Here is a 136,590-nt window from a genome sequence, read left to right as displayed (position 1 = left end):
CTCAGCCTCCCAAGTAAGATTTTGTTTTTAGTTGGGCTTTGTTTGAGCAGATTTGCTTCTATGGTACTGTAGAAATAAAACACAATGTGATTGAATATGAAATGTGGCATCTAAACACTTGTCACATGCTCAGGACAGACACTGAAACTATACTTCTTCTGAATATTGAAATGGAACTCTGAATATGTGAAAATGTATTTACATTTATGTATTTTTTTCCAAAGTAAAACAGAGAAGATGGAATGTAACAATGAGCAGAAACTAATTAGCAGCACAAATGTCAGAAGTGGAGACGTTTGAGATTCTGTGCTATAATTTATCTTCTGCATTGTGAATTTTAACTAAAACAAGAGGCTGTGCTGAAAAAATAGATTCCTCTGGCTAATTCAGGGGAATGGCCATTCCGAAAAGCCTGATGTTATCACAAGGTGGGACAAACTTAAGCAAATGGGAACAGCAGCTTATACCCCCTGCTAAAATAAATGCTTACAGATTTCCATTGCAAATGGAACAGAGAATGTTGTTTGCTAGAAGGGTCCCCTTCTAACACTACTTCTTGGCAAGGATTGTGATGACTGGTCAGAGTTGGACTTCCAAACTAAGCCTACAGCCCATCTTTGTCTAAACTCCCCAGGTATCACCATTTGCCGAAAAAACAAAAAATAAGACTGAGCTTCGCCTTCTTCCAAAAAAAAAAAAAAAAAAAAAAAAAGGACCAAATGGACATTCAGAACTAAAAAATACACTATCTGAAATTTAGAATTCCTTGAATGGATTTAAGAGAGGACTCAATGTAGGTAATAAAATTAGCCAACTTGAAGACAGGTCATTAGAAAATATCCAAACAGAATGTAAAGCGAATTAAGAATACATTTATTTGTTTGTTTGTTTATTTTATATGTATTGATTTATTTATTGAGACAGGGTCTCACTCTGGTCCCCTAGCTGGAGTGCAGTGGTGCGATCACAGTTCACTGCAGCTTTGACCTCCTGGCTCAGGTGATCCTCCCACTTCAGCCTCCTGAGCAGCCGAGACTACAGGTGTGAGCTACCATGCCCAGCTAATTTATTTTTTTAACTTTTATTTTAGGTTTGGGGGCACATATGAAGGTTTGTTCTGTAGGTAAACTCATGTCACGGGAGTTTGTTGTACAGATTATTTCATCATTAAGGTATTAAGCCTAGTACCCAATACTGGCTAATTGTTTGTATAGACGAGTTTGGCCATGTTGTTCAGGCTGGTCTCCAACCCTGGCCTCAAGTGATCCGCCTGCTTTGGCCTCCCAAAGTGCTGGGATTACAGGCATGAGCCAGCATGCCAAGCCAAGCATTATTATTATTATTATTATTTTAAGTTTAGGTCATAAAAGACATGTGGGATCAATCAAAATTCCATTATGCTTGTAAATGTAGTGCCAGAAGAGAGGAGAGATGGGGCAGAGGGCATATTTAAATAAATGAAAGCCAAGAACTTTTCAAAACTGATGAAAGGCATTGCTATGGTTTAATATGACTTGTCTCCCAAAATGTATGTATTGAAGACCTAGTTCCCAGTGTAACAGTGTTGAGAAGTTGTGGGAACTTTATGAGGTGTTTGGGTCCTGGGGACTCTGCATTAGCAGCTCTTTCAGGACTGGATCCGTTACCGTGAGAGTGGCTTGTTTGTTGTTTTTGTTTTGAGATGGAGTCTCTGTCGCTCAGGCTGGACTGCAGTGGTGCAATCTCAGCTCACTGCAACCTCTGCCTCCCTGGTTCAAGCAATTCTCCTGCCTCTGCCTCCCGAGTAGCAAGGATTACGTGTGGGCCACCACGCCTGGCTAATTTTTGTATTTTTAGTAGAGACTGGGGTTTCACCATGTTGGCCAGGCTGGTCTCGAACTCCTGACCTCAAGTGATCTGCCTGCCTCGGCCTCCCAAAATGCTAGGATTACAGGCGTGAGCCACCGCGCCTGACCGAGAGTGGCTGGTTACAGAGTGCACAGAGTTTGGTCTCTTGTGCATGTGTTCGCTTCCCATTCTGATTTTCTGCTATGTTATGAAAAAGCAGTATGAAAGCCCTTGCCGGAAGCAATATACTTTATAATATAGAGCCTTTCCATGGTTTATTTTCAACCTTTCTGCCTCATTTTATGTAAAGTGAATCTCATAAAAACCAAATAGTTGGTGTTTTTTATCTAATGAGACCAACATTATCTCTTAATTTGATTGTTCAGTTCATTTACATTTAGTGTAATTACTAATATGCTTTGGTTTAAATCTACCATCTTGCTATTTTTTTTCTCTTCGTCTCACCTTTTTGTTGTTCTTTTATATATTTTTCTTGTCTTCTTTTGAATTAATCAGATATTCTTAAATTTTTCTCAATTCTATTAACTCTTTTGTTATACATTCTTTTATAATTCCTTCAATATTTACCCTAGAGATTACAATATTGATTTATTATTGTCTACCTTAGTTTTTATTGTATCACAGATCTATTAATGAAGACTAGTCTCAGCTCTGATTTTTTTTTTTGAGATGGAGTCTCGCCCTGTCACCCAGGCTGGAGTGCAGTGGCGCGATCTTGGCTCACTACGACCTCTGCCTCCCAGGTTCAAGCGATTCTTCTGCCTCAGCCTCCCAAGTAGCTGGGACTACAGGTGCATGCCATCATGCCCAGCTAATTTTTGTATTTTTGGTAGAGACAGGGTTTCACCATATTGGCCAGGCTTGTCTCAAACTCCTGACCTTGTGATCTGCCCGCCTTGGCCTCCCAAAGTGCTGGGATTACAGGCATGAGCCACTGCAGCCAGCCTAGCTCTGAAAATTTTTTTATTTCACCTTAATTATTTATTTATTTAGAGACAGAGTCTCACTTACTCTGTTACCCAGGCTGGAGTGCGGTGGTGTGATCATTGTCCAATCCCACCCAAACTCCTGGGCAGGAGCAATCCTCCTGCCTCAACCTCCTGAACAGCTGGGACTATAGGTATATGTTATCTCCCTGGCTAATTTTTAAATTTTCTATAGAGATGAGGTCTCGTTATGTTTCCCAGATTGATCTTGAACTCCTGGCCTCAAGGAATCCTCCTGCCTCAGCCTCCCAGAGTGTTGGGAGTACAGGCATGAACCATCTCACCTGATCTTTTTACCTTTATTTTTGAATACTTTTTTCTAGGTTTCCAGTTTCTTCCCCCCTCAACACTTTAAAGATGTCATTATGTTGTCTTCTAGCTTGCATACTTTCTTTGGAAAAATATTTATCAATTTTATTGCTCCTTTGACTGAAATGTGTATTTTCTTCTGTATGATTTTAAGATTTCCTACTGTCTTTGGATTTCAGCTGTTTGACTATTATGTGCCTATGAAGGTTTAGTTTCGTTGCTTGGTGCAATAAAGAAAAAGAAATAAATATTAAAAAGATGGGAATGGAAGAAATAAAGCTATCAATATTTGTAGATAATTCTGTACAAATCCAAAGAATTGACTATTAGAAAATAAAAATGAATTTACCAAGGTCACTATATATAAGATCAATGTGCAAAAACAATGGTATATCTACATTGAAGCATACAATTAGGAAACAAAATAAAATAATATCAGTCGCTATAGTGTATGCACTCATACACAGACAAACACACACACAAATCCTATGAACAAAGTCAATGAAAGATGTTCTTGACTTATAAACTGCAAACTACAAAATGTTTAAGATATTCTTAAAGAAGATTTATATAAATGAAGGGATATACTATGCTTATGAATTGGAAGTCTCAATGTTTTTAAAATGCCAGTGCCCCTCAAATTGATCCATAGATTTAATACAATCTCAGTAACAATCCAAACAGGGTTATTTTTGTGGAAATTGACAAGCCAATTCTAAAATTCATATAGAACTATAAAGGACCTAGAATAGCCAAGGCAGTCTTGACAGTAGAACTAATTTGGAATACTTATACTTCCAGATATCAAGACATATGTTTAAATTTCATGCTTGATTCAGTTTGCTAATATTTGTTGTGGACTTTTTGTATTTATATTCTTGAGGTATATTGACCAATAATTTTCTGTTCTTGAGAGATCTTTGTATGACCTTGGTAACACGGTAATGCTGATCTTATACACAAGTTGGGAAGTGTTCTTAACTATTTTCTGAAAACGTTTTGTGTAGAAGGTATTATTTCTTCTTTGATGTTTCTAGGATCTCTCAGTTCGCCCCATTTTTTTTCTTGTTCAGACGGAGAAACACAGAGTGCCTTGTCTGCTCTCTGCCCTGGCCAGCTGCATGTTTTATCACGCAGCCTTGAACCCAAACCTGGGCCTTGAATATTCCCAGACACTGATAAAATTGTTTAGGTTGTTGCCTGAAATACACATTGCTAAACATGTAGAAAAAAGTAGCTCTCACTCTGAGCCAAATTCCTTAAACCCTCATATCAACTCCATAAGCTGATCCCCTCCTTGCAGACATACTTAGGCAGAACCTCTCTTTCACTCACTATTCAATGCAATGATCACTGCATCGGGCTATAAATCGCCCTAATACATGTTTTGGACTGATCACCCTGGTGTTTAGTGCCTCTTTCTTTGGAATTTGAACCATCCCCATATCCAGAAGTTCTGGAGTAGGCCCTTGAAGGAATTCCCCTGCCATCGCTTTTGGGGAAAGTCTAGCTGTGGGTTCAGCTGGATGGAACAATGATAGAATTCACCAGAATTCATCTGGGTTGAGAGGTTTCTTTATGGGAAGGCTTTAATTAGAAAATCAATTTTTTTTTGAAATGGGATCTCACTTTGTTGCCCAAGCCGGAGTGCAGTGTTGTGATCATGGCTCATTGCAGCCTCGACCCCCGAGGCTCAAGCGATGCTCCCACCTCAGCCTTCTGAGTAGCTGGGACCACAGGCATGTGTCACTGCACCTGGCTAGTTTTTTATTTTTATTTTTATTTTTGTAGTGATAAGGTCTCCCTGTGTTGCCCAGGCTGGTCTCAAACTCAAGTGATCCTCCCACCTCAGCCTCCCAAAGTGCTGGGATTACAGGTGTGAGGCACTGTGCCTGGCCCAGTTTCTTCAAGAATATAGAGCTATTGAAATTTTTTGTTTTTTCTCCAGTCAGTATTAGCTGTTTGTCTCTTCCATTGAATTTGTCAATTACATCCAAATTATTGAATTTATTAGATAAAATTGCCATAAGATTATCTTGTTATCACTTTAATATCTGTAGGATCATGATGTTTCCACTTTCATATCTGACATCAATAAATCGTGTCTTTTTTAAATTAAAGGTTTATAAATTTTATTGACCTTTTAAATAACAGCTTTAAGTTTCACTGATTTTTTTCTTTTTCCTTTTTTTTTTTTTGAGACACGGTCTCGCTCTGTCACCCAGGCTGGAATGGCTGGCCTTGGCTCACTGCAACCTCCACCTCCTGGGTTCAAGCAATTCTCCTGCCTCAGCCTCCTAAGTAGCTGGGATTACAGGCACGTGCCACCGCGCCCAGCGATTTTTTCTATTATTTGTTTTCTACTTTTTAAATTTTGCTCTTATCTTCATTATTTGTTTCTTTCTACTAATAAGTAGAAGGAAACTCTCTTTGAGTTTAATATATGCTTCTTTTTTTTCTGAAGGTGGAGTCTTATTGATTTTTGACCTTTATTCTTTTCTAATGTCAGCATTTAGAAGTATACCTTGGCCAGGCACGATGGCTCACACCTGTAATCCCAGCACTTTGGGAAGTCGAGGCAGGTGGATCGCCTGAGGTCGGGAGTTCAATACCAGCCTGGCCAGCATGATGAAACCCTGTCTCTACTAAAAATACAAAAATCAACCAGACGTGGTGGCAGACACCTGTAATCCCAGGCACTGAGGCAGGAGAATCGCTTGAATCCAGGAGGTGGAGGTTGCAGTGAGCTGAGATCACGCCATTGCACTCCAGCCTGGGCAGCAGAGCAAGACTGTCTTAAAAAAAAAAAAAAAAAAAAAGTATACATTCTTTGCTAAGCACTACTTTAGCCATGCCCTTATACATTTTGATATATTGTGCTTTCATTATTATTCCGTTTTAAATATTTTCTAATTTCTCTTGTGATATTTTCTTTGACCATGAATTATTTAGAACTTTGTTAATTCCTAGACACGAGTTATTTGCATATATGGCTGTTTTTTACTTTTAATGTAATTTTGTTATGGCCAGAGAACACATTCTGTATGATTGAAATCCTTTTGAATTTATTGAGATTTATTTTGTGGCTCAGCGTATGATCTATTTTGTTGTACGTTCCCTGTGCACTTGAGAAAAATATTTATTCTTCTGTGTTGGTAGAGTGTTCTATTAATGTCAGTTAGGTCAGGTTGGTTGATAATTTTCAAGTCTTCTACGTATTTACTAATTTTTGTCTCCTTGTTGTATCAATTACTGAGAGAGGAGTATTGAAATTTCTAACTACAATTGCAGATATGTCTATTGTTTTTCTCTTCTCTCAGTTTTTGCTTTATGCTGCTGAAAGCTCCTTTATTAGATGAATGTGAATTTAGAGTTATTATGCCCTCTTGTTTAATCGACTCCTTACTATTATGAAATGTAGCTCTTTATCACTGGTAACAGTCCTTGTTCTGAAGTCTACTTTGGTAGATACTAATATAGTCACTTCACTTTATTTTGTTGTATGCTGTATCTTTTTAATCCTTTTACTTTTAGCCTGTCTCTCTTTTTTTTTTTTTTATTTTTATTTTGAGACGGGATCTTGCTTTCTGGAGTGTAGTGTGCGATCTCAGCTCACTGCAACCTCCACCTCCCAGGTTCAAGCGATTCTTGTGCCTCAGCCTCCCAAGTAGCTGAGACTACAGGTGCCACCACCATATCTGGCTAATTTTTGTATTTTTAGCAGAGACGGGGTTTTGCCATGTTGGCCAGGCTGGTCCCAAACTTCTAGCCTTAAGTGATCTGCCCACCTGGGCTTCCCAAAGTGTTGGAATTAACAGGCATGAGCCACTGTGCCAGGCATGGACAATTGGCTGGGCTTGGTGGCTCACATCTGTAATCCCAGCACTTTGGGAGACCAGGGTAGGAGGATCACTTGAGGCCAGGGGTTCAAGACCAGGCTGAGCAACATGGCAAAACTCATCTCTACAAAAAAATACAAAAATTAGCTAAGTGTGGTGGCATGTGCCTATAGTCCCAGCTACAGGGGAGGCTGAGGTGGAAGGATCACTTGAGCCTCGGGAAGCTGAGGCTGCAGTGAGCCATGATTGTGCCACTGCACTTCAGCTTGGATGATAAAGCTCCAATAAATAAATAAATATGGCTCATGCCTGTAATCCTGGCACTTTGGGAGGCTGAGGTGGGCAGATTGCCTGAGTTCAGGAGTTCAAGACAACCCTGGGCAATGTGGCAAATCCTCATCTCTACTAAAAATGCAATAAATAAATAAAAATAAATAAATAACGGGGAGTGGTGGTGCCTGCCTATAGTCCCAGCTACTCAAGAGGCTGAGACATAAGAATCGCATGAACCCAGGAGATGGAGGTTAATCTGCACTCACTACTGGCTTATTAGCTATATTCTTCGTTTTGTTTATTTAGTGGTTGTTCTAGGATTGTAACTTATTTCTATTAACTTTGAAATAATATTATTCTACTTCACATTTCACCTATTATATGAGAACTTCACAAGAGTGTACTTCTGTGCCCTCCCTCCCATCCTTTGTACTAGTGTTGCCATGCATTTGTTTTCTACATATGTTATAAACTCCAATAACAAATTATTACTATCTTTTCTTTAAACATCAGTTATGTTTTTTTTTTATCATAGCAGAAAAAAACCACATAGCATACAATTCACCCTCCCAACAATTTCCAGGTGTGAACTACAATATTCTCAACTACATGCACTTTGTTGTGCAGCAAATCCCCAGAACCTCCCTATTGTGTGTGACTGAAACTCTACACCGCTGAACAATAACTCCCCATGTCCCCTCCGTCAATTACGGTTTACAGACTTTAAAAAATAATAAAAATATTTTCATAGGCACTGTTTCCAGCACTTTTTATTCCTTCGTGTAGATCCATGTTTTCATCTAGGATCGTTTTTCTTCTACCTTAAGAATTTCCTTTAATATCTCTGCAAGTGCAAGCCTGGTGACTGTGAATTATCTCAGTTTATTTTGGTCTGAAACAAACTTTAGCTTTTCTTGATTTTCAAAACAGCATTATCTAAGTGTAATTTACATACCATAAATTCGCTCATTTTTCTTCATTTTAGAAGAGTATCTTCTCTGCATATAGAGTTCTCGGTTGACGAAGTTTTTTTGCTTTTGTTTTCTGTTCAGTACTTTCAAGATGTTATTCCTTGTCTTCTGGAACTTGCTGTGTTTCTGATAAGAAATTTGCTTCCATCCTTATTTGTGTTTCTCTTATTCGTATTTTGTGTTTTGTCCTAGTTGCTGTTAATATTTTCCCTTTATCACCACTTTTTAGGAATTTTAGTATGATATGCCTTTATGTGCTTTTTTTGGTGTTTATGCTGCTCTGGGTTCTTTGGGCTTTGTGGATCAATGACTTTAGAGGTTTCACCATATTTGGACAAACTTTGGATTGTTTCTTAAAATAGTATTTTGTCTTCCTCCTTCTGTTTTTCTGTGACTCCAATTACAAATATATTCAACCACTTGAAATTGTTCCATTGAGTCTCTGTTTATTTTTCCCACCTTTTTTTCCTCTCTCTGTTCTTCATTTTGAATAGTTGTTATTGTGTCACTGATATTTTTTTCTCCAATTTCTAATTTGCTAATAATTCCATCCAGTGATTTTTTTTTTCATGTTGTATTTTTCATACCTAGAAGTTCCATTTATTTATTTATTTATTTATTTATTTATGAAAAGAGTCTCACTCTGTTGACCAGACTGGAGTACAGTGGCGTAATCCTAGCTCACTGCAAACTCCACTTCCCAGGTTCAAGTATTCTCCTGTCTCATCCTCCCAAGTAGCTGGGATTACAGGTGCCCACCACCACACCTGGCTAATTTTTGTATTTTTAGTAGAGACGGGGTTTCACCATGTTGGCCAGCCTGGTCTTGAACTCCCGACCTCAGGTGATCCACCTGCCTTGGCCTCCCAAAGTGCTGGGATTACACGTGTGAGTCACCATGCCTGGCTTAGTAATTTTTAAATCTTCCATTTCTCTTTTCACTATATTCATATTTTTCTTCAAATTCCTGAATATATTAAATATATCTATGATAGCTATTTTGTTTTCTAATTCCATAATCTTTCACATTTCTGATGTTTGTTTTTATTGACTATTTTTTCTTTTGTTTATGGATCACATTTTGCTGTTTCTTGGTGTATCTGTTATTTTTGGATTGGATATTGGGCATTGTGAAATGTATGTTACAGAATTTTAGTGTCTTTCTCTAAAGAATTTTGGGCTTTGTCCTGTGAGGCAGTGAAGCTACTTTAAGATCATATTGATCCTCTTGATATTGAGGATTGAGACTTGTTTTTAAGTTTTATGAGAGATGGTCCGGAATGGTCTCTACTCTGCAGATTTTTGTTTGTTTGTTTTGAGGCCGAGTCTCCCTCTGTTGCCCAGACAGGCTGGAGCACAGTGGCACCATCTTGGCTTACTGCAACCTCCGACTCCCGGGTTCAAGTGATTCTCATGCCTCAGCCTTCTGAGTAGCTGGGACTACAGGTATGCACCACCACACCCAGCTAAGCTTTGTATTTTTAGTAGAGATGGGCTTTCGTTGTATTGGCCAGGCTGGTCTCAAACTCCTGGCCTCAAGTGATCCACCCATCTTGGCCTCCCCAAATGCTGGTATTACAGGCTTGAGCCACTGTACTCAGCCAGATAAACAGACAATTTGTCTCTACTACTAATATATTACCCTTCTGTTCTTTACTAAATGCCAAGGGTGTTCAATGAAGACTCTTCACTCTGGCTGGTCAGAGCTTGAACGTCTCCTAACCTTGTGTGAGCTGTGATAAATTTCCACTTTACAACTCTCTACATGTTCTTTATCTAGCTTTGTGGTGTTCACCCTTTCATGCATGGCTTAGACTTTGACATAAACTCAAGAGGACCCCTAAACAGATTTCAGAAGCTCCTTTTCTATAGAGTTCTTCTTATTTATAACTCTGCCCTGCTACTTGCAACTACTGTAGGCTCCATGAGAGACAGTTTCTGTTCTCCTCAACTAAACAAGACTTCCGTACTCTGCTGGGATCTGTTATCCTGCACCATGGTCCAGAATGTATCCTCAAGTAGAAAGTTTAGGATTCATAGGGCTTACTATGCTTATTTTCCTTTTCTCAAGTTCACAGTTTTGTACTATTTGTCTGATGTATGAAAAAAATAGTTTCTTCTATTTTGTCATGTTTCCTAGTTATTTGGGTAGAAGGGTAAGCATGGGCCCTATTACTCCATCATTGCCCAAAGCGGAAGTCAAGACACGTATTGCTTTAAGAGTATGTAATTAAGCTGGGCGCGGTGGCTCATGCCTGTAATCCCAGCACTTTGGGAGGCCGAGGCGGGCAGATCACAAGGTCATGAGTTCAAGACCAATCAGGTCAACGTGGTGAAACCCCATCTCTACTAAAACAATACAAAAATTAGCAGGGCTTGGTGGTGTGGGCCTGTAATCCCAGCTGCTCGGAAGGCTGAGGCAGGAGAATCGCTTGAACCCGGGAGGCAGAGGTTGCAGTGAGCTGAGATCGTGCCACTGTACTCCAGCCTGGTTGACAAGAGCAAGACTTCATCTCAAAAAAACAAAAACAAACAAACAAAAAAACCCAAAAACAAGAGTGTGTAATTGATTCAATAACAGACAAATAGCCCATGGAACAGAATAGAGAGGAAGAAACAGACCCCCACATATACTGTCCTCTGATTTATTACTAAGGTCCCACCGCAATTTAGTGGGAGGAGGAAGATCTTTTAAATACATGATAGAGAAAAAAATGAACCATATCCCTACCTTACATCATCCATATAATTGGGTATGGAGCATAGATGTATGTGTAAAAGGACAAAGCTTTCAAAACAAACTGTGGAAGAATATCTTTACAACCTTTAGGTAGGCAAAGATTTCTTTTTTTTTTTCTTTTTTTTTTTTTGAGATGGAGTTTTGCTCTTGTTGCCCAGGCTAGAGGGCAATGGCTCCATCTTGGCTCACTGCAACCTCCGCCTCCCGGATTCAAGCGATTCTCCTACCTCAGCCTCCCTAGTAGCTGGGATTACAGGCATGCACCACCATGCCCGGCTAATTTTGTATTTTTTAGTAGAGACAGGGTTTCTCCATGTTGGTCAGGTTGGTCTCAAACTCCCAACCTCAGGTGATACGCCTGCCTCAGCCTCCCAAAGTGCTGGGATTACAGGCGTAAGCCACCGTGCCTGGCCAGGCAAAGATTTCTTAAACAGGACATAAGAAAAACTAAAAGAAAGACTGGTAATTGACTTCATTAAAATAAAAATCTTCTCAACAAATCACAAACTTAAGACAGTATAAAGGCAAACCGCAACTTGGGAGAGAATGTTTGCAATACATATTTTGGAAAAAGAACTCATAACTGGACTATATCATGAAACCTTTCAGAGCAGTTTTTTAAAAAGACTGACAACATAAGTTTCAAAAAGATCAAAAGACTTGGATAGGCATTTCGCAAAAGAAGATATCCAAATGGCTAATCAACATTTCTAAAAGTGTTCAATGTCATTATCTATCAAGTACAGGCAAATTAAAACTACCATTAGGTACCACCTCATCTCCATCTAATTTTAGAATGGCTAAAGTGAATAGACTGACAAATCTAAGAGTTGGTGAAGATACAGAGAAGCTAGGAGTCTCATATATTGCTTATGTGAGTATAAATTTCCATCAACATTTTAGAAAACTACTTGGCAGCATCTACTAAAGCTAAGCAAACATATAATGCATGACTGGGCAACTCAGCTCCTGGGCTGAGTGTATACCCAAGAGAAATGAATGCATATGTCCACTAAAAGACATGTATATAGTATACTCATAGCAGCATTAATAGTAATAGCCACGAATTTGAAGTGAACCAAATGTTACTCAACAGTAGAATGAATACATTATGATATAGTTGTATCTGGAATACTACACAGCAATGACAAAGAATTAACTGGATGCAGTAACATGGGTGAACCTCACAGACATAAAGTTGAGCAAAAAAAGACATGAAAAATTACACTCTTTGGGTTCTCTTTTTATGTAAAGTTCAGGTAAAATATTGTGTGATAATAGAGTTCAGAACAGTGATAATATTTCTTGAGAGGTGTTAGCTGGTATAGTGCATAAGGGAGACATTATGGGGTACTGAAAATTTCTGTATCTTTATCTGATGGAAATTACATATGTAACAGTGGCTCTGTACACTCAAGATTTGTGCACTTTGTTACACTATAAATTACATCCCAATTTAAAAAAATCTTGTACTTCTTATAGCAAGCATAAAACTAATGATGTGCTAATTATTTTTGACTTCCGTATTTTCTTCTGGTAGTTCACATTATATATATTAAAGTTAGTTGTTCAACATGACTCTGGTTCCTGCACAATCTAGTTGAATGGAGTAATAGTTACATTTTGAAATTTTATGTATGCAGTAGTTCCTTGGTATCCATGGGAGGCTGGTTCCAGAACCTTCTTGGATATCAAAATCTGCAAATACAAAAGTCCCTGATATTAAATGGCATAGTATTTGCATATAACCTAGGCACATCCTCCTGTATACTTTAAATCATCTCCAGATTACTTATAATATCTAATGCAAGGTAAATGTTATATAAATAATTGTTGTTTTTTTTTTTTTTTTTTTTTTTTTTTTTTTTTTTTTGAGACGGAGTCTCGCTCTGTCGCCCACTCACAGTGGATGTCGCCATCTCAGCTCACTGCAAGCTCCGCCTCCCGGGTTTACGGCATTCTCCTGCCTCAGCCTCCCGAGTAGCTGGGACAACAGGCGCCCGCCACCTCGCCCGGCTAGTTTTTTGTATTTTTTTTAGTAGAGACGGGGTTTCACCATGTTAGCCAGGATGATCTCGATCTCCTGACCTCGTGATCCACCGGTCTCGGCCTCCCAAAGTGCTGGGATTACAGGCTTGAGCCACCGCGCCCGGCCAATAATTGTTATATTGTATTGTTTAAGTAATAATGACAAGGAAAAAAGTCTGTGTTTGTTCAGTGCAGACACAACCATTCATTTCTTTCCTGAATATTTTCAATCCCTGGTTGGTTCAATCCTTGGACGCAGAACCATGGATACAGAGGGCTGACTGTTATTTCTTCTTTCAATATGTTGCCCGTTAAATTATTAATTTCATTTTGAACTTGCCATCTCAGACAGTGATTGTTTATCATTACTTTTTTATCCATTTTACATGTTTGTCCATTCTATCATCAAATTTCAAAATATTTTCTACTGAACCTAGAAAATAGATATTTTTCTTTCCTGGAAATAATGTGCTTTTGTTGGCTAAATATCAAAACATAACATTATTCTTTTAAGAATATCATGCCAACGTTTTATATCAAAGTTTATATTTAATACTCTCAATTGTTGCTATTTTTAAGCCTTTTAAAGATATAATTATTAAATACAATTTCAACAGCTCTGGATTTAGAGAGACAGATATCCATGTGTTCTTTAATAAATTGTGGTGTGTGTGTGTATGTGTGTGTGTGATGTAAGGCCCTCTAAAGCACAGGGACCAGAGACAGACTCTTTTTGCTTCAATTCAAAGAGGCTACTGGCTGGGTTCATCTGGTTTTTTCCCTAACACCTGTTTGTAGTAAGCAGTTGTAAATATCCCGATATTGAGAGCACTTCTCATTTCAAATATTTAGTTCTGTTGTCCCCATAGGCAAGAGTGACTAACATTTACTGAGTGTTTCCTATGTGCCAGGCATTGTTCTAAGCATTTTACATTTATTTACTCATTAAATACTCAGTATTTACTCATAAGGATTCTGTAAGTCTGGATGCGGTGGCTCACGCCTGTAATCCCAGCATGTTGGGAGGCCGAGGTGGGTGGATCACCTGAGGTCAGAAGTTTGAGACCAGCCTGACCAACATGGTGAAACCCCATTGCTAATAAAAATACAGAAATTAGCTGGGCATGGTGGCTCACACCTGTTACCCCAGCACTTTGGAAGGCTAAGGCGGGTGGATCACTCGAGGTCCGGAGTTTGAGACCAGCCGGGCCAACATGGTAAAACCCCGTCTCTGCTAAAAATACAAAAATTAGCTGGGTGTGGTGATGCATGCCTGTAATCCCAGCTACCTGGGAGGCTGAGGCAGGAGAATCACTTGAACCCAGGAGGCGGAGGTTGCAGTGAGCTGAGATCGTGCCATTGCACTCCAGCCTGGGCAACAAGAGCGAAACCCTGTCTCAAAAAAAAAAAAGAATTCTGTAAAGTAGGTAGGTACCATGATTATCCCAATTTTACAGATGAGGAGATTGGGGATAGAGAGGTTAAGCAAATTTCCTGAAGCATTGAAACATCCCAAGAATGTCAATACTTTGGTATTAAAAATTTCTCTCTCAAGTGTGGGAGAAGCACAAAAATGTGCTTGTCATCAAACCTACCTATCCAGCCCCAACATTTCTCTGGAGTTTTAATCCCATAATTCCAACTGAGTACTAGAAATATTATTTTGTGTGTTCCATAGGCATCTTCAACTCATGTTTAAAATGAAACTTATAATTTTCTCCTCCATACCTCCTTTCTCTCCTGTGTTTCTTATTTTAGCGAATGGCACCACAATCCACTCAGTCATCCAAACCAAACTCTGGGATGATCTTGGGCTCTTCTTTCTCCTACCACCGAGTCCTTCTTAACTTGAACATATACATGAATACTGATAATGTTCTGTTTCGTGATCAGGGTTGGTGACAGGCATACGTTTACTTTGTGACATATTTATCAAATCGTACACTTCTAATTTATGCACTATATGTAGATATATACACATCTATATACACATACAATGCAATTACAATTTAATAAAGCTATTTAAATTTTAAAACATTTAATTCATTAAAAATGAAAAAATGTACTTTAAAAATGTACCTCTAAAACTGCTTTAAATTATATAAATGTAACAGAATGCCATGATTAGGTATGAATTAGGGCTCAGGTCTTTCGGAGAAAAGTTAGGCAAATCTCTTCCCTTTGTATCCATTTGTATTTACGATTTACACAAGGCCTGAGTAATCTCTGAAGAGAAGTCCTGACCTATTTCAGACATATACAAATAAGACTATGGACTGCGGGTGACCCCAACAGAAGCCAGAGGGCAGGGAAGGAGATCAGAAGTCAGTGAGGGAGACTCACTATAAATAGAAGGAGTTGGGCACATGAACCAACTCTAGCAATAGATCCTAAGTAGTGGAACGGAGTGCTGGTTCTAGATACAAGACAGAGGCTGGTACTGGAGATAGTTTCAATTTGGTCACTCTGGTGGTAGATGTGCACCCTGGGAGACATGGGTTATGAGTTTGAGTTGAAAGAATGAAACCACCAATCTCTAAAAATTTAGTCAACCTTACTATGACCCCCTCCTCTCTTCCACTGAATACTCCTCAAAGGGAGCATCTCTTTCTTACTTCCAAGGAGCAAAAACACAAACCTCTCCCTTGAATGCAATGCAGCCTCCAAGTTCCATGGCCTTCAGGCTACGGCTGAGTTCCCGCTCCACCTGCACGTGGCATGGCTGAGTTCCTGCTTCATTGGTTCCTAGTGGTGGTGGTGGTGATAACATCAGCAGGAATGGAGTTGCAGCAGGAGTTTGACTCTTGTGAAATCATTAGGGCCTGAGGTTATGGAGTCCCTGCCTGGATGTCCATGGCAATGAGAAAAAGAGCCATATAACTAACAGCTCAAGCAATTTTACTGCAGGACTTCTCCAACTGAGCATAACACAGAAAAATCATTCTCTCCATTTCACAAGAGATAACTTTAATCTCAGGCATCAAGCCAAAGCAGCAGCATTTCAATTCCACTAACAATGGCACATGGCAATGATTGGAGTCAACTGCCACTGTGGAGAGGCCCTTCCCTGAATGTTTGGTTCTGAGTATACAGATTTATGGCTTGGCTAGCCATGGCCTAAAGCCTCCACATTTTGCTTGCTTGCAAAAATTCTAGGTTAACTGGGCATGGTGGCTCATGCCTATAATCCCAGAACTTTCAGAGACTGAGGCAGGGGGATCACCTGAGCTCAGGAGTTTGAGACCAGCCTGGGCAACATGGTGAAAACCCGTCTCTACAAAAAATACAAAAATCAGCTGGCCATGGTGGTGTGCGCCTGTTGTCTCAGCTACTTGGGAGGTTGAGGCAGAATTGCTTGAACCTGGGAGGAGGAGGTTGCAGTAAGCCGAGATCATGCCATTGCAGTTCAGCCTGGGTGACAGAGCAAGACTTTGTATCAAAAAAAAAAAAAAAAAAAAAAAAAAAAAAAAAAAAAAAGAAGAAGAAGAAAATAAACATCTCAGAAAGTTTGAGATTTCTGCTTACCTTCATGAAATTTTTAATTTTTATATTTTTAGATAGGGTCTCACTATGTTGTCCAGTCTGGAGTTCAGTGGCTATTGACTGGCACGATCATATCACACTGAAGCCTCAAACTGTCCTCCTGCTTCAAACTTCCGAGTAGCTGGGACTACTCAGAAGTAGCCCCTGCACCCAGACCTTTGTGAGATTTTATAATATCTCAGCATGAAAGTCTAGGATGCAAGAAATAATAAAAAAGAAAATGGTAAATATGTGGATTAATAGGGCCGGGAATTGTGGGTCTCACCTATCATCCCAGCATTTTAGGAGGACAAGGCAGGAGGATTGCTTGAGTCCAGGAGTTCGACACCAACCTGGGCAGCATAGTGAGACCTCATCTCTACAAAAAATAAACGAGAATTAGCTGGGCATGGTGGTGTGTGCCTGTAGTCCCAGCCACCTGGGAGGCTGAGGTGGGGATTGCTTGAGCCTGGGTGGAAGAGGCTGCAATGAGCTGAGATTGCGTCACTGCACTCTAGCCTGGGGGACAGAGCAAGACACTCTGTCTCAAAAAAAAAAAAAAAAAAAAAAAAAAGATAAATGTAAGTAGACCTTGAGTGTATAAAACTGTAATAATAAGGTCTAGTGGGTTTTTCAAAGATAGAATTAAAACATGACAATTTTGTGTGTCTGTGTGAGTAGGTATATGTATATATATAGAGAGAGGAAAGAATGGAGTTACGGTGTGTCTAAGTTTCTTGTATTTTGGAGTTTGATTAACTTCAGACTTTGATTAGTTAAGTATATATGCTAAAATTTCTAGAGCAATCATTAAAAGAACAGAAAGAATGTATAAATTCCAAAATAGTTGTAGGAAATTTGAAATAAGAGACATTCAAGGGAAGTGGAAATCCAAGTACCATTTCAGAATGATTAAACTGTGTGGGGATAGTGGTAAGAGATGAGGTTAATGATATAGGCATCGACCTCACAGGCTGCGATAGCTTAGATTATATATATATAATATATATAATATATTATATATATTATATATAATATAATAATATATTATTTATATATTTTATAATATATTATATAATATATACTATATAATATATAAATAATCTATTATATAAAATCTATTATATTATATATTATGTATATATTATATATATTATATATATATAATCTGAGTTTTGTGTGTGTGTGTGTGTGAGAAACCCACCAGAACTTATTATTGTGTCTGTGTGTGTATGTTTTTCCAGACATGGTCTCACTCTGTCACCCAGGCTGGAGTACAGTGGTGCGATCATGGCTCATTGCAGCTCCACCTTAACCTTCCAGACTCAACCAATCCTCCCACTTCAACCTCCATGTAGCTGGGACTGCAGGTGCATGCCTCCACTCCCGGCTAATTTTTTTGTATTTATGTGAAGACGAGGTCTTTCTTTCTTGCCTGGGCTGGTCTCAAACTCCTGGGCTCAAGTGATCTGCCCACCTTGGCCTCCCAGAGTGCTGAGAAGACAGGCGTGAGCCACTGTGCCTGGTCTCGATTTCCTTTTAATTATTCTACTTGAAATTTGTTGGGCATCCATAGCTTGATATCTTCATCAGTTCTGGAAAATAATCAGCCCTTGTCTCTCCACATATTGCTCCTGCCCCATTCTCTCCCTCTCTTTTGGGCTTCGGATTAGATATAACTTGGGCTGTTTCATGTTCCTTTCTTAACTTGTCTCTCACAGCCTCTCTCTAGGATGCTTTTTGTGTGTATTTTTCAGCTCTCTCTTCCTGTTCATTGATTCAATTAGCACCTGCTTCCAGTTGGCTGCAAAACCAATTTATTGAGTTTTATGTTTCAGTTATATTTTTCACTTCTAGATGCTCCGTTTAGGTCCTTTTGTTATTTGCTTGGTCATTCTTTAAATGTGTTTTCTGCTCATATTTTGTCTTTTATTTTTTAATGACTTAAGATTCATAGAATTGGATAAATCATAATTCTTGATTTATGGTTCACTGTCATCAGTGCACATGGACCTGTTATTTGTGTATGAGTATATATCTGTGGATATTTGTAAAAGAATGTAATAAATGCCTAGAATTCCACAACCCAACTCATGAGCTACAAGAGCACTCTCCCTGATTCTCCCCTATCCTACAACTCTGCCTCCTCTTCTCCAAATTTGTGATTTATACTCTGGTTTCTCTTCAAATTGTATAAATTTTTCGCCTTTTGCCAAATTTGTGATTTACATTCCCTGTGTTTTTATAGTTTTATCAAATGTATCTGTGGCCCAAATATTATTCAGTTTTAGTCACTTTATGGTATATATAATCTTCTGGGACTTTTCAAAAACCCCTCAATGTTATATTCACTTAGATTTATTCATATTTTTGCATGCTGTATGTAATATTTCATTGTGTGACTATTCTATGATTATTTTATCCATTCTTCTGTTAATGGGCATTTGGTTGTTTCTAGTTTTCTTTCCCCTACCACAAACAATCTTGCTATGAATACTTTTGTATATGTCTCTTGATTAAATATGAGCAGAAGTTCCATTGGGTACATATTGATAACTAGGGGTGAAATGCTAAGTTTTTTTTTATTATTATTATTATACTTTAAGTTCTAGGGTACATGTGCATAATGTGCAGGTTTGTTACATATGTATACTTGTGCCATGTTGCTGTGCTGCACCCATCAACTCGTCAGCACCCATCAACTCGTCATTTACATCAGGTATAACTCCCAATGCAATCCCTCCCCCCTCCCCCCTCCCCTCTCCCCATGATAGGCCCCAGTGTGTGATGGTCCCCTGAAATGCTAAGTTTTAAGTGTATGTAAGATTAGTAGTCAGCCAGTACACATCAGCAGAACTATTGGCTAGCATCTGGTTTGGCTGGATCTGTTCTGCTTGGTCAGTCCCATGTAGTACTCGTTAAAACTTTGAATGTTATCCCTGAGGGACTATGAATGGCAAACTTTGCAAGCCAAATTATTTTAAAATGATTATTCTAATCTATACACCACCAAAAATGTGTAGGAAATCCTGTTGATTCACATTCTGTCCAACAGTTGAGATTATCAGATTTCTTAATTTTTGCCAATCTGATGAGAGCAAATTGGTTTCTCATTCTGGTCTTCATTTGCATTTCCTTGTTACTAATAAATTTGAGCATGTCCTCAAGCGTGTATCTGCTATATGTGTTTTCTCTGAGAAGTTCCTGCTTAGTTATCTTGCTCATGTATTTTATTCATGTATCATGTATTTTTCTATTTGATTGCCTTTTTCTTATTGATTTGAAGGAGTTCATATGAAAAAATAAAAAAAAATCCTAGATCCTGATTCTTGGCCAGTTATGCTTGTTATAAATAGCTCCTCCCCATTTATAGTTTGTCTTTTCACTTTCTTTAAGATGATTTATGAATAGAAGTTCCTAACTTTAATATAGTCAAAGGTATCCAGCTTTTCTTTCCTAGATAGTGCGTTTTTTCTTTTTTTCAATTTGTTTAAGAAAATCATCTTAATTCAAGGTCAGAAAGATATTTACCTATACTTCTATGATGGTTAATTTTCTGTGTTAACTTTAGTGGGTCATGGAGTGCCCAGATACTTGGCTAAACATTATTTCTGTGTGTGTTTGTGAGAGTGTTTCTGAATGAGATTAACATTTAAATTGCAGACTGAGAAAGTAGATCACCCTCCCCAATGCGGATGGGCCTCATCCAGTTCATTGAAGCCCTGAGTGGAATTAAAAAACTGAGTAAGAAAGAATTCTTTTTCTCTGCTCGACTGTCTTCAAGCTGGGACATCAGTTCTTCTCCCGTCTTTGGACTTGAACTGGAACTCTACTGTTAGCTCTCCTGCGTCTCCAGCTTGCCTTACTGCAGATATTGAGACTTCTCAGCTTCTGTAATTGTGTGAGCCAATTCCTTATACTTATCTATCTACCTGTCTATCTATGCATCTATGCATCTATCTATCTATCTATCTATCTATCTATCTATCTATCTATCTATCTCTCTATCCATCCATCCATCCATGCATACACACACACACACACACACACACACATACGCACGTACACACATTTGTTGGTTCTGTTTGTCAAAAGAACCCAGACAAGTGAAACTTCTTTTTTTTTTTTTGACAGAGTCTCCCTCTGTCACCCAGGCTTGAGTGCAGTGGCACAATCTTGGCTCACTGCAACATCCACCTCCTGGGTTCAAGCGATTCTCGTGCCTCAGCCTCCCGAGTAGCTGGAACTATAGGTGTGCACCACCACACCCAGGTAATTTTTGTATTTTTAGTAGAGACGGAGTTTCGCCATGTTGGCCAGGCTGGTCTCAAACTCCTGGCCTCAAGTAATCCACCCACCTCAGCCTCCCAAAGTGCTGAGATTACAGGCGTGAGCCACTATGCCTGCCCGCAACTTCTGTTAAGAGTTTTGCATTTGACATTTAAATCATTAACCCAATCCAGCTGGAGATGAATTGTGTATTGTGTGAAGTAGGAATTCAATTAATTACTTTTCAAAACGGTTAATCCTTTTCCCTCCTTTTTCCACTTATCTGCCATGCTGCCTCTGTTACACATCTAAGTTCCACATATAAATATGTTTTTGAGCTCTCTAGTCTATTGTACTGATCATGTTGTCTCTCTGAGCCAGCACCACATGGTCTTGATGCTATATCTTTTTAATAAGTACTGATCCTGATAAGGCAAATAACACCTCTTTATTCTTCTTCTTCAGAAGTGTTTTGGTTAATTAATGAAATCTCCTAGTACCCAGTTTGAAGGTTTTAATACCATTTTGAATTAAAAGCATTCTGAATCCTTGGAAAAAATGACTATTTTGTACAGAAAATGCACAAACTGAATTGAAATGCTTTCTTATATTAAAAAAACAAGGAAATTACCAAATATGGGCTTGTGAAGGACCCAGCAGCCAACTTAAAGAAACTACCTTTGGTCAAATTTGGGAAAAATAGAGCATAATAGAATACCTTCAGTGGATTAAAATATGTCAAACATGTTTAAATGCATGAGTTCATTATCTTACCAAAGGCCGGGCACGGTGGCTCATGCCTGTAATCTCAGCACTTTGGGAGGCTGAGGTGGGTGGATTACTTCAGACCAGGAGTTCAAGACCAGCCTGGGCAACATGGGAAAAACCTGTCTCTACAAAAAATACAACAATTAGCTGGAGGTGTTGGCATGTGCCTGTGGTCCTAGCTATTCTGGAGACTCAGGTGGGAGGAGCATCTGAGCCTGGGAGGTTGAGACCTCAGTGAGTTGTAATTGTGCCACTGTACTCCAGCCTGGGTGACAGAGTGAGACCCTGTTTCAAAAAAAAAGTTATAATTTTACCAAAGAAAATCCCACAAAATCCTTATTAGTCACCTTTGTAATATGCAAGGGAACCAAATTATTACTTTTATTTCATTTTTATTGAGTTAAAAAAGACACATACTAAAGTACATCTTAAAAGTATAGATCTTAATATATACAACCTAATGTACAATCTTAAATGTATTGATTGATGAAAATTTACATGTATGTATATCTATGCAACCATTACTCAAAAGATATGTAAGATATATCTACTAATGGAAATATACAACATTACTAATGAAATCTTGCCTAAAAATTGAACCTGTGTCTGATCAAATCTCTAAAACGAATTACAAATTTACAGGAAATATAGGGGATAGAGAAATATGATAAAACTTCAGAGGCAAAACCCAAACTGGGAAATTCTCAGGATAAGCAATTTGGTTTCTTCAACAAGTACAATTGCTGGAATAAAAAAGGAGGGAACCTACAGATTAAAAAAGACTTAAGTGGGCCGGGAGCCATGGCTCACGCCTGTAATCACAGCACTTTGGGAGGCTGAGGTGGGTGGATCATTCGAGGTCAGGAGTTCGAGACCAGCCTGGCCAACATGGTGAAATCCATCTCTACTAAAAATACAAAACTTAACAGGGTGTGGTGACGCATGCCCGTAACCCCAGCTATGGGGGAGGCTGAGGTGGGAAAATTGCTTGAACCCAGGAGGCGGAGGTTGCAGTGAGTCGAGATTGCACCACTGCCCTTCAGCCTGGGCAACAGAGTGAGAGTCCGTCTCAGAAAAAAAATAAAGACTTAGATGACATCAATTGATTGCAATGTATAAGAAGAATCAGAGAAATTTGATTGGATATTTAACTAGATATTTAATGATATTATGATATTAAGAAATTATTAAAATTTTTAGATGTGGTAATAGTATTGTGATTATGCTTAACAAAAGTCTCTTTTATTATAGAGATAGCTACTAAAATATTTATTGATAAAGTACTATGTTTAGCAATTGCTTCAAAATAGTACAAAGAGGGGAAGAGTAGAAAATACAGATTATGGCTGGGCATGGTGGCTCACGTCCGTAATCCCAGCACTTTAGGAGGCCAAGGCAGGTGAATCACCTGAGGTCATGAGTTTGAGACCAGCCTGGCCAAATGGTGAAACCCTGTCTCTACTAAAAATACAAAAATTAGCTGGGCATGGTGGTGCCCACCTGTGGTCCTAGCTACTCAGGAGGCTGAGGCAGGCAAATCACTTGAACCCTGGAGGCGGAGGTTGCAGTGAGCTGAGATAGCACCAGTGCACTGCAGCCTGGGCAACACAGCAAGACTCCATCTCAAAAAAACAAACAAACAAAAAATATATATATATAATATATGCATAGATTAAACAAAACTGGCTAAGAGTTTATCATCATTGAATCTGGGTAAAAAACACATGGGGAGATATTTTTCTATTCTATTTAAAAACTATGTTTGAAATTTGTCATGATAAAAAGTTAAAAAATTGTAACTTAGTTCCTGGTTCTTAACTTTTTCATACTAATTTCAGAATCAGGTTATCAAATTGCATGTATTTTGATTGAAATTGCATTGAATCTAGGGATTAATATTGGAAGAACTGACATCATTGCAAATTATAATTTTTAAATACACGAATGTGAAGTATCTCTCCACTTACTAAGTATTTAAAAATGACTCAGTAAATATTCATAATTTTATTCATCTTTCATTATATTTATTATTAAATATATAACTTTTTGTAATGATTGTAAGTGGTATGCTTTTAAAAATTATGTTTTATTATTGTGCAAATATAAACATGCAAATGACTTTTGTATGTTGATATTTTATCCAGATTCCTTGGCAAGTACAAGTACTCTAACGATCTGTTTAGATTCTTTTTTATTTTCCAGGTGAATTTTGTGTCATCTGAAAATAATGATAATTTTATTTTTTTCCTTTTTTAAACCTAATATGCATGCACCTAATAAAGTATCATTAAAATATATAAAGAAAATTTAATAGGGCTACCATAGACAAGAGGTAGACAAATCCTCCACCATGGTGGGAGATTTCAACACATTTTAAAAGTTGTTGATAGGTCAAACAGAAATTTGGTAAATACGTTGAAGATATGAACAATGAAACTGAAAAACAGAGGCTTAACATATACATAATTCTGCTTTTTACGGTCAGAGACTACAAAATCTTCTCCAGAATTGTCTTAGTTGTCCAATTGCTGTGGAAACTTGGTAGTGTAAAACAACTACAAGTATTTATTATTTCTCAGATTCTATGGGTCAGGAATTTAGGAGTGGCTTAGTTTGGTGGTTTTGGCTTAAGATTTCTCATGAAATTCAGAGAGATGTTGTCAGGAGCTGCAGTCATCTGATGGCTTGACTGGAGCCAAAGGATCTGCTGTCAAACTGACTCACTCACATAATCACAAGGTTGGTGCTAATGACTAGAAGTGATGCAGGACAGATGAACCCCCAAATTGGGGCTTAGCCCAGGAGGGTCCTTGGCTTCACCAAGGAAGGAATTCAAGGGCTAGCGGTGGTGTTAGACAACAACTTCTATTGAATGGGCCGTGCACAGTAGCAGCAGAGGTGCTGCTCCTTGCAGAGCAGGGCTACCCTATAGGCGGTGTGCCCAGAGTAGCAGCTGAGAGGCAGTTGTGCACTCATATTTATACTGACTTTTAATTATGTGCAAATTAGGGGGCATTTTATGCAGACATTTCTAGGAAAAAGGTGTTAACTTCTGGATTCGTTGCCAGGTCAGGTCATTGCCGTGGAAAGGGACAGTAACATCTGGGTGCAATGGTAAACTGACATGACACACTGTGGGGGGCATGTCTTATAGAAAGCTGCTTCTGCCGCAGCCCTGTTTTAGATAGTTGTCTATTTGGTCCCGTGTCCCCACCTCTGGAGTTGTGTCCCACTTCCTGCCTCAGAAGGAGGGCTCAGTTCTGCCCCATGTAGGTCTGCTTGAGTGTCTTCATGACATGGCAGCTAGCTTCCCAGAGTTAGCTATTGAACTACCTCAGACAGCAAGGTGAAAGCGGCAATGTATTTTATGATCTAGCCTCAGGAGTCATACACTGTCATTTCTGCAAATTCTATTGCTTGTACATATTAGCCCTATTATCCAGTGTGGGAGGAGGCTACCCAAGGCCAGACATACAATGAGATGAGAGTAAATGAAGCCGCCTTGGAGACTGACAGCTGCAAACACACACAGAGCATTTACAAACCTTGATCACATACTAGTCACAGAGCAAGTTTCAACAAACTTCAAGGAATAAGTACCATACAGGCAAGATTCTTTGATCACAATTCAATTAAGTTAGAAGTTAATAACAGGCCGGGCGCGGTGGCTCAAGCCTGTAATCCCAGCACTTTGGGAGGCCGAGACGGGCGGATCACGAGGTCAGGAGATCGAGACCATCCTGGCTAACACCGTGAAACCCCGTCTCTACTAAAAATACAAAAAACTAGCCGGGCGAGGTGGCGGGCGCCTGTAGTCCCAGCTACTCGGGAGGCTGAGGCAGGAGAATGGCGTAAACCCGGGAGGCGGAGCTTGCAGTGAGCCGAGATCACGCCACTGCACTCCAGCCCGGGCTACAGAGCAAGACTCCGTCTCAAAAAAAAAAAAAAAAAAAAAAAGAAGTTAATAACAAAAATATAAACTAAATGCTACTATCTAGAAATGAAAAATACACTTCCAAATAACTCATAGGTCAAAAAAATCATAATATGGATTTAAAAATACTTAGAACTAAATGATAATGAAAACATGAGATGCAGTGAAAACAGTTCTTTAAAGATAGTTTATAGCCTTACATATTTATATTAAAAAAGAAGAAAAGCTGAAAATTAAGGAATTATATTTTCAACTTAAGCAATTTCTTAAAGAATGAGTAAACCCGAAGGGCGTAGAAAGAAGTAGATAATAAAAATGAGAGCAGAATCAACAAATTAGAAAAGATACAACAGAGAAAATCAACAAAGTTAGGAAGCTAAGCATTTGATTTTTTCTTTTTCTTTTTGAATAGAGACAGGGTCTCACTATGTTGCCCATGCTGGTCTTGAACTCCTGAGCTCAAGCAATCCTCACAACCTTAGCCTCCCAAAGTGCTAGGATTACAGGTGTGAGCCACCACACTTGGCCTAATTCTTTTTTTTTTTCTTGAGAAGGAGTCTTGCTCTGTCACCCAGGCTAGAGTGCAGTGGTGCGACCTCAGGTCACTGCAACCTCTGTCCCCCGGATTCAAGCGATTCTCCTGCCTCAGCCTCCTGAGTAGCTGGGACTACAGGCACCCATCACCACACCCGGCTAATTTTTGTATTTTTAGTAGAGACGGGGGTTTCACCATGTTGGCCAGGCTGGTCTCAAACTCCTGACCTCAAATGATCCACCCACCTTGGCCTCTCAAAGTGCTAAGATTACAGGTGTGAGCCAGCACACCTGGCCTAATTCTTTAAAATGATTAAAATATGGATCTCTGGCAATGTGAATCAAGAAAAGAAAGCAAGTACAAATAAATATTTATAAAGGAGGACATAATTATAGGTAAAGCATATATTTAAATGATAGAATAATTTTATAATAACTTTATGGCAATACATTTGAAAACTTAGACAAAATAGACATATCCTTTAAAAACACAACGTATGGCCAGGCGCGGTGGCTCACGCCTGTAATCCCAGCACTTTGGGAGGCTGAGGCGGACGGATCACGAGGTCAGGAGATCGAGACCATCCTGACTAACACGGTGAAACCCCGTCTCTACTAAAAATACAAAAAAAAACCTAGCCGGGCGTGGCAGCAGGCGCCTGTAGTCCCAGATACTTGGAAAGCTGAGGCAGGAGAATGGCATGAACCCAGGAGGCGGAGCTTGCAGTGAGCTGAGATGGCACCATTGCACTCCAGCCTGGGTGACAGAGCGAGACTCCGTCTCAAAAAAAAAAAAAAACAAAAACCCCCCAAAACAAAAAAAACACAACTTATTAGAAGTGGTTGAAAAAATAGAAAGCCTGAACTAGTACTTTAGATAGTCCTGTGATATGGTTTGACTCTGTGTCCCCACCCGAATCTCATGTTGAATTGTAATCTGCAGTGTTGGGGGAGGGGCCTGGTGGGAGGTGATTGGATGATGGGAGTGGATTTCCCCCTTGCCATTCTCACGACAGTGAGTTCTCATGAGATGTGGCTGTTTAAAAGTGTATAGCACTTCCCCCTTTGCTGTCTCTCTCTCCTGCTCCTACACATGAAGACATGCTCATGTCCCCTTTGCCTTCCACCATGATTGTAAGTTTCCTGCGGGCTTCCAGTCATGCTTTCTGTACAGCCTGCAGAACTGTGAGTAAATTAAGCCTCTTTTCTTCATAAATTACCCGGTCTCGATGAGAACTGGGTAATTTACAGCAGCGTGAGAACAGACTAATATATCCTGCTAAGGAAATAGAAGCAATAGGAAAAAAAAATTAATGAATAAACACCAGTTCTACAGATGAAACACATGTCTTACACAAATCTCACAAAAACTTACAAATAACAGATCATTCCAGTCTTACACAAACTTTTTCAGAGAAAAAGAAAAGAGGTGGCTGGGCACGGCTACAGATTAGTTGGGCATGGTGGCACACGCCTGTAATCCCAGCTACTTGGGAGGCTGAGGCAGGAGAATCGCTTGAACCCTGGAGACGGAGGTTGCAGTCAGCCGAGATCGCACCACTGCACTCCAGCCTGAGCAACACAAGTGAAACTCTCTCTCAAAAAAAAAAAAAAAAGAGAAAAAAAAGAAAAAAAAAGAAAAGAGGTAAAACTCCCCCAACTCATTCTACAAAGCTAGACTAACCTAGATGCCAAATCATAGATAACAAAGACAGGAAAATGTCAGACTTATTTTTGTTTATTAATATAGATGCAAAAATCCAAAATAAAATATTTGCAGATTGAGTCTGATGATATTATCTATGTAAAATAAATCATAACATTCTATGAGTGAGTTGAGTTTATCCCAGGAAAGTAAAATTTAATATTAGGAAAATCTCTAAATATAATTGAACACATTATATGATCAAGTGAAAAGATCCAGCCTTTGATGAATTTCAACATACATTTGATAAAAACTCTCAGTAAATTAGAAATCAAGTGGAACTTCATTCACCTGATCAAGAGGGGTCTCCAAAAACCCTATAATAAATGTCATCCTAAAGAAGAACTATCAGAAACATTAAAGTTACGAACATGACAAATATACCCACCATCACCACTTCTATCCAACATTGTACTCTAGGACCCAGCCAGCACAGTAAGACAAGAAAAATAAGCCAAAGGAGCAAGATTATTTTATTTCTCTAAATATACTCAACATAGTTATTTTATATTCTGTGTCTCATAATACTATTAGTTGTTATTTGCAGGTATTTTTCTACTATGTGTTGTTTTTGCTGGTTGTATCAGTTAGGGTTCTCCAGGAAACAGCCAGTGGTCTATATGTAGACATATCAAAGGGGATTTATCAGGGGAATTGGCTCACACAATTATGAAGGCCAAGAAGTCCAACGATATACTGTCTGAAAGCTGGAAAACCAGGAAAGCCATTGGTGTAATTCAGCCTGAGCCCAAAGGCCTGAGAATTGAGGCAGACAATGGTATAACTCTTAGTTTGAGGCTGAAGGCTTGAGAACCAGGAGCTCTAACGTCCAAGGGCCGGAGAAGATGGATATCCCAGCTCAAGAAGAAAGCAGCTTTGCCGTGCTCTGCCTTTTTCACTCTATCTGGGACCTCAATGGATTGGATGATGCCTGCTTACACTGATGAGGTTGGATCTGTACTCAGTTTACTGATTCAAATGCTAATATCTTCTGGTAACATCCTCACAGACATACTGAAAAATAATGTTTCACCAGCTATCTGAGTATCTCTTAACCCAGTCAAGTTAACACATAAAAATGAACAATCACATTGTTTCTTGTTTACAGTGCCATGTTTCCTTGTTCAGTGATAGACATTTAACTGTGAGTCATTCATTTTCTTTGGAATTTTATCTGTGGAAATTATTTGAGGCCCGAGACAAAGATTTACATTTGCTTCTGCTGGGCACCTGAGGCACTACCAGTCTGGTACATTTTATACCAAATTATTGGCTTGAGTTTTTCCAGATCCTCTAGGTAGAGTGGATCTGACTGCATATGGTGTGAAATCTAACTTGTAGTAATGGATACTCAGGAGGTAATGCTTCCTTTCTACACTCATTACTACTGCTGAGGATTAAAGCATGCAATTTTCTTACAATTTCCTAGGTTTGGGGATGGGGTGAGTTTTTTCTAGCTCTCCTGTACATTGAGAGTACAGCCCTTTGGGGTTCTAAGCTTATACAGGGGAGTATGTGACCATGTTGGGCAGACTGGGGTTTTATCTTCTATCTCTGGTGCCCTGAGAGATCATGAAAACTGAAGTTAAATTTCATCTGTCAGCAAATGACTCTGTATTAGTTACTAAGTGCCATAATATTGTGGCATAATACCATACCATACCAAAGCTCAGTAGCTTAAATTAATGAGTATTCATTATTGCTCAAGAGTCTTCAAATTGGCTCGACGGTTCTTCTCATTCAGCTGGTCTCACTAATGTGTCTGCAGTCAGCTGTGGACAGGTAGATATCTTTGCCGCTCTTGCCTGGGCTCTCTCACATGTTTGGAGATCTGCTGGCTACAGGCTGGTCCATGATGATCTTAGCTGGGACGGTTGTGATGGCACAGCTCTCTTCCACCTTGTCACTCATCCTCCAGCTGTCGCAGGCTTGAGGCTTGTTCTTATAGTGAAGGCAGGAGACCAAAAGAAAGAGTAGAAGTATTCATGTCTCTGAAGGCCTAAGCTTGGAACTGGCACACCATGATTTCTTCCAGATTCCACTGGCGAAAGCAAGTTACAAGTCCACTCAGATTTAAGGGGTGGGAAAGCAGGGTCTGCCGCTTTTTTTTTTTTCCTCCTCAGAGATCCTTGTTCCAAAGAGTCCACCTCTTGATGCAGGGAGCTGCAAAGTCACAGGGCAAAGGAGATGGATTCAGGTGGAGGCAGAGAATTGGTGCTCTTTTTGCAACTCATCTATCACAGCCCCCAAGACTAAAGTTGGCTTCAGCGCTCTGCTTACTTCTCTGGTTCTGCCTTTACCTAGATTTTGGCTGGAGTGATTCTTATTTTCTTGCCAGCACATCGATACATTTAAGAATATTAAAAAATATCATATTTATACATATATATTCTCTTCTTTATTGTGTTTTAATAAAAATTACTTTATTTTTGTTTTGTTTTGTTTTGCTATTTATCATGTTTTCAGTGGGAAGATCAAACAAGGCACCTGTCATACTGTCTGACACTGGGTGAGTCTCTGTCTTTGCACATGTGACTGTCTACCTGAAAGTCTCTCTCCCAATCTTTGAGACTCCACTCAAATGCTGCTTTTGTGCTTTTTTTTTTTTTTTTTTTTTTTTTTGAGATGGAATCTTGCTCTGTCGTCCAGGCTGGAGTGCAGTGGCATTATCTCTGCTCACTGCAAGCTCCACCTCCCAGGTTCACGCCATTCTCCCGCCTCAGCCTCCTGAGTAGCTGGGACTACAGGTGCCCACCACCATGCCCGGCTAATTTTGTTTTTGTATTTTTAGTAGGGACAAGGTTTCACCGTGTTAGCCAGGATGGTCTCGATCTCCTGACCTGGTGATCTGCTTGCCTCCGCCTCCCAAAGTGCTCGGATTATAGGAGTGAGCCACCGCACCCAGCTTTTTGTGCTTCTTTGTCTGTCCTCTTCACCTAGGCAGAGCTAGGCCCAGGGTGAGCCCCTTGTTCAAAAATTATTAACAATTTTAAGACAGTGACAGCAGAATATTCTACTAAGAGTGATGCCCTTCTACATGTGGGGTTCTGTACAACTGCACAGGTCACAATCCCATGAAGCTGGCCCGTATAGTAATTATTGGTTTACATCTCCATTTCCCTTACTAATCACTGGATGGCTATGAGAGAACACTGCCTAAGGTAAGCCTGTCTGATTAATCTGTATGCCCCCAAGAGGCTAGCAAGGTGCCAGGTATAATCAGTAAAGGGTTGTTGAATGAACAAATGAAAATAACATCATGTTCTCAATTCTAAAATGCACCAACTCTGATAGCTTTAACAGAAAGGTAGAAGAGTCATATTAAATGTCCTCGTTTATTATAAGATGCTTTCCAGTTTCAGAATAGTTTACAAAATACAGGTCTTAGAACTGCGAAAACACCGTGGTGCTATTTAGCATCCTCTGTGATGGCTGTTCTTTTTTTTTTTTTTTTTGAGACGGAGTTCCAGGCTGGAGTGCAATGGCACGATCTCAGCTCACTGCAACCTCTGCCTCCCGGTTTCAAGTGATTCGCCTGCCTCAGCCTCTGAGTAGCTGGGATTACAGGCGCCCGCCACCACACCGGACTAATTTTTGTATTTTGGGTAGAGACGGGGTTTCACCATGTTGGCCAGGCTGATCTCGAACTCCTGACCTCAGGTGATCCGCCTGCCTCAGCCTCCCAAAGTGCTAGGATTACAGGCGTGAGCCACTGCGCCTGGCTGTCGGCTGTTCTTTTTTTTTTTTTTTTTAATCTTTAAGACTGAGTCTGGCTCTGTTGCCCAGGCGGCAGTGTGGCACAATCTCAGCTCACTGCAATCTCCGCCTCCCGGGTTCAAGCAATTCTCCTGCCTCAGCCTCCTGAGTAGCTGGGATTACAGGCACGTGCCACTGCACCCGGCTAATTTTTTGTATTTTTAGTAGAGACGGGGTTTTACCATGTTGGCCAGGCTGGTCTTGGACTCCTGACCTCAGGTAATCTGCCTCCCTCGGCCTCCCAAAGTGCTAGGATTACAAGCGTGAGCCACCACGCTAGGCCTGAGGGCTCTTCTTATGCTCCACGGAAAGTGAGATGTTTCCTTCAGTTCTAAAGTAGGTTCCTGGGAACAACTTTCTCTCTTATTTTCTCTGACATCTGCTCTTGACTGAACCCTGGGCTGGAAATGGTCTGCAACCTCAGTTCATGATTGAAGAGACAATCAACTGTTCTTGTGAGCAGCAGGGTAGGTGACCAATCTACTAGTCTCTTACCAGACTTCTAGGTCTCCCTTGGGAGGAGGGCTCTCCAAGCCCCTTATGTTATTTAATGTAATGTGGCATCTTAAAACATCATCTCCCTGAGGAAAAGAGGTCTTGGCTCCCAGTTGTAGCTCTTCTGGGTCTTTAGCTTCTCCGTCCCCTGCCTCGGTTTCCCCCTTTATACAGGGAGGAGAGCCGGTGGCTCCACAAGGAAACAGAGAGCAGGAAGTTGTTGGGGTGCAGGGTGGGGGCCGTTGAATCAGAACAACTCCAAGGTATGTTCCTAGAGAGGTGGACAGTCTCCCAAGCCTCCCAAGCCCACACCTCACCACCCCAAGCTTTCAAGATCGGAAAATGTAGAGGAGAGAAGAGGGCCCACTGAACCTCCACCCCCAACTTTCAGCGCCGGAGGCAGTGTTCCCTCACACGCACCCTGGAAAGCCAGAATCCGGAGCCACCCCTTCCCCCACGTCTTCAGCCCCTCCCCCTGCGGCTTCCCCACCGCGGCCCCCTCCCCCCCCATTACAGCATCGCTCTGGGCGCCAAGAAGGATTCAAGCCAGGGGACTGCTGCAGTCAGCTCTCCGCCTCTCGGCTCCCGCAGCCTGTGTCCGGGCTCCGCAGCCTCCAGCTGTGCTTCGAACAGTCCCTTTCCCCCGACCCCGACACCGCCACGGCACAATCCCAGGCTCAGGGCCCACAGGCGGGCGGGCACAGTGGGCACGGGCGGGGGGGGCCCAGCACAGGCTGCAGGTACAGCGGGGCTCTCCCTCCACACTGGGGATGCCTCGGCTGTACGGACTGTGGGTGGGGGATGCCTGCCAGCGGCTCCGAGGCCGGGCACAGCGCCCCATCCTGGCAGGGGCTGGGGCAGAAGAAGGGGGGCCCCCTGACCCCAGGCCAGGAGCTGAGGTCGGGCGGCCGACTGGGAAAGCCCGAAGGAGAGTCTCCTAAGCTGACGGGCCTGGGAGCTGTGTGTGACATTCAGGGCGTGACTGCGCCTCGGCGGGGGGCGAGACCCGGTCAGTGAGGCTAAGCTGGCCCCCGGCCGCCCGCCCGCCGCCGGGCTTGGGTCCCTGTGCCCAGGTCGGCTGTGCGTGGCCGTGACACTTCGGGTGCCTGTTCCTGGGTCCCCGGGGAGGGGGATCTCATTCCTGACCCTACGCTGGGCGCCCCCAGCACCGTCGCTGAGCGAGGTGGGCGCTCCTCGGGGACCCCGGCGGCCGCCCGCGGGCGGCGACCTCGGCTCTCCTGGGTCCGCGCGGGGGCGAGGAGCTCGGTCCCCCTCCCTCTCCCTCTCCCTCTACCGGCTCGGTCGCCCTGCGCGGGGGCGGGGGCGGGGGCGGAGCGCGCGGGCGGGATCCCCCCCGCCTCCCCTTCCCGGTCCCCGGGAAATCCAGCCTCCGTGGCTTGGCCGCCTCCCGCTCCCGCGCCCGCTGCCGCTGGGCGCTCGCTCGGGGCTCCGCAGCCGGCGCGGCCCCTCAGCTGGGGGCTCCGCAGTGCCGGGCCCCGGTCCCTGCCCGCCTGCCCAACGCCGCAACGACCCCGGCCCGGGCCGCTGGCACCATGTAACCCGGCCGTAGCCCGAGCCGGGCCAGGTAAGCCGCGGGGAGGAGTGGGGACGGGGCCGCGCTTGTGGCGCCCTCTGCAGCGCCCCCCAGGCTCGGCCCGGCTGCGGCCCGGGCGCCGCCCACGCCCCGGGCTCCAGCGGCCTCGGCTCCCGGCCCCGGGAGGGGGGAGGGGCTGGGCCTCCTCGGCTGCCCCCGCTCCTGCCCCAGCCTGGCTGCCAGCGGGCCAGACCCGAGGGGCGGGCGGGGACCACGCGGACCGCGGACCCACTCTCCCGGTCAGTGCCGCGGGGGCAGGCCAGCCCCGGCCCAGCCCTCGCCCGGCTGGAGGCTTGGGTCTGGGAGGGAGTAGCCCGCTGGTTGGGGGGGGAAGTCGTAGTGTTGGGGAGATCCGGAGAGAAGTTTCCTCTGCAGGTGTGTGAATGTGAGTGCGTGTCGCTGTGTGTCTGTGCCGAGTGTGTCACTGTGTGGGTCTGTGGGTGATTGTGTGTGCCGGTGAGTGTATGCCGTGTGTGCGTGTGCCACTGTGGGCGAGAGTGTGTGTGCATGTTAGTGGGTGTATGCAGCGTGAGTGTGGAGGGTGGTACTGTGTATGTATCTGTGGACATGTGAGTGAATGAGTGTGTGTTGTCCCCGTGTGTGTCTCTGTGAGTGTGTGAATGGATGTGTGTGCCGGTGTGACTATCTCTGTGAGTGGGTCCCGGTATCTGCCCTGTGTGACTGTGTGTGTGTGTGTGTGTGCGAGTGTGCGCGCGTGCGTTGGCTGTGTGAGAGTGTATCTGAGCACAGTTAACTCTGAATCACCCACACCTGTGCTTTGTCCCCCCACCGTCCTCCCATTCCTGGTGGGATATAGGACAGGGAGATGAGACTTTTCCGAGGTCAGATCATCCCCCCTTCTCTGGGGACCCCTGACCCTTCATTCAGGCAAGAGCTATGTGGCACTCCCCATCTTAGTCTCTACCTTCACCTACCTCAGGGGGTGCCCTCTGGGATGTTGTTGGTCGTGTCCTTCCTGCATGCTGAGGTCCCTGGTGGGTGGGAGGGGGGATCTGGGGTGAGCTGGAGTATGTGCCTGTGTGTGCTGCTTCTCCTTTTGGGGGCCTGGGAACTTGTGTCATCTCAATAATGCTTCATCCAGGGCCTTTTAGAGCTAGGAGATGAGGAGGCCAGGTGGAAGCGTCTGCCCTGTTAGTCATCAGAGCAGGTGGCGCTCTCCCAGACTTCCAAGTCCCAAGCCTTCAAGTTCTGGGTCATTGGTTCAGTCCACTGGCTCCGGGTGGGTCTGTACTAAGCTCTTTGAAGTGATAATAATAAAATAATGCCCTCATATTAGTTCAGGGCTTTTGAAAATGCTGCCCTCTGAACTCTTCTTATTTCCCCAACAGCCTTGGGAAGCAAGCAGGACAGGTATCACGTTAAGCCATATGAAATTGCCAATATTCAACTGTTTTTATTTAACCTACAAAAACAGCAATTTCACATGGTTCAACCAAATATAATGCCGATTTACAGATGAGGATGTTGAGGCTTGAGAAATGAATTGCATTTCCCACAACCACACACTGCTAGGCCACACACTGGGCTGGGCCAAGGTTAGAGAGTGGTACTTCCTGGTGTGCTCTCTCTGACCCTGGGGGCACTGCCCTCTACCTCTGCGCAGCATTCCCTGAATGCTGGGGCTACTTCTGCACCCAGCTGCCAATGCCTAAAAGAGAGAGGGGGGGAAAAGAGAGGAGGGAGGGGAGGGAGAGGCTTCGTGAGCTGGCAGTGAATCAGGGTCTAAAAAGGGAGCTGGGAGGGCTAGGGTGGCAGGTGTTTCTAAAAGGAACATGAACATAGGATGAACGGCCTCACATACAGCCCCCGCATCTCCCACCCGCCACTGCCCCACTGATCTGGCAGGCAGGGCCCACTGAATTTTGTGCCAGGGGGCTCACATCCAAGGAGTGAGCTTGTATGTAGCTGTAGAATGATGGCCAGGAGAGGAACCTTAGAATTGACTTGGTCCAATGTCTTCATTACAAACTGGGGACTCTGAAGCCCTGAGAAGGGAGCGGATTTGCCCAAGGTCACACAACAAATTTGTGGGTTCCTAGGCTAATCTTAGACCAGGAACTTTGCAATCCTCCATGTTGCCTTCTATTCCTGAACTCTCCCCACCCCCATCAGAGCTGAGTACAGGGGATTTTTGGAAAAGAAATGAAGACTCAAAAAGCCTAAGGCTGTACATCTTTCAACTTGGGACTCCTTGCCAAAGAGAGGGCGCTACAGATGTCGCTGGGGATGGGGATTCCTAGCCACACCCACCACCGAGGTAGGCCATGGGCTTGTCTTGTCTTGATTCCTGCTGGTGAGGGGCTGGAGCTGCTACAGGCCAGACTCCCAGACTTTCTCGTGTTAGTACCTGCTTTCAGCGGCTGCCTGACACCTAACATCATCTCTTCCAGCTGATGTTGGGGCTCGAGCTGGCTAAGCTCGTTTTCCTTCATCCTCCCCAATTTCCAATGCATTTTGCCTCTAGCTGGATGGACTATTCCTTACCTTATTGGGTTCCTAATGAATAGAGAAACTTCTGGGGCTTGTCTGATTTAGGAAGGGTCTGTAGTTACCCCTAAACCCTTTCTAATGAAATCTTCCAGGAGTCTAGGACAAATGATAAAGGGATTGCCCCCATATTACAGGTGGGGAGACTGAAATTCAGCAAGGGGCCCCGTATTTGGTTGCTTTTTAGTTTTTTGGGGGTGAGGTGGTGAAGGGAGCAAATGATGATAAAAACTTTTCCCTAGAGGAGCTTCCAAAGACCCCTTCTGGTCTTACCATCCCCATGGTCAGGAAACCTTCCCAGATTCTGATTTCATTCCCACTTGGTAGAGTCAAAGCTTTGTCACTCAGTGGGGGTTGGAAGAACAGCTGTGTACCCTCCACTATGCAAGCATTATGTCTTGATTTCCTCTTTATCCACCCCGCCCCTCCCCAGTCTGAAGGCTGCTGGCTCAGCGGGCCTCCTGCCGTCTGGGGAGTCTGGGTTTGAGCTGGGGTGAGGCAGTGGCACCATCGTTATGGTAACGAGCTGCCAGCTCATCGTTGCTAATAACTTGTCAGGCCCCTGGGCTCTATGCAGCATCTCTTCCTACCAGCCCTTCTTCCCATGTCACAGACAGAAAAAGTGAGGCTTTGAGGGAGGGGTCTGGGAATAAGGGAGTCTGGAGAAGTGGGTGGCCTTGTCCCTGGGACTGTAGCTGGAGAGCTGCGGGGAGGCTTCTTGGAAGCTGGTTTACACATATGGTTACATAGGCTTGCATATGATTGCGTGCGCTGTTAACATGTGAAAACACTCAGAACATGCTTGTATAAACTTATACATGCTAGCTGACATGTTCATGTGTTTTTACACAGCAGCCCACAGGCAAACATGCTTCCAAGCTTCAGAACATGCTTGTGCCTGAATACTGTCTCTACCATCTGCACATAAGGCACCCAAGAAATCTGGGTTTGTGGGGGTGTCCAGGTATGTGGGTGGGGATCTGATCTTTTTCTGATGCAGCTTCAAAGTGTCTTGTTAACAAAGGGACAGAATGGTCCCAGGGTTCCTTCTTCTTCCTTCCAGTCAAGAGCTCAGAGTGGAAGTGGGCTGGGGATGGTGTCGGGGACCCAAGCTCCTAGCTCCCAAAGGTCCCTGCTTCTATGCCCTTTGAGCTCAGGTAGTCTCTGCCCCCCTCACTCTCTGTTCTTTCTCATCCTCTCCTCTTCCTGTGTGTAAATATTAAAGAGCTGAGCCTGCAGGGCTGATGTAGACATGGGGAGAGAATGCAATTAAAAAGGATTCCCTCGCCCCCATCTTGACACCCCCGCCCCGCAGTCCCTCGCTCCTGCTTCTTCCCCTCTCCCCTCTCCCCTCCCCTCACTCAGTGCTTCCACATGTCTCTCCTCCCCCCAGTCCAGATGGGAGCTGGCTCCTTCAGAAAGGGGGCTCAGAACAGGGTTTGGGGAGCTACCTCTCTCTGCCTTCCCCCACCACATCTGTCTGCAGGGCTGGAAGCCCCCACGTGAGTATTTCTTTTATTTTTGGGGTGGTGATTAAGAAGGAAAGTGGTTTTTAGAACCAGCTGTGAGTGGCGTTGAGAGGCTCTGGGCTGAAGGAAGGTGGGTGGGGTCCTCTCTCAAGGCTCGCTCAGGGAAGCCCCATGTCTGGGTTTCTTTTCTCTCTTGGGACATAGAGGGAAGGTGGGGGGGATTGTCAGGTGCCCCCGGTGGATGGGAGCGACAGTGGGAGGGGCAGGGGAGAGGGTCTTCTGTTCTAAAGAGGGTGTGTGGTGGGGTAAGCCTGTTCCTTCCTGGCAGCCTGGGTTTCTGAATACCGGGGCCGGGAATGTCGCTGGGAACTGTCCCGGGTGCTGAATGGGACTCGGCGGGGATTTGCTCCTTCGGAGCTGTCCCGAGTGCTGAATGAGGCTTCGTTTGGTCCCGATGGTGGAAAGGCGGTGGGCAGTGGGAAGGGCTCACTAGAAAAATTCTCCCAGATGACCCACTTTCCAAGGGCACAGTCCCTGGATGGAAATATGTATTTGGGGTTCTTCCTATGTTTTAGGTCTCACAGTTGTTAGTGGTATTTAGGAACCCTTCCGCCAAGGGGCCCCTCTCCCCTTTTGCTGTTTCAGTTCCTCCTCTCCCTTCCAAAACCAACCTACTGTTATTATTGGGGTAGAGTTGGAGAATGATTTTGTGCCTGTGAGAAATCATCTCCTGGGAACGTTTTTTAGCGCAACAAACTCAGAGATATTGATACCAGCCTTTCACCTACTGGGGCCCAGAAATTCAGGCTCAAGGTGCTTCTGGATTAAGAGAACTTGGGTCTTTCTGCTTAGGTGTGGGGTGGTTACAGCTCAGGAGTTCAGGGTCACTTGATTGACCGCTTGATATTCCCTTGCCCACCATACTTTGGGATTTGGGACAGGGGACACTGAAATATTCTGCAAGCCTGTCTTGTGTTCTGTCCATTTCCAAACCTAGCTCAGAGCAGCATTTGGGAGATACTTTTTGTTGGGGAGGAAGATTTTTAAGCAAAAGATTCAAGGAGTGGGTGGGGTTGTTCAGTGCCATGGAGAAGAGAAGGAGGAGGCTACTGGAGACAGGGCAGTGGGAAAAGAGGAAGATCTGGGGGAGTAAAAAATATTCAAATGGAGGGATGAGGTCTGGATCTCAGTCTTTAGTTCTCTTGGATATCTTTCTCCTTATTACTTAGAGTCAGGGTCATTTCAAGTATCTGTATCTTATGCACTGTCTTTGTAACCGTGAAGGGAATAGAGCAAGGAGTTATTTCTCAAGGTCCCTTCCCTTGTCATCCCAGGGGGATGAGAGCCAAATGTCAGGACATGCAGATGAGTCTGTAGGGGAATAACAGGCAGGAAGAGTTGATGGTGGCTTCACCTCCCATCCCCAAGAGTACAATCAAATATTCAAATGGGATCCTCCCTGTGAGGAGAGGAAGGAGACAGTTTCCAGATAATACTGGGCAAAAATTGGGTGTGGCAGAGAGTTCAAGAAAAGGGAGAGGAATCTAGGGACCTCAAACTGAACCAGTTGATCCTTTCCCAGATGTGACTTGTAGTTCATAAGGAGCCCCTCACCCATCATGTTTTTGATGTAACTCATCAAGATGATTCCTGCCTTCTCTAGCTGCTTGGGAGGAGCTGAGTTTTCCTCTGCTGTGGGTGCTGGGAGGTGGTGGGTGTGGGTGTGGGTGCCTGTTTGGGGAGGGGAGGTGTTTGTGCTCCACTCAGCTCCCTTGGTTACATAACAGCTTTGATAAGACTTTACTTTGGAGCTGCTGCTCCTGCCTGAAGCAGTCACCCCTCCACCCCCACATGAAATGCTAGATGTCCACCCCCTTTTCCCTGGCCCCTTGGAGAGTCCTGCTCTTCCTGATCCACTGTTCCAGCAGCTGCTTCCCTGCCAGGAGGTGTCTGCAGCTTGCCTCTCTGCTCCCTTCCCAGCTTCTGTTTTTAAAATACTTGCTTCTTTTGTTATTTGAGCCCAGGTCACCCCCTTTACATTTTTAAGCCCCCTGGTCTAACCTCTCCCTTGGCAGGGCCCACAGGCTGGGAAGGGAGGGGTTCACTCATCATGAAGTTGCCCTCTAGGGAAGAAAAGGGGTGTCCTAGGAGGTTTCAGTGCCCACAGTTAATTTCCTTACTGTTTCTTCCTCTGCCCCAATAACTGTTTTGGAGTTTGAGAGTGTTAGACTTTTACCCAGAGGTACTGGGAGGAAGGCCTCTGGCCTTGATACTTTCTCTTTCTTTTCTTTCATTCTTTCTTTTTTAGAGTTAAGGGGTTGTGTATACGGGGGGATTGTCTCCTGGGTTTGAAGAGGTACACCTACTTTATTGTTACTCCTACCAAGGTTGTCTGAGGAAATATTCGTTTCTCTAGGCATGGGATGAGGGCATAACAGAGCCCTTTTTAAAAAAGTGACGTTTCTTTTCCCCCTGAGAGTGGGTGGGAATGGGATGTGTCCAGGAGTGGGTATATCTCATTGATAACAGGAACAACTTTCCAAATAGAGAAGTGGGAGACTAGCAAGAGGAGAGAGCAAACGCAAACTTGTGATGTACTTGGAAAGAATACGAACTTTGTGGACAGGATAGAAGCCAGGGGAGAGGCTGGATATCTCTGCAAGATCTGGGACTCCATGGACATGCATGTGTATTTCTGCCTGTGAGTGGGTATATGACTGTGTATATGTCCATAAGTATGTGTAAGTATGCTGTGTATATGTGTATAAGCACATTTATTTGTATAAGTGTGAATGTGTGTATATATATGTATGACTCTATGTATGCATTCATGTATATATGTGAATGAGAAGGAAATTACTGAATTAAACTAGTGTGTGTGTCTGTGTGTGTGTGTGTGGTGTGCTTATCCAGTAATGCATGTGTGTGAGTGTAAGCATGCATGTGAGCATGTATGTGGGGCATGCATATACATACCGTATCAACCACATATGAATATATGTACACAAGTTGAGCCAAACCTGTGAATAAATGTGAGAAAGAGAGAGAGAGACCAATTCTGACTGAATGTTGGGCTACCCAAAAGTGTCTTCCCATTACCTTGAACTTGATCACCCTGCTACTTGTAGCTCTTCTCCAGAAAGTAGGCTCTCTGAGGTCTCTCAAATTCTCATGTCCTTGGGAGCCAGCTTTTCTCCATCATATGAAAGGAGTTTGCAGAGGGAAAACCTATAAGGCCTTGGGGATAGCCGAGTAAGAAATCCAGGCTTCAGGCTGTTCAGATGCTGTGGTGCTCAGAGCTGTCTGTGGGGAAAGCGGATGGGAACTTAAATATTAACATTGCTACAGAGGTTTCAAAATCCAACAAGTTGGGCCTAGTGGATGAAAGGGATAGTGAGCAAGAGGGGAGCCCAAGTGCGTGCATAAGCCTCACACATACAACACGTAGCAATACACGTGTACAGGTACATGAGCATATTACTTGTCTGTGCCATAATAGGGATATATCAACATAGGTACACTTTCTAACATGTCCATCCATTAACAAATCTACAGGAGTGTCTATACCAACATGGGGATTTGTCAGCATGCACATACATGCTAACACATATACAAGTGAACAGAATATACAGAAATATGTGGGCATATGCTAACATTTGTCTGATTACAACCCATGGCCATACATTTGTGCATCTCACTCATCCAGGTTAACAATAGCTTGCAAACATATCCTTCCCCATCACATGTGCCTCACCCAGTGCATCCATTCATTCAACCAGTGGTTATTTTATGCCTCTAATGTGCCACATGCTGTGTTGGGCACTAGGGATGGTCCCTGACCTCGGATAACTTGCAATCTTGGGAGGATAAAGGACCTGGAACCAAATAAGGAGAGTGTTAAGGAGGGTAGGTACACTTAAGTGTTCATTGGAGGGATTGGGGACCTAAAGAGAGGTAGGTTGGCTCTGGAGTGGGGAAGGGAAAGGTTTGGTAAAGGATCCATAGAAGGGGAGGCTTTTGAGTTGAGGCTTAAAAGTTGAACAGGTGCTTACCAGGTGAGCAACTGTGGGAACAGGTATTTCAGTGACAGGAAATATTCCAGATGGTCTTCCCACTTCCACCCTTGCCAGCCCCACCTCCAAAGACTCTTCCCCAAAAAGCAGCCAGAGTAAAATGAGATCTTTCCTTTCCAGTTGCTTTCCATCTCACTCAGAGTGAAATCCAAAGTGTAGTGCATCCTGAGCAACATGAGTGCTATGTGTGCAAAGCCCCCTATTACCTCCTGGATCTCAGGGGCCACTCCTACGTGGGCTTCTTTTCTGTTCCATAAAAAGCACAGTTCCATGTGGAGGCAATCGCCCTTGCTTTTCCCCTCAGCCTGAAATGCTCTTCCCCCAGATATCCAGGCAACTCACTTCCTCACTGTATTCAAGTCTTTGCTCAAAAGTCACGTATTTGGAAAGACCTCCCCAATAGTCTATCTTAAATAGCCCATTGTCATTCTATCTCCTCACTCCATTATTATTATTATTATTTATCTCAGTACTTGCCATCACCATTATTTTATATATTTGCTTATCATCCCTCTTTTTCCACTAGAATATAAACTTCATGAACACAGGAGCTTCATCTGTTTTGTTCATTGCTGTATCTACCGTGTCCAGAAGAGTATTCAGCTTGGAGTAGGCACTCGATACATATTTGTTGAATAAAGAAATTTTACATGGTTGGCAGCCAGTGAGGAGAAAGGATCAAGGTGGAGCAAGACGCAAGGCCGGGAGACCAGTTAGGAACCTGTTGTCATAGCTTTGGTGAGCAATTAGGATGAGAGTGGCCTGACCTAGAACACCAGCAGTGGGGGTGGAGAAAAGGAGACACAATCTACAAACACATGCGTGCACAAATATACATGAATGTGCTTGTACTTTAATCACATCTGCTGTTTTAGTAGGGGAAGGCTAAGGAAGAAAGTAAAAGTGTCTTTATGTGTATGTGTGGTATGTATGTCATGAACACCTCATGACAGGCTGGACACCCTCCAGCTAATGCTGACTGCAGTTCTCCCTTCCTTTGGATCTTGTCACCAATATCCCATGTATGTTAATTCTGGCCAGCCAGGCTGCAGAGGCCTGCCACGCAGGGGTCTCTGTGGTTCCACCCTGTCAGTGATGCAGGGCTCCTGCCGTAGGGAACAGGAGTCGGGAGCTGGGTCTTGAACAAAGGGAATAGTCTTAGGAGGTCAGAGCCACAGATAGAGACTTAGAGACACTTGGAGAGAGGCACGTGGACTGTGAGAGGAGTAGAGAGAAGGGGAATGGCTGCGGAGAGCTCAGAGATGGAAAGCTCAGGCATGGCCCAGACTTCCTGAAGCCAGATATGGTAGGGGCGGGACAGCATCCTCAGGCAGCTTCTAATGCCTGGCCCCAACCTCTTCCTTTCTTCCCTTCTTCCCTTCTTCTCCTGCTCCACTCTTGGTCCTCTACCCTGGTGGTGTGGATGCCTTAGCCAAGTATGGACTTAGGAATGATTTGTCCCCAGGGTTGTGATGTGAATTCAGGTATACAGGGAGACCTAGAGGAAGGGATCCCCATTTCTATAAGACATTTTGTGATCTGGCAATAGGGGAGGAATTTCTCTGAGTGTCTCAACTTTGGTTGTTTCCTTTCCTTTCCTTTTTTTTTTTTTAGATGGAGTCTCGCTCTGTCACCCAGGCTGGGATGCAGTGGCATGATCTCAGCTCACTGCAACCTCTGCCGCCTGGGTTCCAGCGATTCCCCTGCCTCAGCTTCCTGAGTAGCTGGGATTACAGGCATGTGCCACCACACCCGACTAATTTTTGTATTTTTAGTAGAGATGGGGGTTTCACCATGTTGGCCAGGCTGGTCTCAAACTCCTGACCTCAAGTGATCCGCCCACCTCGGCCTCCCAAAGTGCTGGGATTACAGGCGTGAGTCACTGAGCCCAGCCTGGTTGTTTTCCTTTCTCCCAAGAGAGCATGGAGAATTGAGCTCGTGTGGCAAAATGAGCAACTGAGGTTAAACCTCAGGCAGGACCAATCAGCTGCTAGCATGAAGAGACTAAGACATAGTATGTGGGGAAAGCTGGGAGGATAGCTGCTAAGAAAAGGAGGAAGTGGGAGTTGGGGGTCTGCCCCACCCCATGCCACTCCAGGGACCTCTGGTGGAGGGGAGTGGTCAAGGCCTAAGATCCTCTTTGGCACTTCCTTCCCCAGACCTGCAAGCACGGGGCTGGGTTGCTTCATGACTGAGAGGCCAGTGATAGAGCCCCTTCCAGGCTCTAGGGGTGTAGGGGGGCCTCTTGCCTCTCTCTTCTCTCATCTGGGCTAGGGGCCAGGGTGCTGCAGCCGCTCCCCTCCCACCTGGGCTGTGAGCATGGGGGTTGGGCCGAAGCAGCCGCCAGAGCCGCCCACCTGCCCGCGGTGTCATGGCAACGACTCTGCCCACGTGGACGATGAGGAAAGGGAGGAGAAGAGAGGAGAGGAGGTTTCACAGCAGACACGGGGATGGGAGGGGTTCCTCAGGGTCCTGCGTGCGGAGCCCCCCACCCCTCTAGCTTGGCCCCGGCCCTAGCTCCTTTCACCCCAGATCCCTGGGGCAGGGTGGGGCTGGTGTTCCAGCCCTGGCCTCGGAGTGTGCATGTCCTTGGATGTCCTGAGTAATGATGACCTTGGCTTCCCGCACTGTGGGGTCCTGGCCAGGGTCTAGGGTATATGGGGCTTTGGCATGTTCAGGCGTCTCCCTCTCTCCTTACCTCACAAGTCAGGGATGGTGCCTGGGGCTGAGGGGATAAGAGCCCGACCTACTTCTCCATTTTCTCACTATTTTTCAAAAGGAAAATGACCCACTTTTCAGCCAATCGGACTGGGGCCTGTTCCCCGGCTGATTTCCTGAGCCCCCCTGCCCAGGCCTCTGCCCCATCCTCAGCCTATTAGCCACGTGCTGGACCCACTTCCTAAGGGCAGCAGGTGAACCTGTGTGGAGGGGTCCTCCCCTGCCATCTGCACCAGGCTGAGTTTGTTCTCAGGGGGGCAGGGGTGGGCCAAGGCCTGGCTGAGACCACATCAGCTCTGCATTTAGCAGACCCCTTGTCTGCCTCCACCCTGGGCACTCTGAGGGTCCTGCTTGCCATCCCCATAGACCCCCAGGACACCCCTCTAGGCGAGGCAGGAAGGGCTCCGGAAGGGTGGAAGGAGGATTCTGCCCCTCCTCTCTCCCTGTGTCAGTGGATGGTGGCAGGCCGTCTTCCCAAGCTGCTTCATTTCCATGTGGAAAGGGAGCCTGTGGCACTGGAGAACCATGCCTGCCTGTCTGTCTATCTGTCTGTATGCCTGGCTGGCAGAGTTCCTCTGAGAGACCCCCCAGAGGGTTCTGCCTGTGCCTCATTTCCCAAGCCCCTCCTTTTCTCTAGGATATTGGTCTGGGCCTCCGAGCCCCCTCCCTCCCTCAGCTATATTGGCCTGGGCTGGCTTGGGGGGTGATTAGGGATTTAATTATTTAGTTTCTCCAGCTCAGTAGATTAATTCCATCCATCACAGGCAGGCTGAGCCTTCTTCCCCTCTCTGGACGGCCTGGTCAACCCCAGAGAGAAGGAGCATCATGGCTCACCTGGGTGTAGTACTGGATCTGGGAACAATGGATAAAGTTCTTGTTTGGGGAGGATTTGGTGAGTGATCCTGAGCGGATATGGGTGCCTAAGTGCTGTGAAATGGTCATGTATTTCTGTCATATGGGGATAAACATGTGGACACGTATTTAAGGTTTTGTATCTGTGCAGCTTCTATGCACACAAGCATCAAAGTCTATTAGATGGATAGGCGTGGTGGCTCAAGCCTATAATCCCAGCACTTTGGGAGGTCAAGGCAGGAGGACCTCTTGAGCCCAGGAGTTCAAGACCAGCCATGGCAACATAGTGACACTATCTCTACAAAAAAATAAAAAATTAGCCAGGCACGGTGGTACATACCTGTAGTCCCAGGTGCTCGGGAGGCTGAGGCAGGAGGATTGTTTGAGCCTGGGAGGTCAAGGCTGCAGTGAGCCGTGATAGTGCCACTGCACTCCAGTCTGGGTGACAGAGCAAAATCCTATCTGGGAAAAAAAAAAAAAGGAAAAAGGATCTATCAGAGGGAAATGCACGTGAGGTGTATGAACCCTCTCAGGAACAAGTTTGTGTGGATCTGTGTATAGTGCGTGACAGTGACTATATAGATGAGGTCAGGTGCTGTGTAAGTTGTGTGTGGATGACTGTGTGGCTGTGTAATTTGCCTCTGGCTGAACACCTGTTAATTTGTGAATGAGCAGTCTTGGGGCCGTGTATAGCTGTGTCTGAGGAAACTGACAGAGATGGAAGGTTTCCCAGGGCTGAGTGATGAGAAAGGGCACACTGGGGTCCACCTATTGGCCTCCTCAGACTAGTTTGGTCAGGGAGACATGCTACTTTAAAGGCGCTCTGAGGTTGAGCGCGGTGGCTCACGCCTGTAATCCCAACACTTTGGGAAGCTGAGGCCGGCAGATCACGAGGTCAGGGAGACCGAGACCATCCTGGCCAACATGATGAAACCCTGTCTCTACTAAACTACAAAAAAGAATTAGCCAGTCCTGGTGGCACCAGCCTGTAGTCCCAGCTACTCAGGAAGCTGAGGCAGGGGAATCGCTTGAACCTGGGAGGCAGAGGTTGCAGTGAGCCAAGATCGCGCCAGTGCACTCCAGCCTGGTGACAGAGCGAGACTCTGTCTCTAAATAAATAAATAAATACATAAATAAAATAAACTTTAAATGAAAGTGTTCGTTCAGCCTGGGTCTTGGTCAGGCCTGGACCCAGACTGAGATTCAAATCCTTCTTCCACCATCTGTATGACCTTGGGAAATTTTCTTTACATTTATAAGCTTCAGTTTCCTCACCTATAAAATGGGAGTAATGATAGTGTCTACTGCAAAGGATAGTTGTGAGGATTATACGAAGAAAAACATCTAAAGCACTTAACGCTGGGTCTGGACAATTGTAGGTATTCAGGAGCCTAACCTTAGACTTCAGAGTTGAAAGGCACCAGAGGTTGTCTGGTCTGAAATGTATTCAATGTATTCAGTGCTTGAATGCACACTGTACCATCCTGCAAAGAGGTCCTCTGCTTGCTTGCCTCCCCAGACAGGACACTCCCAGCTCTTTAGGAAAGCCACATCACGTTGGAGCAATTCTATCTGCTGGGAAGTTCTGGTCCAGCTGCAGGGAGTCATTGCCTTCCTTTCCCCTCTGTTTCTCCCCGTTTCGCTATGCCTCAGCTGTGGGGGACTCCTTGATGGCTCAGTTGCTGACCCTGAACTCACTGAGCACCTCCTGTATGCCATGTCTGTCCATGTAGCGATAGATCCCCTGAATCCTGGCCTTCAAGGAACTCACAGCTTACAAACAACTCTTTACGCCACTGTGGGGAAGGAATAGAGGTATGAGACCCAAGAGGAGCTGGCAATTGTGTCCTGGGATTGATGGGAGGGCACTTGTAGGGGAGGCCTCTTGGAAGAGAGTACACCTGCGTGGCAGCGGAGGGTTTAAGGTTGGGAGGACAGGGGTTTTGCAGTCTGTGCTGCCTTTTCTTTCTGTGTGCTCTCATGCTGTGTCTCTCAGCTCCTGGCTGTCTTCTGTGAAACCCAGAGAGAGCAAAGGTATAGACATCCCTGAAGCTGGGGCAGGGTCAGGCGGGGTTTCAGGCAGAGCTGAGGGGTGGGAGGTGCCACGACGTGACCCTGGCAGTCAGCCAACCAGCCAGCCTTCGTGGTTGGCTTCCTGTGGTTGACTCTTCTGTGGGAAAGGCCCAGAAAGAGGGCTCAGGCCCTGTTGCTAGAAGCCCCTGTCCCAGCTCACACAGAGCTTACAGGACAATGTGCTAATCCAGGAGGCAGTCCCAAGCTCTGGACACAAAGAGGGGACCAGATGCCTGGGCCAGAGAGTAGGAAAGGTCATCAGTGTGGCCAGGCTGAGAAACTCCTGCCCAGTGGACCCCTGCCATGAGCTTGGACTCCTATCTGCTATTCTTTGATGGCCCTAGTAGGCTCAGGTGTGGAGCATCCTGGAGGCTAGGGTAGCAGCAGCCCAAATCACATGCAAATGAAAGAAGGTGCTTTAGTGCTAAAGTCAAAAGAAGCCAACATAGGGAGATATATGTGCAGTTGCGTTGGATAGGTCAGCTTAGTTACTCATTGCCACAAGCTAAGGAGGTAGGTATTGTGATCCCATTTTACAGATGAGAAAACTGAGGCTCAGGCAGATAACACAAATTGCTCATGGTCATAAAGATAGGTTGTGACATAATGGATGGAGGTGGATGATTGGCTCTCCATTACCCAGCTATGAGGTTGCTGGGCTTTCCCTTCCAGATCCCTGGAGTTGGAAGAGAGGCCACTAACCCTGGCTACAGGAGTTTGTGGGAGTCTGCAAATCAAGGTCCTCTCGTCCTCTCAGGTTCCACCATCTTTGGCTACCAGGACTGCTCTGCTGTCTTTGGTATGCTTAGGGTATGGGAGGTCTTCAAAAGGAGCCCAGGCCAACAGAAATTCCTACATGTATGAAACAGATGAGTTTTCAGACTACCCATTTCTGATCCAAACCAAGTCATGTATGGATAGTAACAGCCTTTGCCCAAAGCTGTCTAGAGATCCTCTCCCTGTCTCCAAGTCTCATGCATTTAAGTAGTTTCTCCCTAGTTAGCAATAGTTAACCCTCAGCACCCTGCTAGGTACTTTACCTTCATTATCTTAGTCCTCGTTGACATCACAGTGAGAAAGGGGTTACTCTTGCTCCCATTTGAAAATGGGGAAACTGAACTTGAGAGAGGCGAAGAGGCTTCCTTGAGGCCACACGTCTAGTAAGTGGTGGACCTGGGATATGAACTCAAAACAGTTTAGCATAAGACCCAGAAGCCACAGTTTCTCACCAGCTGCCCCTAACAAGGGTCCTAGAAGAGTTCTGGTCCTAGAAGAGTTCTGGTCCTAGAAGTCCTCCCTTTCAGCAGTTGTGCAGTCTTCCCCAAAGAAGGCCCCTAGAGACTTTCAGGAGAGGGGAAAAGTGGAAATGATAAGGCAGCATAGTCTAAGAATTGGTTCAGTTGACAGAAAAGGAAGAGATAACTGAGAAAAGGCTGGAAGCAGATGGTCATGGCTGCAATTAGGGGGCATGAAGGAGTGAGGCTGATCAGGCTGAATTGTGTCTCAAAGGGCCTTTGGCAGCCCTGGAGAAGGAGGAGGAAACCCAGACTCTGCTTCTGATGCCTGTTGGGTACATGGCCCTAGCTGGGAAGGGAGCTGGGGCCTAGCAAGTCTGAGTGAAGAGACCTGTGTGGGACTACGTGGTAGACCCCGAACCCTGCTCCTGCAGTCCATCCCTGAAAGTTGTGCCTCATTCTTTCTCTCTGCAGCATGGGGAGGGCCACCTTTTTCCTTCTTACTCTCCCTTCTCCCTCCACTACCTTCCCTGAGCTCTGCAGAGGGACATATCTGGGGGAGACCGAGATGCAACTGGAAAAGCACCATCTTTACCTGCTAAGCAGAGTGGCTAGACAAACATCATGAACAAGGCCCTGGGTATAGAGGCTGGATTTCTAATGCCAGATTCTCCAGGACTCTCCAAAGCCTTTGAAGAGAAAGGAGTGGAGGTCCTTTCTGTGGGCTGTTGTACATAGGAGCAGAGTGGATGAGGGCAGCAAGGGAAAACATTCATTCACAGAATAGGTATTTTTTTTAAACACCGTTTAGTGGCAGGCATTGTTCTAGACACTCAAAATGCTGCAGCACACAAACAGACACAGTCCCTGCCCTTCTGGAGCTTATGTTCTACTATGGGGAGACATACTATAAACACGCAATAGACAAAGAACATAATTTCAAAGGGCAATCAGTGCTCTGAGGGCAATGAAGCAGGTGATATAGAGCATACCCAGGGTTGCAGCTCAACTATAGTTGGAGTGAGTGGTCAGATAGGCCTGTCTGTCTCTTCTGAGACAGAGGAAGCCATGGGAATATCTGGGGCAGAGTGTTCCAGCAGAGAGAACATCAAGTGCAAAGCCCCCTGAGGTGGGATTTTCAAAGAGATTATAGGTAGTGTGGGTTATTCACAGGCTGAGCACCGTCCAGTGGGTCAGGAGATGGATTTAGACTTGTATCTGCCTAAATGGCTCGAGTGTTTTGGAGCTGTAAACCCATTTTCTGTAAAATTTCTGCCCTAAGCCCCTAGGAAGACTTGATTAAATAAAGTAATAAAGATGAGTGAATAAAACGGCAAGCCTCCCTCCTTCCGTTGTTTCCCCTTCTTCCTTCTCCATTTTCTGGGGTAGTGAGGGAAAGAGGAGGTGATTTCCCTTGGGGTCCTAAGGTGTGGGGTTGGATACAAGGCATGCCAAGTCTTCAGCAACAGGGGTGGGTAGTGGGGTTGAGGGAGGCCAGGGACTAGGACACCAGCCCAACTACAGAGATCCTGCTACAGGCATCTGGGCAAGGCCAGTGTCAAATCAGTCGGGGGGCTCAGGCAGAACTGGATGCAGGAAGAGACCAGGGGCTGAGGGGGCAGAGGGATGCCTATCCATGGGCACAGTTGAATAATCAGGGGTATGAGCTGCAGGTCAGAGGCTCTGTGTTAGGGCTCCCAGTGTAAAGGGCTGGACAGAGAAACTGAGGCACAATCCTGTCTATACTGGTTGGTTAACACAGGGAGAGGGGGTGGGTAGACAAAGCCTAAAACTTTGGGATCCCAGGGACACACATGGCTTCTCACCAGCGTGGAGGAGCCAGGCTGACAGCAGCAAAATGAATTCTAGGCCTCACTAGAATTCCTTGCTGGAAGTTCTACTGTGTTGGAACTGGTGTGGAGATGACCTTATAGGCTCCAGGTGAGGGGATTGGATAGGGCTGACCTTCACAAGGGAACAACTCTAACCTTTTGCTGCTGTTTGGATCGTCATGTCCAGCTTGTAGCTCTCCCAGACAGCTTTCTGGGGAAGGAGTGAATTGGCTAAAATTTGATTTTTGAAATCTTCATCTTGGCCCAAGGCATCACTTTGTGCCAAACGCTGAGATACTGGCCTTTGTCAAACACACCTGAATCTCTGGGTACCCAGATGTGGACAGTCTAGAGTAAGAATGCCTTATCTTTTCCCCAGGTGAGTATCTTTGGTCTTAGATGGTCATCCAGAGAAATTAAGTGACCTATCCAATGTCACTGTAAACCAATGGAGGAAACAATGATAAAGATAGCTACCGTTAGTGAGTATTTATCATGTGCCAGCGACAGTGCTAAGGGATTCATATGCTTTACCTTGTTAAACCTTACACCATTCACACCTTTATTATGGCTCTAATATTATCCCCATTTTACAGATGAGGAAACGGGTTAAGAGAGGTGAATCACTTACTTAAGTACACACAGCCATTAAGTGAGTGGAAAGGGATTTGAGCCCACAGAGTCTGATGGCGGAGTCCATACCAATAACTGCTTTAATCAAGGGAGTCTGTGAGTTGCCTAGTTCTCAAGAAAGGAAAACCAACCGATTTGGCTGGGCAGGGCCCTAGGGGAGAGGGAGAGAAAACACTCTGACTCCTTCTCCCATTTTCCATTCTTTTTCTGGAAGGTAATTGCTTGGGGCAGTGACAATCTCCTGGCGAATTACACAGCTGGTTTCCCAGTGAGATTTGTAACAACAACCCCGCCAGCCTGGCAGCCCCCAGCAAGTTCCGGTTTAAGAAACTAATTGCTGGATTGTGTAGTTGGTGCTAAATTGGGTAATTTCTTGGTGACGGCATCTGTGCCACTTCTTCCATTCCCAGATAGATTTGAGCTGCATCAGAGAAGAATTTGTCACACACGGCACCCTCCCAGACTCCTTCACTCACCACTTTCCAGCCAACCATAGACTACTGCAAAAGTGGCTGCTTCCCTCGGCCCTCTCACCATTCGGGCAGCTCTCTGTGTCCTGGGATAGTGGATGGACGACTTGGTGCAATAAAAATGAGAAAATAACACCAGCACTCAGAATTGTCATAGGACTTCAGGGAGTGTCCTTTATTCTATACTAATCTGACCTTGGGCTTAGTATAAACTCAGTGCTCACCACACATGGGAAAAGGCTAAATCACATTCTGGTTAGCTCTGGGAGATATGTATGGATGAGGTCTTTTTATTTGTTTGTTTACTTTAAAAAAAAACATATTCACTTTCATTACTGTGCTCACTTCAGAATGGCATTGAATCAGTTTGACTTCTCTGGGCTGGCAACACAGATAGGAGAAAAGCTAAGGCTTTGAAATCGGCCAACACTGGATTTGACTTCTGGCTTTGACAGCAGCTCTCAGTGTGATCTTGGGGAGCTCAAGTTAGCCTTTCCAAATCTCAGTTTCTTCTTCTGTACACTGGAAGGTGGTTGGGGGGGCGGACAATACCTATCCCTTGGAATAGTTGTGGGAATCACACAAAATATCATAAATGAAAGGATCTTGTTCTTTGTAGACTCACATGCACTCAGCAAATGCCTGCCATATGCTAAGGATTGTTCTAGGGACTGGGGACAATTCAGTGGATAAGATGGATACAATTCCTGCACTTATGTGGAGCTTACATTCTAGTGGGAGAGACGGACAATCTAGGAGTCACACATATTTTAAATGGTAACAGTATAAGAGACAGGTACATGGTGCCTTGAGAGCAAACAGCAGGGGGATCTGACCTAGTCAGGGAGGCCAGAGAAAGCTTCCCTGAGGAAGCAACAACTGGGCTGAGATCTGAAGGGTGTGTAGGAGTTAGCAAGGCAGAGGTGGGTAGGAAAAGCTTTCCCAACAGGGGGAATAGGCCGCGTGATGCGAGGGATCATGGGACTGACAAAAGACTGTCCTGGCTGCCGCAGAGAAAGCAAGGGGAGCATGTTGTGAGAGGATGTTGGAAAAGTAGGAAGGGCCAGACCCTGCAGGTCTTGTTGGACAAGTGAAGGCATTTTATCCTGAGAACATCAATAAACCAATGAAGAGTTTTAAGCAGAGAAGTGACATGATGAGATTTGCATTTTCAAGTGACCATTTGGATTGGAGCGGGGTAAGAACGGAAGCAGGGAGACCAGTTAGGAGAAGACGTGCAGGCATGCAGGCAGGAGATAGTGTTCTCAGGAACAGTTGGATTCATTAGCAGTGCTTTCTGCTGCAAATACTACAGGAAATCTGGCCAACAGTGGTTTAAATAAAGAGCGCATTCCTTATCACATGTAGACCTGGAGTAAAGCAACTGTTCACGTTGGTTCCATGGCCCGATGATGTCAGAACTGACATCTCTGCAGTTCTCTAGGCCTCTTGTGGTGGCAAGATAGCGGCCCTAGCTCTGGCCATCATGGTTGTAGTCAAGCTAAAAATAAGGGGAGGAAAGATGGCACTAGCAATTCCTGCCCCTTTGGTCACAAAGGCAAAGTCTTTCCCAGAAACCCTCATTATGCTTCCATGTATATATCATTAACCAAAATGGAATAATGTGGCCTCTAGTTACAAAGGAGGCCGAGATAAGGACAAGGAGGCTGGGAATGAGTTTTAGCGAGTCAGCCAACAGTGATATGGTGAATATGGAATAAATGGGCACATCTGTTGTTTTTTTTCTTTTTTTTTTTAGGAAGCAAAATCCATAGGGCATGGTGATGGACTGAATTATTAGTCTCTTCCTCACTTGTTTTTCCCTCCCATTGATTTTGTTTAGTAATGGAGTGAAGGCGAGTGATGTGGGGGGAGGAATGTGATCATAAAGCATAATATATAGGAGGAAGCCAGTTGTTAATTAAATATTTTCTTTAGAAAATCCATAAATTGGATATCTCCTGCTCCCAGTAATTTGGATTTTGATTATACTGTTTACTATTTGGACACTGGGGATTTTGTAAATCCAAAGAAAGGCTTCTCATGAGGGATTACACTGTATTAATCTTTTAGAGTTTGTAAGAGTGATTTTATTATTTGATACTCATTGAAATCCTGGGAGATAGGTGAGCAGGTATCCTGAGGCTTAGAGAGGGTGGGCCGCCTCTGGTACGTCAGGTGTCACATACGTTCTGGTCTCAGGACCTGTGCTTTTTCACTATACAGGGCTGCCCTGTAGCATCTGGGTAAAGGAGTTGAGGGGTGATCTGTCTGGAGAGCAGCAATTATAGGGCTCATCTTCTCCAAGACAAGAGCAAGGAGAATGTGGATTGATGCCAGAGGGGCTGAAGTTTCATAGGATCTTGATGAAAGCTGAACAGCTTGGCAGCAGCACCTGTGTGAAGCAGGAGACAGAGGGGCACCTGGGAATGTCCACCCCTGGGAAGTTCCACACACAGAGCAAATGGGACGATCTGGGCTTCTGCCAAAGTGGCCTTTTGTGCCGTGAGTCTCAGATACAGGTCTTGCCTGGGGCAGGAAGAGGAAAGAGAATGACATGGATGAAGGACCAGGCTGTCTTTCTGTCTTCTTTCCAAGGCAGAGAGATGCTTCCAAGTGCTTTTTCAACAACTACTTGAGAGGCCATCTTGACCTGAAATTCCCTCTGTTTCCCCAAAGAAGGGCAATGGAGGAGAATTGTCATCCAGAGCCAGGCAGCTGGTATCCGTGAGGTCACCCCAGTCTCCCTTTAGGCAGTGTAACCAACAGCTTCTACAGTCCAGGCTCCAGGGTGGGCCAGGGGCTGGGCATGTCTCACCCTGTCCTCTATGGAAGATTCTTAGGAAACCACAGTCTTCTTCATTGTCTCATATCCTTCAGGGTCAGGAAGTTCTTCCTGATGTCTGACTGTGCCTCTTCCACTACTATTAATCATGCTTGCAAAGCTAGCTCTTCTTCCTGATGTCCCTGTGTCTAATAATGGCATCATTAGTCTTCCAGTCACGGCTGCTGCAAACTTCAGGGTCTTCTTACTTTCTGAATTTCTCTCTCCTATTCCCACTATTTGCCATTCCCTGTCTGCCAGAACCCTCTGAGCCTACCCCTTAGAATTCCGTATTTGCACACCTCTTCTCCCTGTGCTTGTTGTTTCCTCCACTGGGTAGGTTCTCTTCCCCATCACCTATGTGTATGGGACACACAGACATCTTGTACTCCATCACAAACACCCTCTCCTCTGAGAAGTCTTCCTTGACTGCCCTCTATTGAATCTGGTCCCATCCTCATCTGACGTAGCCTAACATTTTGGTACCTCTTTACAGCACAGTCATTTGTTCGTCTACTTAGTGAATGTTTATTAAGGACTGGCTCTGGGCAAAGCCCTGAGTTAGGTGCTGGAGATGCAGAGATGAATAGGACTTAGTTCCTATCCTGAAGAAGACCACATTCTAAGTGGGGAGACAGAAACCAAAACAGACATTTTCAATGCAGTGTGAAGGCTGCTTTCATGGGGACACCCAGGGTGTTATAAAAGCCCGATAAAGAGCATAACCTAGAATAAGAGCACAGAAAGTCTTTAAGGGAAGGTGGGGCTTAATATGAGTAAGTGTTAGCCATGGGGAGGGCTTTGAGGTGGATGAAAGGAAATTCTAGGAGGAGGGTACAGTTTGTGCAAAAATAAAGTGGCCTGAAATAACTCTGTCACGTGAGAGGTTGTTCCCCTGTTAGACTATAAACCCCTCGAGGACAGGGACCACTCTTAAATCACCTCTATACACTTCCCACTCTCTTGCTTATGGTAGCTGTTCAACAAATGTTTGTGGAATGGAATCATATTTGAGGGCAATGGAAAAAAAAAAAAAAATGCAGTGGCTCAGCACCATGGACAGATCCCACAGACACCTGCAGTTGGAGGTAGTCCAACCTGTAAGCTCATTTGCATGTATTTGAATAATGAAGCCAACCTCATTTCCCTGGGGGTTCAAAGGCTCTGCATCATGGCGGATCCAATCAGTCCTGGTTTTGGGGGGGCTGGGAAGGGAAACTGTCAGGGCCAGAGACCAGTCCTCTGAGGACTGTGGGAAAACATCTCTCCCCTTTTGCTTACCATCCTTTTCTTTTCCATCAGGAACCAGTGGTCCTGAGCCTTCTGAAGTTAGGATTCTGCCTGGTGGTGGGGATCCTGACATCAAGGATGGGACACTCTGGATGGTGAGTGATAGAAGAGTCTGGGAGCGGGGATTAGACTCAGGTTCTCATGCCAGAATAATGAGTTTGAATCTTGATTCAAAGTGACTCATCCACTTACTGGCTGTGTGACCTCACCATTTTGAGCTCAATTTTCTCATGGGTAAGTGTGGATAATATCTGCATTACAAGATTTCAGTGAGATTAGAGAGTACCAGGTATGCACAATACCTGGTATATAGCAAGTACTTGGGAAATAGTAGGAGATGAGGGATGAGCAGGATCTGAAGAAAGGTGGGTGTGGGGAGGTGGTGGTAGGGAGAAAGAGAATGAGTCTCGGAGGTGCCGCTGTCTGGAGCCTTTGAGGCTGTCATCCCTCCTAGTCAGCAGATGGCCCAGGAGCCTGGTCGAGGATGAGGGAGGGCACCGTCTGCCAGCTCCTCTGTCCCTGTCCCTCCTGCTGTCACTCCCTCCTGCCGTAGCTCCTATCCTGGCAGCTCCTGGAGTCCTGATTGGAGGCAGCTCTTGCTGAGAGCTGACCTCTCTGTCCTGTAGCCTTGGCAAGCCTGGGATGGAGGCCAGGAGCACTGGTTCCTGAGTTTTTTCTCCATCGCTTTCCTGTCTTGCATTCCCTCTGTTCCTGGGAGGAGGAACTCCTGGGTTCCAATCCCAGTTTAGGATTCAGATGCTACTTTGTGTAGCTGCTGTTCTTCTTCACGGATTTTCCTCCTTCATGATTCCCCTCCAGTGGAATGGGAGTGGAGGGTGGGGGGTAAAAGGCAAAAGGGGTAATTTCATGGGGGAAATATTTGGAACCCAGAAGAGGAAGGAGGAAGAGTCATCTCAGATTCTCCTTATTTCAGTCCACAGGGGAGGGAGAATGAGCCTGCGGCCAGATGGAATGCACAGGGCATGGAAGGAAGGGGAGGGATTTTTCTGTGGGATGGTGCTGGATATGTAGATTTGGGTCCAGTGTTCTCTTTGTTCACAGCAGCTGGGAGCTGTGACCCTGAGGCTTGGCTCTTGCAACAGTGGGGTGTAGGGCAGGGTTGGGGTAGAGATGTGGCTGTGGATCTATTTGCCTAATGCCAGCTTGTTAAAAGCTAGTTCACCTAAAGACTGGTTCCTTTGAATATTTTATGTCTCCCTGGGTATCCTTTTGTTTTTGGTAAACTAAGGATATACACATACACACAAACACACATCCCAAAGTATATCTATATATTTACAAATAAATGTGTATATATGTATATATGTAAATATTTCTATGTATATATAAATATAGATGCATTTATAAATATTTATTAATATACATTTACAAATATAAAAGCAAACAAATATATATATATATATATATATATAAAAATTTAGAGGCCAGGTCTTGCTCTGTTGCCTGGGCTGGAGTGCAGTGGTATAATACAATCATAGTTCACTGCAGCTTTGAGCTCTTGTGCTCAAGAAGTGATCCTCCTGTCTTGGACTCCCAAAGTGCTAGAAGTACAGGTGTGAACCACTGTGCCCAGTCTCTAAGGACACTTAAAAACCCATTTGACTGAGGGAATATCCTCCTGTGAATAAGTATTTATCGGATTTGCAGCATTCGTTGAATGATGGGATTACTTTGTGCCCTTGAGTGTCTATCTGTCTATTATGACTGTTTAAAGGAGTTTTTAGTCCATTTGTGGGAGGATAGTAAAATTAATCATAATAAATTGATATGTATTACCTAAAGGGATACAAGGATGCCTAATAAAAGATGGTTTTAGGTGAAGAGGGCTGTTCAATTCAAATACCTTTTCTCCCTATTTTTCCAGGAGGTTCCTGGGGCCTGGCCCCCAAGACTATGAAGAGCCTTTGCTGAGGCCATGAGGGGTTACCATGGCGACCGAGGCAGCCATCCCCGCCCAGCCCGCTTTGCTGACCAGCAGCATATGGACGTGGGCCCAGCTGCCAGGGCCCCATACCTGCTGGGCTCCAGGGAGGCCTTCTCCACTGAGCCCCGCTTCTGTGCCCCGAGAGCTGGCCTGGGACACATTTCTCCTGAAGGGCCCCTGAGCCTGAGTGAGGGGCCGTCGGTAGGCCCTGAGGGAGGGCCAGGGGGGGCCGGGGTTGGGGGGGGTAGCAGCACCTTCCCCAGGATGTACCCTGGCCAGAGCCCCTTTGACACCTGTGAAGACTGTGTGGGCCACCCACAGGGCAAGGGTGCCCCCCGCCTGCCTCCTACACTCCTGGATCAGTTTGAAAAGCAGTTGCCAGTTCAACAAGATGGCTTCCACACACTACCATACCAGCGAGGGCCAGCAGGGGCAGGGCCCGGGCCAGCGCCAGGGACTGGCACTGCCCCAGAGCCCCGCAGCGAGAGCCCTAGCCGCATCCGGCACCTGGTTCATTCTGTGCAGAAGCTCTTTGCCAAGTCCCACTCTCTGGAGGCGCCGGGGAAGCGGGACTATAATGGGCCCAAGGCTGAGGGAAGAGGTGGCTCTGGAGGAGACAGCTACCCTGGCCCAGGCTCCGGAGGCCCCCACACCTCCCACCACCACCATCACCACCACCATCACCACCACCACCAGTCCAGGCACGGCAAGAGGAGCAAGAGCAAGGACCGCAAGGGGGATGGTCGGCATCAGGCCAAGTCTACAGGCTGGTGGAGCTCCGATGACAACTTGGACAGTGATAGCGGCTTCCTGGCGGGTGGCAGGCCCCCTGGGGAGCCTGGTGGTCCCTTCTGCCTGGAGGGTCCAGATGGGTCCTACCGGGACTTGAGCTTCAAGGGGCGCTCGGGCGGGTCGGAAGGCCGCTGCCTTGCCTGCACTGGCATGTCCATGTCACTGGATGGACAGTCGGTCAAGCGAAGTGCCTGGCATACCATGATGGTCAGCCAGGGCCGGGATGGATACCCGGGGGCCGGGCCAGGCAAGGGGCTCCTGGGTCCGGAGACCAAGGCCAAAGCCAGGACTTATCACTATCTGCAGGTGAGGCTTTTTGGGGGTTGGGGAACAGGGTCCTCAGCCTTCACCAGTCTTGTCAACCAGGGAGCAGTGGAAAGTGTTGGGTGAGAGCCAGCTGTCCCTGTGATGGAGGGCCTGGATGCCGGGAGGCTCTGCCCTGCCCCATTGGGTCACTCTGAGCTCCTGTGGGGCTTCACTTTCCCTATTTGTGCCATGAAGGGCCCTTCTGTTCTAATGATGTGTCAGTCCCTGGAGACTTCCGCTTGACCTACTGTTTTGGACAGGCTGTGCTGATCTCTGTCTTAGGAGGTTGGAGGCATAATGAAGTTGAGGACAGGCAGTGGACAGGATACTGAGGTGCACCTTAGCTGTGGCTGCTCTTAAGATTGAAGGTCAGCAGTTGGAAAGCAAAGCCTTCTCCAGCCCTCTTTTCTGCTATAATCCGGGTGGCCCACATGTTTGAATATGAAGATCCGTTATTTCCAGAATGTGCCTTTGCTGAAGTTTGTCATTCCGGGGTACCTGTGGTGGGACAGCCGAAGCTGTGGAGGGGTCCTGGGAGTTTCATGTGTCTCATGTGTTTTCCTAGGTTAGGGGACAAACTGGATTTCAGCCCTGATACAATTCAGGCAGGGCCTCCTGGGAGTGGATGGTGCAGGTGATAGCTGGCATGCTGTTCTCATCTTGTCTTACCATCTCTATGGTCTCTGCAGGTGAGGCCAGGAGCTCTGATTCCTACTTTTTATGGAGCCTTCACCCCAGCCTCATCCAGCCTACATCGTTTTCTTAAGTCATGCTATAATTTTAGGAGAAAAAGTCAATACAAGTTCTGGAGGTTCAGTGTATTTCTGCATTCCACATAGCTGCTACAGATCTATTTATTCAATGAGCATTTCTGGGTGCTGTGGATACAAAGATGAAGATACAGATGCTGCTTGTGAGGAGCTCACAGTGTACAGTGGGAATAGACAAGGAAGCAGATAGAATATAGCATGGTGAGGCTGTGATAGGAGAGAGCCCTGGGCTTCTTGGGAACACAGAGGAGACACCTCACCGACCTGGGTGAGGAATGTTCCCTGAGCTGAATCTCGGTGGAGGAGTTGCAGTTGTTGAGTGCCGACTAAAGGTATTCTGGGAAGAGACTATACAGCATGTTCAAAGGTGTGGAAAATAGAGTCTGCGTGTGTCTTTGTGGGACATTGGCCTTGCTAGGTAAGTTGTGCACAAGTTAGGGCTCTCCTGGAGAACTCATGAAGGCCCAAGGGAGCACATAGGGCCACAGAGCAAATAAGAAGGGACTTCTGGATTCAGGACTTCTGGATTGGCCTGGTTTGCCCCCTCCCTGGGTAGGGAGGTGCTCTAAGCTGGGAACTGAAGGGTCCAGGGAGGCAACACTCATCCTTTCTCCCCCATAGCCGACTCCTTGCCATCCCTGAAGACTCACTGCCATTTCGCTGCTCCCTGCTGCTTCTCCAGGGCTGCCCTGACCTCCCTGGGGGCTTCCTTTTTAACATGCACCTCACAGTGTCCTGCAGAGGAGTGAGGAGCTCTGCAGTGGCTAGAGTGGGAACCCTGCAGTGTGGCCTTCCCATCTGCTGGCCCGCCTCTCTCCACCTGCCTGCTGCTCTCTGTAGAGAATGGGGAAGGGGAATGATCCCTCTGATCTGGAGTTCCAGGGTATCTGAGGACTGGGATGTCTGAGCCCATGTGGGGAAGAACCAAGGGGCTACAGGGACCCTCCAGAAAGCCTCGTGCTCCCCTGGTACAAAAGCAGGGGAGACTGGCCACATGCGGCCAGGTGTCTTTGTCGGACTCCCAATCCGATTGTTGAAGCCCTGTTTCTCCCACTGGATACCAGCTTTGTCTTAAGCCTCTTCCAGAATCCCTCTGTCCACTCTGAGCCCCTGTTTCTTTATGGAGCCTAATCTCTTTGTTTCTCATCTTCCGATTGAGCCCCAGCCCCTCGAAGAGGCCTGCTCCTCCCCGTGGGTTCCTTCTCATCCCGAGTCTCCACCTTTCCCCTGAACCCTATGCTGTCCCTGAGGTGTTACCCCTTTTGGAGCTCCCATCCCTACCCCATTTAACCTGTTCTTTACAACAAGGGTTTTAAATCCTCCCTACCTCCCCCAGACCTCTCCCCCACGTCTTCACTTACACCTCATTTTCCGAAGTGTAGGCTGACATCACAGACTCCCTCAGCTTCCTGACAGCATCTCTCTAGACACATCCAGATTCTCAGCCACCCTCATCCCCTTCCTTGGCTCATAGGAAAAGCTGGGACCACCCATCCCAGGCTGATCCTTCCTCCAGGGCTTGAGCCCATCTCCTCATGACCCCCTCCATCCCTGAACTGTTCTCCTCCCTTCTGAGGTTTAAAGACTATTTTTACTGGCTCTTTCTGTCATCCTGAAAACATGTCCAAAGTTACTTGCCTCCTAAAAAATATTTCCGCAGCTCCATCCCACCTTCCATGTCCTTCATAATCAAGTTCTTAGAGCATAGACGCCTCTTCTTCACTTTCCTTCAATTCTCCCCTCACTGTGGTCTGATTCCCACACTTCCTGTCATTGACATGCCCTGGCAGTGGCCACAGATGATCTCTTGAGAGCTGTCTTCAAAAGGTACTTTTTGGTGCCTATAATAATTGTTACCATTTATTGACCACATTCTATGTCCTGGAAACTCTCTATTGGCTCATTTATCTTTGCCACCAACCCTCCGATGTAGGCATAAGTATCATGACCAACTCGCAGACAAGGAAACTGACACTTAGAGGTTAATCCGTTTTGCTTAAGTTCACCTATCCAGCAAGTGATGGGGCCAGAATTGCACATGAATCTTCTAACTCCCGAGCCTGAGTTACTAACCTCTGAACGCACTGTGGCATTTGACATAATCGACTCCTTTTATTCTTGAAATGTCTCCTGTTTCTATGACATGGCATTTTCCTGACTTCCCTCCTACCCCTCTGCCCACTCCTTCTCAGGTGACTTCACAGGCTCCTCTTCCTTTCTTCACAGTCCCTTTTTAAATGTCAGTGGATCTCTGCTCATCTCTCTTCTTCTCTCCCCTGGGCTGTCTCATTCACTGCTATGGATTCAGCTGCCGCCCATGACTCCCACATGTCCGCCTCCAACCCCGATCTCCCCACTGAATCCCAGAACCAAACATCCAACCACCTGCTCAACACTTCTATGCCAAGCTCAAGGTGCTCAACCCCGACCCTACCACCTTTTCCCAGACTTGTTTCTCTGGGGTTCTATGGCTCAGTGAGCGGCAGCACCCTCCTCCAGGTCCTCAGCCAGCAGCCTGGCAGTCATCCTCGACTCCTCCCGCCCCCTCATCCCCCACGTCTAATCAGGCTCACTGATGCTCCTTAACACCTCTCATTTCCATCTCCTTCTCTTCCCCCTCATTGTCATTGTCTTAATTTAGGCCTCATCATCTCTTGCCTGGATAACAGCGTCAGCCTCCTAATTGGTCGTCCTCTCGCCACTTGAGCCTCTGCCCTGCTCCTGGCCCTCCACAATCCAGCCTCTGTTTGGACTGTGGGAGAGCTCTTTCTGCAACACAAATCTGATGTCACTCCCCTGCATGAAGCCCTCTGTGGCTCCCCACAGCGGGGAAGGAGAGAGGATTTGGAATGTAAGCAGGTTGAAAGGATGAAGGAAAAGGAAGGGTAGAAGGTTGACTGAGGTCAGGTGATGCCTGACTGCCGGGCATGGAATTGACACAGGTCACTTTGGCCTCTGATCATCAACTGCTTGACGCCTGTCATGTCACTCCCTCAGACTCTCTAGGTGGCCCTTAATTAAGTGCAGAAGGTCTGTGGAGAATGACGAGGTGTCTCTTGTAAGGGAGGGGGACAGCCTGAGACCCTCCCCTTCTGCCTCTGCATGTACCTGAGTGTGCCTGTTCAAGCCAGGGCAGAGCACCTCCCACTGGCAGTGGGGAAAGAGTCCTGGCCTCTAGATTTACTAGGGTCAAGTCTGAGAGACAGAGGCCCCTGTTCCTGCAGGTGCCGCAAGATGACTGGGGGGGTTACCCCACTGGTGGCAAGGATGGGGAGATCCCCTGCCGCAGGATGCGGAGCGGCAGCTACATCAAAGCCATGGGGGATGAGGAGAGCGGAGACTCAGACGGCAGCCCCAAGACATCTCCCAAAGCAGTTGCCCGACGCTTCACCACCCGTCGCTCCTCCAGCGTGGACCAGGCCAGGATCAAGTAAGGACAGGGAGGGCCGGGGGGTGCGGGTCGGGAGGCTGAGGCTGGATTCCTGCGGGAGATGTGTGTAGAGTGGGTGAAAGTCAAGTAGTCCTGCTTAGGGTTCAACTAGGGTGTCTCACTCCGCTCCACATAAAGGGAGGGTCTTGGTGGGAGTCCTTCTCTGGGGCCTCTTTGGGAGTCTCTTTACCCAGGATCTCCTAAGGGATCTCTCTTTGGGGGTTCTGAGGAATAGGACTTGCTCAGGGGCCCCAGTGCTATTATCTCCCCTCCCCCACCTCCTAGCAGTCCACTGTTCTGACTCCGGAATTTTGCCCTTCCCAGCTGCTGTGTCCCACCCCGGATCCACCCCCGGAGCTCCATCCCTGGCTACAGCCGTTCCCTCACCACTGGACAGGTAGGGAGAGGCCCAGTATGCCTGGAGGAAAGAGTGAAAAGGGGATTCAGTGCCATGCTTAGCTTAGGACTTAAAATCAGAGGGTCTGCCCATGGAGAAAGCTCAGGCCTGGCTCTGGGGAAACTGGGAAACCTGCCTTAGGTCTCCTGGAGCTGACTCAGGCTGGGAGTCTCAGAGAATCACAGCCTTAAAACCCACCAAGTGTCCTCAAAGTGATGAGCTTGTAAGGGCAACTCCAGTGCCCTGGGGCTCTCCACAGGCCCGATTGCTTCCTCCGTGCCCCCGTGTAAAAGGTAGGATTGATTTGTACAGACAGGGCACAGGCCAAGCTGCAGTCTCAGACATGATCTGGGCCTGAATTCTGCCACCCTGCCCCTCTGTCCTGAGGAACCACAAGCAAGAGACCTCACTTTTCAACACCTCTGTTTCTCGTCTTTAAAATGGCAATAGTAGGGACAGTTATTTTGCAGGGGTTTTGTGAGAGTTCCGTGAGAAAATGTATGCAAACACAAGGTACTTGGCCCGAAAATGGCATTTGAGAAATGTGAGTTCCGTATCTAAGTACAGACTTTCCCTTTAATTAGACGGAAGCAGTGCCGTTTAGTAATTAAACACACGAGATGGGGTTGAATTCCAGCTTGGCTACTTACCAGCTAAGTGACCTGGGGCAAGTTACTTGACTTTTTTTGAGCCCCACTTTCCCTTTTTAAAAATAGGCATCATAATAGTGTTCTTGGCACATAGCCAGCATTCAATAAAGGTTAGCTATTTTTACTGTATGCTGGGGAAAAAATGCAATGCAAAAGACCATCCACGTTGGCTCCCATTGTTCACTGCTGCAGTCTCTCAGTATTCCTTTTCCATTGCCTGAACCAGGGAATCTGATTGGCACAGCTCTCTTTTTACATCAGACCAGCCTATGTTGTTAAACCCACGAGTTAAATGCTTAGCCCTCATTTTACCTGGCCCATCAGTCACATGTAACACAGTTGAAGACTCCCTCCTTCCTGAAAGACTGTGCTTTGTTGGCTTGGAGGACACCACGCCCTCTACATTCTCCTGGATTCTCTCCCTGGCTGCTTATCCTCAGTCTGTGTCTTGGGTGCCTCTGCAGCTCCCCAGGATGTGAACACTGGAGTTTTCTAGAACTCAACCCCTGGACTTCTCTCTATACCTACTCCTTAGGTGATCTTGTTCGGGCTCATGGCTGAGAGCCTGATGACTACCAAATGTATATCTCCAGCCCAAACTCTCCCGTAAATGCCAGGCATATATGTCTAACTGTGCATTGAAATCTCATTTGGATGCTTAGTAGACATCTCAAACTTAAGATGTCCAAAACTAAACTGCTGATACACATACCCTCCACAATCCCCTCCCGTCCCTCACTGCCGCAGTTGCTGCTCTATCCTCTGAATTCTCCATTTCAGATGACAACTTTATCCTTCTAGAAGCTCTGGTTTAAAAGGCTGAAGTCAGTTTGACCACTTTCTCTCTCTCACAACTCACCTCCAATCCTTCAGCTAATCCTGCTGGTCCCACCTTTAAATATATCCAGGATCCAACCACTCCTCACCACCTCCACTGCCACTGGTTCTTCTAGGCACCATATCCTTTTGTCTGGATGATGGCACTGCCTTCTAGTTGGTCTCCTGTATTTGCTCTTGCTCCACTTCATCCTCTCTCATTACAGCCTGCATGATCTTTAAAAACTATAATCACACTCACTCACTCTTCTGCTCAAAACCCTCACCTTGCTCAGAGTAAACTCAGGAACCTAACCATGGCTTTCAAGGCCTGCATGACCTGGTGACCTCGCTGGAGTGGAGCTGCCTCTGAGTTCCTCTTCTAACGCTGTTCCCCTCCCTCCCACTCCAGCCACACGAGACTCCCTAGGGCCCTTGCATTTGCCACTACCTTTGCCTGGGTGTCACCTTCCCAGACACTCCCATGGATCACTTCCTCACTTCTTTCAGGTCTTTTCCCAAAGGCTCTAAAATTTTAATTTAACGCCCCCCTTCCAACATTTCCTATTCCCCTTCTCTGTGCTGTCATTGTTGAGGTCTTCTCCGCCTTCTTCCTCCTGCTCTTTTTCCTTCTTCTTAGCACTTTGCACTATCTAACATCACATATACTTGACATATTTAGCCTGGAGGTATGGCTTCTTATTCTTGCTTTATAGAAGATGAAATAAGTTTAAAGCACTAGAGATGTCACCCTATTATGTCTCATAATACTTTTTTTCCCCTTAAGTCTATTGTTTTTTTGTTTAGTATTTGCCTGGAACACCTTGTTCCATCTTTTACTTTAAAGCTTTTTGTCTACGTCTCAGGTATATTTTTTGAAAATAATTATAGCTACATTTTACCTATATCCATTCTGATAATTGCTTGAGAGTTTAGTACATTTATATTTATTGTGATTACTGATAATCTGTGATTACCCCTTGGCCTAAACCTAGGGTACTGTGATGACCCAGGCCCTAACCCTTGGATTTATTTCTATCATCTTATTATGGGACTTGTATTTATCTTGCCTTTGGGCTGATGCTTTTCTGTTCCTTTGCTGCCTCCTTTTGGTTTGAGTTTTCTTTATTCTTCTCCCCACCAAATCCCACACTGGTTTAGTAGTTATATATCCTATTTTATTCTTTGTGGTTACCCTTATAATTTTCATATGCATATTTGACTTAATGACTGAAGCTGACAGTTGTTTCTGTACTCCTCCTGAACAATGCAGAGACCCTAGGACTTTTTTTTTTTTTTTTTGGTGACGGAGTCTGGCTCTGTTGCCCAGGTCAGAGTGCAGTGGCTAGATCTCTGCTCACTGCAACCTCCGCCTCCCAGGTTCAAGCGATTCTCCTGCCTCAGCCTCCCAAATAACTGCACCACTATACCTGGCTAATTGTTTTGTATTTTTAGTAGAGACAGGTTTCACTATGTTGGCCAGGCTGGTTCCAAACTCCTGACATCAGGTGATCCACCCGCCTTGGCCTCCCAAAGTGCTGGGATTACAGATGTGAGCCACCATACCTGGCCAACATTTTGATTTTGATGACCTCTTCCCTTCTTGTTCTTTTTTTTGGCAACAAAAATTTATTTTCTCACAGTTCTGGAGGCTAGAAATCTGATCAAGCTGTTAGCTGGAGTGGTTTCTACCATTCAGTGATTTGTATTTTTATATTTTTTATGTTGCTGTTTGGAGAAAAAAACATTTTAAATTTGATGGTGCATAATTCATCAATTTTTCTCTTCTTGATTGTGCTTTGGTGCAAAATTTAAGAAATCTTTGTCTAATGCAAGATCACAAAAAATTACTCTAATGTTTCTACTAAGCATTTTGTAGTTTAATATGTATATTTAGATGTATGACCCACTTTGAGTAGTGTGTGTGTGTGTGTGATTCGAGTTAGGGGTCCAGCTTTATCTTTTGGAATGTGGATATCCAATTTTCCCAGCATCATTTGTTGAAAAGGCTTTTCTTTCCTCATTGAAATTTCTTGGCCCCTTTTTCAAAATCAATTTACTGTAAATGCATGTGTTTATTAATGAACCTTAAAACTTATTCCATTGGTCTGCATGAACCTATCTTTATGCTATTACCACATGCTTTGATTGCTGTAACTGTGTAGTAAGTGTTGATTTTGGTTAAGTTGAAATTATACGATTTTGTTACTCCTTTTAAAGATTGCTTTGTGTTTTGTGTTTCCTTTGCGTACACACATGATTTTTGGGTAGGCTTGTTGATTTCTATAAGAAAATGTAGTTGGGAATTTGAAGGGATTGCCCTGAATGTATAGATGGGGTATTGTATTCTTAACAATATTAAGTGTTATTATCCTTGAATATTGGATGTATTTCCATTCATTAAGTTCTTCTTTGGTTTCTTTCAGTATTTATTTTATTTTTATTGTTATTATTATTTTAAATTATTATTTTTTTTTTGAGATAGAGTCTCGCTTTGTCGCCCAGGCTGGAATGCAGTGGCATGATCTCAGCTCACTGCAAGCTCTGCCTCCCGGGTTCACGCCATTCTCCTACCTCAGCCTCCCGAGTAGCTGGCACTACAGGTGCCCGCCACAACACCTGGCTAATTTTTTTTTTTGTTTTTTTAGTAGAGACGGAGTTTCACTGTGCTAGCTAGGATGGTCTCAATCTCCTGACCTCGTGATCCACCCGCCTTGGCCTCCCAAAGTGCTGGGTTTACAGGCGTGAGCCATCATGCCTGGCCTATTTTACTTTTAATTTTTATTATACATTGACAAATTGTAGGTGTATATATTTATGGGGTACAAAGTAATGTTATGATTTATGAATACAATGTGGAATAATTAAATCAAGTGAATTGACATGCCCATCACCTCAAATACTTAAGTGATCTTAGGACACTTTAATTTCCTTGACTTCTTCCCTTCTTTTGTGGACTTATTGCCCAGTATTTTAGTTCTACCTTTTAACCTGTCAAATTAGTCTCCATTATTATTGTTACTTTTTATATTGTTAGCTCTTGATTATATATACTCACATCTCTACCTTTTTTACTCCTCACTTTACCCCCTTACATCTCATTGTTTCCTCCTATATTCTTGGTAATTTTTTCAGTGAATATCTGTTAGTAGCAAACTTGAACTTTAACAAAAAATATATTTTACCCATACTGTTTGATACAGTTTAGCTTATTGTGGGAATTCTAGCTTAACATTTATTTTCTCTCAGTGTTTTGAAGATACTCTTTTGTCATCTGTCTGTTGGTGCCGTTAAGGAGTCTACTATCAACCCGATTGTCTTTGTAGGTAGTTTTAATTTCTCTCAGGTTGCTGTTGAGATCTTGCTTTGATTTTTATCATTCTGCAGTTTCACTATGATATGTTCATGTGTGTGCTCCATAGATCTGTGGATTCATGTTTTTATTCAATTCTGGAAAATTCTCTCATGTTATAATTTGCATAGTATATCTTTTCCCCATTCTTTTACTTTCAACTGTTTGTGTTTCAGATTTAAGGTATGTCTCTTGTAGATGGCATCTAATTTTTTTTTTTTTTTTTTGCTTTATCTTATCACTATGCGGTTTGAATGAATGTTTTGTCCATTTGTGTTTTATTTTATTTATTTAATTTGTTTTTGAGGCAGGGTTTTGCTCTGTCACCTAAGCTACAATGTAGTGGTGTGAACATGACTCACTGCAGCCTTGACCTCCCAGGCTCAATCAATCCTCCCACCTCAGTTCCCCAAGTAGCTGGGACTAGAGACACATACCACCATGCCCAGCTAATTTTGTATTTCTGGTAGAGATGGGACTTTACTATGTTGCCCCGGCTGGTCTCAAAACTTCAAGGGACCCACCCACTTTGGCTTCCCAAAGTTCTGGGATTACAGGCATGAGCCTGCATGCCAGGCCTTCACATCTTAATGTGGTTATTGATGTGGTTGGATTGTCTCATATTATTTTTTGATCCTCTGTTCCTTCTTTACTGACTTCTTTTGCATTAAATCAATAAATATTTTAGTGTACCATTTACATTTATTTGTTAATTTTTTACTATACAATTTGAGTTACTTTCTTAGTGATTGCACTAGGAATTACAATGTATATCCTAGCTTATCAAAATATAATTACAGTAAAATATAGAAGCATTGCTCTAATATAACTCATTTTCCCCCTTTGTGCTATTACTGTCATATATTACCTATATATGTTTTAAACCTAACACTTGTTATAAATAAACATTGGTATTATAATAAGTGTTTTGTGTAATCTTATGTCTTTTAAAGAGGTTAAGAGAGGAAGTGAGGAAAATATATTTATAGAGGCTCTTGTATTTACTCACATATTTACCATTTCTGGTGCTCTTTATTTCTTCTTCTGTATTTGAGTTACCATTGGGTGTTACTTTATTTTCCTTTTAGCCTGAAGGACTTCCATTAGTGCTTCTCATAATATAAGTCTCTTGGCAATAAATTATTCAGTCTACAATTATTCAGTAACATCTGGAAATGTTATTTTTACTTCGTCTTGGAAGAATAGTTTTGCTGGATATAGAATTCCTGGCTGACAGTTATTTTTCTTTCAGCACTTTGAATATACCATTCCACTGCCTTCTGGTGTTCATTGTTTTTGATGAAAAGTGAGTTGTTTCCCTCTGTGTGATGAATTGTTCTTCTTATGCGGCTATTAAGATTTTCTCTGTTTTCAGCTTTCAACATTTCAACTATAATTTGTGTGAATATGGGTCTCTTAGTGTTTAGCCTACTTTAGGTTCATTGGGCTTCTTTGATCTCTAATGTTTTTTGTTTTTTAATTAAATTTGGTAGCTAGGCACAGTAGTGGGCACCTGTAGCCCTAGCCCCTTGGGAAGTGGGGGCAGGAGGATTGCTTCAGCCCAAGAGTTTGACCTGTAGTGCACTATGATTGTTATGATTGTGCCTGTGAATAGCCACTGCACTCAAGCCTGGGCAACATAGTGAGACCTCATCTCTAAAAAAAACCAAAAACCAAAAACCAAAAAACAAGAACAAAAACAAAAGGAAAGTTTTTGGCTACTGTCTCTCCAAATATCTTTTCTGCCCTATCTCTTCCTTTTTCTCTTTTTTCTCCTCCTCCTTCTGGAACTCCCATTACATGTATGGTGATATGCTTGATGTTGTCCCATAGGCCACTGAGGTTGTGTTCATTTCTGTTTAATATTTTTTCTCTCCATTATTCATATTGGATAATTTATACAGATCCGCCTTCATGTTTACTGATCATTTATCATGTTGACCCCCTCTCCTGAATTTTTAATTTGTTACTATCCTCTTCAGCTCCAGAATTTCAATTTCTTCCTTTTTTAATCTCTCTCTCTTTGTTGTGATTTGTATTCATGAAGTCATTGTTGTCATGCTTTCCTTTAAATCTTTAAACATGGTTTCCTTTAATTCTTTTATATATTCATAATAGCTGCTTTGTAGTCTTTGTCTGATAAATCCAACATTTGGGGATATGCATACCTTCTTGTTTATTTGCATGTCTCATAATTTTTTGTTAAATACTGAACATTTTAGCTAATATATTGTAGCAATTCTAGATTCTTATGTTTTCCTCTTGAAGATTGTTATTGCTTTATTTGTTTGTTAATCTGAATGAAATCTGTGAAATCTGTCTTCCCTACAGCATGTGGCCTCTAATGTTTCCATTCAGTTTTATTTCCTTCTTATTTTTATTTTTAAGCCTTGTTTCTTAGAGGGTTCCCCCATATCTGCATAGCTTAGTGTTCAGCGAGAGATTTTTCGGAGGTTGTACTCAAGAACCTCAAGCTAGTTAGACTTTCTCTCTGCCTATAGTTCTACGTGTGAGCTGGGGAGGGCAAAGTTCAGGTTGTTTTCAAACCTACCCTGGCTTTTACTCTTCACCAGACTCTTTTATTTCCCCTGCACACGTATATAGGCTCCATTCGTTAGGGATGTGTGGGTGGCTCAGGCTTCTCTGCTCTCTGCTGTGCATTCACCCAGCTTCGAGTTAACCCAAAATATGTGGAGAGCTTATTAAACTCCCCAGGTCTGTCTCACCCCCTGGAAGTTTCTGATAAATTCCTGGCTAGTTTGCCAGTCCATTGTTTGGCCCAAACATTGCTGAAACCCAGCCTAACAGTGCTGCTGGCCTTCCCCGTTCTTGATATTATAACTGACAATGCCCCAAATTAAGTGGAGCCCCCTGGCAGAGGCAGTGAAGCAGCTGATTTTTCACATGCGGCACCACGTTTGTTGAAGTATTGCAACTGTTAGCGTTGGGGACCTGGTGAACGAGGGCAGCCTCAGGATACTATAGAGTCATGCTATTCTTACCCAAAGTTCAGTAATTTTTATGAATACATGTTTCTTTGTCATATGTCTTTTATTGATTTGCAGAGTGATAAAATGGTGGTTTTTGACAGTTTTGTCCTGCTTTAGAGTCTTATTTTCTTCTGTTTTCAGTTTTATCTTTTAAGTTTAGAACTTTTAAACATCGTTTAAAAGTTATTTTGTTTTAGCTAAGGTAGCACTAGCTGCTATAACAGAGAAATCTTGAATTCTCAATGGCTTAACCCAATAAAAGTTTGGTTTTTGTTTATGTCACAATTTGTATTTTCTATTGCTATGTAAGTTATCCCCAAATGTAGTGTCTTTAAACAATGAGTATTTATTGTCTCACAGTTTCTGTGGGTCAGGAACCTGAGTGCAGCCTGGCTGTGGGTGTGACTGGGTCAAGTGCCTCACAAAGTTGCAATCAAGGTTTTCGCCAAGGCTGCAGCATCTCAAGGCTTGACTGGGTGAAGATCTGCTTCCATGCTCACTCACATGGCGGTTGGCAGGCTACAGATTCTTGCTGGCTACTGACCAGGGACATCAATTTCTTCTATGTGGGACTCACTATAGGGCTACTCACAGCATAGCAGCTTGCCTCCCCCAGAGCAAAGGCTCTGAGAGAAAGAGAATAAGAAAAGGTGTCTAAGATGGAAGCCATGGTCTGTTTGTAACCTAATCTCAGAAGTGATATCCCATTGTGTCTGCCATATTCCATTCATTAGAGTGGGCCAATAAGTCCAGTCTATACTCATGAGAAAGGGATTACACAAGGGTGTGAGTTCCAGGAGATAGAGATCATTAGGAGCTATGTCAGAGGCTGCCTCCCACATAGTACACTCACCTTCATTGGAAATTTATCTGTGAGAAGCATGAGCAGCTTAGGAGTGAGTTCCCCAGGAAATATTTTGCAGTTGCTTCTGTTAGAATATCCATAGTTTGGGATGATTTTATGTTAATTTTTAATTTTGGGGGTGTGGCCCATGAAGGTTCATGCAGATACACGGTACTGTAGCTGTGTGAGGACCAGCTTGTAGGTACAGACTCTTAGGGGATTTGCCTCTTTTCCCTTCCCGCCATCCCTGTACTTCAGACTAGCTTCCTTGTCATCAGCCTGTGGTGATGACTAATTTTTTTATTCTAGTCTACATTTTCATCAAAGGTTTCACTTTTCCTAACTTTATGCAGGTTCTCCTTTCCAATTCCATGCTTCATGTGGGCCCAAAGCCTTCCTCCTATGCCCAAGTGGGTGTTTAAAACTTAAGTCTTTACCAAAATGCTGAGACCAACAGCCCCTGCCCCCACTTCCCGCCTCCACTGGGCTGTTTGCAGCATTGGCTCATACAGTTAATATTCTGATTTTCCAGTCTCCTCTTTGCTTTTGTCCCCTGGGGACTTATCTCGCTTTCTTGTGAGCTCAGCTATGCATATAAAGCAACATTTGTTATATTTTATCCAATGTTTTGAAATGGGAGAGTTTTCTAAAGGTTATCTAAACTAAATAACACATGTAAAGTATACAGGATGTTGCCTGGCCCCCTGTTGGACCCACCAACTCTAGTCTGGACAATTTCCAATTAGACACAAAGCATTTTTACTGTAAATATGCCATGAGCTTGGAAATGGCTACTGATTCTCAGTCCGGTTTGGAGAAAGGCTAAGGATCTCATCCCAAGAGGATCCTTTGACTTTGACTCTCCTGTAAGTGGGTGTGGAGGGAAGCAGGGTGGATGGAAGTCAGTGCAGGGATAATAGGAACATTCATAGTACAATGTTATAGTTTTATAATTGTAAGATAGTAAAGATCAACTTGGGTGCACTATTTCTCTGAGAGTCTCTTGAGTCCGTGTTTCCCTTGTGTCCTGGTCTCCTGTTGGAACCCCAGAAGCTCCTCTTGGCCAGCTAAGCTGGCAGGTGTATGACCCCAGGGAGTTGTTCACCCTCTTTTGTCTGCGTTGGATAGAATTGGTTGTGAATATTGCCTGTGGGTGGGATTTCAAGAGCTTCAGAACCCCAGGGAAAGAGGCACTTCTCATTCTGAGTGGTATTGTCACTGTGATTTAAGAGCCTCTTGTTGCTAATAATAGTAGCTAAAGTTTATTGAGCATCTACTGTGTGCCAGATATTATGCCTAGTGCTTTATACACAGAAGAGGGCTAGAGATACAGAAACATACTACAGAGTGACATTCCTTTCATCCCTGGTGTCTGGACTTGAGACCAGCGTGCTTTCTGCTAGGGTTAGATTAGCTCCCCTGTGCTCCAAGAGGGACACTCTGGGCTGCATTTGTTCTAGTTGGGGAGTGTCTTGAGCCTAGCCCAGAAATAGCAGGAGTTAGTTCAGTTCCTGTGTTTTAGGAAATACACTGGCAACTGTTGTCCTTGGTGCCCCAAAAGTACAGAGACAGAAAGACTGAGACGTAGATGACAGAGCATCATGGTGAAAGCCACAACTGTCACACAAGTGTGGCTTGTGACAGTCAAGTATGAGATAATTTAACTTCTATGGGGTCTCGGATTGATTTTTCCATGGCCTGTGATTTCCATACACTTTAGAAAAAGCTTCAAAAAGTTCAGACAATTCTTCTTTTTAATTAGTGGGCCCACACTGAAACCACTGAATCTGAATCTCCAGCAAATTTGACTCTGAGCTTCTAAGCAGCCAAAGCAAGAGAGGTGTTTTGTTAACCCTGGGTTTAGATCCTTGGGGTGGGGGCCTGAGTTAATGTAGGTTTAACAAGCTCCCCAAGAGATTCTGTTGCTCAATCAGCCTTACGTGGGAGCCAGGAAGCATGACATTTAATTTCAGTTTTATCACTTACCAGCTGGGCATCCTTAGACAATTCATCTGCCCTCTCTGGGTCTTTTTGCCCATTAATAGATTGGAATAGAAATGGCTCTATTTGAAGTAGAATCCAGCAAAATCATGTTATGCTTTGGAGGCTGAATTATGGAAACATTGAGCTGCAGTTTACACATGGATCAGGCCACTCCTTTGAGCCTCTGTTGACTGCACATAAATATAATGCCATGAATCTTTCCTGGGAGATGTCACAAGATGCAGCCATGTGATACTTGCTGTTACATTTGCCATGGGATGCTGTCGAGGACCTTGTCCATGACGTCATCCAATGGACTCTACATAATCATCCACAGGGGATGACTGTCTCTTAGTCTCAGGGACAGGAATTGTTGTGGTTCTCTTCGGCATCTGGCCTGTGTTTACCAGGGAAGCCCTGAGACCTTTGCATGCCACTAGCTGAGGGCTTACTATGTTTTAGTACCTGTACCAAAAGCCTCACATATTTTTCTTTGAGTTCCCTCAATAGCCCTGTGAAGATGGTACCATTATCACTCCCATTTGACAGGTGAGCAAACTGAGGCCCCCAAACTTTAACTTCCCCAAGCCATTCTGCTAGGAAGTGGTAGAGCAAGCACTTGAATCTTGGAGAGGTCTCACTCATAGCCCATGCAGGCAACTCTGAGGCTATACTCCCTGATGCTTTGCCTGCTTGGAAGCTCAGGGTTAAATATGTGCCCATCTTAAGCAATGTTCAGGACTTTGTCACCTGTGTTCTGGGGGTAGCACTTACCTCTGGTAGCACCTTCTCCTGCCTGTACTTTTTCTTTGCACCAGTTTTCTCATGTAATGTGAATGAAGCTGCAACCTCTGTGGTATATTTAGTCTTCGCGTGGTGGTGTGCGGCACAGTTCCATGAACAAAATTTTTGTTTTGCTTTTTTTCATGCTTTAAATTTTTTTTTTTTTAACACCATGGATTCTGCACCACCAAAATACCAAAAACAAAACCAAGAACCTCATCCAGCAATGGCTAAGCTTTCCTCAGTGGGGGAGGGTAGAGAAGGAGCCCACAGGTTAAGTCAGAACCCGAGTGAGTGGGTAGAAGGTGGGGGAAGGCTTGGGACACTGGTAGGTTAATAACTTTGCTCCATCACTTACCCATTAGTTTCCGTCCTGCCACTTGGTATTTTATATTTTATTTATATATATATATATAAAATATAAACATACATATAAAATATAAACATACATATAAAATACCAAGTGGCATGACGGAAACTAATGGGTATATATATCAATTTTCAGTCAATTTTGTAATGTAATGGATTATAAATAATAAAACAAAAGGTGTCCTCCATGTAGTCCCCACCCCCATACTGGGCAGGAGGGTGCATGCCAGGTCCCTGGTCCTCTCTGTTGGGGTCAGGTGAGAGAAACGTCAGGGGCTGGGACTAGGTGGAGAGGAAAACATGGTGGTCTGCAGCCTGGGGTGCAGCCAGACAGACACCTGGAAGAGGCATAGGTGGGGTGGAGGTGGGGGTGGGGGTGGGATATTTAGAGGAAAGACTGGGCCCCAAGACAAGCCTGGGGAGCTAGAATGGAGCAGAGATGACCCCATCTTTGTTTGCAAAGAGGGTGCCTTTTAGTTCAAACGCGGAAGAGTCGCCCACAGCCTCTGCAGATATAGAGAGGTCTTCCTAAGGCAGAGCACCCCAGGGATTTCCACCCCCTTCCGGCACCTCGTAACTGTCCTCCCGACCCCCTGCCCTCCAGCTCAGCGATGAGTTGAACCAGCAGCTGGAGGCCGTGTGCGGGTCCGTGTTTGGGGAGCTGGAGTCCCAGGCCGTGGACGCCCTGGACCTGCCCGGCTGTTTCCGCATGCGGAGCCACAGCTACCTCCGGGCCATCCAGGCCGGCTGCTCTCAAGACGACGACTGCCTGCCTCTCCTCGCTACCCCTGCCGCTGTCTCAGGGAGGCCCGGCTCCTGTGAGTACACCTCCCTGCCCCTGGCCCGGCCCTAGGCTGGAGAGCGCCCTGGGTCCGGGTTCTGGCCACCCCCTCGACTGTGCTGTGACCCCGCGCAGATCGCTCGCTCCCGGGGTCGGATATAACGGGGAGAGCGTCCCTTGGCGTGTGTGCAGCAGCCGCTGCAGGGTCCCGTAGGGCCTCTTGGGGTGGGAGTCGGGCGCGGGCCCAGGGCCCAGGCAGGGCCGCGAGCCTCACGCACTGCGCTTCTGCGCCCGCCGGCCACAGCCTTCAACTTCAGAAAGGCCCCGCCCCCCATCCCGCCGGGAAGCCAGGCCCCGCCCCGCATCTCCATCACCGCCCAGAGCAGCACGGACTCCGCGCACGAGAGCTTCACGGCAGCCGAGGGCCCCGCCCGGCGCTGCAGCTCCGCCGACGGGCTGGACGGCCCCGCCATGGGTGCGCGCACCTTGGAGTTGGCGCCGGTGCCGCCCAGGGCCAGCCCCAAGCCCCCCACACTCATCATCAAGACCATCCCTGGCAGGGAGGAGCTAAGGAGCCTGGCGCGGCAGCGGAAGTGGCGGCCGTCCATTGGGGTGCAGGTATGGAACGGGGAGGCGCCCACAAGGGCTCGGACCCTGGCGGGTTGGGGCTGGGGTGAGGGGCCGGAAGCGGCCTTCTGGATATATCGACCTTCTTCCTGGCTTCCCCTGAGCTGCAAGTGAGCCCCGTGCCTGGACATCGACGGGGCTGCTCCAGCCAGCCTCCGCCCACTCCCTCGTCCCTCCTCCTGGCTAATGGAGGGATGGAGGGCCGTGCCCAGTGGTTGCCACTTTGAGGCCTGTGACCGACCGCCTGGGTCTCTCATCTTGTTCAGGCAGATGGTCTTTGCAGGACCTGCCAGCTGGCTTGGGGCGCAGCCATTGCTAGCCATTCTCCCCGGGAAGGGTTTTCACCTTGGCTCGCCACAGCCACTGACTCCTCCACCCTGCCACCAGGTGGAGACGATCTCAGATTCAGACACCGAGAACAGGAGCCGGAGGGAGTTCCACTCCATTGGCGTGCAGGTGGAAGAGGACAAGAGGTAGGTCACGGTGGGACTGCCCAGGCTTTGTTGGGGGAGAGGAAGAGAGAGAGGGCTACATAGTGTCCCCACTAGCCCAGTCTCCCTGCACATCCTCTTTTCCTGGAGGTGAGACCAAGCCTTTTTATAGAGGGTGGTCAGAGCAGCCACAGAGGCTGTCCACAGAGATGTCACCAGGGGAGTCATCAAACCTAGAGTTCTTGTGCCCATGCCCACCCCAGGTGCTCAGAGTCAGACGGGAGATACACAGCAGTTGCAGGGAAGAAGGGGATCGGAGAGGTTACATGTAGGTGCCGAGCAGGACTCCAGCAATTGTCCTTTCCAGGGGATGACAGGATCTGCCAATCCCTTATTACATCCTGTGGTGTTCAAGTATGTGAGCTCAAAAAGAAACAAACAGGAAGATTGCCTCTCAGGGGCCCCTGGCAGATATAACACTCCTCCTCACTTGGCTCACACAAGCATTTAACCAGTCGGGGGTACCTATTACATGCCTGAGTCTGTGGTGTACCCGAGATAGTACAATTACCAGCAGCCACTATTCTGGCATTAGGTGGCCTCAGAAACATTGACTCCTTAATTTTCACGGAAGAATTAGCATTGCCAGCTCTGGAGAGGATACCAGAAAGAGGCCTCTCTGTTGTTGGGTGCCTATGGGGAGAAAGAGTGTCTGGGAACTTGCCAGGGGCTGGCCATCATGGTTTCATGGTATTCTGAGCTTCCCAGGCATACGACTAGAGGAATAAAACTAGTCTCCCAGGCCGGGTGCGGTGGCTCATGCCTGTAATCCCAGCACTTTGGGAGGCTAGGGTGGGCGGGTCACTTGAGGCCAGGAGCTCAAGACCAGCCTGGCCAACATGGCAAAACCCCATCTCGACTAAAAATACAAAAATTAGCTGAGCGTGGTGGCACACTCCTGTAGTCTCAGCTGCTCGAGAAGCTGCGGCACGAGGATTGGTTGAACCCAAGAGCCTGAGGTTGCAGCAAGCTGAGATTGCACTACTGCACTCCAGCCTGGGTGACTGAGCGAGACCGTCTCAAAAAAAAAAACCCAAAACACAAAAAACTAGTGTCCCACTAGCAGTGGTTCCTCATAGCTCTATTCCTAGTTGCCGTCCTTCGCCCAGATTTCCCCAGCTATTTCTGGGATGTCCTTGGGATGTCTTGTGTTTGTGTCTGATCAAGTCTTTCTGGTGTTCCTATGGGATTCACCATTTTTCTCAACTTCTGCTTTGGCTCCCTGAAGTTCTGTATGCTCCTGGGGCTATAAATGCCTTCATCGAGGGTGGCAGAATGCTGCCCTGGTTGCCTGCATGACTTCTAAAGCTGCTGTCCTCCAAACTTTTACTGTGCCACAAAGATTTCAGAAAAATACCATTTTGTGGCAAACCCAATTTGCAAATCTGTGACTTGAATTACAGAGAGATGGGATAGGAGTCATGGACGGATGCAACTCTATGGTCTGAATCCTGCCCACCCCCAACTCTAGTGCTATCCCATGGACCACCAAGCCCACTCACTCCCTTTAGAGGCTTTTTGGTTCCCTGTCTAGTTAGGTCCAAGGGGGTAGGAGGTCCCCCCATTCCTCCTAATAACCCTTGAATCTTGGGAAGAGTGCTGCAGGCCTTCTAGCTGAGACTCTTGCTAAATCAGCAAACTCTTGTCATTCATTCGTTGATTCATTCATTCATCAGATACTTACTAAGCACGTGTTGTATGATAGCTCCTATGCACTGTGTTAAATGCTTCAGGAAACATCAAAGACATGACTCCTGCCCTCACAGAAGTTATGGCCTAGGGGGAAATCAAGGCAATGAATAATCCTTGACTAAAAATATGACTACATATTATGATATAATAGGTAGTGGAATATTATTGCACATTATGTGGGAATATGAAAGAAAAAGAGGAGATAAGAGAGAAAGGACCTTATTTAGATTAAGCAGGTGACATTTAAGCTGAGACTCGAGGATTGACTAAGAACTCTCAGGTGATGCCTGGAGGGAAAAGCATTCTGGGGAGAGGAACTAGCATATGTGGAGGTGTTGGGGCAGGAAAGAGTTTAACATGCATCAGGAACTGAAAGAACGTCGATGTGGCTGGTGTGGAGTGGGGCAGGGGAGTGGGGAGGGAGTTAATTGGAGAACAGGCAGGGGGCAGGTTATGCAGAGCATGGACATAATAAGGACTTGGAATCTAATTATGAGTAATGAGTAGCCATGAAAAGGTTAAAAAAGGAGTGTAACATGATCTAACTTATGTTCATGAAAGATCACAAGCTGCTGAGTGGAGAATGAATTAGAAGAAAGTAATAGTAGAAACGAGAAGGCTAGTTAGGAGAATTTTTCATGATCCAGAAGACAGGTGATTGTGTTTTGCAGTATGGTGGCTATTGTGATTGGGATGTTTTTCTTCTATTGTATTTTACAACTAGGCACTGCTAGTATGTGGGAGCACTGTTAGGTTTTTCTTTTTTTTTTTTTTTTGAGCGAGAGTTTCGCTCTTGTCCTCCAGGCTGGAGTGCAGCGGCGCAATCTCAGCTCACTGCAAGCTCTGCCTCCTGGGTTCACGCCATTCTCCTGCCTCAGCCTCTTGAGTAGTTGGGATTACAGGCACCTGCCACGACACCTGGCTAATTTTTTGTATTTTTAGTAGAAACGGGGTGTCGCCATGTTAGCCAAGCTGGTCTCAAACTTCTGACCTCAGGTGATCCACCCACCTCAGCCTCCCAAAGTGCTGGGAATACAGGCGTGAGCCACCGCACCTGGCCTCTACTGTTAGGTTTTGTATGTTTTGTATGTTGATTTTGTATTCAGTAACGTTGCTGCTGAATTAGGTCTCTCTTACTAGTCTCATAGGTTATTTGAAAATCATGATGGGCTTCCTATATATATATAGTCAGTTATTTTTCTGCGAATGAAGATATTTCTTTTAAATCTGTATTTTTCATTTATTTTTCTTGTAATACTGCATTGAATAGGACTTCTGTTCACTGTTGAGTAGTATTGACTTTAGTGGCTATGCTTTTCAAGATGATGTTTGCTACATATTTTGATGGATACCATTTGTCAGGTTAAGGAAATTCCTTTCTATTCCTAGTTGGCTACGTATCTTATTTTTATTTTTTAAAATAGAGAACATGAGTGGAATTTTATTGAATGCTTCTTAGAATCTATTTAGATGATCATGATTTTTCTTCAATGTGTAACACGGTGAATTATATGAATGGATTTTCCATTCTTTCATTCCTGGGATAAACCCTGCTTGATCCCATTGTCAGTTTGGATTAAATTTGGCTGTGAGTCACAGGGCCTCAGTAGTGTCTTAAACAAGTGTATTTTTCTCTCATTAAAAAAAAAAAAAAAGCCAGCTTAGATGTAGGGAGTGCAATGTCAGGACTCCAGACTCCTTCTATTTTGTACATCACTTCATGTCCAGGGACCTCAGGTTCAAGCTCCTCCAGGCATGTCTGCATTCTGACCAGTGAGAAGGAGGAAAGAGGAAGAGGGATGCAGTCCTTCCTTTTTAAAAAGACTTCCTGAAAGTTACACACAACCACTTTCATTACATTGGCTAAAATCTCATCACATGGTGGCACCTAGCTGCAAGGGAGGCTGTGGGGTATAGTCTTTTAGCCGGGAAGCAATGTGGAGGGTGTAAACTACATAGCTAACAATCAGGGTTCTCATGCCTAAAGACAAAGAATAGGTATGTGGAACTCTAGGGGTTTTTGTTACAGTTTGCTATATTATTTTTGTATACATTATTAGATTTTTGAACAGTTGCTACTTTAAAATTTTAAATCATTTATATTTATGAATATATCATAAGTGATAAATCATAATAATTATAAGCCTACCATTTTTTATTGTTACTCAATTCAGGTATTAGAGCTAAGATAGGCTCCTAAAATGAATTTGGTAGGTTTCTCTGTGTTTTTGTTCTTTGGAACAATTTCTGTAAGACAAGAATTATCTATTCCTTAAGGTTTGGTAAAGGTTGCCTATAAAATTATCTAGGTCTGATGGCTTTTGCGGGTAGGAGAGACTTTTAAAACTACAGCTTCAGTTTCTTTAGTGATTATTGACCTGTTCTGGTTTTATTTTTTTTTCTTGAATCATTTTGGTGATTTATATTTTTCTAAAAAAAGAAACATTTTATAAAAATTGACGGTTTTCAAAGTTTTTGGCACAAATATTCTTTCTCATAGTATTAAAATGTGTTATCAATATTTATTGCATCTCTATATTGATATCTACCTTTGCATTTCTTCTTCTTTTTTTTTTTTTTTGAGGCAGAGTCTCACTCTGTTGCTCAGGCTGCAGTGCAGTGGTGCGAGCTTGACTCACTGCAACCTCCACCTCCCAAGTAGCTGGGATTACAGGCATCTGCCACCATGCCTGGCTAATTTTTGTACTTTTAGTAGAGATGGGTTTTCACTATGTTGACCAGGCTGGTCTCAAACTCCTGACCTCAAGTGATCCGCCTGCCTCAGCCTCCCAAAGTCCTGGGATTACAGGCCTGAGCCACTGTGCTTGGCTCCCTTTTTATTTCTAATACCATGTATTTATGTCTTACTTCTCTTTCTTGAATCAACCTTGCCTGAGGTTTGTATATTTTATCATTTAAATATATTTTTAGGATGGGCACAGTAACTCACACCTATAATCCCAGTACTTTGGGAGGCTGAGGCGGGAGGATTGCTTGAGGTCAGGAGTTCAAGATGAGCCTGGGCAACATAGTGAGACCAGATCTCTACAAAAAAATGCAAAAATTAGTGGGCTTGGTGGTGTGCATCTGTAGTTCCAGCTGAGGCAGGTGGATAACTTGAGCCCATGGGTTTGAGGCTGCTGTGATCTCTGATCACACCCCTGTACTTCAGCCTGTCTTTGAGACAGTGAGACCCTGGGTCAAAGAAAGAAAAGGGGGGGAAAGAAAAAAAAGTATGTTGAAATTTATATTTTATTCGTCTTTTAGAAAAGCTAGTGTTTGGTTTTGGTGAGCAATCTTTAATATTTCTTTTCTTCTACTACTTTTGATTATTTTCTTTCATCTGCTGTGTTTGTCTTTTTTTCTGCCTCTTGAATTCATCCCTAACTTTCAATATTTGTTATGTTTTAACATGTGCTGTTAGGACTGTAACTTCCCTTATATCTATATACTTTCATGGCTGTATCTCATAAGTTTTGAGAAGCGGCATTTTTATTGTACATTTCTGAAGATGTAACTTTCATCTTTCATCACTTTTCTCATAATTTCCTTTTTAACCTATGAATTTTTAGAATAATTTTTTTTTAAGTTTTCAGGTGAATTTTTTTTGACAGGGGACTGCCTTTTCATTACAGATTTCTAAATATGCTCCATTGTGGTCATATTATGTATCTGTTATATTTATTCCTTAGAATTTGTTGAGACTTCGTTCATTATATATTTGTATATCATATTATCAGGGGTCCTCAAACCCCGGGCGGGGGACTGGTACTTGTCCATGGCCTGTTAGGAACCAGGCACAACAGGAGGTGCACAGCAGGCGAGTGAGCATTACTGCCTCAGCTCCGCCTCCTGTCAGATCTGCGGTAGCATTCGATTCTCATTGGAGCCTGAACCCTATTGTGAACTGTGTATGTGAGGGATCTAGGTTGTGTGCTCCTTATGAGCATCTAATGTTTGATAATCTGTCTCCCATTACCCCCAGATGGGACCGTCTAGTTGCAGGAAAACAAGCTCAGAGCTCCTATTGATTCTACATTATGATGAGTTGAATAATTATTTTATTATATATTACAATCTAATAATAATAGAAATAAAATGCCCAATAAATGTAATGTGCTTGAATCATCCCAAAACCATCCTCTACCACGCCCCCCTGCAACTTCTGCAAAAATTGTCTTCTACGAAACTAGTCCGTGGTGCCAAAAAGGTTGGGGACCACTGTCGTATATGGTCAAATTTATAAATTATATTTTTCAAATGTTTATCCCTTTTTTTGTACATTTGATCTACCAGTTCTGAGAGGTGTGTTAAAAATGTCTCACCACGATTGTGGATATGTCATTTTCCCTGGTAACTTTGTTAATTTTTACTTCAGTTTGAGAGTGTGCTGTTTATAAGCATTCAAGCTTGTGACTGTTGTATCTTCTTGGTGGCTTGGCTCTTTTATCATTAAATAGGCTGCTTTTCATCCTTACTAATGGCTTTTGCCTTGAAGTCTTTTTTGCCTGATTTTTTTGCTATGACTACTTGCTTTTGGTTAATTTTCCAATACATCTTTTTCCATCCTTTTATTTTCGACCTTCCTATATCCTTATGTTTTAGATGTGTTGCTTTTTTTTTTTTTAATTTTTATTTTTTTGACATGAGTCTTGCTTTGTCGCCCAGGCTAGAGTGCATTGGCATGATCTCAGCTCACTGCAACCTCGCCTCCCGGGTTCTAGCAATTCTCCTGCCTCAGCCACCTGGGTAGCTGGGATTACAGGCATGTGCCACCAAACCTGGATAATTTTTTGTGTTTTTAGTAGAGACGGGGTTTCGCCATGCTGGTCAGGCTGGTCTCGAACTCCTGACCTTAGGTGATCCACCTGGCTCGGCCTCCCAAAGTGTTGGGATTACAGAAGTGAGCCACCACGCCTGGCCTATATGTGTTGCTTATAAGCGATATGTAACTAGAGTTTAGACATATTTAATCCATGTATATATTTTTCTTTACTGATTTGAGTTTATTTCTATCATCTCTTTAAAAATTTTCTAGTTGGCATGCTTTTTCTTTGCTGTCTCCCTCTTCTACTTTTTATCTTACGTTGAACTGATCAACAGTAAATAGAGTTTACTTTATTTCTCTTCTTCTCTCCACTGGTTTGGAAGTTTACATTTTAGTAGTGATTTCCCTTAAAAATTTAACAGATATACTTAATTTCACATTTTCCTAATAAAGTCTAACATTAGTCAGTACTTCTGTCCCTCTTAGGCACAAAACAAGACTTTTGGAACACTTTACTTTCCTTCTTAATTTTCTCTTCCCATCTTCCATGTTATGTTTATCTAGCAGTTTGACTATACCTCTTTAAAAGTCTGTGAAATCAGCTGCTGTTGTATCTTTTGTGCTTTAACAGTTTAGATTTACAAGTGTGTTTCCATAATTTGTGTGTTCACTATTGTTTGTTACTGCCCTCTTCTTCCTCCTGGTTCAGTTTCCTTCATGCTGAAGCATTGCTTGAAATTTTTTTTTTTTTTTGAGACGGAGTCTCGCTCTGTCTCCCAGGCTGGAGTGCGGTGGCCAGATCTCAGCTCACTGCAAGCTCCGCCTCCCGGGTTCACGCCATTCTCCTGCCTCAGCCTCCGGAATAGCTGGGACTACAGGTGCCCGTCACCTCGCCCGGCTAGTTTTTTGTATTTTTTTTAGTAGAGACAGGGTTTCACCGGGTTAGCCAGGATGGTCTCGATCTCCTGACCTCATGATCCGCCCGTCTCGGCCTCCCAAAGTGCTGGGATTACAGGCTTGAGCCACCGCGCCCGGCCGCATTGCTTGAAATTTTAAAGTTAATATCTTCCCTTGAGGTTTGACGTTTCTTGTGTTTCACGGGGGTAATACTCATTTGAACCCCACACCCCCACACAAGGAAGCCTTCATGTTCTGATTTCCCAGCATTCTCCTTCCAGGCCACATTCCTGCATCCCTGGCATGAGTGTTTCCAGTCCAAGTTTGCAAATGAAACAGACCTTCTTGGCTGCCGGCTTTGTGCACAGGGTCTCTTTCCAGCTCCCCTTGCTGCACAGCTTTGGGGTCTCTCCTCTCATCCTCCTTCAGCATTTTCATCCAGCCTCTAGCATATGTCTGGCCTGATCTCCCTGTGGTTCACTTGGCTTAGACCCTCTCTGACTATACGGGTTTTGAATTTCCTTCCTGTTTCTGGTACCCTGAAAATTCTCATTCCTATTTTCAAGCCCAGCATTGTAGCAAAAACACCTTTTTGATTTCTTAAAACCCAGCATCTCTATGTGTTTAGGGTGTGAGTGGGAGCTTCCTAAGTTAGTTCAGTCTACTCTATTGGTCGGTGGTCTGGGTAAGGCTGATAGCGGTGGATACAGAGAGAAGTGGGCCAATTTGAGCAGTGTTTTGGAGTGAAAGTCAGGGAAGGGCAGGGACAGGCAGAGAACGTGGCCTTCCTTGCTGTCGTGTAAGTGGTTGGTGAGGTCTTGATGTGGCGGACTGAGGAGAGGACATGGTGTTGAATAAGCATCTAAAGAACCAAATTGCCTGGGACAGGTGATCACACTGGGAATTCAGAGGGAGTGACAGGTGGGGAGAGGGGAAATCTGGCCCATCTCTTTGGCCAGGCTCCCTGGCCTGTCTGCTGCAGGCGTCCTTAGTCATACACCTGCACAGTCCTTTCTGTCCCTTATGTCCCTGGCACTTTAAGTCTGACTCCTCACACACCATGCCCCAACTGGTGCATAAAAGTGAGCCATGAATTCCAGCAGCCTCGCCTGGCCAGCATTCAGGCCTAGCCCGCCGCACACAGCCCAGCCTCATTTTCTTTGACTCTCTTGTCCTTACTGCTGTTTTGCTCATCCCAGTATCTGTTTCTTTCTCTGTGCTTTGGTTTTAAAAATTGCTGGGCAGGAAACATCTCTTCTCTTCTGCCTTTCAGGATGTTCCCTGCTCACCTCTTGGGTGAGGATTTTGGACTTACTGTCCCTTCTGTCTGGGAATTGTCTGTGAGTCCTTCCAGTTGCCCAGCATCAGTGATCACTTGGCGTAGAATATACGAGGAGGGGGCTGGCACCCCTTCAGTTCTATCTCCACCGCACACACCCCTGCCAAGATTCATCTGTCCATAGATATTTATTGGATCTGCATTATTTGCCAAACACTGTGCTGGGCACTGAGGATGCAAAGGTGAGCAGAACCAGAGACAGCTCCTGCCCATGCAAAGCTTACCACTAAGTTAATCTAAGAATCTCATTAATGACATAGCCACTGTGCCAGGTGCCACAAAGGAGAGGCATGTGAGCCTTGACAGTGTAGACTATGGGGCTTTGAGTCTGCCAGAGGTGTCAGGCATGGCTTCCTTGGGAAGTGACGTTTGGATGGAGATCTGAAGGATGAACAAAAATTAACTGATTGAAAAATGGAAGATAAGGTTCCAGGCAGAAGGAATAGCATATGCTAAGGCCTTGTGGTGAGAGAGAACATACTTAATCAGTTACCAGCCGTGTCTCAACGTGTCCTTACGGCACCTGTTTCCCTAGACCCAGCACACTCTGGGCCATGATAAAAGGATGCATCAAATGCCTTGCTGAATATTAGCAAATGGCCTTTTGAAGTCATCGAAAATGGGATTTTTGCCTCCAACTCTCTCTAACCATGGGGATCTGCCTGTATCTTCCACCTCTAGATTCCCCCCAGAAAGACCTTATCTTAAACTGTAAATTTAGCAAAAACAAAACCAACAACATCAACAGCAAAACCTGCCAAAATAAAGAAACAAAAACCACCAGGATGCCCAGTTAAGTTTGATAATCAGATAAACAATGAATACATTTTAGTATGTCACATGCAATATTTGGGACATACTTATACTAAAAAAATCTGTTATTTATCTGAAATTCAAATTCAACTGGGAGTCCTATATTTTATCTGACATCCCTACTCATACCTGCTTGTGCCCACTAAGGGCCACCTGGAGAACTCTGTGGAGGAAGATCTGCCTACCCTTTCCTTAACATTATGGTCATTTCTAGCTTTGGGACCTTGGGAAGGGTATATGCTGAAAGAATGGCCCCTTAAGCCTGGGAAGGAAGCTTCCATCCCCATGAAGTTATATTCCAAGAACAGTCCTGCAAAAGCAATGAGAAGCTGACTACCCAAAGCCCTGGGCACAGATGCTGCCTCCATTCCTGAGCCTGCAACTTTAGGACAGTTCCTGACTGACCCTCATGACTCCTCCTGAATCTCCCACCCTAGCCTCCACTTGGCATCCCTGTCACAGCCCCCAGGCTGGAGTGGTGGGTTCAGTGAGCCCTGCTTGATTATATGTTTAGGCTCTTAGATGCCTTCACACAGGAGCTTCTATAGCAGCTAGTTTGAAGGCTATGCCTAGTTGAAATGACACCGTCCTTCCCCCTCCCTACCCACTCCCCCTCCCACCCCTCCAGCCTGCTGCCAAATACTCCTGGCAAAACCTCTCGACAACTTCTGGATACTGAGCTTTCCTTGGATACTGTGTCTCTTGGGATAATCCAGCTTCTACCCAGAGGCTTTTATGTTATCCCCCAGAGAATCACAGTAGAAACTCTCCCTGAAGTAGAATCACAGTGGAAACTCTCCCTGAAGTAACCATGATAACAACTTGCAGAATCATCAGGAATGTAATCATTGTCACCTTGGAGAACTCAAAGGGAGGAGGCTTCTGCAGCCGCATTTAAAGGCTTGGGAGAAAATACTTTGAACGCATTGTTACGCATTAATGACAATTCACAGCTGAAGCCAGTTTCTATCCTGTGCTGACAGCTGTTGGTGGACACCACAGCAAATACTGCCAAATCCAAAACTAAATAGCGACATAAGCCCTGAACTTCACTATTCTAAAAATTCATCTGTTATAGTTAGGAGTGGGTTTGACTGTGAGTTCTAGAAAACCCCCAAACAACAGTGATTTAAATATGATAGAAGTTTATTTCTTTCTTACTTAGAGGAAATCCAGGGAGACTTAGTTGAGGTCTGGTAGGTGCCCCACAGTGTCAGGACCCGGAGCCTTCTATCTTATTCTTCATCCCCCACCCCACTTAGCACTTCCCTTTGGTCTCATGTTTCAAAATGGCTGCTCGAGGTCCAGCCATCATGTCTGCATTCTGGTGACTGGGAAGGAGGAAGAGACAAGGAAGGGCATATCTCCTCCTTTTAAGGACACTTTCTGGAAATTGCACATGCCACTTCTACTTTTGTCTCATGGGCTAGAACTTACTCACATGGGTACACCTAGTTGGTAGGGAGAATGGGAAAGAATCTTTATTCAAAGTAGCCATGCGTCCAACATAAAATGGTGGGGTTCTGTTACTAAGGGGGAAGTGGAGAGTGGATCTTAGAAGACAGTTAGTGGTCTCTACCATCCTTCCTTCCTTCCAACCAACCAACCAACCAACCAACCAACCAACCAACCAGCCAACGTTTCTGTGTGATGAACTGCCCTATTTAGTGAGGAGACACTTATGCAAATAACCAGCCATGATACAATGTGATATGGAGTATAAAAGAGTTTTGTTCAAAGCGCTGTGGGAGAACAGATGGAAATGATCAACAGCAATCATAATAATTAATAACTACAATGCCCTAGCCGGGTTCTCAGTGCTACATTCCGATGATTGTGTTTGTCCAGCTCCCTTTCTTTTCAGTGAGAGCTGCAAACCATTCTACTTCTCTAGAATAGCTAACACAATGGGCAGGCAGGGTGCTGTTCTGAGTTCTTTATGGATATTATCTCACAACAATCTTATGAACTGTTACTATTATCATTCTCATTTACAGATGGGGAAATGAGGCACAAGCCACAGAGCTGGGTTTTGGACCCGGGCAAGGCTCCAGAGCACACAGGCCTAACTGCTCTGTTCTAATACCCCCACTAAAGCTGCTCATTTTCATTCCTTTCCCTACTCCCCAGACATCTCCAGCAGATAACCACCCCGCATCACCCACTTCATTGTGATGACTGGGGTCAACTGGTGGGACTTCTGTCCACTTCCAAGCCAAACCCCAGCTTACTTAGATCTCTTCCCTTGTCTCTTCCACCAGCCCTGCCTTCATTTTAGGAGTCAACCCCCTTAAGCCTTGGTTTTCTGATCTACTAGTAGGGCTGATACTAACACCCATAGAGTGGGACTGTTTGTGAGGACTGAGCGTGTTTATTCATGGAAAGTGCTTCTCCTGGCACATACTAAGTGCTCAGAAGATGTTATTCGTTTTTATCCCCCTCATATCTGGTTCCTTCTCTCTTCTCTCTCTTCATTCCATTTCTCTTTACAGGTTGTGTTAATTTCGTATTCCTGCTGAAAAAAATGATCACAAATTCAGTGATAGAAAACAATACATATTTATTATCTGGGGTCAGAGTCTCAATGGGGTTTCAAACTGGACTCTGGAAGGCTCTGGGAAGAATCCATTTGGTCACTTTTTCCAGTTTGTAGAGGCTGACCACACACCTTCGCTTGTAGCCTGCTTCTGTCTTCAGAGCCAGCAGTGGTGGGCTGAGTCCCCAGGTTACATTATTCCAACCTTGATTCTGTCGTTCCATCTTCTTCTCTGACTCTTCTGCCTCCCTCTTTCATTTACAAAATGTGATTACACCAGGATAATCCAGGAGAGTCTCTTCTTCTTAGTATCCTTAACTTAATCACATCTGCAAATTCCTTTTTTGCTGTGGAAGGTGACATATTCACAGGTTCTGGGGATTAGGATGTGGATTCCTTTGGTGGCTGTTATTCTGCCTACAGGTTCTTTCCTCTTGGGATACAGCAAGCAAGAAGCACCCAAAACAAAATATCCCTCTTTAACAGTACATTCTCTTCTGCCTTCCTCCCTTCTCAGCCAGGCTCTTTGAGGGTTGCCTTGACTAGTGTTCTCCACCTCCTGACAACCTGCTGCAGTCTGCATCTGCCCCCACATTCCACCAAACCCACTCTTGCTTGGATCACCCGTGGCTTCCAGATTGCCAAATCCGTGGGCACCTTTCATTCTTAACCGGCTGCGTTTTCCATACTAGCTGCCCATTCCTTCATGAGACCTTTCTGTCCCCTCTCTGCTTTTATGTCACTTTCTGCTGGTTTTCTCCCTCTTCCTTTCCGGCTTAGACTCCTCTATGAGCTGCACCATCTCCACCCACCCCTGAAATGTCCATGTTTCCCCGGGGTTTGGATCTTGGATCCGTTGTTCTTTTCTTGGGTGAGCTTGTCCCACACTGCTGGTTTTAAATGCCACTTGCATAGGGATGAGCACCTCCTGCTTGTGCTGTACACATCTCTGGCTGCTGGCCGGGAGCGTTGGTGAGGACTGTGCTTCCGGTCATCCCATCGGCTCGTCGGCTTCCTTGGTCTCCTTTGAGGCAGACATGTGAGAGAGCTCACTGAGGCAGTGACTTGAGAAGCATGCAGCCTGGGGCACTTGGTGCTTCTGTTCCTGGCAGTATGGCTGTTTCCATACTGTTTCCATCGCGATGGAATGGGATTCTCTCATGACATCTCAGAGGACAGGTGGAAGGCAGCGAACACGGCAGTGCCGAAGGACAGAGCTGTGTTTAGCAGGGGTGACAGGAAAGCACGCAGGCGTGGCAGATCATCAGGCACGTATTTATTGGAGCAAACCCCTCCATTACCATTGTGGTTTGCAACAGCTGTAGCTCTGAAGGAGCCACAAGCTAACTGGAGCACAAAGGCACACGAACATTCAAAGCAAGTCAAGGTGCATCCTAACTGCAGTTAGACACGCAAGACTCTCACCAGAAAGAACAATCTGCCCGAATGGCAGGGCTGCCTGTGAAGCCAGGAAGGGCTGCTGAGGGAGGTGTGGTAATCAGGAGTGGTCTTGGGGGCAGAGGGGGGTGAAACAAGTGAAACAGGACTTAAGCAGGGAATGGACATTTCAGGCAGGGAAATAGCGTGTGCAAAGACTTGGAGTCAACTTGGGGAACAAGGAGAATGTGGGGGAGATGAGGTTGAAGAGGAGGACTGTGTCCAGGGCATCAGGACCTCAGATAATGCTGGTACAGGAAGTCTGAACTTTGTCTTGTTGGTAGTAGGGGACCGTGGAAGTGTTTTGAGCAGGGGAATGACTTGGCAGAGCTCAGCTTTAGGAAGACTATTCCAGTCTTGGGTGGACTGGGGAGGGCCCCAGATCTTAAAATATGCAAAATATAATTTTAGAGAGAGGAGCTACCTTGGCAATTACTTATCTATTTCTATAATTGTATATATGTGTGTATTTTTAGATGTATATATGTGTGTATATTTATATCTAATATATATATATTTTTAAGTACATACACATACACATTGGACGACCTAGATGGAGGATGAGTGACAAAGGCACACAGTGACAAAGCCAGCATTAGAACTCAGAGCTAACTCCTGATCCCATGCTCTTCCTCTGCAGGGTACTCATGGAGGCAGAGGTATCTGAAAGGAGGCCAGTTTAATCATCAGGGCAGATGGTGGTACAAGCCTTGACCAGGGCAGGACAGGGCAGACACTGAGGGGAAGACTGTGTGGGAGGCAATGAGGATATGTTCTCTCTTCTTCTCCCTCTCTGGGTGGGGGTTGGGACATAGGGCTCGTTGGAGACTGCACATGAGTGCATCTCTCCTTCCTGGGTCCTGCAGCATCCTTCTGGGCCTGGTTTCTATGGCAACAGGCTCCCAGCAGGCAGCCTGCCAGCTGGAGAGAAGTAGGCAGGCAGGCAGGCAGGGAGAGAAGGCCTGGGCAGCAAGAGGAAGGCTGAAGTTGCGGGGGTTGGGAGAGTCTCTTGGGGAGGTGGAGGGACCCCTAGAGCTGGCTCCACAATCCCTTCTGACCATGTAGGGGCGGAGGTAGCTCAGGACACACAGGCTTTTCTTTTGTGGTCCTTGAATTTCCAAACCTTGATCTTCTGTTTATCCCCCACTTCCCACATCTCCTGGCTCCCACTTCTTAAAGTATTGCCTGGTCCCAACCTCATGCATCTTAAGGGACCGCTGACTTCTTTATAGAAAAGAACTCTGAATTCAGGGAAAAAATGAACAAGGTCAGTTGACTTTCTGGTTTGCATAAGATTTGCATATTATTAACTCAAAGACAAGAAATTTCCAAGCCCTATGTCATTCCTGCAAATAACTTAATTCAGCTCCACTGGCACTGACTTACTGTGTCTGGCCAGGCTCTGGGCTGAGCCATCGGGGTCCCTAGAGAAGTCCTCCCAGCTGCAGGCCCACTCCACCCGCAGCTGCTCCAAGGCATTTCTTCCTGTGATGTTCTAGCAGCTGGTGCAGTGCGAAGTGCTTGGACTGTGGAGCCCAGCAGCCCTGAGTCCAAATCCTGGCTCTGCTACTTTGAAGCTGGGTTGACTTGGTTTACTCATCTCTAGGTAGGGCTGAGGACACTCTAGTGCAGCTGATGTAAACTAGCATAGACATAGCATTTGTTAAAATATTGAAATACTTCGACCAGGCATGGTGGCTCACGCCTGTAATCCCAGCACTTTGGAAGGCCGAGGTGGGCGGATAACCTGAGGTTGAGAGTTTGAGACTGGCCTGATCAACATGGAGAAACCCTGTCTCTTCCAAAAAGAGACAAAAGGCGCATGCCTGTAATCCCAGTTACTCAGGAGGCTGAAGCAGGAGAATCGCTTGAACCCGGGAGGCAGAGGTTGTGGTGAGCCGAGATCATGCCATTGCACTCCAGCCTGGGCAACAAGAGCAAAACTCCATCTCAAAAAAAAAAAAAAAAAAAATTGAAATACTTCTGCCTTCACTGGTAAAGAGCCACCACCCTGGCTCCTCTGACCCACCCCACAATCTAGCCTCTCCAGGGCACTGCTGCAGCATTTTGGTCTGTGCCTGCTCTGCCTGGCGTATGCCAGCATCTGCTCTGTCCATGGACTGAACTGGTTGCTAAATAGTTTGGATATCACCCCTGTCTAGAGGCAGTGCAATAGGTAGGTATATTATGTACATAACTGTTGCAAGGACATATATATATATATATATATTTTTTTTTTTTTTTTCTTTTCTTTTTTTTTTGAGACGGGAATCTCTCTCTCTCGCCCAGGCTGGAGTGCAGTGGCGGATCTCGGCTCACTGCAAGCTCTGCCTCCCAGGTTCACACCATTCTCCTGCCTCAGCCTCCCGAGTAGCTGGGACTACAGGTGCCCGCTACCACGTCCGGCTAATTTTTTGTATTTTTAGTAGAGGCGGGGTTTCACCGTGTTAGCCAGGATGGTCTCGATCTCCTGACCTCAGGATCCGCCCGCCTCAGCCTCGCAAAGTGCTGGGATTACAGGCGTGAGCCACCGCGCCCGGCCAGGACCAATATATTTAAAGTGCATAGGTTAATGTCCATCACTTTGTAGGTTCCCTTCCTCATTCCCTTCCTTTTTTTTGGCTTGGGGTGGGGGTGAGAGCTGGGATGAGCCTGGGCAATGGGGGATGACAGCCACCCCTCTCCCCAGGCGAGCAAGGTTCAAGCGCTCCAACAGTGTGACGGCCGGCGTGCAGGCAGACCTGGAGCTGGAGGGCCTGGCAGGCCTGGCCACGGTTGCCACAGAAGACAAGGCCCTGCAGTTTGGACGTTCCTTCCAGAGGCACGCCTCTGAGCCCCAGCCTGGGCCCCGGGCCCCCACTTACTCAGTCTTCCGCACGGTCCACACGCAGGGCCAGTGGGCCTACCGCGAGGGCTACCCACTGCCGTACGAGCCGCCGGCCACCGATGGGTCGCCCGGCCCTGCCCCCGCCCCCACCCCCGGCCCCGGGGCCGGCCGCCGTGACTCCTGGATAGAGCGCGGTTCACGTAGCCTCCCCGACTCAGGCCGCGCGTCCCCCTGCCCACGGGACGGCGAGTGGTTCATCAAGATGCTGCGGGCAGAGGTGGAGAAGCTGGAGCACTGGTGCCAGCAGATGGAGCGTGAGGCGGAGGACTATGAGCTACCCGAGGAGAGTGAGTCACGGCATCGGAATGAGGGGACTCTGGGGACCATGGCCTAGTGTGTGCTCAGGAGACCCTGATGGGGGTGGCTGGGGCTGCAGTGTAACAGGAGGCCCCTTCAGTTTGTGCCTCACTGGTCTGCATTGGAGCGTGGCAGGTCAACATTGGCAGCAAGGCATGCTGGGAGCTCTTGGAAGGGAGCAGGGTGCACACGGTGCAGCTTTAGAGGCCAGGGGCTGGGACTGCAGACAATGCAGGCCAAAGGGCTGGACCTTCTATGGATGGCTACTAGTCCAAATCACCAAGTTTATGGGGACTAAGATCTGGACTGGTGTGGGGATCCAGGTGGTGGGACCAAGATTACAGAGAGGGAGGCAGTTCACAATGTCAGATCCTGTCTGAGGCATAGATGAGGGAGATTCAGCCAGGGAGACATGGCCCTGGCCCGAGGGAAAGCCTGGCCCTTCCTGTAAGTCAGATCCACTGAGAGACACAGTCTTACTCCAGAATCTCTGAGTTGAGGGGACAGTGACTATGAAGATGTGTTACGTACATTAAATTACTTGGTCATTCTTAAAGAGCCAAGGAGTCTTGCATGTACTGGTGAGTGATGAACAAAGCTTAGCCAATGGGTGGTCACTGAGCTAATGCCCTAGCCAAGGCCATAGGCTAGGCTGGGGCTGGTTTCTGTCTGTTTTCTGATATGGGAGGGAGAAAGGATAAAGGAGAATGAGCACTCAAGAAATGTAGGCTGTATGAAGGAGGGAACATCAGGGTCTGAGGATACAGTCTTGGTGTAGTGGAGCAAGAACTTGTTATGAACTTGAGGATAGGATGGGGCTGGGGCTGGAGGAGATTGATGGATAGACAGTGCCAAGCAACCGAGGGATCAGCGTTCAGGGCAGACTTCCTGGAGTCTGGGGAAGGAGATGCATCATTTCCCTCCCTGAATTTCCTTCTGCTTTCTAGTCCTGGAGAAGATCCGCAGTGCTGTGGGCAGCACACAACTTCTCCTGTCCCAGAAGGTTCAGCAGTTCTTCCGGCTGTGTCAGCAAAGCATGGTGAGTGCCCATAGTAGTAGATCCTGCCAGATATATGTGACCCAGAGTGTGTGTGTGCTGGAGGTGAGACAGGCAGGTGACCCAGTGTGTGTGTGTACCAGAGGTGAGACCAGGCCTGCATGCCTGCAGGAGTAGCTGTCAATCTTGTGCCTGGAGGTAGGACCAGGTGTTTGTGCACAAGAAGGGAGGGCTGGGCTCTTTCTTGTCCCCCTGTCTCCCAGCCCCCACCCACTCTCCCAGGCTGAGGTTCCTGGCAGTTAGCGTGGATAGGACTTTCTCTTGTCCTTGTTGCGGGAAGTCAGGGACCCCGAATGGAGGGACTGGCTGACGCCATGGCAGAAGAACATAAATTATGAAGATTTCATGGACATTTATTAGCTCCTCAAATTAATACTTTTATAATTTCTTACACCTGTCTTTACTGCAATCTCTGAACATAAATTCTGAAGATTTCAGGGACACTTATCACTTCCCCAATCAATATTCTTGTGATTTCCTATGCCTGTCTTTAATCTCTTAATCCCATCATCTTTGTAAGCTGAGGATGTATGTTGCCTCAGGACCCTGTGATGATTGCGTTAACTGCACAAATTGTTTGTAGAGCATGTGTATTTGAACAATATGAAATCTGGGCACCTTAAGAACAGGATAACAGCGATTTTCAGCAAACAAGGGAGATAACCTTAAAGTCTGGCTGCCTGTGGGCCGGGCAGAACAGAGCCGTATTTCTCTTCTTTCAAAAGCAAATAGGAGAAATATTGCTGAATTCTTTTTCTCAGCAAGGAACATCCCTGAGAAGGAGAATGCATTCCCAAGGGGAGGTCTCTGAAATAGCTGCTTTGGGAGTGTCTGTCTTTTACAGTTGTAGATAAGGGATGAAATAAGCCCCGGTCTCCTGTAGCACTCCCAGGCCTATTAGGACGAGGAAATTCCCGCCTAATAAATTTTGGTCAGATGGGTTGTCTACTCTCAAACCCTGTCTCCTGATAAGATACTATCAATGACAATGCGTGCCCAAAACTTTATTAGCAATTTTAATTTCGCCTTGGTCCTGTGATCTCGCCCTGCCTCTATTTGCCTTGTGATATTTTATTACCTTGTGAAGCATGTGATGTCTGTGACCCACACCCTATTCGTACACTGCCTCCCCTTTTGAAAATCACTAATAAAAACTTGCTGGTTTTGTGGCTTGGGGGCATCACGGAAGCTGCCATCTGATGTCTCCCCCGGACACCCAGCTTTAAAATTTCCCTTTTTTGTATGCTTTCCCTTTGTTTCTCAGACTGGCCAACACTTAGGGAAAATAGAAAAGAACCCATGAAGAATTATCGGGGACAGGTTCCCCAGATAGTCCTGCCTGGGGCTCAGACCTCCCTGACCAATCACTTTCCCTCTGTCTTCCTCTGCTGCAGGATCCCACTGCTTTCCCTGTTCCCACCTTCCAGGACCTGGCGGGTTTCTGGGACCTCCTACAGCTCTCCATCGAGGATGTGACCCTCAAGTTCCTGGAGCTACAGCAACTCAAGGCCAACAGCTGGAAACTCCTGGAGCCTAAGGTGGGGCTGGGGTCCCTTCAGGCAAAGAGGCCAGACTCTGGGAAATTCCCCTCCCCAGAGAGGTGAAGGGTGGGACGAACAAGGGGGCAGGGGAAGGGACCCATAGGCAGCAAGGGCAGCCTTGGACAGGTGATAGGTGACCATCCCCTTCCAGAGTGACCATTCTCGTGGCCACTGCCGTCTGCTTGGCCCCAGTGCTCATCAGTGCTTGAGCTGCCAGAACCCCAAGGCTTCCTCAGCACGGGGCGGGGGGGGCGGGGGGCAGGGAGGCTGCAGGGGCAGGGCGGCTGCAGCTGGAGGGAGCAAAAGGCAAAAGTAGACCTTACAGAAGGACAGACTGTCTTCAGTTCGGGCCTAGGCATCCAGGGCAGAGCCTTGAGAGTCCCCTCAGCCGCCAGGTCGCTGGACCTTGTCTGCGATGAGGGCCAGAGGCCTGGTATGTGCACCCTCATTGCGGAGCCTGGGTCGGGAACTCCCTCCTCCGGGTGGGGACTCCGAGTGAAAACCCGGTTCTGATGCGAGCTGTTGAGAACGGCGCCACCAGGGGGCGCTCGAACGCGCCGCGCTTTGGTAGAAAATGTGGGGATTTGACCTTGTCGGAACAGGCGCGGGTGCGGCTTCAGGTCGCGGGAATCCGTGGCGGATTCTGAGCGCTATGGCTTTCGGAGCCGCGCGGTTGTCAGCGCTCCGGACGCGGGGGTGCGGGGGCAGGCACCGGGATGTTAGGATAGTTCAGCGTCCCAGCTCAGCGCTGTCCTCTGCTCCGCAGGAGGAGAAGAAGGTCCCTCCGCCGATACCAAAGAAGCCCCTGCGGGGCCGGGGCGTGCCGGTGAAGGAGCGCTCCCTGGACTCCGTGGACCGGCAGCGGCAGGAAGCGCGCAAGCGGCTCCTGGCGGCCAAGCGCGCCGCTTCCTTCCGCCACAGCTCGGCCACGGAGAGCGCCGACAGCATCGAGATCTACATCCCCGAGGCCCAGACCAGGCTGTGACCGGTCCGGCCCGCCCAGCCCGGCCTGGGCCCGCGGTTCTCCACCCGTACTGTACACCCAGCGTCGAGGTCACTGTGAACGCGGGCCGCCCCGTGCGCCCGCCCCACCGGCACCGCACGCCCCAGCCCCCGGGCCCGTCACACTCTCGTGGGTTTTTTACCTTCCTGACCCCACGCGAAGGCGCCCGGGCTGGGCAGGGGGCCGTGCCTCTCCGCCCTGCGCCCCTCACCTGGATCCCTCGCCCACCTGGTCCGACGCTTTGTCCCCACCTCCTTCCAATGGGCACCATCTCTGCCATTCTTTTCCCCCCACGGGCCAGGCCGGGCCGGGCCCCCCATCTGGGCTCTGCGTCCCCTCCCCCCACCCCGCGGGGCTGGGCTTCGTGGGGATCAAGCTTCGTGGCTTTTTATGAAGAATCCCGAACCCCGCCTAGGAGCCCGCCCCACCCTCCCAGGGGCTCCATCTTCAGCCCTCTGCCCACTGGGCCCAGGGACCACAGTGGCTGGACCAACCCAGGACCAGGGCGCCTGGGCCTCTCCCCTTTCCCAGCGGCTGGGTAGGGGAGATGGGGGCTTCCCCTCACCACACCTGTGGCTGTTCCCATATCCCCTTGAGTATCCCAGGAAAAATAAAACGGCAGAACTGCACTCGAGCCAACTGCTCTCTCCAGAAGAGGCCACCTCCGTCCCATGTGTGGGAGGACGGGGGTGAAGGGAGAAGGGGCCGGGAGCCCACTCTCTTGGTTTGGAGACAGCAGGGGTGTTGCCTGAGCTCCTCCCAGGGATGGGCCAGCTGGTGGAAAGGAGATTCGGCCCCCTGATGCCCACAGTAAGGACCTGGACCCTCCTGGAGGGGCCCAGGTGGGGTGAAGGGGGGAGGGTGTCAATTTCTCCGCTCTTCCGGTTTCGCTGTATCCCATTCTGCCTCCCAGTCCCCAGGGTTCCCCCAGAGAGGGAAGTCCGGAGCTCGCTGAGCACACAGCATGTGCTTGATAAACCGGGAGTGTGGTGATTGTTAGGTGTTGACAAATAACTGGTTTCCCTTCCCCTAGGGACGCAATGTTCCTTCTGCTCCAGTCATTCCTGATCAGCAGCAGAAAAACTTCAGTCCTGCCACATTTTCTGATGCCTCCTATGGGTGGCCACCTTGGTGGAGGCTGGGGTGGGGGAAGAGGAAGTACAAAGAACAGAGCTCTCCTGGGAAGCTAAATGGCAAACAGAACCTAGTATCGATGGCTTTATTGAGTGGCCAGTGTGGGTCAGGCAAGGGGTGAGTGCTTTACATGAATGTGGCTGGTCCTTAAAACAGAAGAGAAAGCCAAAGCTCAGGGCAGGTTACACGACCTGTCTGAGGTCACAGGGCTAAATGTGGTGGACCCAGGTCTAATGTCAAATCGTGAGCTTTTAGCTTTGCAGGCTTCTTAGACCAGAGAGGGCTGATGGCATTCTCCACCCAGAAAGCCCCTTTCCACTCCTTGAGCAGTCCTTTGGATTGGGGTGTCACCTCCAGGCAGGAGGAAAATCCTTCAGGATTGGCTGCTTTTCTGGGCCACACTGGATCAGCTAATTCTTCTCATTCATTTATTCAGCAGACATTTATCACTTTCGGGCGCCACAGGAATAGCCTTGAACAAGATGTAGTTTCTACCCTTAATGGAGCTTATGGTCATATGGGAAAAACAGATAAATAAGCAAGCAGTTAAAATACAGGGGTGAGTGCCAGAAAGATGATTAGGGATTAGCTGCTGAAGGAGGGCCAGGGTTGAGAAGAATGTTCCAAGATCAGGGAACAGCTGTGCAAAGGCCTGGAGGAGGAAGAGACATTGGGAGCACAGGGTCTTGATTATATCAGTGTTTGGGTCTCATTGAGGCAGGTGGCCTGGGTCTTGTGGGCTGTAGGGAGCTATAGAAGGGTTTTGAACAGAAGAGTGGCATGAACGTTTTATAGACTGGTTTGGTAGACAACTTCTGAAAAGCAAGAGATGGTCCACAATGCAAATTCACATGAGCCTGGAAGGTGAGGAGGGCTGTAATGTGATCTGAATTCCCAAAAGCAGTTAGTTTGGAGGTGATCCCATACAGACTCTGGGGCCTCGTCCAAGACTTAGTGAATAGACTCTGCCCTCAAATAAGGTTTTAACAAGTGCTCCACAAGATTCTGAGCAGCCAGGTTTGGGAAGACTTAAATTGGATGACTGTCCAAGGGTCTCCAGTAGAAGGGCTGGGTCAGTTTACCTCTCTGAGATTGTTTTATCATCTCTAAAATTGGGGCATGGGTGAGGTTTGAACTCAGAGCAACGCTGTAAAACAGATATTGTCATCATCCCCATTTACAGATGAGGAAACTGGGGCATGGAGAGGTTTAAACAGCTTACCTCAAACCATGAAGCCAGGAAGTGGCTGAGTCTGAGTTTAACCTTTACATTATACAGCATTTTATGGGTCTATGACTTTTCATAGACTTTTCTATGTCTGGTGTGGATGAGTCTCCTTTGGTTCTTGTGGCCTAGGTAGTTATGCTGAGCCCCATAGATCAGTGAAAGATTAGGTCCAGTCCTTTGGCTTAAGTTGCTTACAGTCTGGCCATGGCCAGCACATAAACAGAAAGTTATGGTGCAAAGGGAGACCTGCTCTCTCAGAGGGGCCAAGGGGTTGAGAGAGGAGAGAGCCTCTAGCAACCAGAGTGTTTTAGTCCATTTTGTGCTGCTATAACAGAATACTGCAGGCTGGGTAACTTACAATGAACAGGTATTTATTGGCTCACAGTTCTGGGTGCTGGGGAATTCAGTGTCAAGGTGCTGGCAACTCATGAGGGCCTTCTTGCTGTGTCATCCCATGGCAGGTGAGAAGGTAAGAGAGGGCAAGAGGGAGTTGAACTTGCCCTTTTATAAGGGCGTCAGTTGCACCCATGAGAGTGCAACCCTCATGGCCTAATAACCTCTTAAAGGCCCCACCACTTAGTACTTACAATGACAAATTTCAGTGTAAGTTTTGGAGGGTACAACCATAGCACAGGCAGTCTGGGAGAGCTTTCTGCCTTGTGAGCTGGATCTTGCAGGATGAATTAGCATTTTGTAGTCAAGGAAGAGAAGGGAGAAATTCATTTCTGGCCAAGGGACAAACCTGGGCAAAGCCGTGGAGGCACATGTGTGTTGGGAATGAAAGCACAGGCTGGAGAGGGTGACAGGTTATGGTGGCTGTGGAGGGCGTGGAGGAGATATGGCCAGGAGGAACCCATAGAGTTGGGGGTAGGGGGCTAAGATGGAGGCCTCATAGTTTTATTTGAAAGATAAAACTATGGCCAAAAGACAGGACATGGACTGGAGGGGGCAACAAGACAGCAGGGAGACCATTGAGGGAGCTGCTAAAGTGGTCCAGGTAAGAGATAATGATGTTGACTTTGAGAGACATTTAGGAGGCATACATGCTGCAAGCTGGATCTGGAGAATAACGCAAAGATGGGACGCCTTGAAGGTGTCACTCAGATTTCTGGCTTAATGAATGAGTAATGCCACGAATGGACATAGGACATTACAGAAGGAGCAATACAGTTGGGAAATACTTAACATGTCAATAACCATTTACTGAGCACTGAGAAGGTGCAAACTACTATGCCAAGCACTTTATACACATTTAGGTGATTTAATACTCACAGCAACCCTAGGAGTGGGTACTATTATTGTCTTTTTTTAAAACAAAGAGTGTAAATAGCTTTTCTGAGATAAGCAGACAAGAGTCAGGATTTGAACCCATGGCTATCTGATTTCTAAGTCTATGCTCCTGAGCCCCTCAGCAATTCTGCTTGAGGGAACTGCTAGCCATGACTCAAGACTCAGCTCAAGGCCTGGTTCCTCTAGGGAGCCTTCCCTGAATCTTCCTGGCCGGGCTGAAGATCCTCCTCTGTGCTGCGTGTGTATACTTCTGTCATCACATTTCTTATATTCTATTGACATTTTGTAGACCCATCTGTTTCTTTAGTCAGAGAACTCTGGAGGCAGGTTGGTCCCAGCCATTTTTGCATCCCCAATGCCTAGCACATGATTGGCTGGCCAAATGCCAGTTACTCTGGGCAGTTCTGTTCCCTTCTCGTCTCCACATATTCAGTTAGTGAACAGGTTCTGCTAACCACGGTCTCCTAAATATTTCTTTGTACTGTTGGGGCTCAGAAAGCGATACCCCAAAGACTGGCGCTTTGACATGGTGAGAGGCCTTCAAAGCTGCCTCAGAATCAAGGTCCCTCTAACCTTCTCTCCCAAGTATAGGGAGGCACTCTCTCTAGAATGTCCTAATCTAATCAAGAAAACTTCTTTCCAAAAGAAACAAAATTGCCTTCCTCCCCTCCGCGAAATCTCATCTATCTCAGAAAAGAAGACTGAGGAAGGCAACTACGCCTGGATGGATTTTTCACAAGATGATGCCTGCTTCTCGGGCTCATTCAAATTCTAAAGAGAATCATTTTCAAGTTAATTTCTGTCCATTTTTTCGCCCTAAGAATCACGTGCTTCCCTCAAAAGAATTGTCTATATTCTCCATCTCTCCCCTTCCCCTTTGAAAAAGGGTGTATAAGCTTCTGTACCCCATTGGGTTATTGGGTAATCATTCTCCTGTGACCCTTCCCTTCCCGCCCCCTCACCCCCCACCCCGTGCTATGCACGTAAAAATAAAATTTTGTATGTCTTTTCTCCTATTAATCTGCCTTTTGTCAGTTGATTTTCAGTGAACCTTGGTCCCTACAACACTGTTCCCCTTTCTGCATCTTAACTGCCAGAACTTAGCTTTGAGCTTTTGAGATAATAGGGGAAGGGTGCCTAACATGGTAAGCAGTCTGTGTATGAGGCTTTCTCTGGAGGTGTCCCTGAAGTTTGAAAATTGTGCCAGAGCACAATTTGGCATAGTAAAGAAAGGTGGGAAGGGCACTGCATGGCCAGGCACGGTGGCTCATGCCTGTAATCCCAGCACTTTGGGAGGCTGAGGCGGGCAGATTGCTTGAGCTCAGGAGTTTGAGACCAGCCTGAGCAACATGGTGAAACCTAGTCTCTACAAAAAGTACAAAAATTAGCCAGGCCTGGTGGTGTGCATCTGTGGTCCCAGCTGCTCGGAGGGCTGAAGTGGGAGGATCACTTGAGCCCAGGAGGTCGAGGCTGCAGTAAGCTATGATTGTGCCACTGCACTGCAGCCTGGGTGACTGAGCGAGATCTTGTTTAAAAAAAAAAAAAAAAAAAAAAAAAACCGGCTGGGCGCAGTGGCTGACGTCTGTAATCCCAGCACTTTGGGAGGCTGAGGCAGGCGGATTACCTGAGGTGGGGAGTTCGAGACCAGCTTGACCAACATGGAAAAACCCCTTCTCTATTAAAAATACAAAATTAGCCGGGCGTGGTGGTGCATGCTTGTGACCCCAGCTACTCGGGAGGCTGAGGCAGGAGAGAATCGCTTGAACCTGGGAGGCGGAGGTTGCGGTGAGCCGAGATCGTGCCATTGCACTCCAGCCTGAGCAACAAGAGTGAAACTAAAAAGAAAAAAAAAAAAAAAAGGTGGGAAGGACACTCTAGGTAGATGAAAAAGCATCAGTAATTCACTGGGTGTGAAACAGCGTGGTCTGCCGGGTTTTGTATGTGCGAGCAAAATAAATATGCAGGCTGAGATTAGTGGGATGAAGGTGGGAAGGGCCTTGTGGGAGCGTTAAGAAGTTTGAGCTTTGGGACTTTTCTGTATATGATAAAATTGATGTCTGTATAGGGTACAGTGGGGACACAGAGGAGGAAGTGAATACTTGTACCCAAGAGGTCATGCAAGACTTAGGTTTTACTATATTTCAATTATTTTTACACTAACACTAGCCACATTTATTTCCCTGCTGGCTGTGTGCCTGCCACAGTACTTTACAAATATTGTCTCATCCAACCCTCACACCATCCCTGCGAAATGGGTGTTATTACCTCTACACAGAAGGGGAAGGGAGGCTCAGACAGGTTAATAATGTTCCCAGGGTCACTAGAAAGCTAGCCTGGATCCCAAGAGGTCTTAAAGCACTAAATTATACTTTCCTAAGAAGAGCTTCTTGAGGTCAGGGATCATGTCTTTTGTTTTTGCGTGCCAAGACCTAGGTCTTAGAAGACACCTAATAAACATCAGTTGAAAAAGATGACTGGATGATCGATCTTTCACTTTTTCCACGTAGAAAGCACGTGGCGACAGCACTGAGAAACCTCCAGGCCACCAGGGGGCGCGACATCCATTTCAGCGCAGTGGGGCCCGGTTGCGGACGCCTAGCTTCCTTCCCTCCTTTGGCTAAAGTTCAGCCAATCCCTGCGCTCCGAGAGCCGGCGGCTAGTGGGCAGGGTCACAGGGCAAGGTCCCGCGGGCCGCTGGGAGCGGCGACTTCCGTGCTCCCGGCGAGCGGGCGGAGAGCGGGGGCCACACTGGGGAGTGTGGGCTGGGCCGCAGGTGAGCGCGCGGTCCGGGCGAGCAGGTCCGGTCAGTCCAGGCCCGTAACCTCTGAGTTACGGGAGGAGTGATCGCTGGGGTCCACCCCGGTCCCGGCCAGACCTGCCAGCCCCCTTCTCTGGTGGGTGCTCTGGTGCCCAGTCTGGGAGCCCAAGTAGCCCTCCGCAGACAGGGCTTATCGGCACCTCAGTGAGGACGGACGTTGATGAGGCCACGAATGAGGTGGGCTAGGGGCAGTGGACCGGGAGCCCCACAGAAGGGAGAAGGGTAGCCATTTGGATGGACCCTGACCTCACTTGCGCTCCCATTCCTGGACTGCGCTTGAGTGACTGTCAGGTTTAATTCTTTCACCTTCTCAGGCCTCCTCTGTCCTTGTTAGCAGTTCTTGAATTTAGGACTACGGCTTCTGGCCTCGTTGGGCCTCCGGGCCCCCGCACTGGGGCAGGTTTCCCAGCAACTCAGTTGACTTTTACCGGATGCTTTTGGCAGACGTCCTCCGTGCCGGGCTGGAAATATGCGTCACAGTGTTTTTCAGACACTTTTGCCTCTTTCATTGTGATACCTTGTCTGGGGATGATTATGATGGAGTCTTTAGGTTTCTGTAATCAGCAAAGGCTTCTGTTATGTTCCTGCCACCTTCTGGAGGAGAGTGGGTGGAGATTGTTGTGATTTTACACTAGGGAGTTGTTTGGGCTGTCATTCATTCGTTCAGCAGACCTTTTTTGGGCACTCTGCCAGGCAGGGTGGGAGAGGTGCCTGGATGGATAGGGCACAATGGGGCCAGACGGACATGGTGCTTAGCCTTTTGGAGCTTAAAGTGTCTTGAGAAATGCAAACAGGGTAAGCCAGCACCGTGCCTGACCCAGCGCAAGTGGTTATAAGTGTTGAATAAAGGAATGAATTGACTTATTTGGGAATGATTAGAATGTGAGCAGGACGGTAGAGAGAGACTTTATGCTGCCTGTGAGAGATCGTTGTGAACTCAGGCTCGATATGTTTTAAGACAGATTTGAAAGTCTGGACAGTTGCTATTTAGGGAAGCATTTACTTCTACAGAGGACTTGCTTTAAATGTGGAAGGAAAATGAAAAAGTATTAGGTTTGGGATTCTTCAGAGGTGCCTCTTTGAACTATTGTTATATCTCTGAATTTCACAAATCCCTGAGTATAATCTCAGGGTTTGGGAAAGGGGAAGCTCTTCTAGGTAATGAAATGCCAGGCTGATGGGAAAAGAACTGTAGGAAGCTCTCTCCAAATCCAGGATTTGAACAGAAATCGTATACCTCTGCAGTGTGTTCTTCCCTCTAGAAAGAGTGTAGACTTTGAAGTTGGAGAGGCCTGGGTTCAAAATCAGTGGCTCTATCACTTCTGGTGATTTTGGGTAAGTTAACATAATGTCTGTGAGCCTTTGTGTCAACAAGAGCCTGGGCTAATCATTCCTACATCATAGAGGTGTTATGAGGATCAGGTGATAGTTTGTGTGTAAATTGTCATCATAGTGCCTGGTGCTAAGACAATAAGGAGGGGAGTCTTGGAGATGCTGCAGTTTTATTTATTTTTTTATTTTATTTATTATTTTTAATTTCATGATGCTCCCTTACTGGGGGGATCCTCAACCTCCTGGGCCACAGACCGGTGGTGGTTTTCAGCCCATTAGGAACTGGGCTGCACAGCAGGAGGTGAGTGGTGGGCCAGCTGGGAAGCATTACCGCCTGAGCTCCACCTTCTGATAGATCAGCAGCGGCATTAGATTCCTACAGGAGTGCAAACCCTATTGTGAACTGCGCATGCGAGGAATCCGGGTGTGTGCTCCTTATGAGAATCTAATGCCTGATGATCTGAGCTGGAACAGTTTCATCCCGAAACCATCCCTCTCCAAACCCCATCTGTGGAAAAATTGTCTTCCACGAAACTGGTCCCTGGTGCCAAATATAGGTTGCGGACCGCTGCCTTATAGTGTTAACGTCCAGAGAACAATGGGATTCCTTCAAAGAGAATTGGGAACCAAAGAGAGAGGGGGAGAATCATCTTATCCTTGGTGAGGTTTTGATTGTTCACTTTAGATCAGAGATAGCAGTGTTGGAGAAGTACCTACAGGGGCATAAACAGAAAGACCTTTTAGTGGATACTTTTGGGCAAGTCTCTTAACCCTCTGATAGTGGGTTATGTATCTAGCTTACGTGGTGGACATGAGGATTAAGAGAGAGAGTGCATGCGATGTGGCTAGCCCAAGGCCTAGCATGTAATAAGTGCTCAATACATGGTAGCTGTGTTATAACTGTGAATGATCTTTGATAATTGATAATGTAATAATCATTTGAGACAGAATGGCCATTAGAGTGACCCAATTTGTGTGTTTTTACATTACTTTGGCATTGCCCTACTTCATTTCAGGAGGCCCTGAGACAATTCCACTCCTCTCCCTGCCCCCCTACCCCCGCCCCAGCTCCCGGCCAGGGCTTGTACAGTGGTTTTTCACAGTAAATCTTCAAGTTCTGTGATATCCAGAGTATGTATAATGATTTGTGATATTTTCAGGAGCTTTTTATGTAAATACGACGGTATGGGTTTCATTGAAGACAGGAATTTTTTTTTTCTTCTTGAGACGGAGTTTCGTTCTGCCGCCCAGGCTGGAGTGCAGTGGCGTAATCTCAGCTCACTGCAACCTCCGCCTCCCAGGTTCAAGTGATTTCTCCTGCCTCAGCCTCCTGAGTAACAGGGATTACAGGTGTGAGCCACCGTCTTTAGCCAAGATAGGATACTTTGAAAGTGGTTTAGTCAGCAGATTTGTAAAGTATAGGTTTGTCCCCTTGTTAGAAAAGCCAGGTTTCAAAATAGGATAAAACCATTATCTATTTACCTAAAATCCAGAATAATTAGGTAACACAGTATGTATTTGACTGTTTAAATATACTCCTTATGCTTTACATGAGGAAAAGGAACGACTTTTCATATGGTGGAGAATTGTAGAATTGTGTGTCATGGGGAAAAGGTGGCTGGCTGCGCTCATGGAGAAATTTCATAGAGCAGAGAAAGGTGTCTTTTTCCCTTCTTGAAATGTTGGCAAACTAGGGCCTGGGGTCAATGGGCTTGACGCTCTATTAGGTAAGGCTCAGAGGTCCCCTTGTGGGGAACATTGTCATATATTGGTGCACACTTGTCAAAGATTACAGTCTGTAAACTGGAGATTCCTCCTTCTTCCCTAACAATGGAATCTTTTGAAATTTCCTAGATTATTTCAGGGACCCACCTCTCGCATTGCTCTGCATGGGGGTGGGTGCTCAGTAAGTTGTGCCAGGCTGGCCAGGCACGGTGACTCATGCCTGTAATCCCAGCACTTTGGGAGGCCGAGGTGGGCAAATCATGAGGTCAGGAGTTCAAGACCAGCCTGACCAACACGGTGAAACCCTGTCTCTACTAAACAAATACAAAAATTAGTTGTAATCCCAGCTACTTGAGACGCTAGGGCAGATAATTGCTTGAACCTGGGAGGTGGAAGTTGCAGTGAGCCAAGATCGCACCACTGTACTCCAGCCTGGGTGACAGAGCAAGACTCCGTCTCAAAAAAAAAACAAAAAAAACAAAACAAAAAGTAAAAAACATTGTGCCAGGCTGCCTGGTAAGTGGAGAGCCCTAGTGGGTTGCTCTTATTTGGTGGGAGGTGATGCTGCGTTCTCTCTAATGCTGCCTTGTGCTCTTCCACAGATGTCATGTGGCCTGTGTTTTGGACCGTGGTTCGTACCTATGCTCCTTATGTCACATTCCCTGTTGCCTTCGTGGTCGGGGCTGTGGGCTACCACCTGGAATGGTTCATCAGGGGAAAGGACCCCCAGCCCGTGGAGGAGGAAAAGAGCATCTCAGAGCGCCGAGAGGATCGCAAGCTGGATGAGCTTCTAGGCAAGGACCACACGCAGGTGGTGAGCCTTAAGGACAAGCTAGAATTTGCCCCGAAAGCTGTGCTGAACAGAAACCGCCCAGAGAAGAATTGATGGAGGACACAGGGCCCTACGGTCCTACTGTGGGCGGTGACTTGTCCTGCTACCATGTTGACAGAGCCCCAGAACCCACATCTAATTGGCTTTGTTGCTTATTCTGGCCCCTCCCACACCACACAGCCACACAAATACTGGCTGCTCCTTGATGTCCAGGCAGACCCAGCGGCAGCCAAAGGGCCAGTGAAGAGGAAGGCCGCATCTGTTGTGTGGTGGCCACAAGCACTCAGGCATCTGAGTTTACTGGTGCACTGCTGGGAGGAGTGTTATGAGATGAACGTTGGCTATCAATCTCTGTGGGCAGGCGGTTTGGCCTCGAGTGGGAATGGCTGGGATTTGGGTGTTGCCTTTAGGAGGGATACCTGCATGTCTAGTTCCAGTCTGCACTGGGAAGAATTCAAATATGCACCTGGCTCCCTTCACTGTTTTGCCCTATCCTTTGTGCTCATTCTTACTGAAATCTGTCTTGTCAGCTCAGGAATGGGATTCCCCTGGGAAGGAAAGCATTTTTCTGTTCTGGGAAGCCCAGACTGTTCACTTTGGGGCAGGGACGAACATGTGCCTCGTGAATTTGCTTGAAAACAGTCCCCGTCATCTACCCCCATCACTGTAGAGTGCAAAACTTGATTAAAGTGGTATCTGAGAACCATAATGATCGAATCTTATCATCTAGATGGTATTTGGGAGTCTTCTTAGAAGTTAGGCAAGTACAGGTGTTTTAGAGCAGGATAACATTGGTATTAAAGGGTGCCAAGGAGCCCTGGAAACTGCTTTACTAGTGCGGTTGCATTGAACCCTGGAGGCACAGATTCCTAGGAACCTTTTTACCATCATTACAATTGGCCTTAGCAGCTTCAAGTCTAAATGGAAGTAGACCACACACACACACACGCACACGCCTTTCCCTATAAAAGTATATACGCACATTCAAGAAAATTTGGTAGGGATTTTAAAAAGGGCACCCATGTTCCCAGCTCGTTAATAACAACCATTAACATTTTGTTGTCTTTTACTAATTCTCTGCATAGGTTTTAAAGATAGTTATTACTGTACATTTAATTTTATATACTTTTCTCACATTATCATTTTTCCATTTTGTGTGGTCATCATTCACGGCTCAGTGCAACCTTGACCTCCTGGGCTCAAGTGATCCTCCCACTTCAGCCCCCCAAATAGCTGGGACTACAGGAGTATGCCACCACGCCCAACTAATTTTTTTATTTTTTGTAGAACCAGGTCTCACTATGTCTCCCAGGCTGGTCTCAAACGATCCTCCGGCCTTGGCCTGTAGTTTTTTTTTTTTTTTTTTTTTTTTTTGGAGATGGAGTCTCATTCTGTCACCCAGGCTGGAGTGCAGTGGTGTGATCTTGGCTCAAGGCAACCTCTGCCTCCTGGGTTCAAGTGATTCTCCCGCCTCAGCTCCCTAAGTAGCTGGGATTACAGGTGTGCACCATCACGCCTGGCTAGTGTTTGTGTTTTTAGTAAAGATGGGGGTTTCACCATGTTGGCCAGGCTGGTCTCAAACTCCTGACCTCAAGTGATCCCGCCTGCCTCAACTTCCCCAAAGTGCTGGGATTACAGGTGTGAGGCACCGTGCCTGGCGGCCTGTAGTTTTTTTGTTTTTGTTTTTTTTAATATGGAGTCTCGCTGTATTGCCCCGTCTGGAGTGCAGTGACGTGATCTCGGCTCACTGCAATCTCTGCCTCCCGGGTTCAAGCGATTCTCCTGCCTCAACCTCCTGAGTAGCTGGGATTACAGGTGCGCGCCACCACGCCTGGCTGATCTTTGTATTTTCAGTAGAGACAGGGTTTCACCATGTTGGTCAGTCTGGTCTCGAACTTCTGATGTTGTGATCCGCCTGTCTTGGCCTCCTAAAGTGCTGGGATTACAGGCATGAGCCACCGCACCCGGCTGTAGTTGTTTTTAATAGCAACATAATTGTCTATCAAGTGGGAGTATGGCATAAGTTTATTCTGGACAGTTTCCATATTGCCGGACATTTCAATTGTTTCTGGTGGTTCACTTGTTTAGATACTGCAATGAATATCTTATATGAAGCTTTTCCTGCATTTTGGAATAAACAGTAAAAATAGTAAATGTCACTTTGGATGAAATGGGATAAATGAGCAGTTTTGAGGATCTCATGCATAACACCAAATGTCTTTCCTAAAGGGCTCTAGGAGTTTCTACTAAATGTTACCACTTAAGATGTTGCTGGTAAGGCTGTGAGGGGAGTAAAAGCAGACGGCAGGAAGAAGCATAAGAAGCTGTTGCCTCTTGAAGCCGTCTGATGTTTAAGTCAGCACAGGGCAGTACTGAGCATTTCGTGAATTAATCTGCCTCTAAAAGGGAGTGGGTATTGGCCCTGCTTCTTAGACTGTCTCTCCTGAGGCCTGATGATGTTCACAGGTGGGTGAGGGTGGAGTTCCTGAACAGTTAGAGGTGCCAGCTGTGAAGAGGTGCCAGCTGGAGGTACCTTCCAGGACCTGGTGGTGGCCTGAGAGGAGGGAGCAGGTTGAGTCGTTGGCTTCTTCTAGGTCACTGAGGCCTAGTGGGAATGTGGAAATGAGCTGCTGTTGCTTCGCAGGGAACAAATCCGATAGAGCTTGGGGAGAGGCTGTCAGCTACCAAGTAAGGAGATTTCTGGTTCTGGCTGATGAGCAGGCCTCATTGGCACACCAGTGCTGCCACCCTATGGCAGTCCTGGGCATTACCAAGCCTGCAATCGCTTCCCTGGGCTAAACCAAACACTGGTGCCCGCAGAGGTCAGGTGACAAATGCGCCACCACGCTGGCAGAAAGTACAGACCTGCCGAAAGGGGGCAGTGGCGACTCACCTTCCAATCTGCTGCTCATCCAGTGGTACCAGATTTTTGAATTTTTTTAAAAGATGTTCTAAGAGTTCCAGAGAGTGTTAAAAAAAAAAAAGAAAAAAAAAGAAAAGATGCTAGAAATTCAGGGTTGTCTGGTGTGTGTAACCTTCTGATTTTTAAGTGTTGATAGTTCATTTTACAAAATTCTAAGCATGCTAACCTACCTGTGGGGTTAATTTGACCCAGTGGCTGCCAATTTGTGACCTCTCAAACTGCCTCCTCCTTCTGATGACACCTAAGAAATATGCTTTTTTTTCGATCTATCAACTTGTGACAAATATTAGATCCCAGAATTGGTTTCCCTCAAAACCCTTTTGGGCATCCTGTACAAAGACAGCTTAATAACCTAAGAAAAATGTGAGGATGGAAAGCCTACAGAAATAATAGCAAACACATTTTCCCATGGACATTTTTGGATTTTCAGATCTTTTAAAATATCCCTGTCACCACCCATTGGCCTGCACTCGGTGTCTGGTCGAGAGAGCCCTATCTTTCGGAATCCAAGTGGCTCCCTTCTTCCAGTCTCACTTTGATTGTGCCCCCTTTTAAATACTTTTCTTTCCAAGAGCACGTCGTCACTGAATTTCTTCCTCTAGCAAGTCTATTAGTATTCTCAGCTAGATCTTTCTTTCCCACAGGCTGGCTGAAATCGGTCATTGCAGTGGCTGTAAGATAGTATATGTGCTCTTGCCTCTGCTCAGGTGACATTAGGTAGCAAGGTTTATGTGGATGTGGGTATAGACAGGTCAGGGTTGCTGGAATGAACCAAGGTACAGACTGGTTTTCTTCCATGCTTGCTGATTCACCTTGGAGGCAGTGACCCTCTTTTTGACTGGCCTTCCAGTCACAGTTCACTGAAACACATGAGTGAGTGGACGTGCTTGGGGCTTTTTGCTCCCACCACTTCTCCCCGTCTCTTCCCAGCCCTGTGATGGTGTTGGCTTTAGTATAGGGTTATGCTGTCCGAGCACGGCAGGAATCACTTCTCTCCCTGCAGCGGTTCAGTGTCTGGTGCTTTTCCACTCTTTCTAGACCCTTTCCTGTGCCTGTTGCTGTGTTAGCACAAGTCGACTGGGCAGCTGCCAGAACAAGCCTGCCAGGGAGCCTTTTGACTCTGGTCAGCTCCCCAGGGCTCCTGGTTGGTGGGACTGTTGCTGAGTGAAACATCATGGAATTAGCCTTGCCAGAGTCTGGGTTGGGAGCCAGGCGGTGAAAATGTAAAAGCCCCTCCGTCTTGCCTCACTTTTTCTTTTCCACTTTGCTTTAGATCTCTTAAGTACTTGTAAAGTAGGGAGCCAGGGCAGTGTAGCAGAGGAAAAATAAAGTGGATTCTCGAGTCTGACAGACTTGAATTATGAATACTACCTCAACAATTTACTGGATGACCTTGGGCAAGTCACTTAGCCCTTCTGAACCTCAATATCCTCACCTGTAAAATAGGGGTGAGAATTTTTGTTGGGTTGTTGTGAGGATGAGGTAATTACGTAAAGTTCTTAGCATAGTGACTAAGAACTTTACATAATTACCTCTTAACATAGTGACTATGCTAAGAACTTTACATACATTGTCACAGACTATGCTAAAACTTTACATACATTACCTCATCCTCACAACCACCAGTGGGTACTCAGTAAATGTTAGCAGCTTTAATTGTATTGCAGGAAGAACCTACGTTTCCTGCAATAGTTGCGTGTATGCTTGTGCTCCTGGTGAGGCGGGGGTCTCGGGGAGAGAGCAGCCTTGGCTGAAGGACAATAGGGACCCTCATAGACCTGGTGGTTGAGAGCTGCTGATAAATATTTCACAGAAAGAACTGGCTTGCGTAAGAACCAAGAAGCACAGGCTGGTCAGGAGACTGCAGGCTTCCCACCTGCCTTTGTGGTAGCTCCATCAGGGCAGTCTGCAAAGTCAGAGGGAAGCAGATTGGCCAGAATGCCCAGGAGGTCACAGATCAGGAGAATTGGGAGAGGAAAGAGCCTTGGACTTGGAGGCAAGAGGTCTGAGTGGTGACCTGGGGTATGCCGCTTCACCTCTCCTGGCCTTGGTTTCCCTGCAAAATGGGGAACGTGTTCCCTGCTGATCCTGTGAAGAGGGAGAAAACCAGTTTAGAGTGCTCTGAAAACATGCAAGTGCTAGATATTACAGCCCAGTAAAACCTCCTTTATCTAGTTGGGATGGCAGCCAGTCTGAATAATAAAATACAAATACACATGCTATTATTTCTTTCCTGTACACAGCCTATTTTAAAGTATTTGCGAAGTAGAAGTCTTTACGGGAATCAATTTGAAGAGTGAGGAGTAATTAGTAAATGGTGTATCCGTTTTCATCCTGTTCCAGCAGTGCCTGTGGTACTTGAAAAACAGTTTATTCTTTTTGAATTAAACTTGTTAACATCAATTATCTGTTAATCAGATCCTTTTTACATAATACAAAAGTAAACCCTGGCTTTGTTTTTTGTTAAAAATGCCGAATGGGCCCTTCTAATTACTGAGATTTAAAAAAATCTTTACTAGCGCCCCAGCAAGGGCAGCTTTTCCATCTAGAAGAATCCAAAGTCCTTAGGGCCCTTATTCCCTCTCTCAGTGCCCAGTTTCTTCACTTCCAATCCCCGCTCCAATGTCCATTTCTCCTTCTCTGAGCCTAAGCTGCTAAGTGCAGCTGGAGTAATTTGTATAACCATCTTGCCTGGCCCTCTTCCTTCATGGGTTGTGGATGGCAACAGAGTCTGCAACACTTCAAGGTAATCTTTTTTTTTTTGAGATGGAGTCTCACTTTGTCACCCAGGCTGGAGTACAGTGGCGCGATCTCGGCTCACTGCAAGCTCTGCCTCCCGGGTTCACACCATTCTCCTGCCTCAGCCTCCCAAGTAGCTGGGACTACAGGCGCCCGCCACCAAGCCCGGCTAATTTTTTGTACTTTTAGTAGAGACGGAGTTTCACCGTGTTAGCCAGGATGGTCTTGATCTCCTGACCTCGTGATCCACTCGCCTCGTCCTCCCAAAGTGCTGGTATTACAGGCGTGAGCCACTGCGCCCGGCCAAGGTAATCTTTTTTAAATCCAAGCTCCTCAAGGATCTCAACCCCATCCCCGTGCCCTTTGTTGCTCTTTACTGCTTGCTGTCTGCCTCCACCAATACAGCGGTGAGGGCATTTTGGTTCAAAGCCTTTGTAATTGCAAATCTTGTTATACTGGTCATATTCTAGCTTTTTGAAGTACACAACGTTCTCTTCATAGGATTCTCCCTTGACATCACCACATCTCAGTTTCCTTTTTCAGCTCTCCTGCCCCTGCTCCCTCCTGTTCTAATGTGAATGTTCTTCCAGCTTCGTTCTTGCCTCTGTTTTCTTGCTGGACAGTCTTAGCCTCATCTGTGGCTTCACCCACCCCAGTGGCGATGACTCTCAAATGTATATCTCTAGTTCTGAATTTTGCCTTAAATTCTAGATCATTATCCAAAACAGCATACCACCCATCTCTGTCTAGATTTACCATATAGTATAATGGTTGAAATGTTGACCTGGGTTTGAAGCCTAACTCTGTAATCTAGCTGTGTGACTAGAGAAGTTATTTAAAGTTTATGAACATCATCTGTAAAATGGGGTGAATTCTGCCCGCTTCACAGAATGGTGACATTGACATAATATTTATGTTTATAAGACACCTAGTGCAGTGTCGGGCAGAGTCTCTTCCCTCTGTCCTGTTGTTCAGGTTGTTTTTGATCTTGCCCCTCCTCCTTCCCATGGATTCCATCACCCACCGTGGTGGCCACTTCTGCATCTGAAATCCATCCTTTGTTTTCCCCCTTACTCCCCTGCTTTTGGTCCTCTTCATTTCTTGCCTGAGCTTTTGGTCTCTTCCTGAAAATTCTCCCCATTTCTACCAGCATTTTCTTTCTAAAGACCTTCCTGGCTCCTCGCCTACAGGAAACAAATGAAAGGCCCTTGCATGTCATGCAAGCTCTTTCACCATCGTGCCCCCGCCCACCTCCTTAGCTTCATCTCCCATTGTTCCCCATGATGGGACCTAGTTTTTGCCACATCTTGAATATGTTATGCCCATTTAAACTTTGAGACCTCCATGTGCCCTACACATTGTGCCTGCCTGGTACTTCCCTCACTGGCTGCCTGGTAACTGGTAAACTCCTAGTTACACTACAGGATTTAGCATGCAGGGCCACATGCAGTTTTCCCAAGCACAGATTGTCATTCCTGCTCTGCTTCTCTAGCCCTGTGTTCGTTCTACTGTAAGAATGTCGTTACAAGGCACTGGGATTGGTGTGTGTCTGTATCCCCCCTAGACTGTGAGTTCCTTGAGGGCAGGGACCAATTCTTACTCCTCTGCCCCTTGCAGAGTGCCTCACAAATGATCATTGTCAATAAATGTTGAATGAATTAAGAGGCCCTGGAGTGTGATTCTGGGATGGAGCAGGTACTGGGGCTGGGTGTGGGGACAGGTCTCAGAAGGCTAAGGAGCAGGGCCGCCAGGTGTGTGCTTTGAGGTGCCTGGCAGCTTAGAGCTAATGGCAGCTGTGTTTTGCTACAGCGTTACCTTCCCCAAGGCTGGTAATGGGATGAACCAAAAGAAACTGCTGGCTTAATTTTCTAGGGGACGGGGACTTGGGCAGAAGACTGCATTTCCCTCCTGGGTAGGACCTGGACCAGGATAGCCCGTGATGAATTTGACCCTGATGACTCTATGGTGGGGAACAATGTCCTCAGGAAAGCATTCAGGAAACCCTTCGTGTAGTAGTGATCAAAGCTCTGCAGCAGCTCAGCAGGGTGGATGGGAAAACTCCAAGGAATCCAGCGAGGCCCTGGGTCTGAGCCCAGGGATCCTCTTAATGCACTTACCAGGTGGTGCTCTCCAGCGTCTCGGTGGACCCTTGGACCAACCCTTTGGTTTGAGGAATCCTGGGAAGGGGTGAGATGACTTCCTGGAGATCCTGTGGGAGCCACTGCTTCTGGAGTGTCTCTGTTTTATCTCCATCTTCCCCTTCATGCCTTCCCTCTAGCCACGTGCCTAAGAGGGTGGGGTGGGCTGGCAGGTGAAGCCTGTAAGCACTGAAAATAGAGATGGAGAAGGCTCTGGTTTCCCCACTTCCTCAAGAAGCAGACTATAAATCTTGTATTTATATGAAACCCTCTTTCCACTTGTCTGTCATTCTTAAGGATTCAATTAAAAGAGAAAATCACCGATTCGCCTTCTACCCCTGGAGTGGGAAATGGCTCCCCCAAGATAATGGGATTCTTAGCAGAGCTGGCCCTGTGGCCGCCCCATGCCCCCTCCCTTTTCCAGCTTCCACCTTGTCATCATGCCAAACCAAGGTCAGCTTCTGGCCTGCAGTTTGCTTGACTTGACGATGAGGGGAAACCCTCTTGGGTGCCTGCTGGCCGTAGGGCATAGTCACAGCCCCTCTGGTGGCTCATGTGACTTACCTCTGATGAAGGCTGCAGCCTGCTTTTCCTGCCCCCTCCCAGTTTTGTTTTCCCAGCACACAGACTAAAGATCAACTCTTAGGGTACCTCTGCCCCTTTGATCCTCTCCAAGCTGTTTTCTCCACGTGCGGGAGGGTAGGAGGTCACAGTCTTTCCCACAGATGCGAGTCCTGTGTGTTTATAATTTGGTTGATTGATGACAAGGTGGATTGTTCAGCTGCTGTTGTCCCTAAAGCCCTGTCCTTGGCTGGCTCTCACCTCGCTGATATATGCTGGGGCCTTGATGGGCTCAGACCCCACCCCACCCCACCTCGCACCCTGCAATCCACTCTCCTCAAGAAGCTCAGCTCTGGAGCTAGACTGCTCCTATTCAAAGCCCAGCACTGCCTCTCACAGCTGCAGTCCTTTGCAAGCTTCTTCTCAGTGTCTCCTGTGTCAAATGGGGCTAATGTATGACTTACAGGGTTATTGCGAGGATTCAAGGAAAACACACCAAAGCATCTGGAACAGTGGCTCACATATAGTTAGCACTAGGAAAAGTTGGTTATTGTGATTAGGAGTATTTTTTCCATTTCATACATTGAGCCACACTTTAGGACCCTGATTTCCCTCTGGGCTCTAAGAGGGGTGCTGGAGTGTAGTGGGGAAACAGGCCTACAGTAACCCTGTGGCCAACAGCTGGGGAACCATGAGGGTACCCTGATCCTCAGTCCTGAGGCCTGTTGGCTGTGCTGTTTGTTGCTTCTCTGCCCCTGTTTCACTGCCCCCCTCCGAGTCCCAGGCCCTTCCTGGACTGCCTTGGTGTCTTGCAGCAATCCCAACCTGCACACAGCCTTGGCTGGCTCACTGATTGGCCTTCAGGCAGCGAGAGATTTCTGGAGGAGGCTGGAGAAGCTGAGGGTTGGCTGAGGGTGGCACTGAGCTGAGGGGACCCTGCTCGGGCTACTGTGGCTCTTGGGAGTGTATGCGGAGGGGGTCCCCCAGACTGTTGCTCATGACCCCCAGACAGGGGAAGCATGTTAGTTTGTCAGGGCTGCCGTAATGAAACACCGCAGAGTGGCTCACCAACCACAGAGACTTATTTTCTCACCGTTCTGGAGGCTGGAAGTCAAAGATCAAGGGGCCAACTTGATTGGGTTTTTCTGAGGCCTCTCTCTCGGGCTTGCAGGTGGGCACCCTTTTGCTGCCTGTTTACATGGGCATCTCTCTGTGCCTGTGCACTCCTGGTATGTCCAAATTTCCTCTTAAAAAGACACCATCGGGTTAGATTAGGGCCCACCCTAATGGCCACATTTAACTTAATCTTGTCTTTAAAAGCCTATCTCCAAATACAGTCATATTATGAAGAAATATGAAGTTTAGGACTTCAACATATGAATCTTGTGGGGACACATTTCAGCAGTAACAGACGACAGCAGCATGAAGCGGGCTGCTGCCGCTGGGGAACCCTCTGCATAGGAGAGTGGCTGCAGCCAGAGCCTTTAATGGGGAGGCGCTCAGCCCACCCTGGGGAGAGGCTGGTGTTGGGTCCTCCCTCTCTCCCACAAGAGGCCTTAGAGTCAGAACTAAATGCCTGAGGCCGGAAGGCTCTGTGAGCTGATTATCCCTGTGGTCTCTGGGGTGAAGGAACAGTCAGCAGGTCCCAGGCATTGTCCCATCCTTCCCCTGCCTTATCAGAGCCTCGACTCCCTTCCGCCTCCAGGCTGTGACCCAGGCTGTCCCCATGAGCAGTGACTCTGAAGGGGGTAACACCACCACCTTTGTTTTAGCTGAGCTCTGCAGCTCTCTACATACCCCACCTGGCAGGGAGTGGTTTAGAAAAAGCACTGAGAGTTCAAACATCACTTCTATTATTTTTTCCAGGAGATTTTCTTGTCTGACTGAGTTGGTTTAGGCTGATATTCTAGTAAAGACTTTCCTCTCTGAGTGCATGTGTTTTCTGATAAAAGCTGAGGGCGGGTTGGGAAGTGGCTCAGAAACTTTCTGGGAATCAGAATTGGCCATAGATGACAAGTAAGCGCTTTGCCTGGCCCTGAAGCCCACCTCCCCGTCAGTCTTTCATGCAGCCCTATTAGGTGGTCTTGAGATCATCTCAGGGTCCTCTGATGGTGCACTGCCCTCACCCAGCATCCTGCATCTTCCTCTGGGGTCAGCAGTTCTAGGTCTCTCATGCCCTCTTGTCCCCCCAGGCCCAGAAGCCAGCATTGGAGGGGCAAGAAGGATGGATGCTTTAGGTCCAGCTGCCCGCTGCCTTCTGCCCAGCCAGGTCCACAGACTCCTAGGATTGCAGAGGTTCCCTGGCTTCTTGGAAAAGGGCTAGAAGGCAGCCATCCTGCTTTTCCTGTGGACTTCATTAGTCTTGGGAACCCAAGGCAGACGAATCCCGGAAAAGAAGGAGAAGGAAAACTGTGCCCACTGAGCTCCTTTAGGCTAAGTGTTGGGCTGGATGCTTTTGATATCTCATTTAATCCTCTCAGGAGCCCTGCAAAGCAGGGGTTGTTTTCTCCATTTTTTAGATGGGGAAACTGAGACTCAGGGGCTAAGTAACTGAATCGCATGTTGAGCGAGTGGTTGTGCTGGAAGCGAAGCCTAGGTCTGCGGGCTTTGGAGCTCTGTTCTACCTCCAGTGAAGCTGGCTGTTCCCCCCAGCTTCACTGTGCCCTTGGCCTTTCTTCCCCTTGGACAGTGGAGGGTGGAGGGTGGGAAAGTCAGTGGGGGCTTCCTCCCCTCCTCTTTCCTTTCATCTCCAGAGACCTCTTTGTTTTCCCTGATTCCTGGACACACTGGGCTCAGGGCTCCTGACTGACTGGGCTGCAGCTCTCAGATCTCCAATGACTAGGAGGGAATGAATGGGTTGTCACCTCTTGACCTGTACCCCCACCCCCACTACGTCTCCTACCCCAGTGACCACAATGGCCCGAGGCTAATTCAGTGCCGTCATTGTTGACCGTGGAGAACAATGCTCAGAGACAGGCTGCTGGCGGGACTGGTGCAGCCACCTGCCCGCCTCCAGCACTGTTTCTCCTGTGCTAGGAAGTTGGGAGATGACTTTCCATGTATGAGATATGAGGGTCCTGAGAGCAGGTGTGAGAGGAGGGAGCAAACAGTAACCTCCCCATTCCCCCGTATCCAAACCATTTTCCAGTGCCAAGCAAGGCTATGGGTACTGTCGGCTTCCTCTTACTAGGCTGTGGGTCACGTGGCTCCCCCTCTCACTAGCTGTGGGACCCTGGGCAAAGCCACTTAGCTTCTCTGTGTCCTAGTCTTTAATATAGGGATTTACTACCTCCTTCACCAAGTAACTGAGGAGAAAGCTCTTAGCATAATGCCTCATTCCATAGAAGACATCCGTTCTCCCTCTTGCCCCTGCTTTCCTGGTAACTGGCAGGTGCGCTTGATCTTTTGGGCCAGCTTCTGCTGGGAGGCAAGGTGCTGCGGGGAGGCACAACCTGGGAGAGCCTTTCCTGAGTCCAGCTGGAGCCAGAGATAAAGGAGGCCTCCCTGTTTCCCCAGCTCTCTTGCTTCGCTTTGCTTTTTGTAACACGGAGGAAGCTGAAGGCATTGTGATTATTGGCTCCGGGAAGATAAACTTGAAGGGTGACTTAATGAGCATTTGTAAACCTATCAAGGTTATCATTCAGGGCAGAGTGACCAGCGGACACGCGGAAATGGGTTTAGTATGCAGCAAAGGTATGTGAGTAGACATGAGAAAGCCTTTCCCAGCAGGAGAAGGCCTGGGAACTTGGAAGGGGGGTTGGGGGTGAGACTGAGGAAGCCTGTAAAATCTTTAAAAATAGGTCATTTTGTTCTGACTGGGCTTGGGTGGGGTTTGGTTAAGAGGAGAAGGGACAGGTCAGAGACCAGCCAGGAATTCACCCTTGAATCAGAAGTCAGGTGAGACTGGCTGGTGGCATCCTTAGGCAAGCAGAGTTGCATATTATAGGGGAGCCTGGGCTAGGGGGTAGACAGGGAAACCCTGCCTCTGCACCCACCCCCAGCTTTGCCTTGCTGTATTTTCAGAGACAGCACAGGAAGTGGGCCTTCACAATGTCAGGATACAGGAAACTATCGGACTATTGAAGGCCACTTCCTGTGAGCTGGTCATTCACATATATTTGTCACTGGCTATCAGGCCTTTTGGGCTCTGCCATTGTCTGGAGGGACTGCAAAAGACTAGGGGCCGCCAGCAGAGGCTTTTGGACACAGAATACACTATTGTGCTGAACTGGCAGCACCCCATGGGGTGGGGAGGAAAGTGGTGGGTAAGAAAGGGGACGCCTGGCTCTCATTGTCATTGGTTGCACAATGGGGTTGGGGGTTGGGTCCTCTCCTGCTCATGGGAGCCTGAACTTCTGGGAGATGAGATGGCTACACAGAAGCCTGGCTTTAGGCATGATACCAGAGTGAGGTGGAAAGGAGGTCCATCACTTTATTAGCAGCGATGGGCTTTCTAGATCTCTGCCAATGGTCAGTGTGACATAGCATGGGTTTGGAGTCAGGCAGACCTAGATTTTGAAGTCGTCCCTCACTGCTATCAGCGGTGCAGCTTTGCGCATATACCACACTACCCCTCTGAGCTTTAGTCCTGCTCCTGTGAGATGAGGATAGTAAGAGCTGACTCATAGGGATGATCATTGCTTGAAATAATCAGTTGAAGTCTTTCACTTGGTACCTGGTACTTATTAGATGTCTAAGAAATGTGAGTTCCTTCTCCACCCTCATCTCCTTCCCTTGTAGCTCACTTCTGACCCTACTGCCTGGTCTGCCAGTGAGCAAGTGAATTAGTGAGAGCAGGGCTATGAAGAGATATTTTAATATCAGCCCAAACAAAGCATTATTTCTGCCTTTTTTTTATGCCAAGAATATCAAATAGACCATTAATTATCTGCACTAATGGATGGCACAGTCACAGATAATTTTTTCTGGCCATGTGCCTTTGGCCTTGTGTGTGAGTCTGGGTGTGTCTGATTTCTGGAAGTTCATATCAATGCAGTTGTAACAGGGCAGACCTGCTCTGGAGGAGGCGAGTTAGAGAACTGTCTAGCAGCCCATGAATTTGACCTGCTCAACTCTGAGACCCATCGCTGCCAGGAAGAGGCCACTCTCTTTCTCAGCTGTCTGATAGGTGGAAAACCATGGACTTTGGAGGCAGACACTTGGGTTCAGATCTTGACTCTGGCCCTAACTAATGGTGTGACAAGGAAAGTTATTTGACTTCTTTGAGTCTCTGTCTCTTTACTTATAATCTGAGCTTAATCATATTTACTTTGCAGGTCTCTGTGAAGATAAAATAAGGTAATGCACATGCTCCTCACCTAGTCATGTTTTCCTTCCATTTCTTTCCCTTCTCCTCTTGTCTCTGTCACTCAGCCCTACCCTGAGCAGAGATCCCTTTCTAATCATTGCTGGTGTACAGATATAGTTAAGTGTTTGGACTTGAGGATCCTACTGCCCTACAGCATAGGAGAACCAGGCCTCTGTTCAATGTGGTAGCCATTAGCCACATGTGACTATTTAAAGTAATATGAACACAAATGAAAAATTAGCTCCTAACTAGCCACACGTGGCTAGTGGCTAGTGTATTGGACGGTGGGGACCGACATTTCTATCACTGCAGAATGTCCTATTGAATGGTGCTGAGTGAGAGGGTGTGATATAACCGTGGAACCTGATAAGTGGAAGGAAATAAATTAATGAGGAAAAAGGATTTGGGTGACTGAGAACTGAGTGACATAGTATCCCTCTACTATTTGGAGTGTCTATGGGGTTTGGATTCTTGATATTGGTTCTTTTCTTCCATTGGTGGAGTTAATCCAGTGCACACTTGGTCTAACACTCAAATGCCAGGAACTTCTGGGGCTGGATGGAGAAAGCTGCCCAAGCAGGCCCTGTGCTCCATGGATGGGTCATGGCCAGGCCTTACTGACTAACAGAGTTTGCCTTGTGTTCTATGGCCCCCATACAGGTGTAAATTGTGACTGCTTAGGCCCAGGGAAGACACAACTGCCCTAGGACTCTTTATCCCAACACCTGCCACTCTGGATTCTTCCCTTTGTCCCCCATCCTTGGCACAGAAACCATAGACAATCACATGGCTTTTCCCTAATGTCAATGACAGACTCATCCCCCAATCGTCGATTGTAGTTCCAGCATGTGGCTCGAAGTCTCTCCCTCCTCTGCTATAGGCACCGATCTTACCACTCTTAGCCAGGCTGCTCCCTGAGCCTCCATGGGCTGCGGGCTCTGGAATTATTAGCTTTGTTGCCAACATCCCGGTGTGCATAAGTCCTGGGCACCCCCGGACCAAAGCCATCTAACCTCAGCTGCACATTCCCAGTTTATACAGTTTATCAGCCCTGCTTTGCTTCCTGACACTGATTAGCCTTGTCAGCGTCCCTCTCTGCTCCCCTTGGAGGAGCGGGGTCGGGTGTCTGTACTCCTAAGCTCTGGACTGGGATCCTGCTCTGAACACGCCTGTTTCCTGAAACCCTAATTCTGAAATCTGTCTGCTGTGAACATCAAAATGGCCTCAAGATATCAGCATTGGGCTGGATCTTGCCTTTGGAATAACTCACTCTCCCTGCCCCGTCCCACCTTCCTGTCCTTTCCCGTCAGCTGTACCAACAGTGGAGGCTCAGCAAGCCTGGCACCTTAGGCCATGGGTGTTGGACAGGTCTAGGAAGGCCCTGTGGGCTGGTCTACTATGGTAGGTTCCCAGACAGTCACAGCAGTTAGAATTCATAGGAGCTTGGCAGGTGACACGGTTAGGAGCCTATCTGGGATCACATGTGAGGCCAAGTTTTCCCCAAACGTGGGAGGGATCAGGGTCTCTAGCCCAGAGTATGTTCTGCTCCCATTGCTCATTTCATAGTTGTAGATCTTGAGGCAAAGAAAAGAGAACTGGTTGCGCAAGGCCACCCTGGGGTGTCTGAGTAGTGATCAAGCATCCAGGTTGTTTCTGAAGTCTCCTAGCCCTTTTCATTCAAGCCTGGGGTCACTCTCTTGCTCTGTAGCATAGAACAAGCTGTTCTCTTGTCCTCATCTGATCTCTTCCTCTTTCCCTCCCTGCCTGTGTGAAGTTGTGTGAGAAAGGTGGTCCACGGGCACCAGGTTTCCAAAGACACTGGCAATTGCCTCACCACCAATTCTTACCTCCACCCCACCTGACTGCCAGCCAAGGGGTGGTGGTATCCGGGGAGGGATCTCGATCCCAGAAACAAACAATGTCACTGCCTGTGCCATTGTTGGGAGAAACCCAAGGGACAGTCTAACGGGGTCCTCCCTCTACCTCCCTAGCCCCCAGGGCTTTTCTTTTCCCTGGTGCTGCTGCCCTTTGTCCTTCCTATCTTGGGATGGATGGGAAAGGGCATATGGGGGCTGGATAGGGCTTTAGGCAAGTGACCAAAATCCAACTTGTTCAGGCAAAAAGACCTTACTAGTTCCCAGGGCAGCTTTGGCAACAGACGTGAGATTCCCCAGTACTGTCTCCCTGCCCCTCACCTCCGCATCTCTCTCTGGGGTGGCCCCAACCTCTCCCGGCAGACCTATTTCTTCCAGGTGGAGGAAAGCAGGGCCACTGATAACCCCCAGGTCGTCTGTGTTCCAGGTTCTGTCAGTCACAGGAGAGGGCTGACTATCAAATTTGGTTTCTAAATCCAAAAATCCTAAAGAAGGGACACACTAGCCCAGGTACTTGTGTCCCTTGACTACTAAATAGTGTCTGGGAAGAAGACGTGTTAGGTAAGACGAGGCAGCTTCTGCAATGGCCTGTGGTTGGGGTCACAGTTCCCAGAGAAGGCACATGGTTCCTCAGATGATGTTCCAAGAAGGAACAGGTGTGACAGTTGCTCTTGGGCAGGGCAGGGGTTTGCAGGGATGGACTCAGCCTTCTCTGCTTTGGTGATTTCTTTCTTTTCTTTTCTTTTTTTTTTTGAGATGGAGTCTTGCTCTGTTGCCCAGGCTGGAGAACATGTGGTGTGATCTCGGCTCACTGCAACCTCCGCCTCCTGGGTTCAAGCGATTCCCCTGCCTTAGCCTCCTGAGTAGCTGAGATTACAGGCGCGTGCCACCATGCCTGGCTAATTTTTGTATTTTTAATAGAGATGGGGTTTCATCATGTTGGTCAGGTTGGTCTCAAACTCCTGACCTAGTGATCCACCCACCTCGGCCTCCCAAAGTGCTGGGATTACAGCTGTGAGCCACTGCACCCGGCTGGTCATTTCTTAGAAGTGCACTAACCTTAAAAATGGAACTGAGGTGAGGTCTGGAAACGGGTGTTAAGAGTGGCCCAAGTAGCCTGGTGTCTTGGAAAGTATGTGGCTGTAGAGCCAGGCTCGAGAGACCAAGGCTAGGCATTAGCTCCACCCCCGCAAGTGACTTGGCCTTTCTGATCCCATCTCTAAAAGTGCACGAGATGTGAGTTTCCCTGACCTCATCAACCTGTGAATTCAAATGAAATCACACTGGCTTTAATGTTCTACTTTTTCTGCCTCATATTCCTCCCCATTTCTAGAACCCCAGACTTCTGCCTACTCAGAGAGACCCCGGGCTACCTCTCATGTGCGCACAGGCTGCTAGTTCATGACTGGCCCTGGCTTGCAAGCTACAGAAGGGCTGTAGGGCCCCTGGAGGAATTGTTACTCCATCTGTGTCCAGTGCTGTCCTGGTGCCCTCAAACTTGCAGACAGCCCGGGTTCCAGGTGGCACCATATTTCCATTGGTCTTTATTGAACTGGAGCCATTTGAAGCTCCATGAAGAAGGCGGGAGAAGGTTCCCTTTACCACATCCAGATCATACCTTGTCACTGGCCCCCAAAGCAGCTCAGCTGGTGAGCATTCTCTCACAAAATCCCCCAGGAAAGAAAGTTATTTGGCCTCTGCCAGAAGATCCTCTGTCTCTTCCTGAGGTGCTGCCCTAGTCCTAGGAGCTGGGCCAGAGAAGGGTCATCTGGCCCTGACCTCCTCCAGAGGCCTGCCCCCTGCACACTCCTTCCATATCAGACCCTCCCCTTGTAAATATATGCTGGGAGGAGCAGATGCTGGCCTTTCCACATATCAGATATACCCGGCTCTGAATCCTGACTTGCCATATCTGGAAAGCCCTTCTTCATCAGAATTACAGTGTCCTTTTAGAAGGATTGTTGTGTGGATTAAGGGAGACACAGGATATGTGCTCAACAAATGTTAGTTCCATTGCTCTCCTATTAGGAAGGCGGGGATGCTAGCACCCCTTATCTGTGCAGCTGCTTGGAAACCAGGGGAGTAGGGGAGCAGACCCTGAAGGCCAGGAAGGCCTGGCATGGCTTGGCCAATGAAGCTGGCATTCATCCAGCCCAGCAACTCTTCTATGGACTTTTCATAGGAGCTCCATGGGTCCAAATGTGGTGGAATCAAAGATCCTAACTGGTGGTTAGATGGGCCAGGGTATGAGACCAAAGGTCATGGAGAGGTAATCCTGGCTGAGATGTGGGCTGGAAACCTCCAACATAGGAGGCGAGCAAAAGAATATACATCTTTTTTTCTTTTTCTTTTCTTTTTTTTTTTTTGAGACGGAGTCTCGCTCTGTCACCCAGGCTGGAGTGCAGTGGCCAGATCTCAGCTCACTGCAAGCTCCGCCTCCCGGGTTCATGCCATTCTCCAGCCTCAGCCTCCGGAGTAGCTGGGACTACAGGCGCCCACCACCTCGCCCGGCTAGTTTTTTGTATTTTTTAGGAGAGACGGGGTTTCACCCCGTTAGCCAGGATGGTCTCGATCTCCTGACCTCGTGATCCACCCGTCTCGGCCTCCCAAAGTGCTGGGATTACAGGCTTAAGCCACCGCGCCCGCCCCCCCCTTTTTTTTTTTTTTTGAGATGGAGTCTTGCTCTGTCGCCCAGGCTGGAGTGCAGTGGCGTGATCTCGGCTAACTGCAACCTCTGCCTCCCGGGTTCAAGCAATTCTCCTGCCTCAGCCTCCCGAGTAAGTGGGATTATAGTGCCTGCCACCATGCCCGGCTAATTTTTGTATTTTTAGAAGAGATGGGATTTCACCATGTTTGCCAGGCTGGTCTCGAACTCCTGACTTCAAGTGATCCACCACCTTGGCCTCTCAAAGTGTTGGAATTATAGGCGTGAGCCACTGTGCCCAGCCCAAGAATGTACATTTTGGGCATCCTGAAAACCGGTGTTTCACCTGGACTGCCCCTGCAGCAGGTGCATCTGCCCTGCTGCAGATGAAAGCCCAGCTTCCCTCCCGGGCAGGAGTCCTTCTGCGGCAGCCCCGTTGGTGGTCACTCAGCTACTGCTAAGATGCTTCTGAAATCAGGTCCATCGAATAGGAATGACCTGTGCTCTAGATTCAAAGCCATCTCCATGTGTTGGAATGAGAAAAGTCTAACAGGGGTAGAGGGTAAAATAACAAACTGCATAAAGACAGGATGGGGAGAGCTGGTTTAAAGATAGTTAATCTAAAAAGCAACCTTGGGGGCTGGCACTTTGTGAGCCCTGTAATCCCAGCACTTTGGGAGGCCCAGGTGGCAGGAGTTGAAGACCAGCCTGGCCAACATGGTGAAACCTCATTTCTACGAAAAATACAAAAATTAGCTGGGGATGGTGGTGTGTGCCTGTAATCCCAGCTGCTCAGGAGGCTGAGGCAGGAGAAATGCTTGAACCCAGGAGGCAGAGTTTGCAGTGAGCCAAGATTGCACCACTGAATTCCAGCCTGGGTGACAAAGCGAGACTCTGTCTCAAAAAAAAAAAAAAAAAAAGCAACCTTGGCGGAGGCTCAGGGGTGGGGACAGGGACTCCACAAGGGGGCAGGGGAAAAGGACTAGGCTGAAGTCATTGAGCAGTCACTTGGGAAGTGTGAGAGCTTCCTGAAAGGAGGTGTCCTCCTCAGTGAGATGTGCTGGATTCTGGGAACCAGGCCTAACTCTCCCCCAACCCCTCCCCCTGTTCCTTAGGAAAGGCCTCCAGAGAAAGTTCTTTCTGGATCACTCAGTCCCCAGTAAAAGTTGGGACTAGTTCATTGACCCATAAAGGGATACATGGAGGTGGTGTCCTTGGGGACCAGGCGGGATAAGGAATCAAGTGGAAGCTGCTCCAGGAACACTGAAGCTGGTAGCTTCCCAGAGGAGGTGGCTTGTAACCTCAAGAAGGCTCATAGCTGCCCTTTGCCTGAGTACCTAAGATAGGGAGGTGGCCACTGTGCCCTGCTGTGCCCGTCCGGCCTTCAATGCCCATGTAGAGACACATGGAAACCCAGGATTAGCCACATGGATGAGTTGAGGTGCAGTTGCCCACATGGGCACAGACAAGGGCACACACACACCCATATGCAGAAACGGACCCTGACATATGCACACCAGCGCCTTCCCATCTTCAGCCACTCTCGCTCTGGAGAATTCATCCAGGCCCAGGACTGCTTGACCCCTCCTTCTCTGCCCTCACACCCAGACTCCAGCCAGCCCCACCCCTGAGAAAGTACAGCTCAGGGGTCCCCAGGGCTGCACAGGAAATGCTTTGCACACTATGGGTCAGCCAGGCTATTTTCTGTCCCAGGACTGGAGGGAGGTTGGGCCGGGAGCAGCCACTCACGACACAATCAGCTATTTTCTGCCTCTTTCTCTGTAGCTTTTTCTCTGCCTCTACCATTTGCAGTCAGTGTTTCTCTGTCTCTCTGTGTCCCTGTCCTGTCCCTGTATTTTTCCTTTAGGCCTCAGGGTCTTTTGACCCAGTGCCTTTGCTGCATTTCACCCAGCGATCATCTATGTACCCCATAAAACTCGGTTCAGTGCCACCTCTTCCAGAAAGCTCTCTCTGACCCCTCACTCCAGTCCAATTTAGATGCCCTTTCCCTTTGCTCCCAGAGCTCTGCGCAGAAAAGCTCTCTGAGCTATGTGTGGTTGCGGATGCAGTTCACCCCTGCTTCCCCAGGTGGACTGTGAGAAGCTTGAGGGGAGGTGCCCTGTCTTTTTCTTCGTTGTTTTTTGAGACAGGGTCTCGCTGTGTTGTCCATGCTGGAGTTCTGTGGTATGATTATGGCTCACTGCATCCTTGATCTCCTGGGTTCAAGCCATTCTCCCACCTCAGCTTCCCAAGTAGTTGGGACCACAGGCACATGCCACCATGACCAGTTAAATTTTAAATTATTTTAGAGATGGGGTCTTGCTATGTTGCCCAGGCTGCTCTAAAACTCCTGAGCTTAAGCACATCTTCCTGCCTCAGTCTCTCAGAGTGCTGGGATTATAAGCACAGGTGACCTGTCATAATGACTATTTGTCAGCATCTGTACACATAGGTATACGTTCATACCTGCATCCACGTTCACTTCATTTATTCATTTACTTGTATACTGGAAGACTCTACTGTGATGATTAAAAGCCCAGACTCTGGAGTCAGACTGCCTGAATTACCATCTCAGCTGTGTGACCTTGGGCAAGTTGTTTAAACTCCTTGTGTCTCAGTTTCCTCTACTATATAGTGGGGATGATACCAGTATCTGCTGCACTGAGTTGTTGGGAGGGTGAAGCAAATTAATACATGTGAAGCACTAACAATAGTCCCTGGCCCACTGCAGGTACTCCCACATGTTAGCTGTGTTCTTATTTCACAAGTGATAAGATGGAGAAAATTGCATTTACCAGTACTTCCCTCAGGGAGCACACTGTCTGCTTGGGAAGGATGCTTTGACTAGTTGCTTGTCAAAGGATATATCCTTGAGTAACAACAAATGGTTGCTGAACTCTTTATTTAAAGAGGGTAGGCTGAATGCGGTGGTTCACGCCTGTTATGCCAGCACTTTGGGAGGCCGAGGTGGGCAGATAACTCGAGGTCAGGAGTTCGAGACCAGCCTGGCCAACATGGTGAAACCTCCTTCCACTAAAAATACACAAATTAGCAGAGCATAGTGACACATGCCTGTAATCCCAGCTACTCGGGAGGCTGAGGCAGGGGAGTCAGTCGAACCTGGGAGGCGGAGGCCAAGATCGTACCACTGCACTCTAGCCTGGGCGACAGAGTGAGACTCCATCTCAAAATAAATAAATAAATAAATAAATGAAATAAAGAGGGTAAGCCAGGTGCCATGTCATATGTCTATAATCTCAGCACTTTGAGAGGCTGAGGTGTGAGGATCCCTTGAGCACAGGAGTTCGAGGCTGCAGTGAGCTATGATTGTGCCACTGCACTGCAGCCTGGGCAACAAAGTGAGACTCTGTGTCTAAAAAAAAAGAAAAAAAAAAATGATAGATTGGGCAACTGCAGGGCTTTTGTTTAACTGAGTGAGATGTGCTGCAGGTTTTGGACCAGAACTGAATTGTTCGAGACAGGAGAGTCTGGGCGTGGTATGGGGCAAGGGCAAGAAAGAGGATGTATTAGTTTCCTATTGTTGCTGAAACAAATGACCACAAATGTGGTGGCCTCAGGCAACAGAAATTTATTATCCGACAGTTCTGGAGGCCAGAATTCTGAAGTGGATCTTACTGGGCTAAAATCCAGGTGTCAGCAGGCTGCATCCTTTCTTTAGGCTCTAAGGGAGAACCTGTTTTCTTATCCTTTCTAGCTTCTAGAGGCCACGCACATTCCTTGGCACATGGCTCCCTTCCACCATCTTTAAGCCAGCTCAAGTGACATCACATTACTCTGACCTCCACTTCTGCCTTCCTCTTGCACTTTTTTTTTTGTCTTGAGACACTCAATCTGCTGCCCAGGCTGGTGTGCAGTGGTGCCATCTCAGCTCACTGCAACCTCCACCCCCTGGGCTCAAGCAATCCTTTCTCCTCAGCCTCCTAAGTGGCCAGAACTACAGGCATGTGTCACCATGCCTGGCTAATTTTTATATTTTTTATAGAGATGGGGTTTCATCATGTTGCCCAGCCTGGTCTCGAACTCCTGGGTTCAAGCGATCTGCCCTCCTTGGCCTCCCAAAGTGCTGAGATTACAGTCGTGAGCCACCATACCCGGCCTTCTCTTATACTTTTACTGACTCCCTTGATAAACCAGGATAAACTCCCTGTCTTAAGGTCAGCTGATTAACAACCTTAATTCCATCTACAGCCTTAATTCCACTTTGCCATGTAACCTAACATATTCACAGGTTCTGGGATTAAGACATGGACATCTTGGGGGTGAGGGCCTCATTTTGTCTTCCACCAAGGACTACTGCTGATAGGAAGGAGACTGGGGGATACACGTGTCTGTTGAGTACTGGGGGGCTTTGCTGTGGTGTGTGCATCACCTCTGACTTCCTTACAAAACCTTCAGTGCTCAGGTGCTTTGGGGTATGCATTTTCTTGGGGGGACATATGAAGACATGTGGAATCTTGGCTCAAGGATTGGCAGGAGGCAAAATCTGAGGCTTCCCTCAACAGGGAGAACTGAAAGCTGGGTCACATATTCATTCAGTCAACCTGTATGAGCCAGGCTGGGCTCAAGGGTCATCGCCTTCAAATCATTCACAACCTATTAGAGGGGACAGGTGTACAAACAGGTAAGAGTCACTCTGGGATAGGAGGATGAGTGATGGCAGTCTACATGGTTGCAGGACAAAGGAGGCACCCAACTTAGCCTGGAGGGAGGAGAGGCTGGGCAGACTTCCCTGAGGAAGTGATGCCTCAGCTGAACTGAGAAGGATGAAGAGCAATTCACCAGGTGAAGCGAGGGCAGCACATTCTAGGCAGCCTGGACCATCAGAGAAAGGGTTTGGAGATGAAGGTGCAAGCTGACATGGTGTGTGCGTGTGTACATGTGTGTGTGTGTGTGTGTGTGTGTGAGAGAGAGAGAGAGAGAGACTATAAGCAAAGTTCTGGCACAATAGCAGCACTCAGTGAATATTTCTAGAATAAACACTTCAGTGTTATGCTGTCTTATCTCTGTTTCTTGGCAGATCACAGCCCTGTCAAACTAAACCAAATAGGAGACACCTCCTTTTAGGGAAGCCCCCAGGGTTACTGTAACCCATCTGATAAATCTTTTTTCAGGATCTCTCGTTAGGAAAAAGAGGAAAGTTTGTTTCATATCTGATGTCCAATGTAACAATAACTCTGCACATTTGCAGAATCCTTTACACTTTGCTGGATACTTTCATTTGAAATGTCTCAACTGATCAGTGTTTTCTTTTTCCGCTGTAGAAACTGAGGCTCAGAGAATTAACTATTGTTTCTGAAGGTCACACAGCCATGTGGCAGATCCGGGCCTGGACTCCAGCATCCGTGCTTCACAACCAGGCCCTGGCACCTGCTGATTACCGAGTGTCCTGCCCCTTCCCTCTGGCTGTGGAGGCAGCTGGGGAGCAGGGCTGAGTCGCCTGGTGCAGCCCATGATGTTTCCCCCTCTTTCCCGGAAGGAGTTTCCTGAAGGTGGAAGTGAGACCTGAAGGCATAGAGAGTGTGCATTGTTCAGCTGCACCTGGTGGTGAGCTCATGTCAGCAGACAGAACAGGGAAGGCAGCACCAGACCAGGGATTGGACACCGCCTGAGCAGTTTCCTTGGCCCAGGTCCCTACCTCCATCTTTGCTTCCTCTTTCTGGGAACTGGTCCCTTCCTTGAGTCCTGAGCTGACTCTTATGAGGCCAGGGACCTGGTGAGACCAGGAAAGTCCCTCAGTTTCCCTGTCTGAATATCAGGGGGTTTGGTTAGATCAGTTTGCCTAAGTGTGATCTGCTGAACATGAGTCCTACAAGATACTCCACGAGAATCGAGTTGCATGGTCAAATAAACCAGGGAAAAGCTGTTGATTTCTTCTAGATGTTCCCAGTGCACATTGGCATAGTAAAGACTCTGAGCTGTCTGGAAATGAAGGAACCCAAGCTCACCAGTGTTTCTCATGTGACTTATTTGACTGCAGAACCTTTGTCATCCTCCTTACAGTGTTCTGTTGGTAACGTTCATCACATCACAGATGGGTTCGGTCTCTTGGTGGGTATCAACACAGTGACCACAACCAAGAAAGATTTAGCAAGGGGATTTTATTACATGTAACAAATAAGGAGAATGCCAGGGGTAGTTTCCAAAGCAGTGTCTCCCTGAGCTGGGACTGAGTCAGGTTTTATAAGCCTAGGATAATGAGGCGTGATCTTATTGGATCTTGCAATGAGGTGATGTTGGGACACACGATCTGACTGGACCCTGCCATGTAGTATCAGCTTCTTTTTTTTTTCCTCTTTTTCTTTTTTTTTGAGACAGAGTCTTGCTCTGTCACCCAGGCTGGAGTGCAGTAGCGCCATCTCGGGTCACTGCAACCTCTGCTTCCCGGGTTCACACTGTTCTCCTGCCTCAGCCTCCCGAGTAGCTGGGACTATAGGTGCCCGCCACCACGCCTGGCTAATTTTTTTGTATTTTTAGTAGAGATGGGGTTTCACTGTGTTAGCCAGGCTGTTCTCCATCTCCTGACCTCGTGATCCGCCCACCTCAGCCTCCCAAAGTGTTGGGATTACAGACATTAGCCATTGCACCCGGCCAGCATCAGCTTCTGAATTCGGTCCCCACTCCTCGGACTGAGCCCTTAGGATCCCCCTGTGGTTGCACGCTTGGTTCATCTGGGCCTGCTCTGGTTATGTGACCTGAGGGTCCCTGGCAGACTCAAAACCAACTCACAACTTTCTTACATGCAAGTTGAACCAGACCTGGCTTGGTGGCTCACACCTGTAATCCCAGCACTTTGGGAGGCCAAGGTAGGCGGATCACTTGAGGTCTGGAGTTTGAGACCAGCCTGGCCAACAGTCTCTACTAAAAGTGTAAAAATTAGGTGTGGTGGCAGGTGCCTGTAATCCCAGCTACTCTGGAGGCTGAGGCAGGAGAATCGCTTGAACCCAGGAGGTAGAGGTTGCAGTGTGCTGAGATCGTGCCACTGCACTCCAGCCTGGGGGACAGAGCAAAACTCTGTCTAAAAAAAAAAAAAAAAAAAAAAAAAAAAAAAAAAAAAGTTGACCAGGAATTGTCTGCTGTGGTTACAATAACACTTTGGAAAATGTTGAATAGATGATCTCTAAGGTCCCTCCTCACCTCTACTCCAAAATGTAAGGTCTTTGAGGCTAGGCACTGTTGTTGACACTTGTCCCCTGACTTTGCCTGCCCAGCACCCTAAGCCCCCTCCTTGATTTAAAGGAATCTCATGATTCTTGGAGGGAAGCAGAGCTCCATCTCTCACTATGGAGGTCACAGGGAGCAAGATATTTCCTCCTCCCTGTTTCTGGCTGCTGGGTAGGGGTATGTGATCTTGGCTCCAGACTTAGAATCCAGAGACGATGGCCTAGAGACAAAGGGACAGTGGAGGATTCAGAGAGGCCGTCCCCACAGGCAGGAATGGGCACCTACAGTAGCATTCTGCATGGATTCTAAATGAACACACAGATGGGCCTAGGAGAGAGACTGGGCTTCTTTTGTGTGGATCTAGGAGTTTGTTTCAAGGCTTCAAGTACAAATAGAGAGATTTTAGGTCAAAATATAGACAGAGTTTTGGAGTAGGCTGCCTCTGAAGGTAAGATTCTTTGGAGTAGGCTGCCTCTGAAGGTAAGATTCTGAAGGTAAGATTCCTGTTGGTGGAGGTTGCATGAGCAGAAGCTGGTCAGCTTTTGGTAGCGAGGCTAGATCACAGTGGGGTCTGATACCTGGCTGGATGATGTATCAGTCAGCTTTTTCTGTGTAAGAACCATAAAACCTCAGCGCTATACAACAGTAAGGGCTTATGGCTCACAGGGCAGGCAGATTTGCTGATCTTGGATGGGCTCATTCACATGTCTGGGGGTTAGCTGGTGTTGGCTGGTCTACACTGCCGTGGCTGGCATGACCAGGATGGCTTTGCTGTGCTCCACATGTCCCTCATTCTCTCTCAGGCTCACCCAGGCTTGTTCTCTTGGCTGTGGTGGAGGCACAAGAGAGCAGATACAAATATGCTAGGCCTCTAGAGGCCCAGACTCAGGACTGGTATCGTCGCTTCTACTGCATTTTGTTGGTCAGAGTAGGCCACAGGCCAGGCCACATTCAAAGGTGAGGAAATAAACTCTACCTCTTCAGTGAGATAAACTGCAAAGCATTAGGACAAAACCTGTGGGCAGAGGGAGGGATGAAGAATTAGGGACATTAATGCAATGCAAAATAAGTGGCAGTTAGACCAGTGTTTTTCAACCTGTGTTCTATGCAAGCCTCAGCTGTGCACATTTTTCTCAGAGATCCCTATAAGCCGTGGGGGAAGCTGAGTGGGTTGGAAGTTTTCCTCCGGACTGTTGTAAAAGCCTTTTAACTTAGTATGAATAATGGTACACATTACTGAGTACTCACCACACATCTGGTATATTTTAGCTCCCTCTTTAATCCCTTAAGAACTCTTGAAATGGGTATTACTACTTTTGTCATTTTGTTGATGAAGATACACTGAACCTTAAAAACTCAACTCTGGTTGAGTAACCAGCCCAGAGTCACATGGCTGGTTTGGCCTGTCTGATCTGAGCGTCCTAGCCCTCAAATACTCTGCTCTTCCACCTCCTGTCTTTCCATTCTTGGGGCTGCCGATTGGTTTGACAGGTACTGGGGAGAGACCCAGACTGCAGGGAACCAGAGGACAGGTGAGAGCACAGAGGGAAGGCAGGAGAGCACAGGAGTGGCTGATGGGCAGAGGATGGGGTGGCAGAAGGGATTGAGGTTTTACATGGGGTGAAGAGCAGGTGTGCCTGTTATAGGGGTTACATCCTGAGGCAGAGCCATCCTGAGTGTGGGGGCTCCCCCAGGTGAATCTGGGCCAAAAACTCATTTACTTCCTCATTCATCCGAGGACTATCGAGTGCCTACCATGTTCCAGGCGCTGCTGTAGGTACTGGGGAATAAGACACACTAGGTTACTGCCCTTTTGAAATTTACTTCCCAATGGAGGGAGACAGACAGTAAACCTATAGGCAAATCCATAATATAACTTCAGACAGTCGTAAGAACTGAAGGCCTGGTCTCCCTGAAGGGGATTCCCCGGTGGGTTCAAGGTTGGATTGATGACAGAATATACAGGCGAGGAGTCACCTTCCAATGGTCCCTGTGGGGCTGTGCTGTCTGGCCAGAGGAAGAGCGCAGCCCAGAGGTAGACCGGCAGGAGGCCAAGCCTTTTTGGATTGAATTCTCAGGCCAAGGCCTTAGGTGTCCTGGGGCAGGAAGCAGGTGTGGAGTTGGATAAGGACAGAGCAAAAATAGAGCTGAGGATAGTAAGGAAAGATGAGGGAGGACTGTGAAATCAGAAAGGTGGGGATGGGGAGTTGGGTTAAGTTTGACAGGATGGGGTCTAGTTAGAGAACAGCCTGTGGAACAGGGCCTGGGCGACCCTTAGCTTCCAGGGATCTTAGGTACCAGAGATCAGTTCCAATGCCAGCTCAGAATGCAGTTGCTTAAAGTAATGCATGGAAGATGGATTTTGAGGCAGCCTCCCACTTCAGTGGGAGAGAAAGACCTTATTGATTGGTAATGTCTGCCATGGTCATGTAAGGGAGAGGAGGAGTATAGTACAGCAGTGCAGTGGGGGATTGGTGGGAGCAGCCCACCTTTGGGGGGTATTTTATCACTAATATCCTCTAGAATTGCCAGTGCATGGTGAAAATAAAAAGCTGGCTGAGTTTTAGGCAGCTTTATTGTTCTTTTAAAATGTGCTAGAGACAGTGCACCCCCTTATTGCCCATACCTCGGGTTGACCACTCCCATCCCCCACTTTGGCACACCCCTGTACACATGCAGATGGTAGAGCAAAAGCAAAGCACCTCTTTCTAGCATCTGTTATAAACCTCCAGGGGCAGGACGCACCCTGCCTTTTTTCTGAAGACCTGGACTCGAAGGATAGCTTTCTGTGTTGCGTTGGTCAAATCACTTGGCTTTTAGAGCTTTTCTTTGTCTGTGCAGTGAAACACTTGGTGTGGCCTCATTCTAGCACTCTGGTATACATGGAACACTCTAGCCCTGAGCTGGTGGACACCAGGGGTTTTGTTTGTACAAGAGGCCTTGGGCCTAGATGGAGAAATGATTGAAAGGTATTTGAGAGTTGATTATTTGCTTCCTGGACAGTACTATTAAGACCCTCCCCCAAATCGAGGGAAAATAAATACTGCCTCAGCCTTTTGAAGGGGAAGGTCATGGATAGGAATGGAAGACAGAGGTGAAGTGGAGTTAAAGGACATGGACTCTCTCTGGGCAGGGTCAGAATTGGCAAGGACAGCAAGACGTAATCCCTTGGTGGTGTTCAGAGCTGTGAGGTTGGCTGCAGGAGCTATGACCTTTGGAGAGAGGTCATTCTTTTCCTTAGAGCTAAAGAGGGATCAATGGGGCCAGAGTCTCTGTGTGTACAGGGTATGGAGATGGTGCGGCCTGGGGGAGCAAGGGTTACATCTACAAATTGGGGTGATGCTCCCTGCTTTACCAACAGTGGCAGGGCTGTCAGTGTCCTACCCATACCCTCTCGGTACTGACCATCCTTGCACAGCTATCAACTTGCATTTCTCTGCCTGAGGACATTCTCTGGATACAGGAGCATACTCAGCTTAATCATGGAGCAGTCTGGAAGCTTAGAGAGTTTAGATGCGGGGGACAGCTCTCAACCAATGATGTGTAGGAGTGGTGGATAAATATTCCAGCTTCCTGCATGGAAAGCTGGGGAGGGAGCCCCCAGTCCATGGGCCGCAGTTGAACCCCCTGTCACAACAGGGGAACAATGGCTTGGATGGCATCTCTGGGGGACAATTTTGTTCTGTGCTGTCTCTAAGATGTCCCTAATGGGACTGAGCCC

General features: G+C 46.7%; 3 protein-coding genes across 7 annotated transcripts; all 3 read left to right on the top strand.

Annotated features, from left to right (window-relative positions):
• The first annotated feature begins 24,562 nt into the window (after nt 1–24,562).
• SMIM12 (small integral membrane protein 12) lies at nt 24,563–108,209 on the top strand. 4 transcript variants are annotated; one of them, XM_050800782.1, is made up of 3 exons: nt 24,563–24,566; nt 103,487–103,566; nt 107,271–108,209. In XM_050800782.1, the coding sequence occupies exon 3, from the start codon at nt 107,276–107,278 to the stop codon at nt 107,552–107,554; it is 279 nt and encodes a 92-aa protein (XP_050656739.1). In that variant the 5' UTR covers nt 24,563–24,566; nt 103,487–103,566; nt 107,271–107,275; the 3' UTR covers nt 107,555–108,209. The 4 variants fall into 4 exon arrangements, with proteins under 4 accessions (XP_050656739.1, XP_050656736.1, XP_050656727.1 ...); XM_050800779.1 differs by lacking the exon at nt 24,563–24,566 and adding an exon at nt 48,728–48,731; XM_050800770.1 differs by lacking the exon at nt 24,563–24,566 and having other exon boundaries at nt 102,912–103,566.
• DLGAP3 (DLG associated protein 3) lies at nt 33,353–97,482 on the top strand. 2 transcript variants are annotated; one of them, XM_050797952.1, is made up of 13 exons: nt 36,795–37,236; nt 37,473–37,581; nt 55,561–55,643; nt 57,434–58,591; nt 62,586–62,791; nt 63,116–63,188; nt 75,580–75,793; nt 76,061–76,374; nt 76,771–76,856; nt 93,046–93,530; nt 94,488–94,579; nt 95,992–96,135; nt 96,905–97,482. In XM_050797952.1, the coding sequence occupies exons 4-13, from the start codon at nt 57,485–57,487 to the stop codon at nt 97,121–97,123; spliced, it is 2,940 nt and encodes a 979-aa protein (XP_050653909.1). In that variant the 5' UTR covers nt 36,795–37,236; nt 37,473–37,581; nt 55,561–55,643; nt 57,434–57,484; the 3' UTR covers nt 97,124–97,482. The 2 variants fall into 2 exon arrangements, with proteins under 2 accessions (XP_050653904.1, XP_050653909.1); XM_050797947.1 differs by lacking the exons at nt 36,795–37,236; nt 37,473–37,581 and adding an exon at nt 33,353–33,562.
• Nucleotides 107,558–110,499, top strand: LOC126961156 (uncharacterized; the record flags this gene model as incomplete). The annotated part of the gene is made up of 1 exon (XM_050801224.1): nt 107,558–110,499. A coding segment is annotated over one exon (579 nt), but the record flags the coding sequence as incomplete, so codon positions are not given.
• Between the last annotated feature and the right edge of the window lie 26,091 nt (nt 110,500–136,590).

The sequence above is a fragment of the Macaca thibetana genome, chromosome 1, assembly GCF_024542745.1.
Source record: "Macaca thibetana thibetana isolate TM-01 chromosome 1, ASM2454274v1, whole genome shotgun sequence".
Lineage (NCBI taxonomy): Eukaryota > Metazoa > Chordata > Mammalia > Primates > Cercopithecidae > Macaca > Macaca thibetana.
This window is presented reverse-complemented; position numbering and strand designations above follow the sequence as displayed.

What these genes read in the sequence shown, in the direction of transcription:
- DLGAP3 (XM_050797947.1), top strand. Translation starts at nt 57,485, where the DNA reads ATGAGGGGTTACCATGGCGACCGAGGCAGCCATCCCCGCCCAGCCCGC. An exon ending in GGACTTATCACTATCTGCAG is followed by an intron (nt 58,592 to 62,585) that starts GTGAGGCTTTTT and finishes CTGTTCCTGCAG; the next exon opens with GTGCCGCAAGATGACTGGGG. An exon ending in GGAAACTCCTGGAGCCTAAG is followed by an intron (nt 96,136 to 96,904) that starts GTGGGGCTGGGG and finishes TCTGCTCCGCAG; the next exon opens with GAGGAGAAGAAGGTCCCTCC.
- SMIM12 (XM_050800770.1), top strand. Translation starts at nt 103,272, where the DNA reads ATGATCGATCTTTCACTTTTTCCACGTAGAAAGCACGTGGCGACAGCA. An exon ending in GAGTGTGGGCTGGGCCGCAG is followed by an intron (nt 103,567 to 107,270) that starts GTGAGCGCGCGG and finishes GCTCTTCCACAG; the next exon opens with ATGTCATGTGGCCTGTGTTT.